The sequence below is a fragment of the Taudactylus pleione genome, unplaced genomic scaffold, assembly GCF_031769625.1.
Source record: "Taudactylus pleione unplaced genomic scaffold, aTauple2 ptg000066l, whole genome shotgun sequence".
NCBI lineage: Eukaryota > Metazoa > Chordata > Amphibia > Anura > Myobatrachidae > Taudactylus > Taudactylus pleione.
In genome coordinates this window covers 20,505,003-20,649,181 of record NW_028284468.1, presented here as the reverse complement: position 1 = coordinate 20,649,181, position 144,179 = coordinate 20,505,003, and the positions used below count along the sequence as shown (strand labels likewise).

Below are 144,179 nucleotides of genomic sequence, written 5' to 3'. Positions count from 1 at the left end.
GTATCGTGGCCCGTCCCCTCAAGAAGACAATGCAGGGTAGTGCGCCTTACTTGCATAGCCTCGTCTGAGGACACGGTAACTTTGGGCAACACCCCTCATATGTGCTGATAGTAAACAAATAATTCACCAATTGCTGTGGGTATCTAAGGTAAACTGGCATACCCTACTCACAATAATAGTGGTTTTCACATATATGTCAAGGTTTTTTAGTGTTAGACATCATCCTAAATTGGCTGCGAGGTCTAGCGCATCCACCCAGATAATATAGAGAAGAATGTAGGTAAATGGGCGTTCCCTTATTCACAAGGCTGTTGTGCATATAAAGGTTTCTTTGGGGGTATCCAAGCACACCCTAATCCTGATATTGCTATTACACTTGCAGGAATATGTAAACACATATCAAAAAAAAATCCCAATCAGTGGGTATAGATGCATAAAAAGATTTAATAAAAATGACAAGTAAAAAAACTCATACAAATAGGTATGGAATAACAAACACCCAAATAGTCCCAGAGAGAGTAGTAATGAGCGTGTTAACCTGGTACTGGCTAGGGCCCTCATTCAGAGCCGGACGCTCTGACCACAGCGCTCGCTCTGAATCAGGGCCCACCTCCATAAATATGGAGCGTCCTCCTGGACGCTCGTATAGCTGTGGGTCACCACCCACAGCCTATACGAGCGTGCAGGATGATGGTCGCGATGGTCAAGACCATCGCGACCATCGCCACTGCGTGCAGAAGCCTGCGGTTGAGTTTCTCAACCGCAAGGCCAGGAGTGATTTTGGCTCTATCAGAGCCAAAATCACTCCCACTGACATCACTATTGATGTCAGTGGGGCCGGCTTCTGACGGTAGGCGTTCCCTTGGGAACACCTCCGTCTGGCAGGCACGCCCACCAAAGGGGGCGTGCTGTCAATCAACATCGACAGCACGCCCCCTTTGATCAGACACAACGAGCGAAGGCAAGTCCTTCGCTCGTCGCGTCTCGCACATGCACACGACGGAGCTCCCTCCGTCGTGCGCATGCGCAGTGCACACCATCGACCCACTTGCGAGCGGACAGCCGCTCGCGAGTGGGTCTGAATCAGGACCTAAATGTTCAGACTGCCGTGATCACTGGTGTCACGCTGGCTCTGGTAAGGTCGTTGCTTGTGTAAAGTCCAGCCTGCATTCTGTCTACAGACGTATTTGGATCCCAGTCTGAGATCTTTTTCAAGGTATGTTGGAGTGTCCAAAGTGCCCTCTCTAAATACCGCCATCCTATCCGATGCTTCTGTTTGGTGTTTGGGAGGTGTGTTTAAGGCAGCCACTGTCTTTGTTTGCGATAATGTAGGGGCACTTCCTGTTTGTGCAGTTGTCTGGGTCACCGAATCAGGCTTCCGGAGCAAGACCCCCAGTTGTCACAGTGATATAGAGTAAACCTTCGATATTAGACTTAGAAGCTGGGAGCGTTTAGATTAGTATAGTAGCGAGTCAATATTCAATATAGTCAAAACAGTACATACACAAAGTATTATAACCTAAACAATACTGCAGTACATCTTGAAAGTTGATTTTGACAGAAAATATAAAAGTGCATATAAAACATTACAATGAAGAATAAAATCATGTTATAAAAATACAAGAAAATATATTATGTAACCTCAAGTAGGGCTGGCTAATGGCGGTAAAGATTATCAAACCAAAAAAACTTAAATATATATCCAGGTAAGCCTGCTGCCTAGTTATCATCCTTGATCAGGATTTATCCTTGGCTTCACACATTCAGTCTGTTTCTAAGTACATATCTAACACAAGACACTACAAAACAGTTAATTAATTCACTCATTATGTAACATATTGACTATTGCAATAGCCTCCTCATACCAGACTTTCACCCCTACAATCTATTTTAAATGCAGTGACCAGACTGATGTTCTTATACTGCTGCTCCACTCTGTCAGTTCTTACCTTGGTTACCTGTATGTCCTTTGTCCTTTACTTCAGTATAAAATACTTCTGCTAGCATAAAAACTTATCTATAGTACTATACGTACATACAGGTTTTCATTTGTGTCCAAATATTTCCCAAACTGACTCCTTGGCTCTTCACAAGATCTGCATTTCTTGTGCACATTTATTAACCTCACCCATTCGTGGTCACAGGACTGCTTTCATTCTGCACCTACTTTGTGGAATGCGCTCCTTTGCACAACAAGACTTTTGCTGGGTGATCTGGAAAATGTGACGTGTGAGGGGTCCTGAGTACCCAGCTTGAGAACCACTGCAATAGAATATGTAAGTGACAAGCTCTGAGGGGTGGGGAGATGGTGGTCAGATGTGCATGTGAGGAAATTGTTAGAGGGCAGATTTTCATGTGAGAAATGAGCTGCCGGACACAGGGATATGTGAGATAGAAGCTGGCAGGCTGCATGGGCATGTGAGGAAAGTAGTGAAGTTGGTCTGGGGGGGTGGAGGCAGGTGGTATGCTTTGCCTTGGGCGCCGGGAAACCTTGCACCGGCCCTGGGTGCACCCAATCACATTCTTAAAGTCTTCAATAGTCCGGCGCCCAGATTATTTTCAAGTTCCTTCATAAATTGGGTTATCAGAAGATCACTGTCATTCTGTGTGTGTTGTTAAAGTGGGATGTAGTCAGGAAGCCGACAATCTAAATCCTGACCGCCGGCTTCCCGACTTTCTAATCCCGGCGTGGTACTAATGACAAGTGTCAAAATCCTGACGCCTGTCATTAGACCTACACCGGGAGCCCGACACCTGGTTTACCGATCAAAGGTAAGCCTGGCGCCGGACGCGGACAGCTGCGGTGGGGGGATAGGTTAGGGGGCTCCCTGGGAGGCTAGGGGAAGGGGGGATTAGGGTTAGGCACCCCTGGGGGGAGGTTAGGGTTAGGCACCCCCCCAGGAGACTTAGGGTTAGGTTGCGGGGAAGGGGGGGTTAGGTTTATACACTCAGAGGGGGGTTAGGGTTAGGCACTTGGTGGGAGGTTAGGGTTAGGTACCCCTAAGGGAGGGTTAGGGGGGGAAAATAGGGTTAGTATACTTACCTTATTAAGCGATCAGGATCTTCACCTCTGCCGGGCTTCCGCTGCCGGGATTTGAACCACCGGCTATGCGGCCGGCGGTAATACCTACTACACCCATTAGAGTATCTGTTGACAGCATTAAAAGACCTTGGATATAATGTGGGTGGGCTCACTCTGTTTGCTGAATAGCAGATCTGTCCTATTTGGCCAGCTACATGTATAGCAAAATTAGAAAGTGATCCTGTAGTGTACTCATTGTTCATACCAGTAACCATAAGGTCAATGATAAAAGAGAATCCGGTGCAATTATAAAGTATTTTGTAAAAAAAAGTAAATTGAGTTTCAAGTTTCATTTTCCTTATATCTAAAAGGAAATAAGTAAAAGGAGCATCTGTTTTCATTTGAATGAAGTCTGCTAGTTAAAATAGCAATTAATAACTTTAATAAATATAACATTTTGTAGTTCATTAGAAATTTATTCTATGGAATATAAAACACAAGTTATTAAAAGCTGTGTAATTGTTTTTTTTGCAGTAGCCATAAGCCAGCCATACTAAATTATTGAATACATTTCAACTTTCTGCACACCACAGCTATTGACTGATTTATTTCCCAATGAAGTGAAAAATTACCAAATATTCTATGCAAAAAAAAAAAGTCTGATTAAGGCTAACCGTGATTTTATTGTGTTCTTTGTTTTATTTGGGGGGAGATGTGGCAGCCAATGTTTCATGCTTTATATACAAGCGCTGTCTAAATTTGATTTATGTCACCTTTACAGTTTTGCACAGTTCAGCTGAATTTCTTTGCTGCTTGGTCAAGGTCAGGAAGCCAGAGAATGAGCCTTTTATCTTTGTGAATTCAACAGTGAAATGGTTCATAAAAAATCTTGATACTTAGAAGGTAGACAAAGGAAATACAACATTGTTTGGTGTTGCGTACTGTAGTATCATATATTATTGCACCACATGAAAACTAGATTTATAACACTGAAGTATAAAATGTATTTCAGCTAAATGCTTTGTTTTTCACAGCAAAGTGATGGTTCCAGTATGCTGACAGTATGAGCATTGTGTGCTCTCTGTGCTATGTTGCTCAAACTATATTGCTTTTACTTCAGAATTAAAGCAATAAATTAAACCCACTTTGTATGTTCTAAGGATTATCTCCAGACAATTGTGTTTATTTTCTCTTTCCTTGGTGCATCCGATTTAATACAAGCATAAACAAATAATTGACTCATGCAAGAGTCAATTATTAAAACATGAGATAATACAGATATCAGGATCAAACAAACAGTATTTTATTTCTGCTCTCAGGCTAGAAAATTATACCTTTAGAATCTGGAGAGGCAGCATATTCTCCAGAGGCACAGAGGTATAAATGTCACACAAAAGTTCTACCTAATACCACTTTAGTACACCCTTTTCAATAAAATTAATGTTTCCAATTTTCTCCTAAAATACAGCTTGGTTATGCATTATTTATAGCTTAAATTAATCATGAGAGTTAGTTCTCGGGACTCTCTTTATTACTATCAGGGGCGTAAGTTCATACCAGGAGTCCAGAGGTTATATAGTTGTTGGTGCCCCCTCCACTTGCATTTACTACCAACATCTCAGTCCCAGCAGCACTCACACACACTCCCCCTAAACCACATTCACTACCAACACTCCAGCAGCTCCCAGTCACACACTCTCTTCCCCCTCCATTCACTTCCAACACCCCAGCTGCACATAGACACACACTCCCTACCCCCTGAATTCACTTCCAACAACCCAGCAACACACACACACACACACTCTCCTCCCCTTGCATTCACTACCAAAGCAGCACCCAAACACACACTCTCCTCCCCTGCATTCACTTGCAACACCCCAGCAGCACCAAGTCACACACTCTCCTCCTACTGCAATCACTTACAACACCCCAGCAACACCCAGACACACACACTGTACTCCCCCTGCATTCACTGCCAACACCCCAGCAACACCCAGACCAGTGGCGGATTCAGGAGGGGGGGCGATTGGATCTCCCTAGCACAGCTTGTCCGACCTTTATCATCTCTCTCCTCTGCATCATTCAGAGGAGAGAGATGATAATGGCTGTGCTGTGCTGTGATTGGAGCTCCCGTCTCCCAGTTAGTGGGATGTGTCAGTGACAGGCTGTCACCAGGGAGCTGGGGAGGAAGAGATCACAGCCAGCTCCTCACACCCTGTGATCAGCTGTGTGGTCTAAACAGACCACACGCTGATCACTGCTAAAAAAAAAAAAAAAAAACAACTTACCTCTGTCCAGGGACCGAAGATTGGGGCTCCGGTGATGTCCTACCTCCAGTCAGCTGGTCTCCCGGCTCCTCATCACCGGAGCAGCGGAGGTAAGTGAAAATAAAGGGGGAAGGGGGGGTTGCCGTGAGGGGGGTTTGCGGGGGCAGGGGGGGCCGAATTAATCAATAACTCGCCCCCCCTAATACAACAGTCTAGATCCGCCCCTGATCCAGACACACACTCTTACCCCCTCTCCCCTTCACATGCACTTCTAACACCCCAGCAGTACCCAGACATACACTCTTCTCCCCTGCGTTCACTTCCAATAACCCAGCAGCTCCCAGACACACTCCTCCCCTTGCATAAGCTACCAACACTGCACCAGCACCCAGACACACACTCTCAACCCCTTCCCATTCCCTTCCAACACTCCAGCAGCACACAGACACACACTTTTGCTACTGCATTCACAGTCAATGCCCCAGCAGCACCCAGGCACACAATCTCGCCCCCCTCCACATGGAGATCCGTCCCTAGAGACACAACTCCATGTTGGGGTCCCTTGGAGAGGAGTCACGTTACATGCCCCTGGGCTCCTTTCCTATTCCTGCTTTTGGGTGCATAACGCAGAACCTGGAACAATGGTGGAGGTCAGTGTGCCCCCTTCAGGGCTGGTGCCCAGAGGGGACTGCCTTCCATTGCCTCCTGTATTTACACCTCTGTTACTATCCCTTTATTTCACTTTAATTATTTAATTTGGCAAAAATAAACCTCATTGTTTTCACTGCTCTGCAAACTCAGGTGCTACTCTGTACTGTGCTCTGCAATTGCCTCATTGCAAATACCACCAGTGTTAAAAGTTTTCTCCAAAAAAATCACGGAAATGTATGTGTATTTCCATAAATGCTCTCCCCATGCAGGCTGAGCTCTGAGCAGCACACATTTTGTGCTTCATAAATTACAGTACCTCCACTTTATTCATGGACCAAAAACTGGCAAAAATGTAAGAATAGTGTCTGATCAAATGGACAGTTCATGAAAGGGCTGCATGGGGCATTGATCTGTTTATGTGGTATGCAATTGGAAATTATTGTCTAATACTATACATGCATTTTCCCATAGTTTTGCACTCTATTCTATGGGGATTATGAAGATAACTCAGGATAAATTGTAAAGCCCCATATGTGCTCTATAGCACTGACAAAAAATAATATATTAACCATCTGGGCTATCAAGAATCTATTTAGGTAAAAAAGAACAATTCAACTGAGGCATCTGTTAAATCAAAATTATGGTACCATTTGTTACATTAAAGCAAAACTGTACTTTGTTTTAAATAGTTTTATGGATTGTAAAAATAAAATTTCTCCCAACATTAGCTAGATGCAGCCACACCAGAGCCTTAACAAGGGGTGTATAAGTGGTGCTGCCGCTCAGGGCGCAAGACCGAAGGGATGACACCATTGCTCCTCCAGTGGCTCTTATATTTGGTTTGTAGGGTTCCTGGAATGGCACACTGCAGCCTGGAGAGCACCAAACATGTCCTTATGACAAGCCTGGTGTTCAGTTTCTTGATACAGGTGCCCTCTTTTGTGACGTCATGGAATCACATGAGCATGGGGAGGCGGGGTCGGCCCAGGGAGCATTAGTGCCCTGCTACAGAACTGAGTCACACTATTAATGTATGGCATTAGGGCAGTTCTCATGCACAGCCAGCGCTCATTTTGAGAATTTGGGCTTGATTTTGAGTCGCATGCAAAACTAAATGCAGGAGCATCTATTTGCGGTAACCCGTCTGTGAGTTAATGCAGATTATCTGCAAACTCCTTTCCCTCCTGTACATTCAAGCAGCCGAATGTGCTCTGGACTGAGACAACCACTTTTAGTGCCCTACAGATTGGTTGCATCATCAAAAATTGCACCAGCCCTATGACAGGTGCAGTGTCTCTATCTGACTATGGCCTCCTATGCGCAAATATCAGAGCACATCCGTAATGTTAACAAAGGAGTGGACACACCAAACAAAGTGTATCAGCCCATTACAAAAATTCCATCAAAGTGATGCTTCCAAGATGAAGTTTGAGGCCATTAAAAAAGTGGCAGAAAATTGGAGAGGAGGTGACTTCATAACCACTATCTCCAGAGAAGAAGTGAAGTGGATCTATCTATTAGATACTACGACACCAAGGGGCATGAACATAGATTTTGATTTGGGAATTTTTCTGGAAGACTCTTAGGGTGGTATTAAATTGTTATAGCGTGCCCGATCTCCTGTCTAAAGTGACAGGAGATTGCGGTGCACTATTCAATTGTTGCTGTTATTCACACTGATCGCGCCCAAAGTGGTCAGGTTTAGCCGTGTAAAATGGCTACCCATGACCAAAGTGTGGACGCGATTGCGAAAAGTGCTTTTTGGGCGCCCATACAGGTCATATTTGCCCATTTCAGCTTGCAACCCCCTGGGACTGCGAGCTGAAATGGTGCGCTGGCAGCTGATCGTGCCCGACAGGAGCAACAATTGAATAGCTCTTGTCAGGCGCATAAAGGGGTGAAACAATTGAATACCGCTTTAGGATGAAGATCCAACCCCTTTTGTGTCTCACAGTACTGGAAAGCAAAAATATTAATTAACCCCATTGAGGTTTACAACATTCAAACAAACATTGAAGCTATTCTCAATAAGATTTTTGCTGATATAATTGAACCACATAATGATATTCCTGTGGAAGAGTGTCACGACCAGTCGGCCGATTCTCCAGATACCTCAATCTGAGAATTGCCATCAGTGACATGGTTACCTCAGCACATGCGGTTAGTCTAACACGGTATTGCCACCACCAACAAAGTTCACGGGAGTCATTAGGTTCTCCCCTCAAATATCAATATTGAACACTCACATACATATAGGTACATAGCTTTGACCTCACAGGCTTGTGAATTCGACAAGGAAACGGAGAATACACTGGACTAAGAATGTTTAATCCAAAAAATATTTCCAAGCTTATTAGTTACAGAAAAAGGTAGTACAAATATGGACAATACAAATATATCACAAAATACGTTTCAGAAGTTAAAAGGAATTAAAATTATATAAACTCAGAGTCATTACACCATTTAGAGATTATCATGAAGGAGACACTTGAAGCATCGGGTCCAGGCCAGTCGTCACGACTCTCCTTTGGCTCAAAGAACATTTATTATTGAGGGAGAAGCACAGTTATACCCTCTCAGCTGCATCAGCCCTCACCCTTTGGCTTTTCAACTCTTTCTTTGCTGTACACTGGACATTAAGAAACAAGACACACCCTTCCACATAATTGTCTATAGGAGATAGAGGGGCTTGAGACAGGGTGGATGTGGATTTAGACACCAGTCAACAGGTAACATAACATACATTCCTGCCCTTGTCCTCCCTAAAGGATTTATATACCATGGCCTGGCTTGTCCAGGTTTGACCATCTGAAAATGAAGGATTCATCTCTCCCCTAATCTTTATGGCCTATAGAGATAAGAGATGGTTATCTGGATGTCTGGTTCCACAGAAATTTCCCCCAAGCCTTGTAGGAATAAAGATCAAATACGGCCTAGAAACCATTTTGAGACACATATTTATATATACACATTCACATGAAATCATTCCTGGCGATTATTCTTGAGATAAATGCCACACCTCCCCCTGAAGATGGGCACATGAAGGACTGAGACACACGTCACAGCCTTACCTATGCACCACTGACAACCTCCTCACTTTGCCGGGAGAGTACATCAGCATTGCTGTGCTCTGCACCCTTTCTGTGCTGGATGGTAAAGGCGTACTGCTGCAGGGTAAGGCTCCAAAGGAGAAGTTTATCATTATTCCCAGAGACTATATTAAGCCATACGAGTGGGTTGTGGTCTGTTATTATGGTAAAGTCTCTTCCATACAGATATGGCTGTAGTTTTTGGAGAGACCATACAATCGCCAAACACTCCTTTTCAATGGTGACATAGGCCACTTCATGGGGAAGAAGTTTCTTACTTAGGAAAATTACAGGATGCTCTTCCCCCTGCTCATTGACCTGACTGGGCACAGCACCTAAACCATAATTAGAGGCATCAGTTTGTACAATGAGCCTCCTTTTGAAATCTGGGGCCTGCAGCACAGGGGACTGAGCTAAAGCAGACTTTAGGGCTAGGAAGGCCCTCTCACAGTCCTCGGTCCAATTGACCACCTGTGGCAATTTCTTTTTTGTCAAATCTGTTAAGGATTTGGCTAGGATGCTGTAGTGGGGTACAAATTTTTGGTAGTACCCTGCAGTTCCTAGAAAAGACATTACTTGTTTTTTAGTCTTAGGGGTAGGCCATGCAGCGATAGCCTCCACCTTGTCTGGTTCTGGGCAGAAAGTACCTCCCCCTGCATGGTGCCCTAGATATTGCACCTCTCCCATGCCAAGCTGGCACTTCTCGAGTTTGATCATCAAAACTGCCCCAGTGATTCGGCCTAACACACTATTCAGGTGGATGAGGTGTTTCTCACAGGTCTGGCTGAATACTGCAATGTCATCCAGGTAGGCAACTGCATGTCCCTCCTGGCCTTCCAGCAGGTAATTAACCAGATGTTGAAAGGACGCAGGGGCATTCTTCATCCCAAAGAGCATGACCAGAAATTCGAACAGCCCAAATGGGGTGATGAATGCGGACCACTCACGTGCCTTGGGTGACAGCGGGTTCTGCCAGTACCCCCTGCTGAGATCCATGATAGTGATGTAATGTGCTGGGGCAAGCTTATCTAGTATTTAATTTATCCTGAGCATGGGATAGGCATCAAATACATTGGCATCATTTAACCTCCTAAAATCCACAAAGAATCTTGTACCTCTACACATTTTTGGGACCAGTACCATTGGGGCAGCCCATGAACTCTGAGACCTTTGAATCACCCCTAGCTGGAGCATCTCATCAATTTCCCTTTTCATTGCCTCCAGCACTTCTTGGGAAGTACGCTATGCTGGCTGTCTGAGGTGGGGTATGATTGCCTGAGTTTACATGATGGGATTAAGTGTGTCTTTCCAGGCTTTTCTGTGAAATGGGACTGCAAGGGCTTTAGGGTGTTAGCTAGCTGTTCTAGCTGCACCACAGACACCTCTGTACTGTAGTGGGCATTTGCCAGTGACCCCTCCTCTTTTGCAGCAGCTGCCAAATCTAGTAAGGGGTCAGGTTCCTGATCACTCTCAGGCAAGCTACACAGAGCTAATACACATGTCCCTCTGTCATGGTACTTTTTGAGCATATAGATGTGGTACATCTTCTGTCCCTTATGTCAATCCCCCTTTTCCACTACATAATCAACATAATTGAGGTGCTGCACTATGGTTGTATGGGCCTTCCCAGGCAGCCTGTAGCTTGTTCTGCCTCACCTTTTGTCCCACGTCAAATATGTGTTCCCTAGCACTGCAGACATACCAAAGTTTTTGTTTTGCCTGTGCAGCCTTCGGGTTGCTATGCATCATTCTCATTAGAGACTGCATCTTCTCCCTGAACTGCATAACAAAGTATACTACTGATGTTTCAGGGGTGATCAGTTTTTCTTCCCATTCTTCCCTGACTAAGTCCAAGGGGCCATGCACCCAGCACCTGTACAGGAGTTCAGGGTATCTCTCATATGCAAATAGGAGGTGCAGCAAGAATCTCTCCCAGTCTCCTCACTGGGACTCCACAAACATTTGTTTCAGGGTGCTATTAAAACGTTCGACCAACCCATTGTTGGATGGATGATAAGGCGATTTAATCAGATGATTCACCTGCATCCTCTGACAGAGAGGCGGGACATGAACGCGGTACCCAGATCAGTTAACATTTCCTTGAGAAACCCCACCCATGAAAAAATGGTGATAAGTGCATCTGCTACCTTGTCTGTGCAAATGGAATAATGAGCTACAGCTTCTGGGTACCTTGTAGCATAGTCCACAACAGTCAATATGTACTGTTTTTCTGAGTTGCTGTGGATGGTTAGGGGCCCCACAATATAAACCGCAACCCTCTCAAAGGGCTCAGATATAATGGGAAGGGACATTAGAGGAGCCTGCCCCACATCACCAGACTTACCAACTACCTGGCACGCATGGCATTAGTGACAGTAATTGTCTGCCTCCCTCAGCATGCCAGCATGTACCAACCGGGCTCTGGTTCATCTCATCCCCAAATGCCCTGCTAAGGGGATCTTGTTTGCTATTTTCAGGAGCTCAATTCTGTAGATCTGAGGTATTAAAAGCTGCCTTTCAGCACCCTCAGCTGGAGGCACGCCTGCATCCCCTTTTTCCCTATATGAGTCCATTTTCCACATCTGATTTTCCTTCCAGACCTGCTTTGCTGATTTCTCCCTCACAGATTCCAAACTGGGGTCTGTCTGCTGTTCAGCTTGATTAGCTGATCAGGGTGAGGAGACAAAATGTGATTTCTGTCCTCCCCATCCCAGTCTCTGTGCTGACAACAGTAGGAGAGGGGTTGAGGGGGAGGAATAGCTAGTGACACACTCTCCCCAGGTGCAGGGGTTAATTCACAGTTACTCTCTAGGTCATTACTGGTAATACAGGGATTGTATTGTTACCTACAGTATTCACTCCAACCCCTGACAGTACATTAAACAGTTTTTCATTAGGATACACTGTTAGACCCACTTCTGACTGACCAGACTCCGCCCTGTGGAACTGCAAGGGGTTATCTGCTGGAACACAACTCTTTACATCACTGATACAATCACATTCATTTGTACTCATGATGCGTTGGTCAGCAGAAGTCACCTGGGGAAAAACTGGATTAGATTGTACCTTTGCATCTTTAACAACATCACTCTCAGTTATATATGTAGTGTGCATTTTCCCCAAATCACATCCCAACAGTACTGTAGCAAGTAAATTGTCCAGCACCCCAACATCCTGGATACCTCTCCCAACTCCCCAGTCAAGATACACTCAAGCCATAGGCACCTCTGCATGCATCCCACCCCCTCCCCACACAACAATAGTCTTCCCTGGAATAATGTGCTCAGGGCCCACTAGGGCTGGGTGGATGAGAGTCAGGTCTGAGCCAGAGTCTAATAACCCCAGTGCAACTTGGTGTCTTACCTGGACTGCTTGCGGATTGCCCTGGGACCATCCTTGGGGCCCTTCCACACAGAGGATGGCTGGCACAGGTTTCCCTGCCATGCCACTCACAGGAGAGGGTGTTGATTTTTTCTTCTTGGGGCAATTGACACTGATGTGCCCAATCTCATTGCAAGTAAATCACCTCCAGCCAGTTGCCAAAACAGGTTTTCCCCCCGCCCCCCCAAAAGGTGCAGCAACAGCTGGTTTTACAGAGGTCGATGGGGTGATCCTCCGGGTCATCTTTCTCTCCATGCCACTTGTCCTGGCATCCCCCAGAAGCCCAAGTGCTGGAGAACTTGTTTTCCAGGCTGGCAGCCTCCTGAGATGTTTTGGGATCCCAATCCAGACCCACTCTTTGACCTACGCTGGACCACGAGGAACTGTTACTGGGGAATGAGATCTTTTAGTTTGTCAAAGTCTGTCACCTGCAATCCATCAACCCACTGATTGAAGAGGGTTGACAATTGTGCATAGGTATCAGAGGGACTGCGCTTTTGAGTCTCTGAACTTTTGTCGGTAATCCTCAGGGGTTATGTTGAAACTTGTAACAAGGCTTTCTTAATTGCAGCATAATTGCCGTCCAGGTCCTGGGGAAGATCTGCAAATGCTTCCAAAGCTTTTCCTCTCAGCCCAGGGGTTAAATAGCTTTCCCATTCACTGGGGTCCAGTGCAAACTGTCTTCAATTATTTTCGAACCCCCACAGGAATGTATCAAGGTCGCCGTCCTTCTCCAACACAGGGAATTGGCTGTGCCGGGACTTTTTCCTACCCGGGTCACAGGTGGCATTCTGGCCGCAGAGTCTGGCCACCTCTAGCTGGAACTCGCATTCGGCATGGCGCTCCGCAGCCTCTCTCACTTGGTAGTGCGGCACCAGCTGCATGGCTGTTGCTGGGTCCTCTTCCTTCATATGCCCGATAGCAGTTTGAAAGTAACTCTCCTGTGTAGACCCACTTGACCCAGCAGAGGTATCCACCCTCGCTGGGCATCCGTTAAAAGGTCCAGTACAGACTGAACCTCTGCAGCAGGGTTCTCCATTGTCTGGCTACCTTCAGCAGCCAGATTCTGATCAGCCTCCCTGAGTGCTTGGGCCAGTCTCCAGTTCCTGATTCACCCTCTCGGTTTGGCCATTAGTTTGGGGATGATAGGTGGATGAAAATTTTTATTTGACTCCTCAAGAAGCACAAAGAGCCTTCAAGAACTAAGCCACAAATTGTACCCCTCAATCAGACACTATCTCCTTGGGTAGACCATGTAGCCTGAAGACATCACAGATTTATATTTTGGCTAACTGTAGTGCTGAGGGAACACCGACTTAGGGAACAAATTGAGCCATCTTTGAAAATCAGTCAACGATCACCCAGATGGTATTATGCCCTTTGGACAGTGGTTACTCGGAGGTAAAATCCATGGAGAGATTAGTCCAAGGAGCGTCAGGAATGGGTAGAGGATGTAACAGCCCATAAATCTTATTGCAAGTGACTTTATGTTGGGCACACTTGGCGCAGGACATAATGAAATCTCGGACATCTTTTTTTTCCATTGTAGGCCACCAGTAGGATCATTGCAGGAACTTGAAGGTTTTAAGAATGCCTGAATGTCTAGAAAAGAGAGAAGCATGGGCCCATGTCAGGATTTTTTTTTGCAGCGGTGGGGCAACAAAAATTCTCCCCAGAGGAGGAGACAGAAGTCTCATAGATGTAAAGACAAGAGGATCCAGGATTGAGCAAACTTGAGGTTTGTCCTCTTCAACTTGTGGAGATAGGAAGGATCGGGACAGAGCATCAGCTTTTTTATTTAGGTCACCAGGGCAAAATTGAAGTTTGAAGTTGACTCTTGAGAAGAAGAGGGACCAACGAGCTTGTCTGGCATTCAATTGATGAGCAGACTAGAGGTACACCAGATTCATATGATCTGTGATGATAGTAATGGGGAAACTTGCATCTTCTAAAAGGTGTCTCTACTCCTCCAAAGCCAAAAATTCCTGGCCACCGATGGAGTAATTCCTCTCAGCCGGAGAAAATTTTCGAGAAGAGAACCTGCAGGGATGCATTTTCCCATCTTCCGCAGTCTGAGACAGTACAGCCCCTACTCCCACTGAAGAGACATCCACTTCTAGGATGAAGGGGTTTTCCAGTCGCAGTTGGCAAAGAATCAGGGTGACGGAAAAGGCTGTTTTTAGATGTTGAAAGGCCACCACTGCTGTAGATGGCCAGCGATGAAGGATTACTCCATCGGTGGCAAGGAATTGTTGGCTATGCGTTTGGCACTGGAGGAGTGTAGGCACCTTTTAAAAGGCTGTAAAAAAGTATGGTTGTTGCTCAGATCAGCTTAATGACTTAGCACAGGTGCTTGTAAAGGGCAGGGTTTACACTGAACACAGAAAAAAAAGAGGGATTCACCCTCCAGAACACTGTAGCAAAATCAACAAAAAATACTTAAATCCTACATAATAATAGAGATTCAGAGGTATCAGTTACATACATTTGCAAAATATGAATAAGCGCCAGGCCAATCATCAAGGCTCCTCTATACTGGTGTCCCTAACATTAAGGGGTTCACATCCGAGAAGCAGGGTACCCCAAAAAATTCCAGCCAAGGACCATCCCCACGGCATCAGACGAAAAAGGGGAAAAAAGGTGATAGTGAAGTGAAAAGGATAGATGTGTAAGGATAAATCAATAAGTGTTAATGAAATGTGAAAGAATTAAAATTACATAAATAATAAACAAACAATTAGAAAAGTGATGAAAATATTCTATGTGAATTAAGTGGTGATGCCCTGAAAAAGGTCCAGCCAGAACAACTCCGGGGCCCCACTCCCAAATGCTCACCCCAAAATAATTATTGCTACATAATAGCACTTCATCATCAGTATGTCTGCCTTAAAAAAGGTGTATGTGGTATGTTGGAAGGAGAAAGGGTCCCTGTATGATGTTATGCACATTAGGAGTCTCCCATCAGGAGTGAGACAAGGAGCAATTATCTGGAGTCACTGTATGCTGTATGGTGTATTTAATGGACTGACATAATGTAGAACTATTGTGCCCAGCAAAACTGGGACTGTACTGCCTTTTTACTTCTGTGACATATTGCATAAAACTGGCCTGGAGGTGTTGGCATAAGATTGAAAATCATGTCTATTGCAATTAAGAATTTCATGCTTGTATATACATATATCTGCTGAGAGTATAATATCTATAATACATATAATATCTGCTGAGAGTATTGTGCAGGAGGAAGTTGGTGAAGCAGTACATGCAATCATTATGCTTACTGAGCTGGAGGATGTAGAGTTTAAATAAAGTTTTATTGCTCTTTCACCATGCAGTGGTCTGGCATGCAATATTAATTTAATTGCCCTGCACCCATTGCCCATACTTGGCCCCTCACCAGGTACTTTGCACTAAAAACCTGCGTGTGTGGAGGCCCTTATGGATGCCATACCCAAACCATATCTGGAACAGAGGACACTCACCACGAGGGGGTGTGTTACACTACATCTGGGTATCCCAAGTAAGTGTACCACAAAACCAACTGGATTCATACACAAATTTGCAGTGGTACTGAATGTGGCTTTTAGTTTCTCTTAAAATTGTAAAAATAATCATTGTCAAAAATATATATTTAAAGAAAAATTTACCTTCACAAATGCTTATTTTAAAGTATTTTTCATTGATTTTCTTCTGTTATTGCCACACTAAGATATGTATTCAAAACAAAGATGATAGAGTAGGGGTTTCTTTCTTCGTGTTTTGGATCTGGATTGGTTTTGCCAAAACCACCCTTCCGGGTTTTGTGTTTTGTGTTTTGGATCTGTATTTTTGGAAAAAAGCATAAAAACAGCTAAAATCACAGAATTTGTTCCTACGCTATTATTAACCTCAATAACATTAATTTCCACTTATTTCCAGTCTATTCTGAACACCTCACACCTCACAATAGTGTTTTTATGTCCAAAAAGTTGCCCCGAAGTAGCTGGATGACTATGCTAAGCGACAAAAGTGGGTGGCACAAATACGTGGCCCATCTAGGAGTGGCACTGCAGTGGCAGACAGGATGACAGTTTGAAAAGCTAGGCCCCAAAAGGCGCTGCGCGGTGACTTACTGCGTCACCCATCAGCTGCTGCTGCTGGGCGCACAGGACGGGACTCGGGAGAGAGATGGGCGCCGCCGAGGCTGATAGGACGAGCTGTTTCTGCAGGCTGGTCCTGCAATTAACATTAAAAGGACAAGCATGGAAAGTCAAAACAATTTGCTTTGGTCAATTTCAGATATGAGGAGTCTGTTCCCTATGGAATGAGTTTGTTAAATGGAATCAAACTCTTTGGGAGACCGCTGAAAATTCAATTCATATCAGGAAGCAGCCATGGCTCCGCAGAAGCAAATAGCGCAGCCTACTCATCACAAGGAAATGGCAGTTTTACTGGAAACAGTCCACCAACACATGACCGTAGGCATGATGGCAATGGGGAGTTCACGAAATACTCTGAACTTTCACCTCCTGTTCCAAGCTATCAGAGATCTTACTCTTCTCTGAACAATCTTCAAAGACAAGCAATGATGAATAACTTCTATAGCTCGGAAACCCCTCATGGATCCAGCACAGCAATGATGGCCCATCACATTATCCACCTCACCAAAGTTGGTACAGTCACGGATCCGATTACTCTCCCCCAAACAGATATGATTCCTCTTCCAGCCACCAATCCAGTAGAAGCCATAACTCTCACCCTTATCAAAAGGAGAGTTACTATAATAGCAGAGACTAGGGATGTGCAGGCTCGGATTAGTTCGGATTTTCCCACCAACTTCGGATTTTTCCTGACAAAAATCAGATCTCAGAAAGAGGCAAAAACATCATGTTTCATGGACAAACATCATCTTTCATGGACTTTTGTCCAGGACAGCCCCTGTCAAAATTAATTTGATGAACGGCAGTGTACAACCCACAGGACAGCCACTGTAAAAATTACTTTGATGAAGGGCAGTGTACAACACACAGGACAGCCCCTATAAAAATTATTTGTATGAGCATACCCCTACAGCATACAGGGCACCCCCTGTAAAAATTATTTGTAAGAGCGTACCCCTACAGCAGACAGGGCACCCCCTGTAAAAATTATTTGTATGAGCGTATCCCTACAGCAAATAGGGCACCACCTGTAAAATTTATTTGTATGAGCGTACACCTACAGCAGACAGTGCACCCCCTGCAAAAATTATTTGTATGAGCGTACACCTACAGCAGACAGGGCACCCCCTGTAAAAATTATTTGTAAGAGCGTACTGCTACAGCAGACAGGGCACCCCCTGTAAAAATTATTTGTAAGTGCGCACTGCTACAGCAGACAGGGCACCCCCTGTAAAAATTATTTGTATGAGCGTACCCCTACAGCAGACAGGGCACCCCCTGTATAAATTATTTGTAGAGCGTACCGCTACAGCAGACAGGGCAGCCATTGTAAAAATGATTTGTCTGAGCATACCCCTACAGCAGACAGGGCACCCCCTGTAAAAATTATTTGTAAGAGCATACTGCTACAGCAGACAGGGCACCCCCAGTAAAAATTATTTGTATGAGTTAACCACTACAGCAGACAGGGCACCCTCTGTAAAAATTATTTGTCTGAGCGTACCCCTACAGCAGACAGGGCAGCCATTGTAAAAATGATTTGTCTGAGCGTACCCCTTCAGCAGACAGGGCACCCCCTGTAAAAATTATTTGTATGAGCGTACCCCTACAGCAGACAGGACACCCCCTGTAAGAATTATATGTAAGAGCGTACCCCTACAGCAGACAGGGCACCCCCTGTAAAAATTATTTGTATGAGCGTACCCCTACAGCAGACAGGGCACCCCCTGTAAAAATTATTTGTATGAGTTAACCACTACAACAGACAGGGCTCCCCCTGTAAAAATTATTTGTCTGAGCGTACCCCTACAGCAGACAGGGCACCCCCTGTAAAAATTATTTGTATGAGCGTACCCCTAGAGCAGAAAGGGCACCCCCTGTAAAAATATTTGTAAGAGCATAACCCTGCAGAAGACAGGGCAGTACCTGGACAACATAGCACTACAGCCAGCCAGCCCCTATGGACAGGACAACAGCCAGCCCCTATATGGGCAAGGACAACAGTAGCCAGCCAGCCCCTATGTATTGTATATGGACAATAGTAGCCAGCCAGCCCCTATAGTCAGTCTCAGCAACAGCTCCCTCCCTCCCTCTTCACAGTAGCCAGCCAGCAGTACTTTATTATTTTTATTTTTATAACTAATAGTCTAACACACAACACTGAGCTCCCACCTCCCTCCTAACTCTGCACACTCTACAGCCGGTATGAAAATTGACGGCGATCACAGGACCTTTATAGAATCCAAAACCCATGAGAATCCGACAGCGGGATGATGACATTTTGCCTCGATTTCAGATCCGAGCCAGGCGGGAAAACTCGAGCCTGACTTGGTTCCCGGCTCGGATCGGGGGGGCTCGGGGGGGTTCGGATTTCGTAAATCCGAACCCGCTCATCCCTATGATAGAGGTACATGTACTGCCCAGATTCCTGTTAAATAGGCCTTTCTATGCATCTCAAAGCTATCTCTAGCAAGACTCAGCAATTCTTACTAGCGCCAAGATATACTACCCCTTTATGTACAGTATATCGCTTTTCACTGACTATTAGAGCCCTAAATCCTTATTTCCACAACTGCAGTTCTGCATTCCTGAAAATTGAATAAATAAGGACGAAGTCCTAATAGAACAAAAATGACAGGGAAATTCAGGGCATATCAGAAATGAAACAGGGAATTATGTGCAGAAACACTTAAGGATAAATACTGTCTGAGAAATATGCAAAGTTGTGCATTCAGTATTTAAATATTCTGTTCTATATTTTGATTTACGGGTATTTTAAGGTTATCAAAAGCTAAGCATAGTCACATATACAGAGGCTTCACTAATAAAACTTTGCTATGCGCATAGATTAGCAATCAATTACATTCTGGCTCACATGTTTTTATTGCAGGTTCAAACTACTGTGGATAACCCGACATGTGCGCATAAAGCACCATTGTATTAAATTAAGCCCAGTAGTGTTTCTGCATGTTATAAACACTTATTATACTACATAAATCAATTGCATTTCAGAAACAGTTCCATAAGGTAGGGGCATCAATCATTTCTTTCGTTCATACTGTAGTATTTGCTCTCAAATACTCATAGAAATAGTTAGTGAATGCATTATCTGTATAAAGTAGATTAGCCTTTTCGCACCAGTCCATCCATGGTAATAGCTACTGGAGTACGTTACACTGGGGAAAAGCAGCTTAAACAAATATGACTATCTTCACCTCCTCCGATTGAAATTGTTATATCCAATGTTATATTTATATTTATCCAGAGGGGATTAACTACCTAGTATACTATACACTTTAGGTGCTTGCTAAGCACAAACACTGATATTAATGTTTAGTTTTTGAAGATAGATCTTTTAATATACTTAATGTACACACTTGAAAATGACAAACCAGCTGAGTTTGTTTGAAAAGTGCTTTGTTAATTAAAGTAAATTAAAATCTAACGCTCTCTAGGCTAATTTAGACATGCATCATTATGTTCCCTCAGACTAATTTTTGTAATGAAATACATTGTTAATGAAGTATGTCATTTCTATTTAATAGAAACTTTTTATGCACAATGGCTTCAAAAGTTCTGTGAAATATAATCAATTTTCATTTTTCTGGTATGGGATTTGCTTGATAAGGCCATTGTGAAAAAAAGATTGTTTTGCAAGATTTCTGTTGTCTCATTTCTTACGAAACTTTATTGAGAGATTGGAAAACGGTCAATCACACAAGTAGTAGTGTCTGAAATTTAGAATATGCCAAAGATGGTCTTATGTAAAGAGTTAGCATACATATTATTGCATTTAATACTGTACATATTATCAGGTGAGGTGCATTATTGTTTTTTTAATAGCACGTGTAACTGGTATATTCAGAATTAGCAGTTTTAATGCTTTCTTTCAGCACAAATAAATGTGTGGGTTGCAGCACCACATGTAGCATTGATAACAAACATCATTCAAAAATATTGTAATTAAGTAATATAGGAGTTCCTGGATCTATTCAGTTGACCGAGCTGTTAAGTCCAACTACAGGATTTCTGCTCGAACCTTCCTGAGGTGCGAGCAGAAATTCAGCTTAAGTGTCGCCCATGGTGCTAACAGCATTGTGGCTGCCACTTTAATCAGAGAACGCCAGTTAACACAACCAATAAAGGGGTCCCCCTTTTCTCAAGCATCCCAGGCTTAGGCTGAAGCCCGTGTCTCTTCCCTGCACCCCTGGTCAGTGGGAGCAGGGGTAGTAGTGGGATTTATATATGTCTGCTATTGTTTTTTACAGTGGAACTACAAAAGCCAGCAGGCAGCCGGCACCCGTACCCCCACTGTAAAAAAAAATAGTAAAATAATCACAGTACATACACCGTAGAAAGTAAAATTGTATTACATACAAACCACACTCACACATACTTACCTTCTGCTAGGTGATCGGTCCCCTTGTCCAGTAGAATTCCCACCATATTCCTACAAAAAAAAAATCTATACTCATCTACAGTACCTCCTGGCGTAGCTCGGTCCCTTTGTCCTGTAGAGTCCCGGGACTTGGCAAAATAAAAAAACGTTTAGTGCAGACCCACGAACATTGAATCGATGTATGTGTTTCCACATACACCACTTCCACTGTCAATGACAGAGACTAGTTGGCTTCCATCATTTGCCAGGCCACCGGCCAATCAGAGGCTTCTCTAATGTAAGTGGCCGCTGATTGGCTGTAAGCTGCATGGCTGTCAATCAATAACCATGCTTGTTTGCTTTGGGGGAAGGGACCTAGAGGGCACACAATGTTTGAAATGTGATCACACCACCCGCTCCAAAGATTTCAAAGAGCTGCAGTGACCGGCACTTACTGCTGTGTACTGATTAGTGACATGTTGTACAAGCTCTTAGTGGCACAACAGTGCTGACATTGCCACAAGTGTGCAGCATAAAATGCACAGTTTGTAATCCAGATACAACTCTTTCTGGGCTGAGGTTTGTAGTTCAGTGATGGTTTTATACAGTGCTGCTCAGACCCCACTACTCATTCCTAAGGCATGCCAACAATGTGTTCATTGCCAAGGTCACCGGACTTACTGCTGTGTACCGATTAGCAATATGTTGTATAAGCTCCTAGTGGCACAGCAGTTCTCCTAGTGGCTGGGGTATGGTGTCCTAGAAATGGTCATCATTCCTCTCCTTTTCAGGGCACAAGTACTAACAAAGCGTCATTTATTATGTTAATGAAAGGCTCTTCCTTGCTTTGGGGGAAGGGACCTAGAGGGCACCCCAAGTTTGTAATGTGATAACATCACCCACTCCAAAGATTTCAAACAGTACAGTAGCCCTCCCCCTCAACAACCACCACCATTCATTCTTAAAAAATATGATTATATAAAAAAATTATTTATTTATTTATTTAATTTTGCAGTGTTTCCTGTCAAGATTTGCAGCTAGCACTAAATGATAAATAAATAAAAAAAAACTGTAATATTATGTACTGTATGTGTCCCCTTAGAATCTTATTTACCATATAAAACACTATACAGCAAGCCGTGCACACACTGAACATTGACACATATTGTAGTCTCACCCTCAGCCCAAGTTGCAACAGAAGCACTTGCCGCAAGTGTGCAGCATAAAACGCACAGTCAGTTTGTAATCCAGAGACACCTCTTCCTGGGCTGAGACTTGTAGTTTAGTGATTGTTTTATACACCACTGCTTAGACCCTACTACTAAATTCTAAGACCTGCCATCACTGTGTGAGCACCGCACACCACTTTCTACAGTGCCGCAGTGACTGGCACTTACTGCTGTGTACCGATTAACAACATGTTGTACAAGCTCCTAGTAGCACAGCAGTGGCGACATTGCCGCAAGTGTGTGGCATTAAGCGCAGTCAGTTTGTAATCCAAAGACACTTTTTTCTGGGCTGAGACTTATAGTTCAATTGTGGTTTTATGCACTGCTACTCAGATCCCACTACTAGTTTCTAAGATGTGACAACACTGTGTGAGCACCACACACCACTTTCTACAGTGCCGCAATGACTGGCACTTACTGATGTATAACGATTAGCATCAAGCTCCCAGCCTCACAGCAGTTCCAACATTGCCACAAGTGTGCTGCGTAAAACTCATCAGTCCGTTTGTATTTCAAAGATACTTATTTCTAGGCTGAGATTTGTAGTTCAAGCATGGTTTCATACACTCCTGCACAAGTCCCACTACTCATTTCTAAGGCATATCATCACTGTGTAAGAGCGCTACACACCACTTTCTACAGTGCCGCAGTGACCAGCACTTACTGATGTGTACTGAGTGGCGACTTGTTGTACAAACTCCAAGCGGTACAGCAGTGCCGACATTGCTGCAAGCAATCGGCATAAAATGCACAGTCACTTTGCAATCTCAAGATACCCCTTTCTGGGCAGAGATTTGTGGTCCATTGATGATTTCATACAGCGCTACTAAAACCCCACTACTAATTTCTAAGGCATGTCATCACTGTGTGAGTGCTGCACATCACTGCCAAAAATAGCCTGCCATTCAGAATTACTACAATACTGTATACTGTATTAAAGTCACTGTTTACACTATGCAATACTGTAAAGTATGTGATATGTCCGCCTGTTAGGGCTTACTGTTCTATTGTATTCTGTAGTACCATACTGTATCCACCCACTGCTGTATTATTCACCACTTATTCACACTTATGCAGTTGAGCACTGGCCACCCAGTGGTGAATTGCATGCCATGGATATTGTCAAGTCTCACTGTACCTTACCGCATCAAGCTGTGCTGGTCTCATACCGCGACTTAGAAGCCTGTATGGTGCGCTATGAGCAAAGATGTAGCAGGAAACATCTGTACATATAAATTACATATATGGACCCCCCACCCCTTGAAAATGCATTTAGGGCCTGATTCAGAGCCGGACGCAATTAGCGCTCGCTCGTCCAGAAAATAGGGGTGGCTATTCAAATGAACCGTTCGCTCTTTGCGGTCTGTTCACGCCTCTAGGTCTGAATGAGCAAACAAAACTTGCGGTAGTTTTTTGGATAAATACGCCCCCTGGCCGCTCGCATCCTACGTCATGTCCACTATTTATTAGATTAACCGAGTACATCGACCAGCGTATGAACTGCTCGCTATTCTTGTGGTTGGTTTTTGCTACCACAATCTTGTGAGCAGTTCTGGCTATAAAATAACCCAGTGACGTGGTCAATGACGCTGCTGTTTTAATTATGCACACCCATAAAACGCCCGTTTTGACCTTTAAGCACGCCTGCGTTCGGATCTCCAGTCCCCGTTTTCAAGCACCTTCCCCTGTTACCACCCACATACGCCTCTTTCTGTCACTCAAATTATCAGGCATTCGCTATTTTGCGAGCACATGAATTTCGACCGCACTGACTGGTTCGCGCATGCGTATAACGATCCGTACGCATGCGCAGTTGGGCAAATATCGCTAGGAGCGAACGAGCGTCCGCTTACGAGTGGCTCTGAATCAGGCCCTTAATCATGACTTTGGCATCTATTGATTGGCCACCTGATGACATAAATAGTTCCAACCTCTGCATATTTTCACTACCAGGTTATTGTATAGATGCAATAAAGAATAATGTATGTTTTTTGAAGAAAAAAAACTTCTGGATACATTTTGTTGTCTGATGCATGTACTGTTAATGGCAGCTGTAGGGTATGAATGAATTTAAATTGCACATTTAATAATTGCTGAAATGTTGTGTGTCATTACCTAGAAACTAAGTACATGCTAAGTAATGGTCATTCTGATGTTGCCAAAGGTTTTTTTAAGTATGGTTCTCTGTATGACCGCAATGAACAAGCAACACTTCCGGCATCAGTAAGCACATCAAATATTGGCTTGTTCCGGAGTCATCATTTAGCAATTAAAGTTAATTACCAGATTTGATTCAGTCTTTTGTCATGCGATTTCTATGAGTAAATACAGAATCTTACATGTGGCTCTTTTCTGCTAAAGACTGCCATGCATATGGGAGGACATTACTAACAGCTGCAGTTGGTTAACATACATTATTAAAGTTTCTCTATTCCTACTGATTGCTGGACTCTCATCCCATGTTGTGTCTGTGCACTTGGATTTCTTACTTCAGTACCTGGCTAAAAACAGAGAGGCTGAATAATCTATGCTCCATCTGTGTGACTCCTTTGTGGTTTGAAGTCCTCTACATGAAGGTGAGACAGATGTTGTGACATCATCAAGTTTTGTTTCCTTTATGCAATCTGGAGGAGGACTAGTAGACAGGCCCATCATCTATTGCACTTACACTATTTACGTGGGAACAGGACTCTGTTTGATTGGCAGGCCAGTCACTGTACATGGTCGTGGCCAAACTAGTTCAGCCAGAGTCAGGTTGACCCACAATGTACTGTAATAGAATACAGCTTCAGCCCCTTGGCATTATGATTTATCAGCTGAAATTGTCAGCCCCCTGGGTTTGGTATATTAGGTTGACGGTGACCATGTTGACATACATAATGTTGACATGGTCACAATGTTGACTGAGAACATGTCAACATGTACACAATGGCAACAATGTATTTTTAGGGTACAGTAAGTCTAACATTGACATTTTAACCATACTAACACAACTGTCGCCTTTCTGCTGTCGACATCATGAATGTCAACATAGTTATTGTTGACTTAGTGACTGCATACTCTCCCTCATCAATTAATAAAGACATCATATTAATTGTCATGGTCCTGCCTGGCAGTTACCACGAGATGTTGAAAACTTTTTGTGCGATAACTGTAGGACCTACCCATGACCTATTCAGACATCTTCATGGTTTGATTTTGGTTTTACAAAACCATCCTGAAGTGTTTTGGTTTTGGATCTGGATTATTTTAAATAAAATAGATAAAAAGTTTTTAAAAACAGCTAAATCATATAAGTTATGCATGCCAAAACCCGAAATTTGGATTTAAAATCCGAATTCTGAACTGCAAAAAGATCAGAACCATGACTTGGATTTACCCGGATCTCCTCAGGAGATTAGAACCGCAACTTGGATTTATCCAAATTCAAGAAATTCCAGTGTATTCAGAATTCTGGAGAACCAAAACGCAGATCTCTAATAATGATCTAGAAACCAAACTTCCTGTTCTAAAAGTTATGTGAAAAACTTCTGACAAACTCCTTTAAATTTGATGCAAGCTTTCCCCTTTGTGTCTGCAGCGCATAAGACTCAACTTCTCCCCTCACCTAGGGGCCATTACGTCAGGAGAGTCTGCAAGACTGGGGTGCATCAAAATGTTTCTCATGTGAACTTCTTTCACATCAGGATCCTAACCAGTGGCAGCTGGCCCCAAGTACTGATGAGAACTCATACACTGTGGGTTCTACTCGCAGTAAATAGCCACGAGGCACATGGCACAAGTCCAGATTGAGGCCCCGGCATGCAACAATCTGGCCTTGTGCCATGCACTTCAGGACTCTGTCCAGCCCACGTCATCAACACCATATACCATGCAGCACCTATTGGGAGCCATTAAACTGGGTGATAGTTGAACATAATGTGAAATAAAAAATTTGAAAATGGAGGTAGGTACTCATCCTCTGCCAACGTGGCACTATACAACACCTTCAAAGGGTGTGGAGGGATTGGTTGATTGTGGAGTAGGATAACTGGGATAGAGTGGAGTGGCCTGGTAGGATGTGGATAGGCCATAATTAAATGGCTGTAGCGTTGTCTGGGGGACAGGGTCATCCATGAGCCTAGTACTGGTTGCCAGCTTCTTAATTCGGCCCTGGATAACAGTATCATACATGAGGCGTTGGGCATGTATCTGCTGGCTTTCCTCCATTTCCCGGAGCGTTCTGGCTATGTGCATGCCCAGGTGGTCAAACATGTCGGGTGGTTAGTTCAAAGCCTGCCTGACCTCATTCAAAAGTTCATCCGGGTGTTCCTGTGTTCGGCGCTGGTATCTCCGGCGTTTAGGCGCAGGTTGTGATGTTTCAGGCTGGGTTTGAGAGGCAAATTGCGGGCTGACCGCTAAATCCAGGTTTGGTGTTGAAGTCTGTTGGAGGAGAGAGATAATTGTATAATGTTAATAACATGTTTTTCAAAGGTTTAATTTCCATTATTTTTAATTCTAGTTCCCAACAACGGTGGAGGAGTGGCAGACCATTGTTGAGGAGTTTGAATGGAGATGGAACTTCCCAAACTGCGGTGGAGCAATAGACGGCAAACATGTCCGGATACCCCACCTGCCCACAGCAGGTCCTCTTATGATAATTATAAAGGATTTAACAGCATAGTGCTCATGGCGGTGGTTAATGCCAATTATGAATTTATTTTTGTGGATATGGGCAAAAATGGCCATGCTTTGGATGAGGGTTCTTTTAAGGAAACCCTCTTCTATGAGAGACTCAGCTCCAACCGCCTGAATTTACCATCTGCAATGGAAACGAAGCATGGCCTAAACTCTGTTTTTGTGGCTGATGAGGTGTTTGCTCTACATGAGCATTTGCTGAAGCCGTATGCGCAACGAGGCCTTACAAAAGAGAAGCACATTTTTAATTACAGACTATCCAGGGCTCGCCGAATAGTGGAGAATACATTCGGCATTCTATGTAACACGTTCCGGGTTTTCTAAACCTCAATTAATTTGCATATGGACAAAACATATTCTGTTGTTTTGGCCTGCTGTGTCCTCCATAATTTCCTAAGAAGAAAAGTTCTAGCCAACAGAGGACATCAGAGACAGCAATGCTGGATGACCTGGACCAGCCGGAGGAAACAGTACCAATGTTCTCTGTGAAGGTCGCTGCGGCTCCTACTCATGCAGGAATTTCAGCAGGTCAAAGTACCACAACGTACTTGTATAGGTGTCAGCTGCCCCAGCTCCGGATGCCCGGGACTCTTCCTGCTTCCTTTTCTCCTTCACATATACAGTGCGGAGTTCTGTATTTTGCTTTTGACCCACACCACTGCGACATCAACATCAGGATGTAAGGTCTTGCTAAATGCAATTAGCTCCTGGATTGCCGCATTGCGCTTCATTTTGTTGGGGTAGTGTTGACTTTTGACTCGACACAAACACTCGTGGGCATGGAACATTTCAATGAATCCCATCAGAAACTATCTCTCTCTAGCACTTGTCATTCCTGTTGGGGAAATATATTGAAAATGTTAAATTGTTGTAGGTATTAAAGTTGAACATTTGTAAAACAAATTAATTTTTTTATAGTTATTACCGTTTGACACAATAAATGCTGTTTGTTTATTTGGTCTGTGAATTCAACCATGGGTATGCATTGGTGGGTCAGGGGTTAATACACTTTGGTGTGCCAGGGGTATGCATTGGTGGAGCAGGAGTTAAAACTCATGGGTGGGCCAGGATTATGCATTGGTAGGTCAGGGGTTAAAATACACTTTGGGGGGCAGGGATATTCATTGGTGGGTCAGGGGTTAAATACACTTTGGGGGGCAAGGGTATGCATTTTTGGGTCAGGGGTTAATACACTTTGGGGTGCCAGGGGTATGCATTGGTGATGCAGGGGTTAAAACTCATTGGTGGACCAGGGGTATGCATTGGGTGGTCAGTGGTTAAAATTAGGGATGAGCAGGTTCGGATTTCTGAAATCCGAACCCCCCTGAGCCCCCCCAATCCGAGTCAGGAACAGAGTCCAGCTCGGGTTTTCCCGCCTGACTCGGATCTCAAATCGAGGCAAAACGTCATCATCCCGCCTTCCGGGTCTCGCGGGTTTTGGATTCTTTAAAAGGTCCCCGCGTCGGCGCCATTTTTCACTCCAGCTGTGGTCAGTGAAAAGGGAGGGTGGGAGCTAGGGCTGGCTGGGCTGTGCTGTGCTGCTGTTGTCCATAGGGGCTGTGTCCACACAGTCCATAGGGGTTGACTGGGCTGTGTCGTGCTGCTGTTGTCCATAGGGGCTGGCTGGACTGTGTTGTGCTGCTGTTGTCCATAGGGGCTGGCTGGGCTGTGTTGTCCAAAGGGGATGTGTCCACTCCAAAGTCTATAGGGGCTGGCTGGACTGTGTTGTGCAGTGTCCCATAAAGGCTGTAGTCCTAAAGGGGTACTGTAGTGTTGTCCAGGGGGTGATCTATCCATCAGGGGTGCTCCCCAAAAGTGCACTCCAAAAAAAATGAAAAATTTTTTTTTCTGTGTTTGTGAATTGTGTGTGCACTGTGCAGTAGCTGCACTTGCATCAACAAAGTAGCGCCAAGCATGCGCCTGTGTCACAAATCAAGGGCCGGCTGGCTTGTCTGTTAAAGGGTGCTGTAACCCCCAAAGTGCACTAAAAAAAAATTTAAAATAAAATTTTTCTGTTTGTGAATTGTGTGCACAGTAGCCGCACGTGCATTAACAAAGTAGCACCAAGCTTTCGTCTGTGTCATAAGTAAAGGGCCAGCTGGCTTGTCTGTTAAAGGGTGGTGTAACCCCCAAAGTGCACTCCAAACAAATAAAAAAATATTTTTTTCTGTGTTTGTGACTTGTGTGCGCTGTAACTGCACGTGCATCAACAAAGTAGCGCCAAGCGTGCGCCGGTGTCATAAATCAAGGACCGGCTGGCTTGTCCATTAAAGGGTGCTGTAACCCCCAAAGTGCACTCCAAAAAAAAATATTTTATTCTTCTGTGTTTGTGAATTGTGTGCGCAGTAGCCGCACGTGCATCAACAAAGTACTGTAGCGCCAAGCGTGCGCCTGTGTCCCATAAGTAAAGGGACAGCTGGCTCATCTGTTAAAGGGTGGTGTAACCCCCAAAGTGCACTCCAAACAATATAAAGAATAATTTTCTGTGTTTGTGAATTGTGTGCACTGTGGTTGCACTTGCATCAACAAAGGAGCAGTGCCAAGCATGCGCCTGTGTCCCATAAGTAAAGGGCCGGCTGGCTCATCTCTTAAAGGGTGGTGTAACCCCCAAAGTGCACTCCAACAAAAATAAAAAAATATTTTTGTGTTTGTGAATTGTGTGCACTGTGGTTGCACGTGCATCAACAAAGGAGCAGCGCCAAGCATGCGCCTGTGTCCCATAAGTAAAGGGCCAGCTGGCTCATCTCTTAAAGGGTGGTGTAACCCCCAAAGTGCACTCCAACAAAAATAAAAAATAAATTTCTGTGTTTGTGAATTGTGTGCACTGTGGTTGCACGTGCATCAACAAAGGAGCAGCGCCAAGCATGCGCCTGTGTCCCATAAGTAAAGGGCCAGCTGGCTCATCTCTTAAAGGGTGGTGTAACCCCCAAAGTGCACTCCAACAAAAATAAAAAATAAATTTCTGTGTTTGTGAATTGTGTGCACTGTGGCTGCACGTGCATCAACAAAGGAGCAGCACCAAGCGTGCGCCTGTGTCATAAGTCTGTTAAAGGGTGGTGTAACACCCAAAGTGCACTCCACAAAAAATAAACAATTCTTCTTTTTTTTCTTTGTTTGTGTGCGAAATGTATGCGCAGTAGTTGCACGTGCATCAACAAAGGAGCAGCGCCAAGCGTGCACCTGTGTCATAAGTAAAGGGCCATCTGGCTCGTCTGTTAAAGGGTGGTGTAACCCCCAAAGTGCACCCCAAAAATTTTTTTAAATTCTTCTTTTCGGTGTTTGTGTGCGCATTAGCCGCACATATATAGCAATATAACATAAAAAAGGATAAAACTTTGGGCCTGATTCAGACCCGGTTGCAAGCGCTGTGTGCTTGCAACCGGGTCGATGGTGGGCACTCCATCGCTCCGGGTCTCGCAACAAAGGGGGCGAGCTGTCGATGTTGAGTAACAGCTCGCCCCCTTTGGGGGCGGGCTAGGGGAGTGACTGCCCAAACGGAGGCATTCCCTGTTAGAGCCGAAATCTCTCTGGGGCTTCTGGCAACGAAACAATACCACAAGGGACTTGTCGCAAACCCGATGGTTGCGATGGTCTTGACCGTCGCGGCCATCTTCCTGGCCTCTCGTTATAGTTGTGGGTGGTCACCCACAGCTATGCGAGCGGCCAGGAGGCCATTCTAAAAAAAAAAAAAGACCAGCCCTGATTCAGAGCGATAGGGAAATCAGAGGGATTCAGAGGGAAATAGGGAAAGATCAAGAACCACTTCCTCCTAGTGCTGAAGCTGCTGCCACTAGTCATGACATAGATGATAAAATGCCATCAACGTCATCTGCCAAGGTCGATGCCCAATGTCATAGTAGAGGGCATATAAAATCCCAAATGACAAAGTTCAGGAAAATGACCTTAAAAAAACATTTAATCAACTGAGGAGAAAGGTAAATTTGCCAATATGCCATTTACTACACGGAGTGGCAAGGAATGGCTAAGGTCTTTCCCTATGTTTATGACTAGTGGTTCAGCTTCACATGACGATGGAAGCCCACCTCCTGCTACAAAAATCAAACGAGTTAAGCTGGCAAAAGCACAGCGAAGAACTGTGCATTCTAAGAAGATATCACAAATCCCCAAGGAGAGTCCAAGTGTGGTGGCAGTTGTGATGCCTGACCTTCCCAGCACTGGACGGGAAGAGTTGGCTCTTTCCACCATTTGCACGCCCCCTGCAAGTGCTGAAAGGAGCACCCACAGTCCACTTGCTGATATGCAAATTGAAGATGTCACTGTTGAAGTACAACAGTATGAGGATACTGGTGTAGCTGGCGCTGAGGAGGAAGTTGGCGAGGAGGATTCTGATGGTGATATGGTTTGTTTAAATCAGGCACCGGGGGAGACAGTTGTTGTCCGTGGGATGAAAAAGCCCATCACGGTCATGCCTGGGGAGAAGACCAAACATTCCACCTCTTTTGTCTGACAATATTTCTATCCAAGTCCGGACAACAACTGTCTTGCCATATGTATCATATGTAAAGGTGAAATAAGTAGGGGTAGGGACGTTAACCACCTAGGAACATTCTCCCTTATACGTCACCTGCAGCGTGATCATAAAAAGTTACTGTCAAGTTCAGAAACTTTGGCTAAGACCGTAAGCAGTCCAGGGACACCTAAATCCCTTTGTCCTGTTGTATCCAAGTGCCTGCAAGCCACACCATCAACTCCCTCCTCATCAATTTCCTCCTTAGTCAGGATCGGAAGTAGTCCTGCAGGCCATGTCACTGGCATGACTGACTCTCCTATCTGGGATTCCTCCGGAGGATCCTGCATTGCTACGCCTACTGCTGCCACTGCTGCTGTTGCTGCTGGGAGTCATTCATCATCCCAGAGAGGAAGTAGGAACACCACTACTTTTACTAAACAATTGACCCTCCAACAGTCCTTAGCGAGGAGCATGAAGTACGACAGCAGTCATCCTGAAGCAAAACATATAACTAAGGCCTTGACTGCTATGTTGGTGTTAGACGTGCGTCCGGTATCCGCCATTAGTGCAGTGGGATTTAGACAAGTGATGGAGGTAGTGTGTCCTCGGTTCCAAATCCCGTCTAGATTCCACTTCACTAGGCAGGCGATACCGAGACTGTACAGAAACGTCAAAAAAGTGTCCTCAGTGTCCTAAAAAATGCAGTTGTACCCAATGTCCACTTAACCACGGACATGTGGACAAGTGGAACAGGGAAGACTAAGGACTATATGACTGTGACAGCCCACTGGGTAGATGTATCACCTTACGCAGCAACAACAGCAACGTCACCAGTAGCAGCATCTCAGAAATGCCAGCTCGTTCCAAGGCAGGCTACACTGTGTATCACCAGTTTCAGTAAGAGGCACACCACCGATAACCTCCTAGAGAAACTGAGAGAAATCATCGCCACCAATTTTGTGCGGGCATTACATCTGTGCAAATTCCAGCATGTCCCATGTTTTGCTCACACAATAAATTTGGTGGTGCAGAATTTTATGAAAAACGACAGGGGCATGCAGATGCTTTTGGTGGTCCGAAAAATTTCTGGCCACTTTCGCCATTCAGCGACTGCCTGCCGAAGACTGGAGCACCAGCAAACACTCTTGAACATGCCCCGCCATCACCTGAAGCAAGAGGTTGTGACACGGTGGAACTCAACCCTCTATATGCTTCAGAGGATGGAAGAGCAGCAAAAGACCATTCAAGCCTATACATCCACCTATGACATAGGCAAAGGAGGGGGTATGCACCTGACTCAAGCGCAGTGGAGAATGATTTCCATGTTGTGCAAGGTTCTCCAGCCCTTCGAACTTGCCACGCGTGAAGTCAGTTCAGACCATGCCAGCTTGAGTCAGGTCATTCCCCTCATCAGGCTTTTGAAGAAGCAGCTGGAGAAAGTGAAGGAGGAGCTAAGATGGGGCGATTCCGCTCGGCATGTGGGACTTGTGGATGAAGCCCTTCATTCGCTTTGCCAGGATTTCAGGGTGGTCAATCTGTTGAAATCAGACCACTACATTTTGGCCACCGTGCTCGATCCTAGGTTTAAAGCCTATGTGATGTCTCTCTTTCCAGCTGACACAAGCCTACAGAGGTGCAAAGACCTGCTGGTGAAAACACTGTCAGCTGTAGCGGAACGTGACACGTCAACAGCTCCTTTTTCATTTTCTCCCGCAACTGGGGCTGCCAGAAAACAACTGTTGCAGTGCAGGCAGGACCAAGTTTGGACATCTGGTCTGGACTGAAGGACCTGGCAACAATCTCTGACATGTCTACTGTCTCTGCAAATGATACTGTCACCATTGACAGAATGGTGGAGGATTACATTGGTGACAGCATCCAAGTATTCATGTCAAACAGTCCGTACCTGTACTGGCAGGAAAAAGAGGCAATTTGGAGGCCCCTGTACAAACTGGCTCTATTTTACCTGAGTTGCCCCCACCTCCAGTGTGTACTCCGAAAGAGTGTTTAGTGCAGCCGGGAACCTTGTCAGCGAAAGGCGTAGGAGGTTGCTTCCACAAAATGTGGAGGAGATGATGTTCATAAAAATGAATTATCAACTCTTCCAGAACATACAGAGGGACCTGTGGTGGTGGATTCCAGTGGGGATGAATTAATACTCTGTGAGGATGAGGATGTACACAACACTGAAGAGGGTGAGGAATCGATGGATGAGGAGGATGAGGACGACTTCTTGCCTCCGTAGAGCCAGTTTGTGCAGGGACAGATTAATTGGCAGCTTGTTTTGTGGGGGCCCAAACGAGCCAATCATTTCAGCCACAGTCGTGTGGCAGACCCTGGCACTGAAATGATTGGTTTGTTAAAGTGCGCATGTCCTGTTTATGTAACATAAGGGTGGGAGGGCCCAAGGACAATTCCATGTTGCACCTCTATTTTTTATTTGCATTATGTACTCTTTGGGTCCTAGTTTTTCAAACTGCCATCCTGTCTGCCACTGCAGTGTCACTCCTAGATGGACCACATGTTTGTGCCGCCCACTCGTGTCGCTTAGCACAGTCATCCAGCTACCTCAGTGCAACCTTTTGGACTAAAAACAATATTGTGAGGTGCCCAGAATAGACTGGAAATGAGTGGAAATTAATGTTATTGAGGCTAATAATAGCATAGGAGCAGAAAAACCCACAAATTCTGTGATTTTAGCTGTTTTTATGCTTTTTTTTAAAAAAAAATACAGATCCAAAACACAAAACCCAGAACCCAAAACATGGAAGGTTGGTTTTGGCAAAACCAATCCAGATCCAAAACATGAAGAAAGATCCAAAACACAAAACACAAAAAGTGGCCGGTGCACACCCCTAGTTAAAATACACATTGGCGGGCCAGGGGTATGCATTGGTGATGCAAGGGTTAAAACTCATTGGTGAGCCAGGGGTATGCATTGCTGGTTCAGGGTGTACAGGCGATATACTCACTTTTTTAAAAGCACACTCTGCTATAGACGATGCTGCTGCTTCTGTCTTCTCCCGTCGTCTGCCACAAAATGGAGGAGGAGAGCGTCCAGGGACATCGCACATCGTAGATCGCATCGTACTGCAGCAAAAGTGCAAACGATATGTGTCAAATCATACATGATGGGTCGCAATCTTTCTGCAAAACCATCTGATATACAGTACGATGCCGATCCACGACACCGGGGACGTGCATCGCATCGTAATCATGTATGAAAACACTAATTTTCACACGATTGGTCATTACAATCAGTCGAAAACTGCCAAATCGTTTGAAAAATCGCCAAGATATTCTGTGTTATTCCTTTTTATTTCTAGAAACTATTTTAATTTGTGTGTCCTTTATTTAATCAATTTTGTATTTGTTATGTGTTGGAGTAATTTTGTAAAGAGATTAAAATACTTAAACTTAGTGTTATTTCTGAAGTTCTTTCCATAAACCTAAACATCTGTAGGATTGATAAGGTATATGCTATCTATATGTGTGACATTATTGTTTGAGTAATAACAATTGTGGTACTGTAATAGTCAGCAAAATGTAATGGCTCCAGATTTAACCCTGGCAGCTTGAATTGTGTTATTAACTGTGATTGCTTACCTGATCATAACCACGACCAGTGGTGTCTGATTAAGTTATCGGGACCGGCTGAACATGACATTAACATTATCTCATTAGTGGGTTGACTTAGTTTTAGCAGTCTAAAACTTTCTGCCAATCATGGGAAGACTAGGGCCCTCATTCAGAGCCGCTCGTAAGCGGCCGTACGCTCGTAGCGGTCCGATGTTGTCAAACCACTCATGCGTCGTTGTAACAGTGCGCATGTGTGTACGGCTGATTGCGATCCTTTTTGTCAGTCGTTCGTCGAATAGCGAACAGGAAGTGACATATCAAATGTGATTGACAGAACAGTCCGTTTTGGGGCGGTGACGGGGGTGGAGATGGGAAAACGCAGGCGTGTCGAGGCGTTTTTTGGGCGTACATAAATTATCTCATGCGAACGGAATATGTGAACGGAAAAAGTCATACGTCACTGTCTGATCCACTTTCCATTCAAACTGCTCGCTCAGCTTGTGGTCTGGTGTTCTCTACCACAATGGCGATGGTCTCTTCGTCCCTCCTGAGTCTCATCGATGGTTTTTCAATTTATCAATTGAGACCACAAAAACAATCAACTTAGAATTGCAAACAAGCTTGTAATGTGTTTAGCAAATCGTTTTTTTTTTCTAGCACAAAACCGTACGCAGGTGAACTACTCAGCTGCTAATTTCTGGATTAGACAATCAATTATCTTACCAATTTTTGTGTTAAATATGTGTTTTTGGTTTTTTTCTTTTTTTTTTTAATGCAACAATATTGTCAGCATGTTTAGGTTATTTCTTCATTTTAAGGGGCCAAGAAAAATGGGTTTTTTTTGGTTTGCAAAGGGTTCTTTAAAACTCCTAAATGGATTTTAACCCTTTGGTTTCGAAATCCAAAATAATGTTTAGATTTCCCTTCTAATGTTTTTGAATTTTTATGCAGGATTACCTATTAACCAGTTTTTGAAAAATTTCACAATACAATTGAGCAGATTTTACAGATGTTTTATTTTTGATACACATTTTGTTTTTAATGTGTAATTTGCATATTTCACATCTGAATAACGGAAATAAAGATAAAAAATAATAACAAAACACACAAACACAAATAGTGGCAGTTAAAATAACACAAATTAGAAACAATTCACAAGAAAGGAGAGGGAAATTTTGGCCCTTAAGGAATATGGGGTAAGCACAGAAGGATTGTGGGAAAATTAGCCAGTGCTGTCAGCGCCTTTTGCCACGTTTGGCCGGGGTATGGAGGGAGCCTGACCGTGTCCGGGCGGTCCTTCAGCTGGCCTGTCCAGAGGCAGATGTTGTGGCCTCTGGACTAGGCATAGGGCTAGGCACATTTGGAGGGATGGCTGTTGTTGTGCCCGAGGGGGAGGGTCCTGATGAACGAGCTGCTCCAGGGCATTTGCAATCCTGATGTTAGCCCCAGCATTGTCGGCGAGGGCCTGAGCAATGGTCACGTTGGCCGCAGCATTTTGCTCCATGGCCTCCGCCACCCGTAGCAGACTGGCGTCCATCCTCTGCAGAATCTCCGTTTGGTGATCCGATTTAAAATTGAGATCCATGAGGAGGGCCACTGCCTGCGAGGGGGATTGCCCTGGACTGGCAGCTGCAGGGTCCCCAGCCGGATCTACTGCTTCCTCCCCTGCAGAGCCAGCAGAAATTCTGCGGCCAACGCACCCCTCTGGAGCAGACTCATCCACCTGTGTCTCTGTTGGAAAAATGAGAGAAGAGTAACATTACAATCTACATAGTGTCACAAACACATTTCTGAGTTGTTAACATTACAACATTTACCTGGGACAACATGAGGAGCCACAAAGTCTGGCATGTCCGTATCCATGTTGGACACGCCAAACACCTCCTCAGCATGCACACACCCCTGTGCCAGCTCCTCCAAATCATTAAGCTCCAATGACACAGGGGTGGGACACTCTCTCATTAATAGAGAGTGATCTTGAACGGCAAATTGACAGTCCTACAGCAATACCACCACTTACGCAATTAATGTCGGTGTTACATTTCGGTGCCTCAGGATCCTTTCAAACCACGGTGGGAATAGTTTCCCGGAATATCCCAATCCTCCTTTTCAAGGATCCTGAGGGCAGTGATGGAGGCCCTTTTCAAACACCTCCATCATTTTATTAAAATGCCATTGGATATGGGTTCCCTTAGTGTGGTGAAGGCCAATTTTTACCAAATAGCTGGCTTCCCACACATCATAGGGGTTGTGGATGGCACTCACATACCACTTCAGCCTCCAGCAAGGCTGGAGGCTATATTTAGGAACCGCAAGCACTATCATTCACTGAATGTAATGGTGGTATGTGATGCCTCCCTCCAGATCCTGTACCTGAATGCCAAATTCCCCGGGAGTGCACATGATTCCTTCGTCATCCGGCAATCAGAGATTTGGCCTAAATTAGACAACCTACAAGCTGGCGATGCGTGGCTTCTGGGTAAGAGGACACCTTTAGTTGAAACCAATGCAAAGCTTGATACACAATGATCCTGCTTGTTGTATTTTTTTTTTCACAGGAGACAGTGGTTACCCTTGCACGCCCTGGCTGCTCACTCCTTATTTGGCTCCCACACCAGGGCCACAAAGTGAGTATAATTCCGCACTTACAGCCACCAGGCAGGTGGTGGAGCACTGTATTGGCCTTTTAAAAGGCCAATTCAGATGCCTCCACCGCTCTGGTGGCGAACTCATGTATTTGCCGGCTATGGTTTCGAAAATAGTGGTCCTGTGTGGGATATTTCACAACATCGCCATAAGGAGTGGTGTCCCAATGCAGCCAGAGGATGCCTTGCCTGAGGATGGCCCCCCCGAGGTTGGTCGGAGGTCAGTATGTGGGGGGGCCATACGCGATGATGTGGTGGCCAGATATTTCAGGTAATTATTGTCAAACATTTACTTAATTGACACAATGTCGACATGTACGATTGTAATGTGCCTTTTTAATATTTTGATACTATTTTTTTTTTTTCTTGTCTTCATTTAAAATCCACCAAAAAACGATGCCTACTACCTGCTCCACTAAATTGTGTACATGTGGCCACATTGGATCTAACTTTGGGAACAATTATTTCATCGCCTCATTTGTGGATTTATGTTGGCCTGCTACTTATTTCAACAGTTCTTGATTGTTTCTTTTGCTGTTTGCTTTTGGTGTTGGTTGTTTTTTGTAGTGTCTTTTCACTGTGTGAATTGCTTGTCACAATTCACTTCCTGTATGTGTTTGGTGTGTATTCAATTTTTGTTTACCATTAAAAAGACTGTTTTTTTAAAAATTACAAGCACGTGTAACCTGGCACAAAAAATGACAACTTTCGTAATGCCTAATCCTGTAATGTGTGAAATGGTTAAGTCTTTGAACATGCTTTGTGTCTTTCAAAAAACAACAAAGGTATTATGTTGAATCAGTAGGTTTTCTAAACTAGGCCTAAGCAGGTTTCATTTTCTATTTACATTACCCACCCAAAGAAAAACAACAAAATGTTTGAATTTCTACAAACCTATTGGTATGGTGAGGTGTTTAATGTGGCAGCTTACATACTTACTAGCGCTTTGTACAATCTAATTTACCTTACTTTAAAGAACATGATCAAATAGTCGACTTATGGAAGGTTAAACAATGTAATTTTTTCAGACAAGGAATGAGACTCGATAAAATACAATGCAATTTTATTTACTCAAACAGTTTGGGCATAATACAAAAATAAAAAAAACTCAGCTCCGAAGGACCGCCGCCATGTGGTCAAGGACCACTAGCATCCCTATGACGTGGCCACGCAAGGCGGCCAATCCCTCCTGCATAGAATGTGGCCACCTCTGGTCCTCTGTTGGAAAAAAAAGGGATCCTTAATAAAATGACACCTTACATTAGAAGTTTACAAAACAAACTAAACAAATAAATCTAGTTTAAACAAAGATCCAGTTGTGATGAAAAAAACAAAGTACTGGCAAATGCAAAGATGGTATAAATACTAAATTAAAAATGAACATACAAAAAGGCGACCACAAAAAGGACAAAGTACCCTAGTTAGGGTAAACAATAATTTTGATTGGCTAATGTACTTGGTAAATTAACAGGAACCATTCTATTGGTTATTGTATGAGTCATGTGTCCTCCAGCCTCAAAAATATAATGTGAGTTATGATAGGCTTGATGCAGTGACATGCGTAAGCTAATTAAAATAAAGAAATGAAAAAACTAAAATATGCCTATCACAAACACAGGAAAACAATAGGATCATTGGTTAAAACATGTATTTTTGATAAAGTAAACCATTGGTGAAACCGTAAGTATTCTGCGGGAAAAATGACACACACAGACAAGAATAAAGTTTATTGAAAATTGAAAAAAAAACGGATCGCAAACATGTGAAGAGCAATTAAGCTAATTAATATATTGATTGGCATGAAACGATTAAAGTATGTATGCAGAATGAACAAGCAGGTAATCGAAACCTGACAGGTCCACTTCCGGAATTGACTTGTGCGAGCATCCAAAGCAACCAAAGAGGAGACGAACGGTCGCTATTTTGAACGGTCGCAAGCTAGAGGAGGGGTTGGGAGACTAGAGGGCGGAAAAGTCGCTATGAAAGAACTTACGAGCGTGCGCTTGAATTTAAATTTTTTCGGACGTACGGTGGACGTGCGAACGGCCACTTGCGTCCGGATCTGAATCAGGCCCTACTGATGTGCCCAGCTATAATGTGGCATCACTGCGCTATCTCTCACGCCACGCATGGCGCACCACACACCACGCCATGAGTCGCGCCACAAAGAAAGTTTAGTAGTGAAAAAAGTCATTACGTGTAATACAACATTTTGCCCACCAGATGTCACTTTTCCTAAACTACATAGCGCATGCGTCTGATTTCATTACGTGTAATACAACATTTTGCCCACCAGGTGTCACTTTTCCTAAACTACATAGCGCATGCGTGTGATTTCATTACGTGTAATACAACATTTTGCCCACCAGGTGTCACTTTCCAATGTACCGTACGGTATGTTCTGTATCACCGGCCGATGATTGTTTGACAGAAGCGGTGATTCGGGACACTGTACAGTATTACAGCGTTTTCCACATGGAATCAGGAATGTACGGTATAATAAAGCGGTAGAAGAATGTCTAATCCAGTTTGAAATCATTAAGCTCTGTATTAACCACTGACAGTGCGGTTGAAATCATACTGTGTTTGCGCAAATGTAAATACTGTCGGCACTGTCCCAGACTTAGACATTAGACTTTACAAACTACAGAACTCTAGTAATGGGTGAAGCGTGTGGCCTAACGGTCTAATGCCTAGTCTCACTGCTTCTCCCCTCTTCTTGTTCCATGGGTTCGAGACCTTGAAAATACAGTATGTTTTTTTAATTTATTTTTAAAATCTTCACTTAAAATATTCAGTATTCAATACAGTACATGTGGAGCGCAAACAGCGAAACTAGGATTTTTATTATTGCACATACAGTACTGTACCTTAGAACGCAAACTTGCGTCAATGCCGGTGCTGACATGAATGTGGACATTATAGTGATTTATTATGACCATCAAGTGGCAATGGGCCCTGTTAAAGAGACTGGTTTCTGTATATCAAACTGACTGCGCGTTTAAACCGCAAAATTGCGTCAATGTCTGCGCGTGCCCAGTGGTCGGGTTTTAATCACAATGGAATGTGTGCCGCATGTCCAGTGGAGCCAAGCCATACATTAAGTAGTGCTATTTTATGGCGCATGCCCAGTTGTCTGTATTGCTAACAGTACTGTTGAATTTTCACACTAGTGCCATTCTGCACTGTCCGAGACTTACCACACAGTATACACAATAGTAAATTCATTACTACATAAGGTGCTACAGTAGTGGACTAACAGCAGTTTGTAGGGCAGATGCAGAGCGCAAACTTGCGTCAATGAAAATGCTGTCCTGGACTTGGAAACTTTAGTAATTTAATATGTTTAGTAACTGATAGTTGACTGTGTATAAGAGAGGGGTCTCTATAGTACAAACTGACTCCGCATTTAAACCACAAAATTGTGTCAATGTCAGCACAGTTTGCGTTGTGGTAACTTATAGCCAGTTCTGATGGGTTACGGTACAAATGGGATCTCTGGCGCGTGCCCAGTGGTGGGGTTGCAATGCATTGCCAGTGGTGCTGCGCCATAGCCATACCCTTGTAGCGCTATGGCTATGTACTGTACACCATGGCGTACAGTATGGAATATCATACTGTACAGTAGCGGGTCATGATTCACACACAGTGAAAGTGTGTTATTATTATTACACTGACTGTGTAATAATAATATTAAAAATAAAAAGTGTAACCTTGACTGTCTAATAATAATGAAAAAAAAGTTTAAGCTTCCTGGTTTCGAACCCGGGTTGTACAGACGTCTGCAATGTAGAAGTTCGATTTCTTACCTCTACGCTACAGACGCCTGAGTACTGTACTTCATCGTATGGTACTGTAGATGTCACATAAAGTACTGTAGAGGACTAGGAGAGACTTGTGAGCAAGGGCTTAGGTGATCTGTCTTGCTTACACTTCTCTCCTTATGTTCGAGACCTTGATAATTTAATTTATTTTTTTAATGTTCACTATAGTACTGTAGTTCAGTCTTGTTATCCAACCCTTACAAAAATCAATCTATTGTACTGTAGATGTGCCCAGCTACAGTACTGTAGTTTGTTGCTCCATACGGTACGCCATACAGTATACCGCATTGATAGTTGCGCGCTACACTGTGGCGTATTGAGTCTCATAGCACTGCGCATGCCCAGTTGTCTGTATTTTACGGTACTTACAACTGTAGTTGTAAGTACAATATGGTAGACATTGTAGTGATTCCCTGACTCTAGGAACTACAGTACAGTAGATGCAGTAGTCTAGGGGGCTAATGCCTAGCCCTACTGCATCTACCATTTTCTTGTTCCGCTGGTTCGAGACCTTTAAAGTACATACTGTATACGGTAATTTTATTTTGTTTTAAATCTTCACTAATACATTATCCAGAAATTCTGGTATTTCTATGCCACAGTACTTTGACAAAAAAGTCTAACCTTGGTAATAAAAAGTGTAACCTTTCAAGCTTCGAACCCGCAAAAGGGTTGTACAGGCAGCGTAATGTATTGGTTTGATTATTTACCATTACACTACAGCCGCCTGCAATACCAAGTTTGCACCTGGCTTGAGTGTTTCCTACAATACTGTATGTCATCGTATCTCAGGCGCATGCCCAGATCTACTGTATACCCATGTAGCGCTTTTTTTTTTTTTTTTTAAGTCTTCACTACTTTTGTTCAGTATTGTTATCCAACCCTTACTAAACTCAGTACATTTTATATATTATGGGGTAAATGTACTAAGATGGTAGTGCTATTAAGAAGTGATGTTGCCCATAGCAACCAATCTGATTCCAGGTATTACTGTACAGTATCTTCTAGAAGGTGCTACTGTAGATAAATGCTAAGTACAGTAGAATCTGATTGGATGCTATGGGCAACATACAGTACAGTAACTTCTTAAATAGAACTCCCATCTTAGTAAATTTAACCCTACAAGTTTCACTTTTTCCCCCAATTTTTTTTCTTCCGCACCTCAAAATGAAAGTGAATTTTTAGTGTGTTCTGACTTTTTTTTAAAAAAAAGTTACGCAGTTTACAGTACCTTTAGGGGACGTTGAAGGCTTCCCGCAACATTGCACCCCAATTCACCAAATTTTTCCACCTGCTATTCATACAGTAGGCGAAACTTTTTAACATACTGTCTTACTGTACATTGCATTGACTTCCCGCCTATGGTAGGCAGAAAAGCTTTCAAATTGAATACAGCGATAATTTTACGCCTGGCAAAATTACGTAATCTCCGAAACTTTTTTTAGCCAATCCCGTGTTTTTGCTCCAATGGGTGAAAAAGTGCCAACCAATGTTCTCCCAACTGTCATCTCACAGGCTGTGTTTGAAAAATGACAGTTGGGAGCTGATTGACTGACACCTTATCACTTTTTTATCACTTCTCACTGTCTCCTAACACTGCTTAGTACAGTAAATAGACCCCCTTGGAGTGAAAATACCAGACCGGCTAAAAAAAGTAAATAGACCACCCCTAAATTGAAAACGTCCCTCAGTGTATACAGTACTGTATGTCTACTGTACTGTATTCTACTGTAAGTGCCGGGCAGCTGTGAAATCACTGTGATGGGCAACAGGGATACTGTACAGTATATGACTGTGGGCGGCAAACCCCATCGGCCGGCGCGCCCCTGGTGAGTGAAATCCTGGCAAATAGGACAATACTCCCCTGCATCTGTGTGTTATTGACTTTTTGTACCTTTTTAATGACAGATGCACGTGTTGGGTCTCAGGCGCACTTAAAGACTGAATTACATACAGTACAAACACCAATTGTATAAATTAATGACAATTTTTAATTTAACCTACAGTAACATGCTTTACAGAGGGGGGGGACTTCTTTAGCTTTCCACCCCTGTAGTCCTCTACTGTCACACGCTTCTTTCTTCTGCCACTGGCATGTCCTGGAGTTCCAAGCTGGACACGGACATGACTACAGTACAGTACCTACAGTAGGAGGAAAGAGATAACGTGAGAACAGTCCTTCCTCAATGCCGACCGATACGCCCTACTGGACCGAGGACTACACAAAAAGAGTTGGCTTTTAAGTTAAAATCATCACTGGCACTTTTGGCCTCAGATGCAGAGTTTCACCTATACCAGGTGCAGACTCTACCGTGCATCAGAGTGCAAGGTCCACTGTACGCCCTGAAGAAAGGAGGATAGGCAGAGACAAACAGACAGTAAAAGACAGACACACAGGTTCTCACCGGAGATGCTCTTGTTCTTCATCCTGCTTGATCCCACACACCCTGTACTGTAGGAGAGAGAATCCGCTGTGCAGGGCCCTTCCCTGCTCTAACAGTGTCACACTAATCCACCTCTCCACATTAATATATGCCCTAACTAACCAGACTAACAATTTTATTAATAACTAATTTGTATTATAATTAAGCCTGGTGGTGAAATACTGTAAGCAGTGCCCCTAGGCCCACAGCCCATAATATAACGATAAAAAAAAAAAATACATGAAACAAGACAGTATTTGGGTGCCCCTGATGGAGGTGAACACCAGCTGTCTGAATACGATAACAGAGCACTAACATTATCAAAAATGCTTTTCTCACCTTATCCTGATGTCGAAGGGACCGCCGCTCCAACCATACAGTAGATGTACAGTAGAAGCCTGTCTCTCAATTCACGGTGCACCCACTACTGTACAGTACTGTATGTCTGCAACTATGGATGTGGATGTTGAAGCAGCCACTACTACTGTACTGTATATGAACTAAAGGAACCTGAAAACTTGAAACATCTGCATTACAAATGGCAACATCAAGCGCAGTAGCAGAAAGTGGCAGCTGCAGCACAATCTGTGACGATGCCAATGTGTGCCTTGGAACAGGGGTCAATGTACAGTAAAAGTAGGTGTAAGGAAAAGAGGAAAAGTATGAAGTACAGTACATAAGGTACAGTAAGGGAAAGTTATTGTAGATAAAGAGCTTATAAAATAAATTAGGAGAATACTGTATAATGTAGGGACAGAAAGCACAACCACAATACTGTACATACAGTATGGACACAGTGTACAGTACTTAGCAGTCCAGATCACAAACTGAAAAGAGGAAGTTAAACCCCTCCTCCACATTACTAATTATATACAGTACAGTATAAGCTACATAGCAGTTGCTTGACCGTTTCTTTCGATGACAACTGGTAAGACTCTATGGAGATGATCAATATAATTGTTACACTGGGCACGTGTCAATACTGTTCTCCAAAACTTCATTATCCCATCCAAAAGTTCCTGTTTAGTTGTTGGTTTCACATCAGACCTGATGAACCTCTTCAACTGGGCCCAGACCATTTCAATGGGATTCATGTCCGGTGACCTACAGGTAAGTAATAAAAAAATATTCAGTCACAGTACTGTACTTTAGTAAAAAGTGTACTAGAATAATTACTGCTCGGTACTGTACATACTTTTTGGTACAATAAACAGTTAATACAGTACTATAGGACAATACTCACTCTGGTGGTGTGCATTCCCAATTTATCCCTCTCTCTTCCATGAATTTTGCTGAAGCCGAATGTTTGGGATCATTATCCTGGAATAATCGATGTCCTGATGGAAAGCATTTTCTCACAAATGGCACCATACAGCAATCTACTATTTTTTCTTGGAAGAAGGTCTTATCCATGATGCCTAAAGAGATGAGAAATTGTCAGTAACAAGCGTACACTGTACAGGACTGTAAATAATTTTTAGAACAAACATTACTGTACTGCACCTTCAAAAATATAGATCGGTCCTGCACCCCAACGAGATATACCTCCCCATACATGGACTTTTAACGGATGCTTCGGACATGGTTTAAGTGAGAGATGTGCACGGTGTCGGAAGGACAGTCTTGAGAACCTCTCGAGAGAAACTGAAGTTTCATCTGTGAAAATGACGTCATTAAAATTCTCTCCACTATCTATCCACCGTCGTGCTTGTTCAACTCTCTTTACTTTATTAACATCCCTTATCATGGGATTTATCCTGTGGAATAAAAACAAGTTTTAGTTTACTGTCATGTAAAATCAGTGCATTATTAATATACAGTATATATATAGTTTACAGTATGTACAGTACCTTGTAGGGCCAAAAGTCCATCCCAGTTCCTTACGCATCCGTTTGATGCTGGAACAGGAGATGTCCAGGTCACATTCTGCTTTTAGAATACGTTTGATTTGTAAAGCTATACGCTCATCATCCTCACAAGTCAATTTGTGCACAATCTTTTTGACGCTCCTATGGTAGAACACATACAGAGCATATAGCAATTATTGGACAGTTAGTGTTGAAATTGGAACACAATACAGTAGCAATCTAGCAACATACAGTATACTGTAATAAAAAAAGGTTGATGTAAAGTACCTACCATATATCTGGTCCGCATTCTCTCAAATGCATGATAGCGCACAGTCTGTAAACTAACAAGAACACCACACTCTTTCAGCCAGGCATGGATCTGTCGTGTTGTTTTGTGTTCTTTTTTCATGCTTGCAATTATCTTGCTGATGGCTTTGCTGATTTTTGCCATGTTTGATGACAAAATCTGTAGAACAAGAGAAATACGTTACAGTACTGTTGCTGAGTATACAGACTGAGTACAGTATGCAGTACATAATTTAATGTTCAGTATCTTAAACACAGGGGGGTATTACATTCTTACTGTACATCAGCCGTAACATGTGTACACTGGTATATACTGTACTGTACAGTATAACCAGCTAGTAAATTTCATTTTGCAGGCTGTGTTTAATAAATGATAGTTTTTAGCTAATTAGTGATATATATTTCCCAATTTAATCTCACATCAAGCTTTCATACAATATGCCCCTAAATACGCAAATATGCATCTACCATATGAAGGAGACAAACAGGACAATAAACACAGCAATATTGCGACTGAAACTAAGATGGCCGCCGAGCAAAACAAGATGGCGATGGTCACTCACGGGAGACTATGAGGGGCAGCGGGAGGCTAGGGAACGATCGTTGTGTGTGTGATAGCTACTCCATACACAAATAAGCCTCTACGGGGATGGGTGAAGGATGGGGCATACCGAGGCAGCGGCACGATAAACACAGTAATATTGCGACTGAAACTAAAATGGCCGCCGAGCAAAACAAAACGGTACCGTATATGCATTGAAAACTCGCTGCGCAAATCAGCATCTAACACAGCAAACTGCAAAATGACCGTGAACCTAGCAAGCTCCCATACTTACAGTACCAGCGGGTTGATACTGTAGGAAACACCTGTAGAAGCTCAGGGTACAGCAATGAGCAGCAACAACAGCGACTTAGAAGTCAGGCAGCGTTGCAGGTAGTAGTAGTAGTAGTAGCTCAAGGGTTTGTACTGTTGATACGTGCCGATGAGACAAACCGAGCAGCAAGTCCGTACAGTTTAGTAGCAGATTCACAGTGTTGATAGCTAGTGTGGTCTGAGATGCTCTTTTATGCTACCAGAGACAAAAGAATTCCTTCCCGCAGAAAATCTGGCCGCTGATTGGTGTATTTGAAAAATGCACTTCCTTGTGGTCCAATGGCATGGCAGAGTTTCGGCGGCTTGCTGCTCGGATTGTCTCATCGGCACGTATCAACAGTACGAACCCTTGAGATACTACTACCTGCAACGCTGCCTGACTTCTGAGTCACCTTTGTTGCTGCTTACAGTAAATGGATTAACAAAGCTTCCTTTATTATGGTAATGTGAGGCTCTTTTCTTGCTTTGGGGGAAGGGACCTGATGCACTGTGTATGACTGTCGGCCCACTGGGCATGCACCAGAAATCCCATCGCAACCCTCCTACTGGGCATGCGCCTGCCAGAGATGGAAATGCAACAGCATAGAGTACAATACTGTACCGACTGCAGGAATACAGCCAACTGCGCATGCTCAGTGATAGCATAGCGCTACATGGCGTATGGCTTGGCGCCACAGATCCCATTGTACCCCCTCCATTTCTAATCCATCGCAGATGGCTGACAGTGACCATAGCGCCAACCGTGTAATACAGAGAGCTCTCTCTCATACAGATCCCACTACTACCGTACTTAGTGTGCAAGGTTGGAGCAGTATCACCAATGTCATAAGTTTGCGATGCAACGCTATTTTGCGCTTCAAACACACAGTCAGCTTTGAACACAGAGCGCTCTCTCACAGATGGAAACCACTCTCAGACACAGTCCAAGGGACGTAGCCATAGTGAACAAGGCTGAGACCGCATATGCGTTGTTGCATGTTTGCGTTTTGCATTTTTGGTCGCACAGTTTGTGATGCAGAGCCCTGTCTCACATTCTAGACAGTAGATTCACTAGCAGTTTCTGCAGTTATAAAAATCACTATTCTGTGGTGCTAAATTGTACGGAACCGTCAGTTTTGAATATTCAGTACAGGCACATTCATAGCGGCACACTAGTTGTCCTAGCAGACGGGGGATGGTGTCCTTGGCAATGGTGACAATTCATAGCATTTTTCAGGACACTAGGGCAGAGCTGACTGCTTACAGTAAATGGATTAACAAAGCTTCCTTTATTATGGTAATGTGAGGCTCTTTGCTTGCTTTGGGGGAAGGGACCTGATGCACTGTGTATGACTCTCAGCCCACTGGGCATGTGCCAGAAATCCCATCGCAACCCTCCTAGTGGGCATGCGCCCGCCAGAGATGGAAATGCAACAGCATAGAGTACAATACTGTACCGACTGCAGGAATACAGCCAACTGCGCATGCTCAGTGATAGCATAGCGCTACATGGCGTATGGCTTGGCGCCACAGATCCCATTGTACCCCCTCCATTTCTAATCCATCGCAGATGGCTGACAGTGACCATAGCGCCAACCGTGTAATACAGAGAGCTCTCTCTCATACAGATCCCACTACTACCGTACTTAGTGTGCAAGGTTGGAGCAGTATCACCAATGTCATAAGTTTGCGATGCAACGCTATTTTGTGCTTCAAACACACAGTCAGCTTTGAACACAGAGCGCTCTCTCACAGATGGAAACCACTCTCAGACACAGTCCAAGGGACGTAGCCATAGTGAACAAGGCTGAGACCGCATATGCGTTGTTGCATGTTTGCGTTTTGCGTTTTTGGGCGCACAGTTTGTGATGCAGAGCCCTGTCTCACATTCTAGACAGTAGATTCACTAGCAGTTTCTGCAGTTATAAAAATCACTATTCTGTGGTGCTAAATTGTACGGCACTGTCAGTTTTGAATATTCAGTATGGGCACATTCATAGCGGCACACTAGTTTTCCTAGCAGACGGGGGATGGTGTCCTTGGCAATGGTGACAATTCATAGCATTTTTCAGGACACTAGGGCAGAGCTGACTGCTTACAGTAAATGGATTAACAAAGCTTCCTTTATTATGGTAATGTGAGGCTCTTTGCTTGCTTTGGGGGAAGGGACCTGATGCACTGTGTATGACTCTCGGCCCACTGGGCATGTGCCAGAAATCCCATCGCAACCCTCCTAGTGGGCATGCGCCCGCCAGAGATGGAAATGCAACAGCATAGAGTACAATAATACTGTACCGACTGCAGGAATACAGCCAACTGCACATGCTCAGTGATAGCATAGCGCTACATGGCGTATGGCTTGGCGCCACAGATCCCATTGTACCCCCCTCCATTTCTAATCCATTGCAGATGGCTGACAGCGACCATAGTGCCAACCGTGTAATACAGAGAGCTCTCTCTCATACAGATCCCACTACTACCGTACTTAGTGTGCACAGTTGGAGCAGCATCACCAATGTCATAAGTTTGCAATGCAACGCTATTTTGCGCTTCAAACACACAGTCAGCTTTGAACACAGAGCGCTCTCTCACAGACGGAAACCACTCTCAGACACAGTCCAAGGGACGTAGCCATAGTGAACAAGACTGAGACCGCATATGAGTTGTCGCATGATTGCGTTTTGCGTTTTTGGGTGCACAGTTTGTGATGCAGAGCCCTGTCTCACATTCTAGACAGCAGATGGCTGACAGCCACCATAGCCCCAGTATGAAATCACTATTCAGTGAAATACAGAGCCCTCTCTGGGCACTACAGATCCCATTGTAAACCCTTCACTGGGCATGCGCATGAAATCCCATTGACGAAAGCGCAGACATTGACGAAAGTTTTGCACTATTGAAACACACAATCTGTTTGTAATGTCTTACTTTTAATCAGCCTTTTAAACAACAACACTACAGTATTACAGTACAGTACAACACTACTAAAGTACAGTAGTTTCACTATAGTGTCAGTGACAGTGACAAAAAAAAAATATACGGTACGGTATATTCTTTTCCAGGGATCGAACCCGGGACCATAATCCTACCAAAGTGATCACCTAACCACTAGCCCACACGACAGCTACAGTGAACCACAGAGAGTGGCCTCATCCTTGTGCACTCCTCCCGCTGCTGTTTTTTAATTAAAAAAAAAAAATTGTCATACTGTAATGCATCCCATATCAGTGAAAGCTGTGCGTGCATCTCATTAATCTACAGTATCGGTTATACCGTGACAACAACTCAGGCAACTTCTCTACTATTCAGTTACTGCACTGTACCGTATGTATAATACAGTATGTGCAGTGATTTGCATCCTGTTATAAGATGTTACGTACGGTACAATACTATATACTGTATATGTATATTATGCGACATTAAAAATACAGTATGGGTTGTGCGTACATGAAAATGCTGTGAATGTGATATTCGCCCAATTTACTGTAAGTTTAACAGTATGGCATTCTGTACAAGGCATTCAGTACAGTGGAGCACTCGCCACCCAGCGGTTAAGCACTATATTACATGCAATTACAAAAGTGGAGCACTCGCCACCCAGCGGTTAAGCAATGTATTACATGCCGTAGAATATCCTTCGTTGAAGAATACCACGGTATTCCACAAGTCCATGGCGTGACTCAGAGGCCTGCACGCCACGCCACAAGTCCATGGCACGACTCATGCCACGCCATGAGCAACAAAATAGCTGGGCAGATCTGTATATTTGCTAATATATAAGAAACATTTACATTCATTGAGTTTCAATACAATTTAGCAGTGATTTTATGTGACTTAGGGTAAATTTTGATTTGACAAAAAATTGTAACCTATTACATTTTGTCCCAAGTACTGATGAGAACTCACTGTGGGAGAATACACTGTGGGCTCTACTCGCAGCAAATAGCCCCTCTTGACATGCCAGGTCCCAGGTGACACGGCTGTACCAAGTGTCTTCCTCGTTTGAAATGTGATTCTTATTTGCCTAAATAAAATAAGTGGGAGTGACAAAACTACGTTGCTAGCTTGCATTGATCAATTTGACATGCGACATTTATACATCTGTGTGGGAATGAGTCTGAATCTGTGTACGAAATTACACAAAGCAGCGGCCGTGGCTTTTTCTCACTCCAAATTCAGTTGTACTTCATCTGTCTGTGACTTTGTACATATTTAAAACAAATTTCTGTTCATTTAAAGTTAAAGTCCAGCATCTCTAGTATATATAAGAGTGGTGTTTCACTGGGTCTGCACATAAGATGCTAAATGTAAAGAAAAAACAGGCACCGCGCACCTTGTGCCCTTTGACATATATAGAAGCTAAGCGTATAAGGACTAGAGATGTGTGTCGAGCCCCATGTTTTGGTTTTGGATCTGTATCTCCTTGTGTTTTGGATCTGGATTTGGTTTTGCCAAAACCACCCCTTGCGTGTTTTGGTTTTGGATCTGTATTTATTTTCAAAAATTTATAAAATCTGCTAAAAAACATAATTTTTTTTTGTTCCTACAGTATTATTAATCTCAATAACATTAATTTCCACTCGTTACCAGTGAATTTTGACAACCTCACAGCTCACAATATTGTTTTCATCCGGTTTAGGCCCAAAATTTCCACCAAGCTAGCTGGCTGACTAAGCTAAGCGGTAGCAGTGGGTGGCACAAACACGTGGCAGTTCAACTTCCAACATGGCACATAAGGAAACATCAGTAATGAAGAGGCCTGAGGGAGTTGGAGTATGTATGTAGTTGAAGCCAGGGACAGGAAGGGTTGATTGGTAGTACATTTTATTACATTTTTTTATTCCAAAGCAAATTTATGAGGGAGGAGGGGAGAGCATGGGTGAACAATATGTCCCAGGTTTTGCCCACAAAATCAACTTAGCGGTTCAGAATATTTTTTTAAATTAAAGGGGCATGCAGGAGATGGTGTCTGTGCCCATTAATATTTCTGGCCATTTTTGGCATTCAACAACCACATGTCAAAGATTGCAGCAGCAGTGGCAGTTCAACTTCCAACACGACACATCAGGAAACAAATGTTTTTATTATTTAAGAGGCCTGAGGGAGTTGGAGTATGCATGTAGTTGAAAGCAGGAAAAAAGATTTGATTAGTAGTAAATTTAATTTTATTTTTTGATTCCAAAGCAAATTTATGAAGGAGGAAGGGAGGCATTTACAAAAAAAAACATTTTACTCATTCACATCAGTCCTTGCCCCATAAGAATCCTTGAGTGCTATGCCTGCTGCTGCTTCTGGGAGTGGATTTTCATCCAATAAGGGGACCAGGAAGACTACTAGTAGTGCTTTAAAAAACAATTCTGTGAAAAAATCCTTTGGAAAGATTCCACTTCACTAGAAATGCAATTCCCAAGCTGTACAGGGACATTAAAAAAACTTAATTAGTGGCATCCAAAATGCTGTTTTACCCACTGTCCATGTAACCACAGATATGTGGACAAGCTGAACAGAGCAAACGCAAGATTTCAGGTTTAAGTTTTATGTTGTGTCTTTCTTGAGAATCTTGAGCACTATACCTGCTGCTGCTGGGAGTGGATTTTCATCCCAGAAGGGATGAAGATGTTGTGTTTTTCCTCCCAATGGACACAGATCTAAAGAGATGCAAAGAGCTGTTGGTAAGCAACTTTTCAGCTCAAGTGGCACGTGATGCAGCAGTGGCTTCAGTTTCTTCAGCAAGTGCATCTGCCAAGAAAAAACTAAACTTACCCCCAAAAAACCCACTTGTGATACAGATGAGTCAACACAACCAAGTTTTTTGTTTTGTGCCCAGGCATGACAATGGGCTTTTCCTTATCATGGGCAACAACTGTTTCATCCACTGGTGCCTAATTTACACAAACAACATCCTCATCATCAACATCCTTATTAGCATCAGCTACACAAATATTCTGCTCATCCTGAAGTACTTCCACAGAAGCATCCTCGATTTCAGCATGTTCACTTGTGTTTACATCATCATAATTGGCACAACCACTAGTCATAAATAAAGGCCAAGGCCTTAGCCTTTCCTTGCCACTTCATGTGGTGAAACTGGCATATTGCCAATTGTATGACTTTCTGCAGCTAACTTTCCCTTTGATGTTTTCTTATTTACCACTGTAAAAGATTGGTTTTTGATTGTAGATGCCCTGACTTAAGCCCTGTATGCCCTTGGGCATCGGCTTAGGTAGATGATGTAGATGGACTAGTATCATCATGACTGGTGGCACTTGCAACAAGATCCAGCACTAGTATGTGGTTCCTGCTCTCCTCTCATGTCTCAACTGATGGTTCTCCATATCAACAAAAACAAATGAAGTGGGGTACAGCACAAATGTCAATTTGTACCAATTTTAAATATTACACTGCGGTATCAATGACCTACAGTGTCACAAGATTTTTTATGAATAAGAAAAGAATAACACACTGCACTGCCACTTACAGTGTCACAAAATTATTTATGAATAAGAATAACACACTGCTCTACCACTTAGTGTCACAAGATGAATTATTTATGATTAAGAATAACACACTGCGCTACCCACTTACAGTGTCACAAGATGAATTATTTATGAATAAGAATAACACACTGCGCTACCACTTACAGCGATGTCATTATGTTTTATATATAACGCATGTTATTTAGCACTTTGTTGTGGTCTTGTAGTCGGCGTGTAAACTAATAATTTATTCACAATTGAGGAAAGAAGTGAAAAGTTGAATATTAGACTGCGATACCACTTAGTGCCACAAGATTTTTTATGACTAAGAATAACCCACTGCGCTACAACTTATAGTGTCACAATACGTGGATGATAAACTGCATGTGGCCAGCAGTGTCACCAAACAATAACAGCGCAGCTAAGTTGCTAACACACACACAAAAAAAAGCACTTTTATTTTTTTGGACACTGAGGAAGAGTACCCCTGAATGAGACAGCACCCCGTTTTTATGGACAACAAAGAACCCCTGCCGAGTGCGGACAGACCACCTGCAGAGTCACAAATACATGGACGATAAACTGCGGCAGCGTCACCGAACAACAATAGCGCAGCTAAGTTGCTAATGCACACACACAAAAGAAGTACTTTTATTTTTTTTACACTGGGGAAGAGCACCCCTAATGGACAGTGCACCCCTTCCTGGACAATACAGCACCCCTTTATAGACTGCAGCCCTAACCTGATGGACAGGTCAAAAAACACAGCAGCAGCCACAGTTAATTGACAGGACAAGGGACTCAGTGGGTGCTGCAGCACCCACTGAAGGAAGCCCCCCTTTATATACTGCAGCCTAAACCCCTTTATGGATAGCACAGCACCAGCCTTCAGGCCAAGACCCCGACTGGACACACACACTGAGTGACTGACAGTGACTGACTATGTCTGCTAGCTTCTCTCTCTACAGCCGAAAGTGAAAATGCCTTTATATAATCCAAAATCCACAAGAATCTGAAAGCGGTAGGATGATGAACTTTGCCTCATTTTCGGATCGGAGTCAGGCGTGAAAACCCGAGCATAGCTCAGTTCTCGCCTCGGATCTGGAAGTTCAGGTGGGCCCGGTACTCAGAGCACTGGACCCGCTCATCTCTAATAAGGACACATCTGTACTTCTTTCTTTAGGTGCATCAGCAAAATTAAAATCAATGCATCATATTCCGGAAGTACATACAGTATGTTGCATTGTATTAATCTTACATATTAGTGGGAAATTGATAACTGTGCATTGTGCCACCATGATGTTCTGCTGAACACATTAGCTTAATTAAGTATCCAAACATCAATAGCTCCATGAGGTCTGATCCTGTAGCCAACTCAAAATATGTGTATGCGGACACAGCTATTTACAAAAGTACAAGTAGGTGACTGTGCGTATTCTTTATAATGTACGTATAAAGATATCTACATAACTTGTATGTTTTTACAGTTCAGGTGTAAGGGGTAATGGTTGAAGTATGAGTTTGTTACTCTGTGAATAATACATATGATCACACTTATGTCCAATCATAGCTATATGCAAAAAGGGTACCTGGTATTATATATAAGTAAATATCAAGAAGTACTATAAACTAGATGTAAATAAAAATTAAGCCAAGAGTCACATATTACTTCAGCAATTTATAATATTATAATTATGGATGGTACATACTGTATAGTGACATGGAGTCAGTTCACATCGGCAGTCTTCTGTCCAATAATATATGCTGTATATTACACATAGGCATGTGCACACTCATGGACATAGACTAAAGTAACCTCATTTGAGTTTGGTATAAAAGGTCTACATGAAAAAGATACACAATGTCTAGATAGACCACACATGGTAGACAGTCAGTAGCTTGACAGGGACAAAAGGTCAACAGGGACAAAAGGTTGACACACAAAAGGTCGACATGGATGAAAATAAGACAGGTACAAAAGGTCGACAGGATCAAAGGTGGACACTGCGCCTGTGCAGTACAATGTAAATATAGCGCAAATCCTTATGGGATATGCCTGATGTCACAGATGATGTCAGACAAGATGGCAAGTGCGAACTCCACATGCACAAAGTGGCAATGAGCGCCAATTTCTCTTTGAGACCTCCCTTTACATGGAGTGTATTAAAGAGATACTCCAGAGCCTTACCATCTCCGCAGAGGAAGTCTTGAAGGATGAAACACATTGGAACCATGCATCCAGAATCTCCAAAGTGTGAACTTTGATACCATCAAGGACTTAGCTACTTCTAAACATAAGCATTTCTTATTTTTTCCTGTGTTTCTTATCCCCTTAGTGTCTGTTGTATCCATAATAAAATATTTGGAAAAACTCTCTGATGGGGGTTAATTTCTATTGCATTTGAAGCCTGCTACCCATCTATCTATGTATACCTTTGGGATACTAGAGGGATATTGATGGAACCTCCAGGAGTACACTATCTGGTACGCAGTCCTGATTATTCTATATGAAAAATATGATTTATTCTCATGGGCCCATATGAGCACCTTTAAGGTTTACTGCTGATGGAATCCAGAATCTACCTCATCAGTGGGAACCCCATTACTGGAATTCAGATAAGCCTTAAAGATTTTATTTTTGGTACTCACATTTTATTCAAGTACTTTGAATATTTTTTACCACTATTAAGCGCGTGTCTTTTTAAACCTTTTACAGAAATTTCTCATTCGGCTGCGAAATGGAATTTAGAAAAAGACTTTTACCCAAAAGATCTGTTTTTTTAATGTATTTCTATTTGCATCTGTATTGCACTTTACTATTAATGTAATTTATCTGAATGCACTATATTGTTTACTCATTGCATACTGTGAATATTGGATATTAATTTGTGCGCTATCCTTACATCTTCTTCTCCACATGTACAGCTGTGACTATAGTGCTGGATGGATCACATATTGTAAGACTGAGAAGTAGTGACTTTTGAACTTTAGAGATAGTAATGTTATTTTGCAAGCTATGTACCATGGGAATATTGACTACAATATAAACTTTGCTGCCAAAGATGGATAATCTGTCCCTTTCTAGATAATGATCACATGTCACAAATAATTTATCTGGATGTTTTATTTCTTTTCTGATAAGCCCCATAAAACATACATTCCTCCTGATAATTCAATGATTATGAACACAAAGTTCATTTTTATTTTAAATAACATTAAAGCTACTGTCAATGACTTTACATTACTGTTCATATTATTAAGTAGACATACTGGGACCGAGACTTGCTATTTTAACTCAGTATTTTAATCCTTAACATATGCTCCCAGTCAGGGCCGTAGCTAGGGTAGTGCGGCCGGTGCCATCGCACAGGGCACCACAGGTTAGGGGGCGCTGTTTGGGCCTGTCAAATTTCTATTTATTATCATTCTTGATTGTAGCTTCCTCTTATTTCATCCCCAGCATCTCCTGGCCTCTCCTATATCTTCCCTGGCCCTTCCCCATGAAGTCATAGCCCTTTTTTGGGTGCGTTATGTCCCTTTGAAAAATGAGGGAGGCGCCAATGCTCTTTCTGGCACAGGACACCAAAAAGTCTAGTTACGGCTCTGCTCCCAGTTGTAGCCGCATGATAATGGATTTCTGAGCTGTTATTAATTATAATAATGACAATGGACAGCAAACTTTAGAACCAATTACTATTACTGCTAGTACTATTTCTAACTTTCTTGTATCCTCCCTCAACACACATTTTTCCACCATGACCCGTGCAACTTTAAAAAAGGTGGCATCCAGGGAGTCCAACTTTTCATTGTTAATAATTAAATAATGCAGAGCAATGCTTTCCTGTCAATAGACTGCCTTGAAAATTTGATTATTTTTTAGCATCTGATCGTTTCCTGTAAAACACAAATTTCAATAATTTTGATAGCCCTCAACTGGCTACACCCCACACATGAAAGTCAAACTGTGCATAAACAATTACTCATCACAAAATCATACACTATAAAAAATACACAATAAAAAATACAAGGCACAGAGTCCAGTAAACAATCTGTTTTTATCATATTGCTTCTTCAAGGTCAAAAATAGTACAGCAATTGTTATGCAGAAATACAAAATGAATAATCCTTTCCATCACATGATAATAATTATGTACCTTCATCCCATTTCTAGTTATGTCATGTGCGCACAAAAAAAAAGCGGGATTTAATTTATACTTATGGAATTGTGGGTAGAGACATGTAAATTAACCTTTTTATGTCCCTGTAGGCCATCTGTGCATCCATGACAATTATTTTATAGCACAGAACCAGATACGTACGTAAATTCATTTCGATATCAACTGTTTATAAGACCTCAGTGCAAGATACGAAAAAATAAGTATTACAACATAAAGCACATTCAATTAGTCATGAGGTTCTATAGAAAACTTGTGTAATGACACTCCATGGGATGTTATGATAGTAGAACTTTGCTTATTTTTGCTCTTGTGCTTATTCAAGTGATGACTGGTAAAAGAATAGAAAATGCACACCACTCACACTAGCAATATCAGTCATTATACAAAGAGTGTCCCATGATGTGTAGACCAGCATTGTCCCCATTGATTATATGAAAATTGCCCCCCAACTTAACCACTGATTAAACTAGAATTGCTATATTAGAACTATGCCCCACTGATAAGCTAGAGTTGTACCTATTATATTAACATTGCTCTATACATTATATCAACTTTGTTACAATTACTTATCTCAGTATATTTCATATTTATTATGCTTATATTGTTGCATATTAATTATTCCAGCAACATCCCCATTCATTTCAACAGCATTATGCTTTTGATTTTGCTGGAACTGTCCATTTATAATACCGGCACTCAGGCGCCCTGTGCCGCCACTGCTCACAAAACATGTTACACCGTGATGTCACATTGAGGGGACGTGGCTGCCAGGAACAATGAGCAAATCAGTGCCCAGAGCATCCAGGAGTAAGGACAAGCTTAGCACCCAGAGCGCCAGAACAAGGAGAAGCTAGGCACTTAAAGGATGATAAAGTTGGTTGCTTTCTAGGCTGCAGGGTGCCATTCTAGGCATTTTGCATGCCAAATACAGGTTCAATGGGACAGCAGTGCCAACTCCTAGGCCCTGCACTCTGGGTGGCGGCACCGCTTGCTCACCCCTAGTTATGGCCCCAACAGCACTGCCCCACTGATGATACAGTATTGTTCATAATTATCTTATTTTTAAAATATTTTTATATTGTATTGTTTCTTGACTAGCACAGCCTTTGAGATGACAGTTGGAAGCTGATTGGGTGCTTAGGCCAACTACTCCACTCTATCACTTTTCAAGGCTTGATTCATTACCCCCATAATGTGACTGATTGCATGTATTAATAAAGCCGGGCATACACTATTATCGCAGGACCGGCCAATAATTGAAAAGTGTATGGCCGTGACCGATAAGTGATAATCGGATGGTCGGGCATGAAAAAAATCTTCCAACATGCCAAACTGATCCGATCATGAGTCTACCGCATCTGGCAGTGTATGCACCGCCCGAGATTTCACCTGTTCCTTCACAGGGGAGGAACGGGAAAAAGGAGAGCAGATATTGTGGTCATACATTGTGAAATATCTCACAGTATATTGCCATGATATCTGCAGGTTTCAGGCTGTCATATAAAATGTCTGTCGGTCTGAGTGTATGCCTGGTATAAAGAGTAAATGTTATAAACTGCTAAAAGACCCTACTATCATTATTATGTCACTGCTAGTACAAAGACAAGCAATGAAGTTGCACAAATTTGTTGCCAAGCATAATTCCCATTATCATAAAATTGCAAGTGTGTTCAGAAGAAATGGGGTCAATTTGCAGAAATGTTAAAATGGTAAGTAATCAATTCTTTGAGGTTCTAGTGAATGGAATCACATTCACAATAAGGATTGCATAACCTGCACATATTATCTATTTAATTGAATGTTCATGTGGTTTGTTTTATATTGGTACAACTACTAGATCTATGAAAATTAGAATGACAGAACACATCTATGATATCGGTCTCTTCTCCCATTGTATATCAGTACTGTTTAAGAACTGTCATTGAAACTCAGAAAGTTGTATAGAATGATTTGGGATATTACAACAAATTAAATCAGATGTAGAACAATGATAGAAATTAGCGATTACAGAAATTAAACTTATTTCTGAGTTAAAAACATTAGCACTAAATAGTTTAAATCTCAATTTTGAACATGACGTGGTATCTTACCTGATCTATGGTGTAGTCTATCTTTATTTCTGATTTCTAACATGTTCTTATTTTGCTATGTTTATATTTTTAAGAAATAACTTGAAGTCTATAATTCTAATGGAATTCAAATATGATGTTTGGAAATCATGTATTCTCCTCCTAATGACTGAAGGAAGTGACATTCAACAAACTTCTGGGAATTGTGACCCATATCTAGTCCCATTGAGATTTGTTGTATAGAAGGACATTCGTGTGGACACAATTAGATGTCTTAATGATAAAGACTAGTACATGTTACCTGTAGAGGACCAGACTTGGAGGAGGTGATCCATGATGAGATGGAGAGATTCAGACCAACATTACAAAGAACTGATCTACAGTATAATTTTTTAGCTATTTCCGGCAGGTGTGTTGGGTCTCATTGTGCAATTTCTTACATTCTAGATATTTTGTGTTCACATTGTGAATGTGTATATGTTAGTGCAATTAATAATTCTGTTCTTACTCTTGTAGAAACTCTTCTGCTCTTGTTTCACTCTTTGGTTCCATGTGAAGATGAGTGCAATTTCTCTGAAATGATTGGGAGAAGTATTCAGGAATATAAAGAACCTGTGACAGGCTCATTGATGCTATTACCTTAAATCCTCTCTAAAGATTGAAGTCAACAAAACACTTTTTTCTTTGATCTATATGGCCTAATAAAGAACTACACTACAGTCCGTACTGTTTTATTTTACTTTCCCTGTTTCATATATTACAAGAAAATACACTTTTGCAGAAAAAAGAGTACCACACAGTTTTTAAGTATTATCATACAATGTTCTTCTTGTCTTATTTGCAAGGATTGATGGTACGTGTGCTGATAATTATTTTTCGTTACATATGTGATTTTTTGGTGTACAATATTTGCCCTTTTTAAATATTATTGTAATATAGATATGCACTGTTACCATCTGCATGTATTAGCCTAGTAGGTTATCTCTGTGCCACATGCTACTACTGCCTGGATGAGACTCCCTGACACCTTTGATACCTGGAGTTGAAGACCTGGGGGCATCTGAGTAGGCAAAGGAGGGTTGCTACAGATAAAGATCTCATGGAGATCATAACACTTCTCAGGTATTGCCAGAACACACACTGGACCAATAAAGAGACAATTCAAGACAACTATTGATGTTTGGATACAATATTAAGCTAAGGTGTGCAACAGAACATCATGGTGGACCAATGCACAGTGATCATTTTCCCTCTAAGATGCAAGATTAATAAAAAAACAACATACTGTATGTACTAATGGAATATGATGCATTAATTTTAATTATACTGATGCACTTAAAGGAAGAAATACAAATGTGTCCTCATACACCTAGCATCTACAAGCCATATGGTGCAAAACTGAACCGCTCTGAGAGATGATCTTTTTCTTTACATTTTACATCTTATTTGCATTGCAAACACAGCTAAACACAATTTAAAGTGTAGTAGAGACACTAAATGCAACTTTAACAGCAAACGAATTAGTTTTAAACATGTACAAAGTCGCAGACGAAGCTGGCGTGAGAAACAGCCATGGCTGCTGCATTGTAACACATGGTATACAGATTCAGATTAATTTGCAGAGATGTACAAATGTTGCACATTAAAATTGATCAGTGCAATTAGCAAAGTAGTTTTGTTGCTTCCAATTGTTTTATTCATGCAAATAAGATGCACATTTTGTGCAAGAAAGAAAGTTTGACACGGCAGAGTTGCCTTGGACCTGGCGCACCGAGAGGGGCTGTTTGGCACAACTGAAGCCATAGTGTATGAAAAATAAATGTTTGTAAAATATATCTTTTCATCAGCGTCGTGCGGTGAGGTCAGTGGCTGGGAGGCACACATTGAGATGGGTCTAAGTTCTGGGAACCTTTCTCATCCCCTACTGACTGTAACTCTCCCCTCACTACACTATGCTTCAGTGTCCATTAATTCTCCTACAGTACCTGCATCACTATGGGGTCTATTTATTAAACAGTGTTAGGAGACAGAGTGTTTGCGTGGGTTTCCTCTGGGTGCTCCGGTTTCCTCCCACACTCCAAAAATATAATGGTAGGTTAATTGGCTCCCAACAAAATTAACCCTAGTGTGTGGGTGTACATGTGGTAGGGAATATAGATTGTAAGCTCCACTGGGGAAGTAACTGATATGAATGGACAAATATTCTCTGTAAAGCGCTGCGGAATATGTGTGTGCTATATAAATAACTGGTAATAAATAATAATATAATAAAACACCCCAGATGTTTTAGTTACTAGAAATGGTGTAATACATATAATATACACTTGTTTATATGTACAGTATATTGGTGTGTGTGTGTGTGTGTGTGACTGCTGTTTTATTGTTTTATAGATCACATACTGTACATGCTTAGTATACATTTAAAGATTATGTTATCTACCTAAGTATTATATTACGCATATGACACACCTTTGCTCTGAACATATCAATAATACATAATCTATATTACAATGAAGTCAAATAATACAGTATGATATCTACCTAACTGTAATTTTATGCTTATAATGCATTTTTTATACCTACTGTGTATGATAGTAAAATGACATTGAACATAATGAGGCCAGACAATCCTATACCACTTAAGCCAATCATAAATGTGTTTCTTGCTATATGCAGGTCACTTGTGATTGTCTTAGGTTCAAAGGTTTAATAAGGTCAAATCAGTTCAACATCATCTTTTAGGACCCAAGAGAAAAACACACTCCTGAAAAAACATCTGCTGGCTGCTTATAAAAGTACTACAGCATGAATTATCACAGGAAGTCCATTCATCACAATTCACATTGAGGCTTGGACTGGGACTCCGGCGAGTCCTGGACGCCACCGATTCGTAGCCACGTTCTCTATGAAGGGAGGGTGAGGCCTATGACACCATTCAGTTTAGCATGGCACAATGTGCAGTGCATTGCAGCTTGCCAGGCTGTCAACTGTTTTGACTGACCCGACGGTGGTTGCAGATGGGGAGCGGGTTAATGGGGCACGGCAACTACTGGGGCACTGTACTACTGGGTAAATCTCATGAGACTTTGCGAAGGAGTCAGAGGAGCTTGTGCTGAACTCTGATTGTAGGAGCCCATCACATACTCCTCTGACCCGTGGAGATTAGCAACAGTGCAGCCTCTTGAGAGTGACTTATTGCGAGGCTGTGCCTGCTCTGCCAGCTGACTAAGGCTGTGCCAGCTGTACAGTGAGGGACTAGGAGCTCCTCTCTTTTCTCTGCTACCTGCAGGTCAGGTTTGTCTTTTGTGAGAGGCTGGGTCAATAATTAATGTGTGTTTTACATTTTTCCTGTGGGGGCCAGTGTGTTGCTTTTTTTACTGTGGGGGCCAATGTGTTTTATTTTTTTTACTGTAGAGACCAGTGTGTTTTATTTATTTTTTTACTGTAGAGGCCAGTGTGTTTTATTTTTTCTCTGTGGAGGCCAGTTTTTTTACTCTCGGGGCCAATGTGTATTTGTTTTGATATTTCTGTAGGCGCCAATGTGATTTATTTTTGTTCTGTGTGGACCAATGTGTTTATATATTTTTTTTTACCCTAGTGGCCAATGTGTTTTATTTTTGTACTGTGGAGGCCAATGTGTCTTTGCTTTTTTTTCTGTATGGTCAATGTCTTTATTTGTTTTCTGTATGGGCCAATGTCTTTTTTTATTTTGTGGAGGCCTGTGTGCTTTATATTTTTTAATGAGGGGACCAGTATGTTTTATCTTATTTCTGTATGGGCCAATATGTTTGTTTGTGTTTTCTGTGGCAACCAATGCCCCCATCGGTTTCTCCATACAAACTTGCACCAGCCCTATGACAGGTGCAGCTTCTCCATCTGACCATGACCACTTATGCCTGTGGATGTGAAAACGTAGCTGCTTGCATTGACACTCCCATAATACACCTACTGAATATACCATGTTTGCATGCATTTATAGCCACCAGCCAGACACCGCCCAGTCACCACCCACCTGGGCAAATGTTAAGTTGGACACTTTTTACATAAAATGCTTCATAAGAAAATATGTATTTGTTTTGCAGATTGCAAAGCTGGGCGTATCTGACACTGCATTCATCTCTGTAATGGCATATGCACCAGTTGTATGGATAGAGAACAGTATTATACAGCAACACAGATGCACTAAGCTCTGAAAAGTGATAAACTGGAGGGTGATAACCGACCAGCCATTCAGCTCCCAACGGCACCAGTTGTATGCATAGAGAATAGTAGTATACAGTATGTGCCAGATTGCAGAGCTAGGTGTATCTCACACTGCATCCATCTCTGTAATGGCACATGCACCAGTTGTATGGATAGAGAACAGTAGTATACAGTATGTGCCAGATTGCAGAACTGGGCATATCTCACACTGCATCCATCTCTGTAATGGCATATGCACCAGTTGTATGGATAGAGAACAGTAGTATACAGTATGTGCCAGGTTGCAGAGCTGGGCATATCTCACACTGCATCTATCTCTGTAATGGCACATGCACCAGTTGTATGGATAGAGAACAGTAGTATACAGTATGTGCCAGATTGCAGAGCTGGGCATATCTCACACTGCATCTATCTCTGCAATGGCACATGCACCAGTTGTATGGATAGAGAACAGTAGTATACAGTATGTGCCAGATTGCAGAGCTGGGCATATCTCACACTGCATCCATCTCTGTAATGGCACATGCACCAGTTGTATGGATAGAGAACAGTAGTATACAGTATATGCCAGACTGCAGAACTGGGCGTATCTCACACTGCATCCATCTCTGTAATGGCACATGCACCAGTTGTATGGATAGAGAACAGTAGTATACAGTATGTGCCAGATTGCAGAGCTGGGCATATCTCACACTGCATCCATCTCTGTAATGGCACATGCACCAGTTGTATGGATAGAGAACAGTAGTATACAGTATGTGCCAGATTGCAGAACTGGGCATATCTCACACTGCATCCATCTCTGTATTGGCACATGCACCAGTTGTATGGATAGAGAACAGTAGTATACAGTATATGCCAGATTGCAGAGCTGGGCATATCTCACACTGCATCCATCTCTGTAATGGCACATGCACCAGTTGTATGGATAGAGAACAGTAGTATACAGTATGTGCCAGATTGCAGAACTGGGCATATCTCACACTGCATCCATCTCTGTAATGGCACATGCACCAGTTGTATGGATAGAGAACAGTAGTATACAGTATGTGCCAGACTGCAGAACTGGGCATATCTCACACTGCATCCATCTCTGTAATGGCACATGCACCAGTTGTATGGATAGAGAACAGTAGTATACAGTATGTGCCAGACTGCAGAACTGGGCATATCTCACACTGCATCCATCTCTGTAATGGCACATGCACCAGTTGTATGGATAGAGAACAGTAGTATACAGTATGTGCCAGATTGCAGAACTGGGCATATCTCACACTGCATCCATCTCTGTAATGGCACATGCACCAGTTGTATGGATAGAGAACAGTAGTATACAGTATATGCCAGATTGCAGAGCTGGGCATATCTCACACTGCATCCATCTCTGTAATGGCACATGCACCAGTTGTATGGATAGAGAACAGTAGTATACAGTATATGCCAGATTGCAGAGCTGGGCATATCTCACACTGCATCCATCTCTGTAATGGCACATGCACCAGTTGTATGGAAAGAGAACAGTAGTATACAGTATGTGCCAGATTGCAGAGCTGGGCATATCTCACACTGCATCCATCTCTGTAATGGCACATGCACCAGGTGTATGGATAGAGAACAGTAGTATACAGTATATGCCAGATTGCAGATCTGGGCATATCTCACACTGCATCCATCTCTGAAATGGCACATGCACCAGTTGTATGGAAAGAGAACAGTAGTATACAGTATGTGCCAGATTGCAGACCTGGGCGTATCTCACACTGCATCCATTTCTGTAATGGCACATGCACCAGTTGTATAGATAGAGAACAGTAGTATGCAGTATATTCCAGGTTGAAGCTAGGAGACACTAGTACAGTTTACAGTATTTGCCTGTTTTACTGCAGGACGATCCACTAGGGCAGTGATAGCCAACCTGATACACTTTGGGTGCCACATTGGTCGGTTATCTAAACTTTATTAGAACCACACATGGGAATACTGTGATAAAGATGATGCTATGTAGTGCTAGTATGATGGGGATCAATGACAAATGTCAAACTGGCCTTTATTTGAAACATACTTTTTTATTCATATACTATACCAGTGGTTCCCAAATTGTATTGAACCACAGGGCCCTAGAGTATCAGCATTGTTTTCATGGCACCTCTAAGCCAAAAGTTTGTTATTGATAAATTCAGAAATGTAGTAAAGTGAAGTAAATTGTGCTGACCTGCCATCCTTAGGTTGAGTTATGTGGTGGTGGACATGTTTTTACTTTTGTAAAAATGACATTGACCATACATAATTGATTTGCTGCTGGACCACCAACCTTAGGCACCCCTGCAAGTGGCGCACAGTTTGGGAACCACTGTACTATACTATGGCACTCATTTAATGGCTGGCTATTCTTCTCTGGTCGGATGGCCACACTCCTTCCAGCAACTGGCCACACCCCTTAGTGGGCTTCTGTGTTTGACTTCCAGTGGGTGGTGCATCTAGATGGCCACAGTTTCCTGGAGAGCTATTGGCGGATGGGACTCAGTGCCTTTGCAGGTGAAAGTGATATATGTAGTCTCCTGGGGGATTCAGTATGACTTTCTGCCGGCCGCATCCCGACAGCGGCATCCTGGCAGAGGAGGAAATCCTTATCATCCTGAGGTACGTATAAACTAACCTAATACCCCCCCCTAACCCTCCCTTAGGGGTGCCTAATTCTAACCTCCCCCCTAAGTGCCTAACCCTAATCCCCCCTCTAAGTGCCTAAACCTAACGCCCCTTCTCCGCTGCCTAAACCTAAGTCCCCTGGGGGGTGCCTAACCCTAACCTCCCCCAGGGGGTGCCTAACCCTAACCCCCCCTTCCCCTAGCCTAACCCTAAGTCCCTCCCGGGAACCCTAAACCTAACCCACCCCCACGACTGTCCACGCCCGTCACCTGGCTTACCTTCGATCGGTAAGCCATGTGTCGGGCTCCCAGCGTAGCAAAAATGACAGGCGTCGGGATTTCAACACCTGTCATTTAACCCTTGCCGGGATTATACAGTGAAGAAGCTGGCTGTCGGAATTCTGTCCATCTACTTCCTAACTGTTTCCCCTCCTGGGGGACTCTGATTGCAACATCTCCTGTGGAAATGGGCAAATCTTGTTGTTCCTAACTGGTGGCTGCAGAGAATACCTCTTACTTCCATAATTTTGCTGTGGCAAAGCCTCGGGCCAGACTACCTAATTGTCTTCTATCTGTTGGATCCCTGGCTCCTGGCTCTCATTTATTTCAGGACTGGAGATCTTCATGGCAACGTGAACGCGAGGTGAGACCTATTTTGAATATTTCCCCTGCATATGTTTTTGTGCAGTTTTTAGAGCTTTTTTGGGGGCTGCTTGAGGGATGTGAAGTGACTTATGTGCCCCTGTACTGTGAAGGGACGAATGTCCTGATATAGGCCAGGACACTGGGACTTGGCTGTGGAAGTAATCAGGGTTAACACTCTGTATGGAACTCTGTATGGAATATACCAGGGACTATATCAGTCGAGCAGAGACATCATTGGCTGGAAAGAATTGTTGAAAGCAAGTATTTCCAAGGACATAATTTGTTTAGGAACTTTCCTTCTTCTGCATTTAAATAAAAAAAATTTTTGTATTGTTTGACTCACAGGGATATATGCTAGCTATGCTTATGTGTATATAGTTCAGCAGATATTAATTAGTATCTAATAGAAATCACATAGTTATTTAGTTATTGAATTAATACAAAGATAAATAGTAAAGGGATCACTATTGTTGTGCACGAATGTAACAATGCTCTATGGACCAGAGCTCAATTAGCATCTTGATAGTATATTGGTACAGAATTGAATTTTGTTTAACCCAATCACTATCTATCACTTAAAGAAGAAACAGAAGATTATTGATACAAAACGGGTGTTTTTTTTTCTGTCACTGTATTTAGAATTCAGTGCATATACACTTTTTCTCTGAGTTTTATAAGTGGTAGAAATTTTAGGACACCATTCTCAAACAGTTGTGGCCCAGATGGGCATGGACAAATATGTATCCAAAATACAAAAACAACGCCTCTCCGCTCCTATTGATTCTCACAGCATGGTTAAAAATAGAAATGTTGCCCCTAAACAGGGCCCCTCTCCCCTTAGTTATCCTCAACAAACAGGGGAGTCTGCTACAAGCTGTCTTATTTCTACTGTTGAAATGGCAAAGCAGATATCACAAATTGTATTGCCTATGTTTGATAAAAAGTTGGAAGAAAAATTAGATGCAGAATTAGATCCTATCTAAAAATTGGTAGATGCAGCTCTAGTGAGGCTTGAAGAGCAGTCAAACAGAATAGAAGAAGCGGAACAAAGAATTAGAGTAGCTGAGGACACACTATTGCAATTACGTAATACTGTGGATACACAGGGCCTGATTCAGTGCCGGACGATATTTGCGGCCGGTCGTTCCAAAAAAGGGGCCGGCTATATAAATTGAGCGCTCGCTCATTGCGGTTTGTTGACACCTCTATGTCTGAGTGAGCGAACGAAAAATGCGCTCGCTATTTTGTAAAGACGCCCCTTTGCCGCTCGCATCACACGTCATTTCCGGTATTTATTTGATTAATCGTACATCGAACGGCATCTGAACTGCTCGCAGTGCTTGTGGTAGGTTTTTCCTACCGCAATCACTGAGAGCAGTTCAGGCTAAAAGACAACCAAGTGACGTGGTCAATGATGATCCTTTACTAATTTTGCACACCCATTAAACGCCCTTTTTACCGTTAGGCACGCTGCGTTCGGATCTCCACTCCCCCGTTTTCAAGCACCTTCCCCTGTTACCACCCACAAACGGTACATTCTGTCAATCAAATTAGCAGCCCCTCACTGTTTTGCGAGCGCTCGATTTCCGACCGCAATGACTGGTTTGTGCATGTGCATTAAGACCCATACGCATGTGCAGTTGTGCGGACATTGCTCATAGCAAATGAGCGGCCGCTTACGAGCGGCTCTGAATCAGGCCCACAGTCTCATCAATTACAACAATATGCTGAGAAGTTGGACGACCTTAAAAATAGAAGTCGTCGCAATAATCTCTGCTTTATTGGGGTCCCAGAAACAGTAACGAATACAGACCTTTTTGAGTACATTGGACAGAGGATCGTGCAGGTATTAGACCCCCCCAGAGGACTTTCATAATCCCTGCATTGAGAGGACTCATAGAACAGGGCCAAAAAGGTCAGGGGGGGAGGGAACCAAACCATGTCCAGTTTTGCTCAGGTTCCTTGACTTTAAGGTAAAGGAGCAGATATTGGGGGCCTACCAATGAAATGGGTAGCTAAAGATAGACATCAGAGAATACTGATATTTCAGGACTACTCTGTGGCCGTAACACAAAAACGCAGAGAATTTATCCCCATCTGCCGCTACTTGGTCGTCCATCAAAAAAGATTCACCCTCCTATATCCAGCCAAGCTGAGGGCAAAAGAGAATGGTCAGACACATATGTTTACTGATCCCAGTGAAACCACGCAATTCTTTAACTTAACGCCCTCGCACTAGGGATCTTTGGCGGTTTCTAATTGAAAGTATAGTCTTTAAATTATTCTATATAAATATCTGGGATTTTTGTATAATTCTAAACAGTAAATTTTTCATAACTGAAGTTTTAAACAATTAAATGGTATTTCTAAATAAGTCCATAGGTTTTTTATGTCTCTCGATTTAGTATTAAAACTGGATGTGTAACGCGCAGCCGACTTTTTAGTTCAATGTCATAGGAATATGTCCTATTATTGACTTTTTATTATTATGGTTCATTGATATATCTGTTGGAATACCATGGTCACTGGTTAATTGACCAGGGCCAAGCAGAAGGTCAACAAGGATGGAAGACAATTGAAAAGGGGCTGAAGTATGGTTCTAGCAGCCTTGTTGTTTTTATTGAAGATTTGAAATTTGAATGCAGTAAAGGTAACTTTAACCAAATGTACAGGCAAAGGTGCATGCGGGATCTTGTTGCGTGTCATAAACTGGGGTGTCCACCCGGGGGCTGGGATGGGTTGGGCTCTGTTACTAAGTTTAACTTCTTGTGTTTTCAATTCCCTGACCAAGAGTAGGGTGACAATATCTCCAGCACTTAATTCCGCAAGGCCAAATACAGGCATACAACAAATTACAGTGTCCTCATGGAATGTCAGTGGATTAAATTCTCCGATAAAACGCAAGAAGGTTATTCAACATATTAAACATTGTAACGTCGCGACATTGTATCATTGATGTAACCACAAGATTAACCTCAATTAATCTTGTGGCTACGATGTAGCGGTTCTCACCATAGACGTCTATGGGGATTTCTCACCATAGACGTCTATGGGACACAGGCTGGCCACATTCAGCTAATCAGGGAGCTGCTCCGACGGAGATGCTCCCTGAATGGCTGGCGGCCCCTTAACTGACGGGGCACATGTGTGCCCCGGTCATTTACGCGGAGCAAAGGTATGTGTACACACATACCTTTGCTCAGTCCGTATGGATCAGGTTTTTTTGCGTTTTTTTATTATAACCCTTGGATTGCCTACTTGGAGAAGAGGATGTGATCGACGCATAGGAGAGGTGAGGATTTTTTTTTTCAGGTACACCCCTATGGATTACTTCGGATACTAGGTGAGTATGTGTGAGTGTGAGTGTGAATGTATGTTTTATTAAAATTATACTTTCACAGTGTATGTTTGTTTATTTACGTATTTCTTTAGTTGTGGAACTACAAGTGCCAGCGGCCCCGTAATGCCCCGCATGCTGGTATTTGTGGTTCTCCAAATACCAGCATGCAGGGGAGGCTTGCTGGTACTTGTGGTTCTACAACCAAAGACAATATGGAAACTTTAATTTTACACTTTACACTATCAACCCGGCACCCACCGCCCTAGGGTGCCGGGGATAGCCCCGGGCTATCAGTCTAGGTCTGGGGTGCCCTGGAGAGGGGGACCCCTTTATTGGGGGGGTCCTCAACTCCCCAGGGATCCCCGGCCTGGACTGACTAGCAGTCAGGGATAATGCTTTGGCCGGGGAAACCGGTGAAAGGTTTTCCCTGGCTGTGGCATTATCCCCCTGCTAGAAAGAGTTTGGTGCTGGTTCTGGAATTTTCAGGGGACCCCTACTCGTTTTGTCCCCTGATTTTCCAGAACCAGGACCAGCTCAACAAAGCCCTGTGCTGGTTCTTAATATACAGGGGCCCAGTACGCATTTTGGCCCCTGTATTTTTAGAACCAGAACAGGCTTTATAAAGCCCGGGGCTGGTTATGCTTTTGGGGAGGGGGTGCACGTTTTTTTTTTTTTAACACACACAGAAGCCATCACGGATCTCACTGATCTGTGATGGCTTCTCTAAAACTCGCACCTTTTAATGCTACTCACATTAAAAGGTGTCAGTTTACATAGTCCTAAACTCGCCTGCACTCGCAAATGTAGTAGCCTCGAGCTGAAAAGTTCGCAGGCTATTGAATTTGCGAGTTTCAGTACAAACTCGCACTTTTTAAAAGTGCGAGAAAGTACGAGTTTGTACTGTTACTAAAACTGACACCCTATTACATTTGGCCCAATATGTTTTTATTTTTTTTCCAGCTCCAGAACTTGGGCCCAGAGCACAGATTGATGATGACTTGAGTCGGGCAGCACTAGGTTGCATTGCCAACTTGCTAGACCTTTGGGCCCAGATGGATGCAGCAGACAGCACTAGGCCAGATGGATCAGCAACAGCCCAGATGGACACAGCAGACAGCACAGTGACAGCAGTAGCACCAGCCCTGATGGATCAGCAACAGCCCAGATGGACACAGCAGACAGCACAACAACACCAGCCCAGAATGGATCAGCACCAGCCCAGGACACAGCAGACAGAACAGGAAACAGCAGACAGAACAGCACATCACCTCTCCCTAGCCCTACACTACTCACCCTCCCTGTTCAGTCTCCACAGCCGGAGTGAAATGGTGCCCGCCCAATCCCTTATATAGAGACGAAAGCTCACGAGCCGTGAGATTTCATCTCTATGGTTTTGCCTCAATTTGAGAGATCCGAGTAAGGTGGGAACATCTGAGCCGGCTTGGTTCCGAATCGGATCTACAAAATTTCGGGTGGGTTCGGATCTCTGAAAACTGGACCCAGTCATCTCTAATTTAGACACGGTTATTGATTCACAAGGAAGATATGTATTAATTGATATTCAAATTTATGATACCAGATACACCCTTCTTAACATCTATGCTCCTAACAGTGCCCAGGCTATTTTATACCCAGATTATACAATTGATATTAAGTAGGGAGACTCCTAACCTAATACTGGGGGATGACTTTAATGCAGTACTTGATCCGTATTTACATAGATCGAACATGGTGACAACAACTAGTCTAGCGTCTAAGAATTTTAATTGATTAATAATGGAATTGTGGGTTGTAGATCCATGGAGACTTTTTCATGAAAGGATAGGACATATACATTCCATTCGGGAGTTCCCCAATCTTTTTCACGTACTGACTATATTTTATTGGCTGACTATGGCCAGCCATTAAATAAGCGCCATAGTATAGTAAATGAATAAAAAAAGTACCTCTCAAATAAAGGCCAGTTTCACATTTATCATTGATCCCCATCATACTAGCAGTACATAGCATCATCTTTATCACAGTATCCCCATGTGCGGCTCTACTAAAGTTTAGATAACTGCCTAATGTGGCCCCTAAAGTGTATCAGGTTGGCTATCACTGCCCTAGTGGATCGTCCTGCAGTAAACCTGGCAAATACTGTAAACTGTACTAGTGTTTGCATTCCCCTTGTGCACCCTTCATGCCCCAGTGTGATACTGTATCTACCTATTGCTGGGAGGATCAGTAAAAGGACTCAATCTTGCAAGGAGTAAAATTATAATGGGAAACAAAAGGTCTGGTTCAGTGATGGGTCAATCAAGGTGACATATCATGGTTATCAGTGGATTGCTGCTTCCTATTGTCCACCTACTGGACTTGCAATACACAAGTGTCATGATTGAAAGTTATTGTATGGTGCTTGCATTGTAAATACTGAGCCTGCTGTTGTATCTCATGACTGTTTTTTTCCTTTTAAACATGTTAATGGACCCGACTCTCTCTCTTTGCACCCTTGCTTTATATGGTTCTCGTCTCTGCAATGTTGTTACCAGTGCATCTTCAGTATTGTCATTATTTCATGTTACTTTAGTTCTGTAGCATCGACCACAATATCTGGTATATCAGTGAATTCCAGTTCTGTTTCTTGTGAATACGGTATTGTCACTACTGATACTTAGTTACCTGCATTACCTACATAGATTCATAGTTCACCCTCCCACATGTATAGTCTGGTTTTCAGTCACTAAGGCCTATCCTCAGAATGTAATATACATACTGTAAATGTCTGTACTTGTGATCTTAATAAAGTCTTCTCTGTTCCCCCAACATGAAGTCTGTGGTGTGAAGCAGGGGTATATCTACCCATTGGCCAGGATGGCACCTGCCAGGGGCACCATCCAAGGAGGGGTGCCATCAGGCAGTGCCACACACGGCCGAGGGGTAGAATCAGGCCAGCACTACCAGGACTGCAGTCCCGGGTACGCACCCGGCTCCTGCCCCGACCAGTTGTTCATGGCTGGGTAGCCGTTAGCACTTTCCGGTGGCTGTCTGTGTGAGTGACGTCATCATGTCATGTGCGTCGCATTGCTTAATTGAGGAGCCGGTCACAGACTGAAGGGGATCTATACACATACCAGAAGATATGCCTGGTAAGTATGTGTGTGGGCTTTTGGGGCTGTATGCGAGTGGCCAAGGGTTAGAGAGACAAAAGGTGGCTGGCTTGGGAGACAGGAGCATAGCTGGGGAGACAGAAGGGGGCTAGCTGGGGAGACAGAAGGAGGATGTCTGGGGAGACAAAAGGAAGGTAGCTGGTGAGACAGAAGGAGGGTAGCTGGTGAGACAGAAGGAGCATGGCTGGGGAGACAGAAGAGGGGTATCTGGGGAAACAGAAGGAGAATGGCTGGGGAGACAGATGGAGGTGCTGGCTGATGAAACATGTGGGCTGGCTGGGGAGACAGAAGGGGGACTTGCTGGGGAGACATTAGTACATTAGACACAAAGTACTTATTTATTGTATACTGTAATTATTCAGAAATAATGGGGGGAGAAGGGCGCCAGTTCATTATGTTGCCAGGGGCGCTCGGACCCCTAGATACACCCCTGATGTGAAGCGCACCCTCCCTGCAAGGCCACACCTCCATTTTGGGCAGGCACACATCCTGTGTCTTGTCTTCAAACTCCCAGAAGTTGGGAGGTACGAAAGTAGGTGCAAGGGCATATCAACACCCAAGTGGGCCCATGTGCAGCGGTCTCCTCCTCTGAGCAACAGGCACCCCCAAGCCCCGTACCTTACCTTGTGCCTGCAAGTGGGTCCCTCCTCCTTCATGGCACCATCTTCCCAATGATATTCTGGATGCACACAAGAGAGCAAAGGATCTGCATAGTGCCAGAGTCTTCACTTTCACTGCACGCACCATCTTCCCGAAGATGTCATTGGGAAGATGGCATCACAGAGGAGAAGGGACACGCTTGCCAGCACAAGGTAAGTGTACTATGGGTGCAGGATGTGTGGTGCTGGACCCCTCTGCACCCAGGGGCCCATGTGCACCCATTATAAATATGCCTGTGTAGGTGTTCACTCAATCCTGATGCTAGATTTTGACAACCTCATCTGCATTGGTAGACCAAGAAGACCTGCCCTATTCATAAGCTATCCCGCCAGTGTAATTAATTTATCTAACAAGGTTTTAATAGTGCATGTTGCCATCATAATTATTTCCCATAAAGCAATGGTTTTGGAGATAATTATTTTTATTAATAAATCTATCTCACTTAGCTTATATGAATGCATTGCCCCAAGCAAAAAATATTTAACAGACTTGTAAAAACAAAAAAGAACAGATTGTATTTGCACCCCTTGCAGCGGAACATGGCTTGTTACAAATGCAAATTTACTTGTTTTTATTTTTTGCTTTGCTTCCAACTCAGAATCAGTCCCACACTGCGTATGATCAGTTATTTGCTTTTGGTTACAATTTGTAGGTTACATTCAATGAAAAAATGCATTCTTAATAATCACATAAGTTCAGTTAGCACCACTTTCCATGAGATGTAGTTATGAGATCAGCGGCCGCGATGTCGCCAGCCTAAATACCGATGGGGGAATCCCGACAAGAGATCTAAGATAGGTGTCGAAACCGACGCCTATCTTAATCCGGATGCCGGAATGCAGAAGGATGCCAGCACAAATGAGGTAAGTCCAGGGCGCCCAGCTGTTAGCCGCGAGGGGGAAGAGAGTTAGGTTTAGGTAGCATAGCGGGGTTAGCGTTAGGTTTTGGGGGGGGAGGTTAGGGTTAGGCTCCTCTAGGGGGGAGGGTTAGAGTTAGGCACCACTGGGGGAGTTAGGGTTAGGCACTAAGTGGGGAAGGTTAGGTTGAGGCACGAAGGGGGGAGACTTAGGTTTAGGCACTAACAGTGATGGTTAGGGTGCAAGGTGGGGAGGGTTAGGGTTAGGCTACAAGATGGGAGGGTTAGGGGGAGAAGGGGGAAGGGTAAGTATACTTACCTGACTCCTGACGGGATACCAACCATCGGGATGTCGCTGTTGGTATTTTGACAGGAGGCATCCCGACAGCCGGCATTACATAGGAATTCCATTTTCCATTATATCAGTTTATTCACAAATCTAATTTATTTATCATCATTTGCAAATAATTATATATTTTATTTTTGCCTCGGTCCCAATTCGATAAGCAGCACAAGAAAATAACATGCAGCTAAATCACTATCTGGAGTGAGCTTTGGCCTGATAAGCAATTGATAAGACATGGACACAAAGATTTTTCAGTGACATAATCAAAAGATTGGAACGGCAGCTTACCATCCACACATCACCATGAGAACTAACACTGCTGTCATATTATTTTTCATTTTTTTCACAATAATTTTCTGCAAACCTATATTTAGGAATGGAAAAGAATCCGTTAATAAACTGCTTCTCATCTCCTTTGATGGATTTCGTTGGAATTATGACCAAGATGTTGATACTCCACAACTGGACTATCTGTCAGAGATAGGAGTAAAGGCAAAGTATGTTAGCCCACCATTCGTAACAATGACATCCCCCTCCCACTTCACTACTATAACTGGTAAGTCTCAGGAGACAAATAAGGGAATTCTACTTTCATTGTTCTGACAAAAAAGCTGCCAATAGGTAATATTTTAATTGCTATAATCCATGCAAATATCAAACAAAAATAGTAAATTATTATATTAAATAAAATGTGTTAAGTTTGTTTTATGTGAACAGAAAAATGTAGTGTCATTTGTAATAGAAATGCACTGCTATAACACTTATTAAACATTGTTTTAAATTCTGATATTCTAGATCTGGAGATATAGGGGCTGATGTGAAGCTGCCTTCAAGTCAGCCACAATTGCATTCGCATGGCATGTACGAAACTAAATGCGGATATTATGAGTTGTATGCGTCCTATGTGACCTCACTACCTCATTCCATGTTCATGTTGTAATAGCAATCATCATTATCAGATCTGCACGAGTCTATACCTACTAGAGATGAGAGGGTCCGGTTCTCCCAAACTTTGCGATCCCGGCCAAGATCCGAGTCTGGCTCGGGTTTTCCCGCCTAACTCGGATCCCAAAATGAGGCAAAATTTCATCATTCCGCTGTTGGATTCTCGCGGGTTTTGGATTGTATATAAGCCCCTCCCCATGGTGATCGGCACCATTTGCTTGCTGAGTCCCGGGCTGTCAGGGCTGTGCTTCGTCCAAGAGGGGCTGTGTTGTCCAATACAGGATGGCAGTGCTGAGCTGTGTTGTCCAATACAGGGGTGTGCTGCGCTTGTCTGTGTTGTCCAATACAGGGGTGTGCTGTGCTGGGCTGTGTTGTCCAATACAGGGGGGTGTGCTGTGCTAGGTTTTGTTGTCCAATCCAGGCAGTGTGTGCTGTGCTCTGTCCAGGTGGCTGTGTATTTATCATTGCTTTGCTAATCCAGGGATGTGCTGTGCTGACCATCAAGGGGTGTCCAGGGTTGTACTGTCCATCTATTGTGCTGTCCATCCAGTGTGCTGTCAGCCCAAGGGATGTCAAATAAAAAAGTAACTTTAAGTAAAAAAAAAAAATAAGTTAAATAAAGCATTTAGTTAAAAATATTTTTTTGTGCTGCACCCCACACCTTGATGCTGCTGGCCATATTGTGAGTGATACTGTAGTAATGTATAATTCGTAAAGTACTGTAAGTGACACTGTCGTTCAGTAATACTGCAGTGTAATATATTCATAAAAAATATTGTGACACTGTAAGGGATAGTGCAGTGTATTCATAAAAAATATTGTGACACTGTAAGTGGTAGCACAGTGTAATATTCAACACGTATTGTGACATTGTATGTGGTAGCGCAGTGTATTCCTAAAAAATTTTTTGACACTGTAAGTGGAAACACAGTGTAATATTCAACACGCATGTTGACACTGTAAGTGGAAACGCAGAGTAATATTCAACATGTATTGTGACACTAAGTGGTAGCAAAGTGTATTCATAAAAATATTTTGACACTGTAAGTTAAAACGCAGTGTAATATTCACATATTTTGACACTGTAAGTGGTAGAGCAGTGTATTCATAAAAAAAATTACACTGTAAGTGGAAACACAGTGTAACATTCAACACGTATTGTGACACTGTAAGTGGTAGCGCAGTATATGAAAAAAAATATTTTGACACTGTAAGTGGTAGCGCAATGTATTATTCATAAAAAATATTGTGACACTGTAAGTGGAAATGCAGTGTGTTCATAAAAAATATTGTGATACTGTAAGTGGAAACACAGTGTACTATTCACAAAAAATATTGTTTTACTGGAAGTGGTAGCGCAGTGTATTACTGATATAAAATATTGTGACACTTTAAGTGGTAGCGCAGTGTATTCATAAAAAATACTGTGACACTGTAAATGGAAATGCAGTGTATTATTCCTAAAAAATATTGTGACACTGTAAGTGGTAGCGCAATGTATTCATTACAAATATTGTGACACTGTAGGTCATTAATAACGCAGTGTAATATTTAAAATTGGTACAAATTGACGTGTGTGCTGTACCCCAATTCATTCATTTTTGTTAATATGGAGAATGATCAGTTGAGAGGAGAGCAGGAATCACATTCTAGAGCTAGAGCTCCTGCCAGTGCCACCAGTCATGATGATACTAGTCCATCTACATAATTTACTAAAGCCGATGGGCATACAGGGCTTAAGTCAGGGCATCTAAAATCAAAGAACCAATTTTTTACATTGGTAAAAAAAAAAAAAACATCAAAGGGAAAGTTATTTGCAGAAAGACATAAAATTGGAAATATGCCTTTCACAACATGAAGTGGCAAGGAAAGGCTAAGGCCTTGGCCTTTATTTATGACCTCTTATGATGATGAAAGCCCTTCTCCCTGTAGACATTTAAAAAAAAATTAAATAGTTAAGGCACAGGAACCAACTGTGCACTCAGATATGTCACAAATCCCTGAGGAGAGTCTAAGTGTGTCAGCGGGTGCCATGTGTGAGCCTGACCTTTCCAAAACTGTACTCAAAGAGGAGCCTCCTTCTACCACTTGTGCGTCCTCTGCAAATGTGGGGATGAGCAAGTTAACATGCTGACATAGAAATTGAGGATGCTTCTGTGGAAGTGCACCAGGATGAGGAGGATATTTCTGTAGCTAATGCTAATAAGGATGTTGATGATGAGAATGCTGATGATGAGGTTGTTGTTGATGAGGATGTTGTTTGTGTAAATCAGGCCACAGTGGAAACAGTTGTTGCCCATGATAAGGAAAAGACCATTGTCATGCCTGGGCATAAAACAAAAAAATCCACTTCTTATGTTTGGAATCATTTCTACCCAATTCCAGACAACAATTGTCAAGCCATCTGTACACATTGTCATGCCAGAGTAAGTAGTGGTAAGGACCTTAACCATCTAGGAACCTCCTCCCTGTTACATCATCTACAGCACATCCATTCAACATGTTTGCAAAATTCACAAACTTTGGCTAAAAAAGTAACAACAAGCAGTCCAGCATCAGCTAGCTCCCGTCTCACTGCTAGATCCAAGCACCTGGCATCTTCACCACCAACACCTTCATCAACAATATCCTCAATCATGATCGGAACTAGACCTGCATTCAATTTGATTAGACTAACTAAGTCCTCCCCTATCCTGTAGTCCTCAAAAGAATCCTTGAGCTCTACACCTGCTGATGCTGCTGCTGCGAGTGGATCTTCATCCCTGGAGGGGACCAGGAAGACTACTAGTAGTAGTTCAAAAAAACAATTGACTCTCAAACAATCCTTTGCAAGGTGGAGCAAGTATGACAGCAGTCACCCAGTTGCACAGCGCATCACTAATGCCATTACATCTATGCTGGTATTAGATGTGCGTCCAATATCCGCCATTAGTGCAGTGGGTTTTAGACAGTTAATTGAGATGCTGTGTCATCGCTACCAAATCCCATCTAGGTTCCACTTCACTAGAAAAGCAATTCCCAGCCTGTTGTACCCACTGCCTACAAGTAGAACAGGGCAAACACAAGATTACATGACTGTAACAGCCCACTGGGTGGGTGTATTGCCATCAGCGGCACCAACAACAGCAGCAGCTAAGAAACATCAGCTCATTCAAAGGCGGGCTACTTTGAGTTTCACCAGTTTCACTAAGAGGCATACTGCTGACAACCTCTTAGAAAAACTCAGGGAAGTCATGGCAAAATGGCTTATTCCGCTTGGACTCTCCTTGGGATTGTGATTTCTGATAATGCCACCAATATTGTGAGAGCATTACAGCAGGGTGAATTCCAACACCTCCCATGTTTTGCTCACCCAATCAACTTGGTGGTGCAAAAATGTTTTTAAAATGACAGGGCCATGCAGGAGATGCTCTTTCTGCGTATCTTGCACATGCAAGAAATGTTGATTGAAGCAAGACGTAGTTACAAGGTGGAACTCCAGTCTTTATATGCTTCAGTGGATGGAATGAACAGCAAAAAGCCATCCAAGGCTACACAACTGCCAGCTTGAGTCAGGTAATTCCCCTAATTAGACTGTTGGAAAAGCAGCTTGATAAACTGAAGGAGGAGCTGAAACTAAATGATTCTGCTAAGCATGTCGGACTTGTAGATCAAGTCCTTTATTCATTTGCCAGGATCCAGGGTTTTGGGGTGAGTATTTGGCAGTGGGGCCCCTGGGGTTGTTCTGGCTGGACCTTTCTCATGGCATCACCACTTCTTTCAAATAGAATCACTTCTCTAATTGTTTGTATATTATTTATGTCATTTTAATTCTTTCACATTTCATTAACACTTATTGATTTATCCTTACACATCTATTCTTTACACTTCACTATCACCTTTTTTCCCCTTTTCGTGTGATGCCCAGGGGATGGTCCTTTGCTGGAATTTTTTGGGGTGCCTTGCTTCTCGGACATGAACCACGTAATGTTAGGGATGCCAGTATTGAGGAGCCTTGACAATTGGTCTGGTGCTTATTCATGTATTTGCAAATGTATGTAACTAATACCTCTGAATCTCTATTATCATGTAGGATTTAAGTATTTTTGATTTTGCTACAGTGTGCTGGGGGCAAATCCTTTTTTACTGTGTTCAGGATCCAGGGTTGTCAGGATCTTACAATTGGATTAATAAATTTGGCAACTGTGCTGGATCCTAGGTTTAAGTCATACGTCATGTCTTTCATACGTCATGGCTTCTTGAACACAGATCTAAAGAGATACAAAGAGCTGTTGGTAAGAAAATTGTCACCCCAAGCGGTACGTGATGCAGCGATGGCTCCTCCTTCAGTTTCTCCAGCAAGTGCGGCTGCCAGGGAAAAACTAAACTTTCCCCAAAAAAGACCCACTGGTGATGCAGATGAGTCAACACAACCAAGTTTTGACATCTGGTCGTGTCTAAAAGAATTGCCTACAATTAATGAAATCTCTACCATGACTCCTTCTGATATGATCACCATTCAAAGAATGGTTGAGGACTATTTTAATTATAACATCCAAATAGGCATGTCAGACAGTCCATTTCACTACTGGCAGGAAAAAAAGGCAATTTGGATGCCCTTGCACAAACTGGCTTTGCTTTACTTGAACTGCCAACCTTCCAGTGTGTACTCAGAAAGAGTTTTCAGCACAGCCGGGAACCTTGTCAGCGATCAGTGTAGGAGGCTACTTCCCTAAAATGTGGAAAATATGATGTTCATCAAAATGAACAACAAATTTCACGAGGAAAACCTTTACCACCAATTATATCAAAAAATTACAGAGGCACCTGAAACTGTAATGGTGGATTCCAGTGGGGACGAATTAATATTGTGTGACGATGATGTACACACTGATGAGGGTGAGGCTGATGATGATGGCGACAACATCTTGCCACTGCCAAAGAAGAAAACAAGAAGGGATTGTAGTTGGGGCACTCTTGAATCAAAATATATAAAATATAACGTTTAATAATAATTGTTCAAATTATACAGATCTCCTTGCTATACTGGAAGATTTGAATGGATATGGCTAAAATATTTAGAAATACTCTCGGTAATCAAACTCCTACAACATTTGTAATAGAATTCTGAGTATCGTATTCATACAATGTGACAATTATGTAGGGTAATGATTCCCATAGTAACCCTGAGGTTAACAGACTTTTAAGTATTACCAATTGAGCACAATGCTGTGTTAACGCTCTATCCCAATCCACCTCTTATGTGTCCCAACCTACAGCACCTGGTATTCCCAGGTGGTCACCCATCCAAGTACTAACCAGGCCCAATACTGTATAGCTTTCAAGATCAAACGAGGTTGGGAATATCCAGTATGGTGTGCTGTAGGTGTATCACTATTCGAGAGAGTCTGGATGCCCTGGTGTACACGTAGCAATAGTATTTGTAGGACTATCTCACATGAGGAGTCCACGTTGTTTAAATAAATAATACAGCATTTAAAGAAAGTATTGCTCAAGCGTACTTTAATTGTATCACAGGTAAGTCATAACCATAATGCTCTAATCAAAATATCACATATGTATAATCTGATATTTGTGCAGTACAAGGTTACATATCATGTTTTAAATTATATATAATGCAACAAAAATAATAACCGCATTCAGGTGTCAATAATGCTTATCCACTGTTATATATGCCCAGTGTCGGACTGGGGCATGAAGGGCCACCAGGAGAATGCAGTGATAGAGGTCCATATTTAGGGGTGTGACTAGCCTCTAGAGGGGGTATGGCCAGCCTCCACAGAGGCGTGGCTAACTATTAGAGAGTGCATGGACTGGGCTTCTTAAAAATGTATATATAGTGAATAATGTTAGTGCATGCATGATAATGTACCAGAACAGCAATGCATTGTAGAAAATACACCATAGTCCCGTGCTGTATAATGTAACATATGTATAATGTTTAGTTCAAGTGCACAGTCTTGAACCTGATCCCTAGAGGAAGGGGTGGGCCCAAAGGCAGTGGGACCCACCAGGGGATTCCCCTGTACCCCTGTGGGCCAGTCCAACTCTGTATATGCCTGTCCGTATCACAGCGGACTTAATCAGAAATACGGACAGTTCATATGCTGCCTTACACTACTAAGAATGGGAAGTAGCATAGCCATATTTACTAGGGATGTGCACCGACCCCCATGTTTTGGTTTTGGATCTGTATCTCCTTCAAGGTTTTGGATCTGGTTTTGCAAAAACACCCTCAAGTGTTTTGGTTTTGGATCTGGATTTTTTAAATAAAAAATAGATAAAAAGTTTAAAACCAGCTAAAATCCTGTAATTTATGCAATCCAAAATCTGAAATTCGGATTTAAAATCCGAATTCTGAACCGCAGTAAGATCAGAACAGCTTAGGAGTTAAGAACCGCGACTCGGGTTTACCCGGATTCACGAAATTCGGGTGCATTTGGATTTCTGGAGAACCGAATCGCACATCTCTAATATTTACAACCAACTGCAGATAGTGATCCAATAATTTAATTAAGTACTGTTAAAAGATCTTAGAAAATTGTACCTGCACACGTAGAGCAGGAATGCATTAACCATATACTAGACCAACGTGGCAGGTGCCTAGAGCGCCAGTGTTCGGGGACATAATATAAATAGTTTCATGTTTGTTTTATTTTATTTACTTCTAATTTATTTGTTTTAATGTTGTATATCGTAGTTCAGTCGGCACTCCCAATAGATAATGGGCTCCGGTGCTCTGGTCCAGAAAGTATGTAGCCGTAGATAAGAACAGCACACGGAGGCTTATTATAAGCAAAAAACTGTGTATTTAGCGATGTTTTGGGGTGCAACCCCCTTTCTCAAACCCACACCAACAATAATAGATGAACAACATACAACTTACCCCCCTAAGTAGTGAGCGGTCCCGACTGAGCCGTCCTCCACCTGAGTCCAGAGTCGGAAGTTGCTGGTCAGGGGCGTATCTGGTTCCAGTCAGCCCGCATCGCTCGGCAACCAGCGGCTTGTTTTCCATGGTACAAGCCCATACTGTGCAGCCGTGATCATTCCCTCTGCAGGCACATCGGTCTCTTATAGTAGCCTACCGTTTTATTTTATTTGCTTCTAATTTATTTATTTTAATGTTGTATGGTAATTACCAATAACCCTTTTAACCTCAGTAAATATGATTGAGGAGGATTTGTATGGTGTACACAAGCAGATATCTCCAATATCTGCTGCGGTCTTCCATTTTCACTTACAAAAGCAGCCCACAGAATTTGGCAAGCTATGGAATTCGATGCATTCCTGAGCTTGGTCCCGGTAGCTAAATCCATTTTCAGATGACATTAGCCGCTGTAGTCTATGGGCTATAGATCACAAAAAGCTCATGGAGAGGGATCTATACACTCTTCATTCACGCATACGTGATCAGCATTAGCGATCCCTTCACTTCCATTCAGAGCCCCTGTCACTGTGGGTGTTTTTTAATACAACTTGGACAAAAATATTTTTTATTGCCGCAAATAGTGGCGATATGAAATTATAATTATCGGGACTAGAACCTGATAATTAATAAACATGCAGCCTCAGGGCCCCATATTAATGTATATATAAATTCATACAGTATATATATCCATCACACACCTCTCCCTCCATACAGTATACAGTATATATCCCCTGACAAAGCACTCCCTCCTCACTCATATCTCCCCCTACACTCATATCCTGCCCTCACATAGCTCTCCCTTCCTCACACAGACATCACACACAGATCCCCCTCTCACACACAAAGCTTTCCATACTCACTCAGACCCCCCACAATTCTCTCCACCCTCACTTAGCTCTCCCCTTCTCACACAGCTCCCCTCAAACACACAATGCTCCACCCACACAGAGCCCCTCTCATACAAATCTCCTCCCTCACTCAGATCCCTCACCTCACAGAGACCCCCATGCACATATACAGTACAGCTCTCCTGACTCACCCAGATCCCTCAACACAGCTCTCTCCCCCCTCACTCAGCTCATCTCCTATCGACATACACAGGGCGCTTCACACTCACATAGCTCCCCCCTTACACAGATTGTCTGCCTCCTCTACACCAATGTCCTCTCCTTTACTATCACAGAGCTCAACTCGCTGCAGAGAGGATTACCTGCTGAGCCTGAAGTGCATAGAGCAGTGATTTTCAACCTTTTTTAACTCGCTGCACACCGAACAAGATTTTAATATTGCTGGGGCACACCATTAGTCCTCCCCGGGGAAAAAAAGACACACATTGGCCCCCATGGGAAAAACACACACATTGGCCCCGACGGGAAAAAATACCACATATTGGCCCCTCAGAAAAAAAGCACAGACATTCATTGGCCCCCACAGAAACACAAACACACACATTGCTGCCCTTACAGCAAAAAATGGCCCCTGCAGTAATAAAGAATTGTCCCCTACTGTAATTGTCCCCCATAGTAATTACACTCACGTTGGCCCCCACAGTACAGACATTACACACACGTTGGCCCCCACAGTAATAAAACAAACACTTTGGCCCCCACAGTAATAAAACAAACACGTTGGCCCCCACAGTAATAAAACAAACACTTTGGCCCCCATAGCAATTACACCCACATTGTCCCCCACAGTAATAAAATATATAAAAATGCACTGGCCCCTACTTTGAAGGCGCTCTGTTCTCCTCTCCCTCCTTCAGCGGCAGCAGTTTATGCAGAGGGAGTGTCAGAGTGCCCGTCTTTCTATGTTACGGAGCATTGGAGCTGGAGCAGGAGCAGCTTTGACCTGGGTGGGTGGGAAGGCAGGCGAGGAGCAGCACTGGGCAGGTGGTAAGGCGACGTGACATGCGTGACCTATGAGTCATAGGTTGTGGGTCGCGTCGTGTCTGGGTGCCTGGTAAATCCCAGCGCTGTTCAAGTCTGGTAATAATGATTGCAGCAGCACACTTGGGAACTCGGGATCGGATCATCGCGGCACACCTGGGAACCGCTCGCGGCACACTAGTGTGCCACAGCACAGCGGTTGAAAAACGCTGGCATAGAGAGATCTGTGCCCGCATACTGGGGGTGTGGCGTGTGCCTAGTGGGAGCAGTGAGTGCCGCTCCGCCAACACCATGCTGCCTGTCTGGAGGCCCTGTTCTCTCAATATGTTTCAAGCCCAGCAGGTGATCCTCCCTCGCTCCCCCCGCCCCACCCCCACCGGATACCTGTGCGGGGCCCGTATGGCAGAATCAGATAGACTGTTGTCATCACATACTTCTGGCAGTTGAAAGACGGACCTTCACACTGAAGCAATAGAGGAGGTTCCCCCTTCAGGGCTGCTGCTACGGATCCAGCGCTGGATTAATTTTAAAATATCCACATTTGTGAGTGTTTCTCAATTTACATTTAATACATTTTGAAACTATGGAAGTGGTCTATTCAGTCCATTCTACAGGTGACAAAATTCCTGAATCTTTTCGTTTTCTTAGCTCAGCCTCCACCCTTGGTAAAATATAATTTGGTACAGGTAAAGTTTTGTAAAATTTTGGAGTAGCTTTTTCATCTAATACTATGCTGGCTTTAATTTACTTGAGTTTCCCTATCCTCTTTTTTAAATATAGGTTGAGTATCAGTTGACAATTGATTTAATTTTGTAATTGTAGTGGCATTATTTTACTATAGACACTGACATCTACAATGTTTTATTTGATTTTCAGTCTTTTTGAATTCTCCTTAGTCACGACCATGGAATGATGGGCCTGATTCAGACCCACTCGCGAGCGGCTGTCCGCTCGCAAGTGGGTCGATGTTCTGCACTGAGCATGCGCACGACGGAGGGAGCTCCGTCGTGCGCATGCGCCAGACGCGACGAGCGAAGGATTTTCCTTCGCTCGTAGTGTCTCTTCAAAGGGGGCGTGCTGTCGATGTTGACTGACAGCACGCCCCCTTTGGTGGGTGTGCCGGGGGCGTGCCTCCCTGACGGGGGCGTTCCCACGGGAACGCCTCCCGTCAGAAGCCGGCCCACTGACATCACTAGTGATGTCAGTGGGAGTGATTTTGGCTCTGATAGAGCCAAAATCACTCTGGAGCTTGCGGTTGAAAACCTCAACCGCAGGCTCCGGCTCGCAGTTTCGATGGTCGCGATGGTCAAGACCATTGCGGCCATCAAACTGCACGCTCGTATAGGCTGTGGGTGGTGACCCACAGCTATACGAGCGTCCAGGAGGACGCTCCATTTTTTAGGAGGGCGGCCCTCATTCAGAGCGTGCGCTCTGCTCAGAGCGTACGGCTCTGAATGAGGGCCCATGTTCCATAATTTTGTATTATATATGAATAGATTTTGTGCTTTTTCTTTGCATTTCACATCAACTTTAATTTTTGTTATAGAATAACTCACATGTATTTTCTTTCTGTCATCTTATGTACCTATGAAGGCTTATTTCATTCACAGGGAGTATGCCATTTAATTGCCTTATTATAAATTCTGAGGTGCATTCTCTTTCCATGCTGTATCACTTTTTATAACATTTACTTAATTCTTTTATCTTTATTTCTTTATTTTTTATCTGTAAGAAAACAGTGGCTGGCGTTCCATATTCTATAAAAAATAAATAAACAAATTAAAACGTAGAAAATGTTTAAAAAAATCTAAAAGAACAAAAATGGACAAAATACTGATAATAAAGCATTTTTGTTATTTATATGCTTCACTATTGTGAAGCATCGCAGAGTCTCCTCTTGAAGGCATTAGCTGGCGATAGTCTTAGCCAGCAGGTGGGCTTTGATAAATGAACAAAATCCTAGGTGCATTTCTTAATTTAATAAAATAATAAACTGTACTAAATTCACACATGCAAATGCAGTTACAATGTCCTCTTACCTCCAGACATAACTGAGACCTATCCCAAAAGTCAGTTTTGCCAAATTCCAGTACACAGGGATCCCTAACAGTGTCTGTTTTTCAGGTTTTCTCACTCTTGGAGAGATGTACTAAGTGGAGAGAGAAAAAGTACCAAACAATCAGCTCCTGTCATTTTTCAAACACAGCCTGTAACACAACAGTAGGAGCTGATTGGTTGCATGTTCAAAAATGCAACCAACAGATAACAGATGGTGGCCAAACTACCACTTCAATAGCTTCCTGCATCAGCCCCAACCCGCCCCCCCCGCCCCGCCCCCGCCCCACTGGTGACGAGTACTCACCTCAGTCCCAGTTTCACTCCACCCGCCGGCTTCAGACCAGTCAGACAGTGTTTCTCTGAGTGTGAGAGACGATTGCTCACCAGTTGATGCGTGAGCAGCAGCAGCTCTGCCCAGACCGGGCAGTTTTGGCGTTGCCTTGCCTTGAGAGCTACTGCTGGCTGGTGCTGTGTGTGCCGCTCAGCCGCTACCGCATAGACTGAGTCCCGGACCTGGAGGACCCGTCCCGCCGGTCTCAGCCTCATCTGGAGACTCTTCTGCCAGCCTGAGCCACTGCCTCTGTCCCAGAGACTCCCGACCCGGCCACAAGCTCACCCACCCACACTGCAAAGGTAAGGGTTGGGCTGCGGCTGAGCTGCGCAGCATAAATCAAATGACTGCACAATCCTAGGCTATAATTATAACCCGACAAAATCTCACTATGACTGGGCATATTGCTGCAATAATACCATATCATACTATGATATGGAATAAGCCTGTTGGTAAGCCTGATGGGCATGTAAGGGACATGATGAGATGATATCAGATGAACATGTGTGGGAGGTCTGATGGGCATGCAGGAGGGGTTAATTTTATTGGCCATTTAAATTTTTTCCTCGTGAATGGGTGGGTAGGGTCCCAGTGTATTGCTTTGCCCAGGGTCCACACTGCTGATAAGACAGCCCTGATAACGACCCACAATCAACGATCGCGGATCCATGTAGTATCCTGGTCGATATCGACCAGGTTGACCTGCATGCACGGGCGATGGTCGATAACGATATCGACCATAAGTGCCCGTGCATCGCAGGTCGTTGGTGGGCAAAAAATGCATGATATGAATGATAACAATATGATCGATATTGTTATCGTTCATTTCGTCCATTTTAATCGTACTGTGTGTACGCACCTTAAGAGATCAATGAAGAATTTAACATATGCCTGTTTGTGGAGCGCACTTTACGCATGGTCCGGAAATCAGTGTACACAGTCGCATTTCCACTTGTGACTAAGAAGGCATAGCTTGACTGTAACAGGGAAGTCTCACATAGGCAAGGTACAGTGTGATGGAACAACAGGCTTGGGTACAAGAGTATAAGTGCATGTTTCAGGCATGTCTTTTGCACCAATTAATGACTGGTGCAAGTGTGCCCTGATGATAATGGTTGTGAAACTCACTGAACAGATAGGGGCGATTCAGAAACAAAGATTCATATACAGTATGTGAATAAGTGCTTTTTTTCCTGTGTGCACAAAGTTGGAGCACCTGCCAAGTTGTGTTCAAGTCTCCATCAGTTCCTTAAAGTATAGTGCTGATTTATCATACAGAAGAACATCGGGAAAAACTTTGCTTCACAATCATAACAAATCAGACCACATTTATCCCCATATCTGTCTCTTTGCTTTTCGTTTAAGTTTCCTGATTCTACCAAATAACTTCAGGCATACGCATACAGTTTCTTCCACATTAAATCTGCAGATCAGACTGCAGATAATTTCTTTTGTTGAATTTGTTATTCAAGAGATTCATAATTGCTAATTCCCTCAAAGCAAATTACACATTTCCATTACATTAAATTCTATTGCAATGTACTTTCCAAGCCTTAAAAATATAATACTATTTAATTATATTCTATTGCTGCAAATCTGTTTAGCAACCAACTTGCTTGGCTGGATTTTTTACTACTTTTGAAAGTTACCCTCTGCTTCTTCAGATGAGTTTTGTTTGTGAATTATAGGTCGCTGGATTGAAGATCATGGTGTCATCCATAATCTCATGTTTAATCCGGAAACTCTTCAGAAGATTTCTTATAAGAAAACACAAAACATGTCAGAATGGTGGGACAATGGACCATTACCCTTGTGGATCACTGCACAAAATCAGGTGAAATAAAAATTATTACTTTTACATGCTAAGAAAAAAATTAATAGAAACTGTGTGATTGCTGTACATTGCTAACCCTTTCCAAAATGCTTTATGTAAACGCAAAACTTATTCAGCTGGCAAAGCAAACACAGGATTTGCACAAGGGAGTTTCTGAATGCTTGATATACTGTATAACAAAGAAAAACAGCCACAAGCCTAAAGCACCCAGTATACTTACCTTGTGCTGGCAAGTGTGTCCCTCCTTCTCTGCGGCACCATCTTCCCAGTGACATTTTGGGGAAGATGGTGCCACGCACTGAAAGCAAAGACTCTGACACTGGGCCTGATTCAGAGCGGACGCTATTTGCACTGGCTCGTTCAGAAAAAGGGGCTGGCTATTTAAATTGAGCGCTCGCTCTTTGCGGTCTGTTGACGCCTCTATGTATGAGCAAGCGAACGAAACATGCGCTCGCAATTTTGTAAAGACACCCCCTGGCCGCTTGCATCCTATGTCATCTCCGCTATTTATTTGATTAATCGAGTACATCGAAAGGCATCTGAACTGCTCGCAGTGCTTGTGGTTGGATTTTCCTACCGCAATCATGCGAACAGTTCAGGCTAAGAAACAACCAAGTGACGTGGTCGATGACGCTGCTTTGTTAATTATGCACACCCTTAAAACGCCCGTTTTGACCTTTTGGCACGCCTGCGTTCGGATCACCACTCCCCGTTTTCAAGCATCTTCCCCTGTTACCACCCACAAACGCCTCATCCTGTCACTCAAATTAGCAGGCACTCGCTATTTTGCAAGCGCTCGATTTCCGACCACAATGACTGGTTGGTGCATGTGCATTATGACCCACAAGCATGCGCAGTTGTGCGAACATCGCTCGGAATGAAAGAGCGGCAGTTTACGAGCGGCTCTGAATCAGGCCATCTGTGCCATAGCTTTGCTCTCTTGTGTGTGTGTGCCATCTTCCCAAATATTTTAGGAAAAGATAGCACTGTGGGGGAAGAGAGACCTGCTTGCAAGCACAAGGTAAGATTCTGGGCTTGGGGGTGCCCGCTGCTCACAGGAGGGGGCCGGCTGCACATGTGCCCTCTCAGCCATTAATATGCCCCTGGGTCTAGTCCCAAAGTGTTTTTTATGCACACAGGGCCTGATTCAGACCCAGATACTCTGCTACGCTCGCATTGAGTGATTTTTTGCAATCTGCGCATGCGTATGAGTCGTAATGCGTGTGCGCGAACCAGCTAGTGTGATGGGAAAGTGCTCGTCCGTAGCCCGCAGTCGGGCCACTATTTTGAGTGACAGATAGTGCCGTTTGTGGGTGGTGACAGGGGAAGGTGCTTGTAAACGGGGGTGTGGATGTGTGAACGCAGGCGTGCCCGACCATCAAAACAGTGTTTAATGGGTGTGCATAATTGGCAAAGTAGCGTCATTACACACGTGACTGGGTTGTATTTTAGCCTGAGCTGCTTGAAATGTTGTGGTGGGAAAAGGCTACCACAAGCGCTGCGAGCAGCTCCGATGGCTCTCTATGTTCCCGATTAATCCTACAACTGCCGGAGATGACGTGTGGTGCGAGTGGCAAAGGGGCGTCTTTATACAGGTGCGAGCGCATTGTGCGGCTGCACGCTATTACTTAGTGGGCGGCTTTACACAACATATGTGCGAGCACATGATTTAAATAGCCGGCCCCTTTTAGCCAGCGAGCGGACACAAATAGCGTCCGGGTTTGAATCAGGCCCACAGTCTTATCTAGTGATTATAGTAGTATGTAAGGGAAATTATTTTTACGTACTATAAAATCACATTTTACCTGCAGTGAAGGTAACTACGTCTGCCACACAATGTGTGTTTCAGGTATGTTCAGCACTGCAGTATGTATGCAGCAAAATACATTACCCATACAGACAGGAGTTGTTGCTGCAGGATGTAGTTATTAGACTGGTGGCTGCAATGGGTAAATGTACTGTGAATAGTGTGTAGAGAGGTGATGGGAGAATAGGGGCTATGCTGTGTGGTAACTGGGAAATATAAATGGGTAAATGTACTGTGAATAGTGTGTAGAGAGGTGGTGGGAGAATAGGGGCTATGCTGTGTGGAAACTGAGAAATATAAATGGGTAAATGTACTGTGAATAGTGGGGGTCATTCAGACCCACTCGCGAGCGGCAGTACGCTCGCAAGTGGGTCGATGTTCCCCACTGCGCATGCGCATGACGGAGGGAGCTCCGTCGTGCGCATGCGCGAGACCCGGGGAGCGACGGGCTTCCCATCGCTCCGGGTCTCGCACCAAAGGGGGCGTGCTGTCGATGTTGATTGATAGCACGCCCCCTTTGGTGGGCGTGCCTGCCAGACGGATGCGTTCCCATGGGAACGCCAACCGTCTGAAGCCGGCCCCACTGACATCACTAGTGATGTCAGTGGGAGTGATTTTGGCTCTGATAGAGACAAAATCACTCCAGGGCTTGTGGCAGGGAGACCCTACCGCAGGGTCTCCATCGCAAGTCCAATGGTCGCGATGGTCTTGACCATCGCGACCATCTTTTTGGACGCTCGTATATGCTGTGGGTGGTGACCCACAGCTATACGAGCGTCCAGGAGGACGCTCCATTTTCATGGAGGAGGGCCCTGATTCAGAGCGAGCGCTCTGGTCAGAGCGTCTGGCTCTGAATCAGGCCCAGTGTGTAAAGAGGTGGTGGTGGGAGAATAGGTGCTATACTGTTTGGAAACTGAGAAATACAAATGGGTAAATGTACTGTGAATAGTGTGTAGAGAGGTGGTGGGAGAATAGGGGCTATGCTGTGTGGAAACTGGGACATATAAATTGGCAAATGTACTGTGAGTAGTGTGTAGTGAGGTGGTGGGAGAATAGGGGCTATGCTGTGTGGTAACTGGGAAATATAAATGGGTAAATGTACTGTGAGTAGTGTGTAGAGAGGTGGTGGGAGAATAGGGTCTATGCTGTGTGGTAACTGGGAAATATAAATGGGTAAATGTACTGTGAGTAGTGTGTAGAGAGGTGGTGGGAGAATAGGGTCTATGCTGTGTGGTAACTGGGAAATATAAATGGGTAAATGTACTGTGAGTAGTGTGTAGAGAGGTGGTGGGAGAATAGGGTCTATGCTGTGTGGGAACTGGGAAATATAAATGGGTAAATGTACTGTGAGTAGTGTGTAGAGAGGTGGTGGGAGAATAGGGTCTATGCTGTGTGGGAACTGGGAAATATAAATAGGTAAATGTACTGTGAATAGTGTGTAGAGAGGTGATGGCAAAATAGGGTCTATGCTGTGTGGTAACTGGGAAATATAAATGGGTAAATGTACTGTGAGTAGTGTGTAGAGAGGTTATGGCAAAATAGAGGCTATGCTGTGTGGAAACTGGGAAATATAAATGGGTAAATGTACTGTGAGTAGTGTGTAGAGAGGTGGTGGGAGAATAGGGTCTATGCTGTGTGGTAACTGGGAAATATAAATGGGTAAATGTACTGTGAGTAGTGTGTAGAGAGGTGGTGGGAGAATAGGGTCTATGCTGTGTGGGAACTGGGAAATATAAATGGGTAAATGTACTGTGAGTAGTGTGTAGAGAGGTGGTGGGAGAATAGGGTCTATGCTGTGTGGGAACTGGGAAATAAAAATGGGTAAATGTACTGTGAATAGTGTGTAGAGAGGTGATGGCAAAATAGGGTCTATGCTGTGTGGTAACTGGGAAATATAAATGGGTAAATGTACTGTGAATAGTGTGTAGAGAGGTGATGGCAAAATAGGGGCTATGCTGTGTGGTAACTGGGAAATATAAATAGGTAAATAATATGGTCTGTGTTTGGTTTGTTCAGTGGAGTAAAATGATAATAAAGGCAATAATGATAGAAGGGGAAGTGGGCAAGTAAGGGCTTGAGTAGTAGATAGAAGAGATATAGAAGAGGTATAGGTTGGTTCAGTTGGAGATAGACAGTAAAACATGGATGTTAAACTTAAAATTAATAATAAGGAGAATAAATGCAGAACAATGACAAATGTAATTGTGGAGGAAGAAGCTATTATAAAAATGTAAACTAAGGGCCTGATTCAGCAAGGAATGCAACTGCTTATACGCATGCAATCAGTCGATTGTTGTGTTCTGCACATGTGTATGCATCCCCAGGGCCATAGCTAGGGTAGTGCGGCCGGTGCCATTGCACAGGGCACCACAGGTCAGGGGGCGCTGTGTGAGCCTATCAGATTTCTGTTTATTATCATTCTCAATTGTAGCTTCCTCTTATTTCCACCCCATCATCTCTTGGCCTCTCCTATCTCTTCCCTGGCCCTTCCCCATGAAGCCATGGCCCTTTTTTGGGTGCATTATGTCCCTTTGAAAAATGAGGGGGGCGCCAATGCTCTTTCTGGCACAGGGCACCAAAACGTCTAGATACGGCTCTGTGCATCCCAGTGCGTATGCGCAAACCGGCCACTGCAATCGGGACTGCGATCGCAGTGACAATGCAGACCCATCGCAGAGTGATTGACAGGAAGTACTGTTTTGGGGTGGTGATGAGGGGGTGGTCAGAGAAATGCAGGCGTGCCAGTGCATTTGAATGCCGTTGCATGAATGTGCATAAATTATCCACTGTGATGACAAACGCAGCCTGAGGACTCATAGCGTGCGCTGAAGTTAGCAATTTCTGAGTAAAGTCAGACCTTGTGTAATTGTGCGTGAGGCTGTGATGGTACTCGATTGTACCGATGGTTTCACAGTCTTGCTAAACATTACGAATTTGCGTAAGGTAAAGTGGGCGTCCTTATGTAGTGCTGCGGTGGCATAGCGATCGGAATGGATTAGCTTACTATCGCAGTGGAACTATGGCCCTCATTCAGACCCACTCGCAAGCGGGCGCACGTACGTTAGGCGTACGTACAAAATTATTTAAATTCAATGGCTCGCTCGTATTTTCGTTCGCATCTAAAATTCCTCCCTAAACTCAGGCGACCCCTCCTCTAACTAACGAGCATGCGAAATAGCGAGCGTACATCCCCGAAATGGCTTGAAGGGAACGCACGCACAAGTATAAACCGGAAGTGGCCTTGTCAGATGTCGATTACCTGCTCCTTTATTCTGCCTACCTCCATCAATCGTATCATGCCAATCAATGTATCAATTAGCTTAATTGTTTGTTTTTTTTCAACACAATGCAAGAAACTTTATTCTTGTCCGTGTTTGTGTTTACCCGCAGAATACGTACGGATGGAACATTCGCTTTTATTGTTCCAAAAATATGTGAACCACAATTAAACAATTGTTCTATTGCTGTGGATCCCCGCATATTTCCCGTGGTTCATTTCTTTATTTAAATTTGCTTACGCATGTCACTGCATCAAGCCTATCATAACTCTCCAGAGATTTCTGGCCCTGTTGAACACATGACTCATACACTAACCAATAAAATTGCTCCTGTTAATTTCCAAAATACATTAGCCAATCAGAAATTTTTTGCACACTTTATCAAAAATGATTTGTATGAAAAACACCATTGCCATCATGAGAGCCTCCGCATTCACCAGGCGCGAGCTGCTGGTGCTTACGGAGGTGATGGATCGCCGTATCACCAGCCAGCCTCCACCCATCACCAACCGGCAGAAGCGCTCTGCGTATGCGGAGGCACGGTCCCGCCTGCGGTCCTTCGGTTCACGCCGCAACATCGGGCAGCTGGAGCGCAGGTGGTCAGACCTGCAACGGCGAACGCCCCGCTTGCTGGCATGCTTTCGCATGCAGATACAGGAAAGTAAGTGTTATGTATTGTGGTTTTCATGTTTGTGTTTGTGGGGCAAACTGCGTGTGCATGTTTTCCTGTCTGTCCTATTTATTATTTGTCCTCATATCTGCGTGTGCATGTTTTCCTGTCTGTCCTATTTATTATTTGTCCTCATATCTGCGTGTGCATGTTTTCCTGTCTGTCCTATTTATTATTTGTCCTCATATCTGCGTGTGCATGTTTTCCTGTCTGTCCTATTTATTATTTGTCCTCATATCTGCGTGTGCATGTTTTCCTGTCTGTCCTATTTATTATTTGTCCTCATATCTGCGTGTGCATGTTTTCCTGTCTGTCCTATTTATTATTTGTCCTCATATCTGCGTGTGCATGTTTTCCTGTCTGTCCTATTTATTATTTGTCCTCATATCTGCATGTGCATGTTTTCCTGTCTGTCCTATTTATTATTTGTCCTCATATCTGCATGGCCATGTTTTCCCTCTATTTCTGTTTTTTTCATTCTACTCCTATTTGCATGTTTTTTGTTGGTGGGTTTTTTGTTTTTTTTTGGGCCCCGGATTTGGCCAGAAACTAACCTCAATTTGTTTGACATATTTTAGACAGCCAAGACTACGCCGTCACCGTCCGGCCAGATGGCGTTCCCGCCCACTATCCCCAACCCCCAGCCAACACTCCACCCCAAATATTTCCCCTATACCCCACTCCTCCCCAGCCTTCCAAGACCCTCTCCCGGAACTGTCGGGCCTCCTTCCCCTCCGTCCCACTTCACCCTCTCCTCCACCCACCCCTCTTCCAATTACCCCCTCCCCGGAGTCCGTCATTACCCCTCCCCGTTCTTTGGGGAATGAAGGCTCCTCCGAGGAAGAACATGGAGGGACTTCCGGAGCTCCCGTTTTGGCTCCCGGTATGTTTTTCTTTCGCATTTTTTTTAAGCACAAACTGTTTGTATGTAATCATGTGTTGTGCCTTTATTCGTGCTTTTTTGGTTTACTTTTGGTGATTTAGCAGTTTGCCTTTACCTCTTCCTGCTGATTTCAACATACACATATCACACCTGTGGGAATTTGTACATAGGCCTTGTATTTTTGGCAGCACCCCCTATTTGTTTGGTTTCTTATTTTTAGGTTTAGGAGTGATTTCGTTGTGTTTTTGTTTTTTTAATGTGGATTCCCTATTGTTTTATTAATCCACACACTTTTCTCACCCACAGAGGAACAGAGGCGTCGGCAAGAGGTGGACGAATGTGTTGCACAGATGCGCCAACATGTCATTGGCGTTCTTGTGGGCCTTGACCGGCTGTCTGGCATCCTTCGCCAGTAGTTTTTTTTGTTTATTTTCGTTTTCTAAATAAATTTTTTAGTTCTAATATACGTTCTGGCTCATTCTTTTTTTCCAAAACAAAAATAGTTTTCCCTGACATAAGTAGACTGTTCCTGCAAGGATTTCCCTTTTTTAAAAGTTAGATTGTGTTTTGTATTTGTATGTAAAACAGCCACAAGAAACACATAACAGTAACAATGTCATTTCCCTTTTTGGGTGTAGTGTCAATTAGATATTTCTACATTTTACAGGTTCCTAGTTGGTGTGCAAGCTGCTTAGGCCAATCTTCCAAATCCAAAGGTTTGGCCAGGCTTCCATTTGGTGTGGGTTGGGAACCTGAAAACATATTTCAGTTTACATCAACTGGTGTCAGTACTGGATTACCCCTTAGTCAAATGTAAGGTGTGTTAACCTGGTTACACTTGCTGTTAACGTCCAAAAAAAGGAAGACCATTTCACTCTCCAAACATTTATTCACAACATAAATGAGAAATCAAAGTGGTCACTCCCAAAAAAAAAACACAGTGATAATCTCAAATACAACACATACAAATAAAATATTTAAATAAAAAAAACAATCAAGAACTGGTTGACGAAGGACCATGCCAACATGATTCCACAAACATGGCGTTGCGATATGGGTTCCAGAATATATGCCCAAAATCACCAGATCCAGGTTTGGTAAGGGTAGCAGGAAGTAGTGAGCGTTGGAGTGCCAAAGATTATGTGAACAGAAGATGGTGAAAAAAATAAAAATAAATTAGATGTTCGCAAACAAACACAAACACATTAGGTATAAACACTGTAGTTTTGGTAAAACTTACCTAAAAAATCTGGCCACCACATCATCGCATATGGCCCCCCCACATACTGACCTCCGACCAACCTCGGGGGGGCCATCCTCAGGTAAGGCATCCTCTGGCTGCATTGGACACCACTCCTTATGGCGATGTTGTGAAATATCCCACACAGGACCACAATTTTCGACACCATATCCGGCAAATACATGAGCTCGCCACCAGAGCATTGGAGGCATCTGAATCGGCCTTTTAAAAGGCCGATACAGCGCTCCACCACTTGCCTGGTGGCTGTAAGTGCGGAATTATACTCACTTTGTGGGCCTGGAGTGGGAGCCAAATAAGGAGTGAGCAGCCAGGACATGCAAGGGTATCCACTGTCTCCTGTGAAAAATAAGAGACAACATCAGGAACACTGTGTATCAAGCTTAACATTGTTATGTACTAAAGGTCTCCACTTACCCAGAAGCCACGCATCACCAGCTTGTAGGTTGGTTAATTTCTGCCATATCCCTGATTGCCGGATGACGAAGGAGTCATGTGCACTTCCTGGTAATTTAGCATTCAGGGACAGGATCTGGAGGGAGGCATCACATACCACCATTACATTCAGGGAGTGATAGTGTTTCCTGTTTCTAAATATTGCCTCCAGCCGTGCTGGAGGCTGAAGTGGTATGTAAGTACCATCCACAACCCCTATGATGTGTGAGAAGCCAGCTATTTGGTAAAAATTGGCCTTGGCCACACTAAGGGCACCCATATCCAAAGGCATTTTAATAAAATGATGGAGGTGCTTGAAAAGTGCCTCCATCACTGCCCTCAGGATCCGGGAAAAGGAGGATTGGGAGATGCCCGCCACTATTCCCACCGTTGTTTGAAATGATCCTGAGGCACAGAAATGTAACACCGCCATAAATTGCATCAGTGGTGGTATTGCTGTTGGACTGTCAATTTGCCGCTCAAGATCACTTTCTATTAATGAGAGAGTGTCTATGATGATTTTGGGAGGTAGACGGTAGCATCTTAAAACCTCATCATCGGGCATTCCAAAAAGGGTGACACGTGTTCGAAATATCTGGGGCCTTGCATGCCTACGATGCCTACGCCTGGGACGAGATTGAGGTTGGTCGGCTTCCGGGAGCAGGGCCAGAACAATTCGACCCAGATCTACCTGAAATTCAAAGTTTACAATGTAAGGCTTTTGAGCCACCCCAAAAGTAACATAAAACAACTTAGCTTTATGATACCATCCATAGCTGCTTACATGCCGGGGTATTGTCATGATACGTCAAAACTGTAAACAAGCCAAAAATTATACATCAAAAATTTACAGGGTGAATTTATGTTTGTCAAATTGGTGCAAGCCAAAACATAAAATAGGCGAAACACACATTTGGGCATCGATCAAAACGACATTGCACACCGTACGTCAAATAGGGGTCAAATGTAAGCCAAAAATGGAAAAGGGAAGACAAAAACTGGTTTACATGATGAATAAGCATCCCAAAATGCGCAAATTAGTTCGCAAATGCAAGTCACTAGACCAACAGTGAAAAATGCGCTAATTAGTTCGCAAATGCAAGAAAAATAATGGACTTACCAAGAGCTAATATAAAAGATTTCTCTCAAAAAGGTCTTTGGGTCCGCAAGCCAAAAAAATCTAAAAGAGATGAAATTAGTGTTAAGCTGAAAATATTAAATTAAAAACAAGAAGTAGACACCAATTGGCCACAAGTTAGACTTCACCAAACTTACCAAATCAGGAAACGAGGCCCAAAAAAAACAACAAAAATGCGAACGGATAAAAAAATAAACTGTAGCAAACCCAAAAAATGCCAAAATCCGCCAAATCCTCCAACCGTAAACCACAAACTCCAACCAACTTAACCGCCAATAATCCAACAACGCAACCTCGAATCCACACACACCAAGCCATAAATAGTGTTTATTTTCCCGCACAAATTAAGGATGAATCATAGGGACGCACAATCAATGATGTGGCCGCAAACTAAGGACGCATGTATAAATACGTCACGAAATCACATAGAATTTCTGGATGATTTCATGCTGGAAGCAGAGACATGGCTTCAAACCAGGGAAACAATGGGCAAAATTCCGGCGGTAAGGCCTTCATGCATTTTGTCTCAATGATTATTTTCAAACATAATATTGTGCAAGTTGTGAAGTGGCTAAATCAGCATATTTACCCAAATAGGTGAGGACGATGACATGGAAGAGACTCCTGGCCCCAGTCAACCCGCCAAAGCTGCCAAAAAAAAAAGGCAGCCACAATTCACAAGAAATGAGATGGAGGTTTTGATCCAGAAGTGTGTTGACATCCTGCCCCAGGCAGACAGGAATATGAGCCAAAGCCAGAAGGGGAGAATGTGGGAGGAGGTCGCCGTTGCTGTCAATAGGGTGGGTGATTATGTCCGTCTAGCCCGGGATGTAAAAAGGCGGTAAGTAAACACTTTCCCACCCTATAAACAAGCCCCATTTTAAACAAAAGGATAATGGTTCCAATTTCATTCCACAGATGGGGCGACTTCAAATATCGTCTCAAGCAAAAACTTGCCGACAGGGCTAGGCATGCAAGGGGGACAGGTGGGTGTCCCACCCGTTTCATTGGAGTTGACAGACTTAGAAGAGCTGGCACAGGGGTGTGTGCAGCCTGTGGAGGTGTTTGGTGTGTCCAACATGGATACGGACATGCCAGACTTTGCGGCTCCTCATGTTGGCCCAGGTAAGTCTTGTGATGTCACCAACTCTGAAATGCTATTGTGCCAATATGTAGATTCTAATGTGACTCTTTTCTCATTTTTCCAACAGAGACACAGGCGGATGAGTCTGCTCCAGAGGGGAACCTTGGCCGCAGAATTTCTGCTGGCTCTGCAGGGGAGGAACCAGTACATCCGGCTGAGGACCCTGCAGAAGCCAGTCCAGGGCGTGCCCCCTCGCAGGCAGTGGGCCTCCTCACAGAACTCAATTTAAAATCGGATTTCCATACAGAGATTCTGCAGAGGATGGACGCCAGTCTGATACGGGTGGCTGAGGCCCTGGAGCAAAATGCTGCGGCCAACGTGACCATTGGTCAGGCCCTGGCGGAAAATACCAGGGCCTACATCCGCATCGCCGATGCCCTGGAGCAGCTCGTTCGCCAGCACATGGTGGAGCCGACCTCCCTTCCTGCCGGAACATCAGGATCCTCCACCTCTGGCACAACATCAGCCAATCCTCCAAATGTGCCTAGCCCTGTGCCTAGTCCAGAGGCCACAACATCTGCCTCTGGACAGGCCAGCCCGATGGCATCCCGGACCCGGTCTGGCGCCCACCCTCCCCCATCCAAACGGGCGAAAAAACGGTGACAGCAATGGCGACTTTTCCCACACTCCTTCTGTGCTTGGCTCATATTCCTTTCTGGTCAAAACTTCCCTCTCCTTTCTTGTGAAATGTTTTTAATTTATTTTTGTACGTTTATGTTAGCAGTTATTGATTATTTATTTTTGTGCAAAAGTATCTTTGCCAGAAAAAAAGGCAACAAAATATTATGCCAATTGGTTTGTGTTTAAACAATAAATTTATGTTAAAAATCTGACATTGTATTGTGACATTATTGTACAAATGGGTTACATTTAATCCTGGCCCTAAAGGCAAAAACTGACAAAAAAAACAATTTAATTTTTATTAAAAAAAGGCCTCTTGAAGGAACGTTTAAAAATTCACCTAACGATGCAAATTCCACAGTAAAAAAAAAAAGGGGAGCTAATTAAAACATGATGACATTATTGTCACAATAGGCCATAAACAACAAATTGAGGCCAAAATAAAACCCAAAAAATGTACGCAAATTGATTGTGTAATCCTGACATTAGCAGGTATGATTTCCACCTGCGTACGCTTTTGTACTATCCCAATAATCTGCTTTCCAAACACATACCAAGCCGGTTTTCAATACAACACTAATTGCTTTTGTGACCACCTGCGATTAATCGCTGCAACATCGTGGAGTCCCGGGACGGAGGAGAAGGCCATCGCCAATGTGGTCGAGTAATCCAGACCCTAAGCTGTGCGAGCATTTTGAAGGGAAAGAGGATGTTCCAGTGACGTATGAGACGGTCCGAACACATTTGACGTTCGCATCTGCTAATGTATGTACGCCCCAAAAACGCCTCGCCACGCCTGCGTTTTTCCATCTCCACCCCACGTGAACACCCAAAAACGCCCTGTTCTGTCAATCACATTTGACATGTCACTTCCTGTACGCTATTTTAGGAACGAGAGAAAAAAAGCTTGCAATCTGCCGTACGCACATGCGCAGTGTAACACCGATGCATGCGCGGTTAGTCAACATCGGAACGCAACGAGCGTACTGTTGTTAACGTGCGGCTCTGAATGAGGGCCTATGTGCGTACAATATAAGCAGTTTCATTCGCACATGCGTTCCTTGCTGAATCAGGCCCTAAAATATAATAAACCAAGGGCCCTATTCAATTTGAGGCGTTAAGTCCGTATTCGCGGTAATTTACCGCCGATGACGTCATTATCGCCTGTTTTAGTTTTCCTCCGTATTCAATTTGAAAGACTTTCCGCCTAGGCGTTAAGTCAATGCAATGTAATAGGTGGTAAAGTATCGCCTATGAATGGTAGGCGTTAAAAAGTGCAGAATTGGGGTTTTGGGGTGCAACGTTTCGGGAACCCCCGTGCAGCCTTCAGACAGTCCCCCAAAGGTAATCTGTGTAAAAAAAAAAATATATAAAATAAGGACACCCCAAAAATTTACTTTGAAAAAGGGGGCGGAAAAAAAAAGTAGGGGTACAAACTTAAAAAATAGCGAACTTGACTCTGGGGGGGTCCCCAAGTATGCCCCAAGTGTTTTTTTGACTGCAGGTGTTTGTGGCAGGTCGGTGTTTCACGATTTTTTTAAGTCACTTTAGCAATTTTAAAATATGCTGAACCCCATTTTCAAGTACCCCAAATTTGATGGCCCTAGTTGTTTTTCCCTAAAAAACTTCTAAATGCTCTTCTGCATCACCTTATTCAAAGCTGCATTCATGCACCTGTCGCGGCTATTAGAAACCCCGACTTCCTTCAGTAGTTAAAAATGGGGGTACCCATAGTGATCCCCCAAGTCTAGACATCTTTAGGGGGGTCCCTAGAATATTTTCCGAAAATTCCCCTTTTTTTTAACCTTTAAAAAAAAGTAGTAAAAATATACAAAAAAAATGCCCAGGCTTGCCAGCCAGTGGTGGTTTCTAAAAATACGGGGAACAAAATGTGTAGGGTTCCACCGTATTTTAGAAACCAACACCAGGCTGCAGGGACTAGTGCTGGTTTTAAATATAGGGGGCAAAAAAGACATGGGGTACCCCCTATATTGAAGACCAGCACCAGACCCAACCGACCGGGGTGTAATGCCACAGCCAGGAGACCATATCACCGGGGCTCATTAAGGATTCTACTGGAGAAGAGGACAGACCGGCTGTTATAGGTAAGTATGTGTGAATGGGTAGGTGTGTGTAATAAAGTTATACTGTCACGGTGTGTGTTTTGCCTTTTTTTAACTATTTATTTTACAGTGAAGTTACAGGTGCCGCATGGCTGCTGGCACTTGTTGTTTCACAAGTGCAAAATGGCAGGCATGCTGGCACTTGTAGTTCCACTGTAAAACACAATAGTTTTACATTATTTGGCCCCCCCATTACCTCCATACCCACCAAGCCAGGGGTATGGGGAAGAGCCCCGGGCTTCAGCGTAAGCCTGTGGTGCTCGTGAGGGGGGGATCACCACCATCAGAACATCGGAAACATCGCAACCATCTCGACTTTCCTTTTCACAGCAGCTTCAGACACTAGGTCAGTGGCGTATCTATAATGGGTGCAGTGTGTGTGGGGCACGCGGGCCCCCGGGTCCAGGGGGGCCCCGCACCGCACACCCTGCACCCATATTATTTTGAACTTACCTGTCCGTGGTCCCGCGGCAGGTGTTAGCGCTGCTCAGAACACTGGAAAATGGCCTCCGCAGCCATTTTTCCAGTGTTCTGCGCATGCGCAGTAGACTCTAGGCACGCTCTAGTGCCCAGAGTTCACTGTGCATGCACAGAACGCCGGAAAATGGGCGCCGCGGCCATTTTCCCGGTGTTCTGCGTATGCACAGTAGACCAGTGGAAATCTGTACTTTGGTCTGATGAGTCCAAAATTTAGATTTTCGGTTCCAACCGCCGTGTCTTTGTGAGCCGCAGAGAACGTGAGCGGATGGTTTCTGCATGTGTGGTTCACACTGTGAAGCATGGAGGAGGAGGTGTGATGGTGTGGGGGTGCTTTGCTGGTGATTCATTCAAAATTCAAGGCACACTTATCCATCATGGCTACCACAGCATTCTGCTGCGCCATGCCATCCCATCTGGTTTGCGCATACTGGGTCCATCATTTGTTTTTCAACAAGACAATGACCTCAAACACACCTCCAGGCTATGTAAGGGCTACTTGACCAAGAAGGAAAGTGATGGAGTGGTGCGTCAGATGACCTGGCGTCCACAATCACCCGACCTAAACCCAATTGAGCTGGTTTGGGATGAGTTGGACCGCAGAGTGAAGGAAAAGCAGCCAAGAAGTGCTCAGCACCTCTGGGAACTCCTTCAAGACTGTTGGAAAACCATTCCAGGAGACACCTCATGAAGCTGATTGAGAGAATGCTAAGAGTGTGCAAAGCTGTCATCCAAGCAGAATGGGGCTATTTAGAGGAATCTAAAATATAAAACCTATTTTGATTTGTTTAACTTTTTTTGTTTACAACATAATTCCATAAGTGTTATTTCATAGTTTTGATGTCTTCATTATTAATCTACTATGTTGAAAATAATTTAAATAAACAAAAACCATTGAATGAGAAGGTGTGTCCAAACTTTTGACTGGTACTGTATATAAATATACATATTAAATAAAACATACAAACTCGGCACTCACCTAATTGTATTCCAAACTGTAATTCATTCAGGGAATGTTAGTTCCAAAATATTGTAAAAATTTGTCAAACTGACCAACCACGTCACGGCCTCCCCTTCTGGTCAGTCACTACACTGACTCTCAAAAATATGAGCATTGCTCTGCTTCATTTGGCTCCAGCTATCACACAGATTTAAAATACAAATGATGCTTCTTCCATGAGTTTAGGTACCGGCTTAAAGATACAGGACCGCACCCAAGCATATCAGTTAATGAGCACCCGGGGAATAAACTGACATAATTTGACTTACATATAGGAATTAGGGGTGGCATAGAATGTGTGACCACATAACAATCATATAAACAATTGGCTTTTATCCATGGCACTCAACCATCTGTGGTGCATTTGGTATGTGACCACACTATTTAAATAAAATAAAAAAACATACAAACTCAGCACTCACCTACTTATATTCCAAACTATAATAACTTTCAAATTACAATTCAGGGAATGTTAGTTTCAAAATATTGCAATAATTTGTCAAACTGACCAACCTTGTCACGGTCTTCCCTTCTGCTCAGTCCCTACACTCAAAAATATGAGCATTGCTCTGCCACATCTGGCTCCATGCTGACTTGGAGCCATTAGTGTTCATAAATCTTAACGTGAGGTAAATAAACAATAGGGACCATTTTCTTCTTAATCTGAGGATAGAGTGCTTAGGTATCCCTAAGTTGTAGTGTATCAATAAGCTTCAGTTCTGCTCTATGGAAGGGGGCTTTCCTCATAGAGATGATGCTGATGGGTCTTTAAATAGGCTAATTTAAAAAAAGTCAATTAACCCTCCCAAACCTTTAACCTTAGACTGCTTCTCTCCCCTGCAGTCAGCACCTTGTCAGCTCTGTCTCCTGTTGTTCACCTCAGCAGGACACTCTTAACTCAGCTGAAAGAGCAGCAGGCTGGGCTTTAATCAGTTGCCCATCTAGCCCTCCTCCGATTAAGTCAGTTCGGCTCTCCTTCCAGATCAGCAGCTGCTGACTTTGGCTGCCAGCACAGTCATCACTCCATGGAAGTTACCTGACAACTCTCAAATGTCAGCTGGCCTCTCTGTTTTACAGCCTCCCAGCATGAGCCACCTCACCATACCCCACCATCGAGAGGTATCACACAAATAGTGAGTGAAAAATAAGAAGAAAGGAAGAATAATAATAAGAAGAAGTAAGGAAGAAGAAGAAATAATAATCCATATAGAAGAAGATACAGTAAATAACATATGTATAGTGTAGACAAAACCTTTAAGTGGTGTGCATGCAAATTCAAACACATCTTGCCACTTCATTGTTGTTTCATTGCTGTGTTCTTTGACATTAAATAACTAAGCCATACTGTATATAAAAAGGGTCGGGGATTCTACAAAGTCCATACAGATGAAGAACATATCTACTTGTAGCTTTACACAGCTACGTATACTGTTAAACTCACTAACGTGTATTATCGTGTTACCATATAACAACCTTCTTAAATACAATGTAACTTAACTTCAAAAAATAAAGACACAGATAACAGTGTTGGCGTTTAAATATTTTGTCAAATTTATTTTTGACAAGTCATTAAATTTTAGACTATAAGTTAATACTAATAATGGTGACGGCACAAAAAGAACGCACATGACAATAATAACCAAACAGCTCAAACAAACACACACACAAGCCAAGCATTGGTGATCAACTATCCTTTACCTTCAACCACCGGTCCAGGTGGTAGAGCCATTTCCTGTCCAGGACAATTGGCTGTCGCCTTACTCCACTTTAATGAGAGCGCAGTCGCTAAGCCTAACTATTAACATAAAGTAACTCCAAGTGTCGTTCTTTTCCCCCCAACCAAACAGCTCAAACAAAGACACACACAAGCCAAGCATTGTTGATCAACTCTCTTTTACTTTCAACCACCGGTCCAGGTGGTAGAGCCATTTCCCGTCCAGGAAAATTGGCTGTCGCCTTACTCCACTTTAATGAGAGCGCAGCCACTAAACCAACCATCATACATTCAACAAACGAAAAACAAAAAGAGGGAGGGAGGGTGGGAAAAACTTGAACAAAGAGGCACATTTACATACATCACTCCATTACATACTTAGACCACTCTCCATGAAACATTCATTGGCTGCATAAGACCAGCTAAACTTAAAGGGGCAATATCCAACACATTATTAAACACTTGTGGTTTAATGTCCCTCATGTTTACATGTCATCCTTCGGGCTTACTAAACTCACTATCATGTATTATCGTGTTACCATATAACAACCTTCTTAAATAAAATGTAACTTAACTTCTAAAAATAAAGACACAGACAACAGTGTTGGCATTTAAATATTTTGTCAAATTTATTTTAGACAAGTCATTAAATTTTAGACTATAAGTTAATACTAATAATGGTGACGGCACAAAAAGAACACACATGACAATAATAACCAAACAGCTCAAACAAACACACATGCAAGCCAAGCATTGGTGATCAACTCTCCTTTACCTTCAACCACCGGTCCAGGTGGTAGAGCCATTTCCTGTCCAAGACAATTGGCTGTCGCCTTACTCTACTTTAATGAGAGCGCACCCACTAAGCCTAACTATTAACATAAAGTAACTCCAAGTGTCGTTCTTTTCCGCCAAGCGAGGCCTAAACCGATGCGCTGCCACCATAACTCAACCCTGTAACAAGAAACACCTAAACCAGCAGAAAAATTAGTCAATCCTGCAGGACTAAAAAGGAACACCATCTCCATGAAACAAATGTACATCGCGGAACTGAATAAACACCTGCTCCACTACACCACCACCATTCTCCAACATGTATCTCACCACTGCAGTATTTACCTTCCTCCTAGCAACACCACCAAACACTCCTGTGGACAATGAAAGACCACAACACTGACAGGAAGGCAGAGCTTCTGCTATCAAATGGATCTAATGACAATAGAGCGCCAATCCAATGTAGTTCACTGACCTAAATCATTCCCAATATGGGTAGAGAGGGAAAGAGTTGTCTGCAATGGATGCACACAATTAAAATATAACTGTTATTATTCTTTAAAATATGTATATCATGATATAGTCCATGAAATATTAAAAGAAAGAAATTAAAGTGTTATATAGGTAAGAAAACTGTAATTAAAAATACATTCTCGCTACCAATACAGGTGTTTTTAATATATTCTTACATATATGGTAGTATCCTACATATCTATATATTATTTATTTAACCTATTGCAATAAAATTTATGTAAACCAAATGCCACTCTGTCAGTTTTATTCAAACATTAATTATAGCACTGCGTTAAATGGAGTACATATATGTCCACATATCACAACATAAGTAGATATGTTCATTCACACACAGATGTAGCACCTATAATACAGAAAGAAAAAGCACAAACCAAGCAGTTGAACCACAGACACACCATAACAACAAGACATAGAAACGTAACAAAGAGGGGGGAAGGGGAAGGGGAAGAACGTAGCTAACCAGACTTGAGGCAAAAAACTTAAAAAAAACCCGAAGTAAACTAACCATCACGCCATATCATATAATTCAGAAGCCAATTGGGCCCCCGGGGGAAAATAAAAAATTCCTCATAGACTCACGCAGTAGGTAGGCGAGTGGTTAGGCCTCCGGTGAGCTACGTTGGAGCAAAATAGCTAAACCTGGATGAATATAACGTTGGAACTCAGCAGAACGCCACCGACCAAGGGATTGGATATCCCTGTCGGATAAGCCAGCAGAAGCCGCAGATGAAGCAGCTCCTATTCTAAATGAGTGAGTACAGAACTAGCCTGGCTCGAGCTCTGAAAAAGCCAAACAACGCTGCAAAAACATGACAAAACTGATATTCGTAACCGAGAGAAATCCTCGTGCATCAACCATGCCCAATTCCATCACCATGCATCTGCTCAAAGGAGTCCGCCAGCACCACCGGACATACTGCAGGAATGGGATATGGTTGCAATGAAGCCAGCGCCTTCTACCAGCCTGGTCTGCACTGGAGCGCTGTATAAGGCCTAGCATTGCTTCCAGGCATACAAATTACGTTCCAAATAGTGAGTGGTGGGTCAGCCCTTTTAAAGGGGGGGCAACTAATTTGCAGACCCAAAAAACGCCACATGAAGCATCAAGGCAAAAACATAATTGAAACAGCAAGCATTCAAAGCCAAAAATCAAAACAAACTGAAGGGACCGCAGCAAGCAAGTAAAGCAACATGGACATATCAATGAGACACCTGCAGTTAATTGCTTTTAGGGGTCGACCTGGACCAACCCCCGCAGGCCCTTGAAATTATGAAGGACCTGCAGGGGCCGGGCCCATCATACAATGCAAAGAAAATAGACATGACTGCTAAAATATGCTGTAACACAGCGAGCAAGCGCCCTGGCGAATACAGATCCCAAATAAATGAAAGCATGACTCTCTGCAAGTTTTTAAGTGCCCGAGCCACCAAAACCAGATATAACGCTCCCATTCCAGCCAACCCACCTGCTAACAGTGCAAAGTCTTGGGGACAGTGCATCCGCAATCCCAATCTGTGTATCAGGCACATGTCTGACAACAAATGGACATTAAGCAGCAGGCAACACAGAACAATTCATCCTAGCAAACGAACAACCGGAAGAGAGGACGAACTCTGAGGTCAAGCGCATGCAACGCGCCCAGGGTGTCACAACAAAATCATACTCACATTACCCAAGCGGTCCCCCGAGTTCTAGAGCAACCACTATGGGGGACAGCTCAAGCAACAGCATGTTCTCAGTGAACCCCTACGCAACCCACATCAACGGCCAAGGTAAAGCACACCACGAACCGTTGAGGTAGGCTCAAAAATACAGTCACGACAGCAGCGTCAGTAAAATTGGAGCTGAGTGTTACTGCAGGAGTACTCAGCCACATCCCTATGGGGATATAGCTGTAGCCAGCGCCACATATGACCGAGGTGTATAGGGGATGCCGACTTAAGGAGATCTGCCGTCGTCAGCTGGACGGCTGGGGGCGGTACCCGGATCGGCACGGAAGCAAGCCTTTTTAGGGTGACGCTCCAAAGTTCCTGAGGGCGGGTTTCAGGGTTTCACACTGCAAATATATTGAAAAATCCACCTGCCAATTAATGTAGGCGCAATAGACCTCCTCACCCATGCCCCCCAGCGCAGCAAGCGCTAGCCAGCCTGACTGATCAATTGATGGCCCAGGCATGGAAGACTGGGATGCTAGCAAAGGGGTCAAAAACGCTGGCCTGAGATGGCCGCGTATAGAGGGAAGCAATAGCAGCAGCTGGGTAAGAGAGGGGGGGGGCGTCACAGCCACGGGAGACAGTGTAACAAAACCAGGGGAGTAGCGAGGGTGGTTCCAGTGGAGAATGAAATGGACAGAGGGTGCCATACAGAGTAACAGAATTCATGGGGCGCTACATAGTATAACGGCCGCCTGTTATTTATTTATTTTTACTTTTTTTGGTTAGTTTGCACTATAACACAAGGAAGTTCCGGATATTTATGTATTGTACTTTATTATTTAATTATTAGGAGACCTGGATTAATAATAATGGTGATAGACAGAACATGCATAGTAGCACTCACATAATATAAGTGCAATGTATATTTGCGAAGTAGGAGCATAGCTGAGAATGGAGCTTCCCATAGGTGTTCCCACTACAGCGAAAGCTGCTTGGGGCAGTAATTGCAGTAATAAGCTGTGTACCCTGTTGAATTTTACTGTAGCACATGTATTCTGTCAATGTAAATTAAATTCCCAGAATAATTAATACAACCTCCTCTATCAACTGATATCAATGATTCAAAGGGATCACAGTTAGGCCCTCATTCAGACCCACTCGCGAGCGGTTGTCCGCTCGCAAGTGGGTCGATGGTCTGCACTGCGCATGCGCACGACGGAGGGAGAGGGCTTGATTTTAACATGTTACCATTAAGAGGGCATAATCAGCACTTAAAAACCATCTATAACAGACATCATACGAATGTACAGAATGAAGCAATTATATGTATAAGTAGGGCCATCCTGTGTGACTGAATATTTGTATGTCATATGTGGACTACATTCCAGATTATTTCAGCAAGTTGGACAATCTGGGGAAGGATAGAAAAAAGAACCACGCACTGCCATGGACATAGATGTATGGATTGGCCTCCTTATGTACCGGATAGTGTAATCACTGATCAGTATTAATAATTGAACCTATAGATGGTCTATATCAGTGCACCTTAACAGTGCATGTTTTACGGATCTCCTAGTCGGCTCGCCACAATATTCATTACTGGCTTATCAATTTGTACTACTGGCCGACATATTTTAAAAGGTCAATAGGTACTGCAGTGCTAGTTAGCTGAACCTAAACCCTGATCGAAAATGGTGAACTAGACATGCCACCTGACCCCAGGTCTCTTTAGGACAGAGGGGCAGAGCTCGACAGACACTGGAGCCCCCATCACCTGTGACAGACTAGCAGCACAGCCTCTTACATTAGAGGGCACTAATGGGGCAGTTTGGGTCACTCGAGTGGACGATCACAGCATCTGGGACGAATAGCTACGCCCCCTCTATTACCTAAAATGTTGGCCATGACTCGTGGCAAAGCCATGCCCCCAGCATGGTCCACGTTCGCGGGCGTGGGACTTTCCCGCAGCCAGACTCATCAGCAGTGTGATTAGCGGTGGCAGCTGCCACTGCCCGTCGCTTATCACTCACTACACAGATGGAGCCGGCGGACACATGCCCAGCTACGGCTCCGCCTGACTGCATAGAGCCAGAGCAGGGGTTATGGCAGCAGCTCCGGGAAACCCATGAGGCTACAGGGACGGGGTCGCGCCTAGCGCTGCCCGCTGTCAAGTAAATGCAGGGCAGGGACGACGGCCATGTTAACAGCCGCCGCTCTGCCCAGCTGCGCATGTGCGGCCGCCACCCAAGGCCTAACACACACCAGCATGCAGCGGCCGTGGCATGGAACAGCACTGGGGGCCTGCTGCCAAAGGGATCAGGCTCCCAGGGTGCATATAGCTTGCCAACCAGGCGGGGGGGGGGGAAGCACATGAACAGGAAGGGACATGCTCAGCAGCAAGATTATAAAACAAAAAGGGGGGGGGGAGAGCAGGTTAAAGTAAGAAAGGAAGAGAAAGGAAAAAAATGGGGAGTGAATGAAGATGAAGGAAAGAGAAAAAGGGGGGGGGAGCAGAGGAGCAGTAAGAATGAAAGATAAAGTAAGGAAGCTGCAAATATGAGAATTACAGCTGCATGTACTTCTCTGTCCTGAAAAACTGGAACAATGAGGCAGATTTACATACATCACTCCATTAAATACTCTTAGACCACTCCCCATGAAACATTCATTGGCTGCATAAGACCAGCTAAACTTAAAGGGGCAATATCCAACACGTTATTAAACTGGCAACACTCAAAACACTTGTGGTTTAATGTCCCTCATGTTTACATGTCATCCTTCGGGCTTACAGAGTACGTAGGTCTACTTATTGCCTTTGGCAGCATCCCCATATCTAAATGAGATGTATTATAATCTATGATTACAAAATTGGGGTTAATTAATCATAAATGTTAGCTACTGGTGCAGAAGTATTCCCTTTTCCCCAGTCCCTTATATGAGCACAGCTTTACAGAGCTACCTAGTTGCACAATGTGTAAGTGAACCTGCTGTCATGGTGTTTGAACTCCAAGAGCTTCTGCTGTTAAAAAAGTGCCAAAAAACTGTGCCTGTGGCCCTTGATACTTGAAATAGCTGCCGCCAGTGCAGACCTGATGCCTGTAGCACATGTTTTTAGGTCCAAAAGTATACAATACACCTCTTGACAGATGTATCTGCAGCTGTTTCCACTTGTACATTGTATTTAAGGTGTAAATTGCACTTACTTTACTTACCTATGCTAAAAGTAAGAGTGATTACTCTAAACCAGTGGTTTCCACCCTGGGGTGCCACAGGACAATTGCAGAGGTGCCACAGGTTGGAGGTCCAGGACCATATCAAATTATTTATGGTCAATGTGATAGGCAAAATCAGTGGTGGTGGCTGCCAATCATAAAATGTGGATAAATAGAAACACAGCCCTGTCCCCCACCACATAAGTGACCCTCAGGATGACAGGTAAGCACAACTTACTTAATTAAATAAGTTTTTCTGAATTTCTCAATAAGAAACTTTTGGCTTAGGGGTGATATGAAAAAAAATGCTGATACTCTGGGGTTCCATTATTCAAGAAAATTGGGAACCACTGCTCTAAACTATGCCGAAAGTTACAGATGTGTCATGAAGGCCGTGAGTCGTGCTCCTGCGAATGGGTGTGTGCATCTTGTTTGCTCATGCAATCCATGGGATTGCATGGTGCGAATGCTGTGGCGTACGTGTGCGCAGCAAATTGCATGCCACGATGCCTGTGCATATTTGCACATCAGTGGCAAAGATAAGCAAGGACGTATCTTGAAGGGGAAATAACCCCAAAATACATAATATTTTCTCACAGCTTCGGAGTCAAATTTTTCCAAAAATTTTTATTTTTAGGATAAATTGTATGGACTTGCTTTTGAAGCCCTAATGACCAATTAATCAATTGGAGGTTTCCAATTAGCTTAATTAGTCCAATAATTACTTACCTCCCGACAGTGCTGTCATCCGAAGGGACATCTCCGACATACTGAAGTGGCTCAGTCTTCCTCCGATGTCTTCCACAATGCACAGTGAGATTTGTGTGTGTGAGATCAGTGTGTCTGAGACCCCTGTCACCCCATCTGTGTGTGTGACCCCCTGTCAGTGTGTGTGACCCCCTTGTCAGTGAGTGTGACTCCTTTGTGACCCCCTGTCAGTGTGCAGTCACTTACCTCAGTCTGGGTGGCTTCAGCTTGTTTGATGGGGGTGCAGCAGCCAGCCTGGAGTGTGGCACATCTGGCAGCCGGGCACAGCAGAGAAAGGAACATCTGGAACAGGTGAGCTTTTTTAATTGGATACCTTGGGTATCGGAAGCGCGCATAGTTGAATTCAACATTTTTTGCAAGGTCCGAATATTATTTTTGCCAATGTTTGGAACTATATCTGCTCTATGTTAATACTGTAGTACTAACCAATTTAGTTTATTGTACTGTTATATAATGTGTTTTAATGTATTACTCCTTTAACACCGATGCTATTCTAATTTCATTTTGGATATAAATCTAATTATGAAGACCTAATTTTTTAAATCTTTTGTTATTTGGATGAATGGTGTAAATGGGTGATAGAAGATTGTATTCTATTTGTATTCTATTTGCAACATTTTACCCTCGATAAATAAAATGTAAAAGGTAATAATTATTACAAATTTCACCAGCTATTCACCAATAATAATGTAACCCAAGATAAAAGACTTTATTTTACACTTGATGTGTTGTGTTATGTATATATATCAAATTGTGTATCGAGTTGGGCAACAGATTGCTCAAGTCAATATCTAGTACTTATCACAAGCAGTAACCTTCAAAACAAGACTTGAATGAGAGTTCTGTGCCAACAAAACAAAGGGAGAAAGAGAATATCAGATACGATTCACACATCTCAACAATATATAAACCTCTATCCTATTGATGAAGTTCACTCAAAGGAGTGTTACACTGGTTTGTCACAATTTTTACTTTTAGTCCCAACTGTAAAGTGTACTGTAGCTCTCTAATATGTTTCTTACTCTGGGCTGGCGCTACCTCTAGGCAAAGAGGCATTTGCTTGGGACACCAGGGTTTAAGGGGCACATTCAATGTTTTTACTCACCAAGTGGAACCCCCAAACTGAGTGCCATCCACTGACATAGAGGGGCAGCAGCCAGTAGCTTATGAATCTGCTGATTGCTGTTCCTCCATATTAGTAAGGCAGTGAGTGTGGCAATGAGCTTTGATGTATAAGCCCAACACACACTCCCAGGGATCTTAACCTGTTGCATTACACTCAGGATAAAAAGTAGGATACCCTGGCAGGCACCTAGGGAGCCCAAGACATATACATACTCTTACCTCCTAACATTACTGATTTGAATCTTGTCACACTTGAAGCCCCACTTATTCCATCCAGGCTATGTTCCTAATCCTAAAGCAGTATGTTTTGCCCCTTTACATCATGTTCAAACTGACCCATGAAAAAAATGACTGTTAATGGGTATTATGTATTTTCTAAATTATGGAAATGAAGGTGATGATAATAATAATAAATCTGTACAATAGGTTCATAGTCCTTGCATTTAGCTTTTTCCCTAGAAACATAATTACAGATGTTTGGACCAAGTTGTGCTAATTTACTGTCAAATTTAAAATGCGCAAACAGGCTTAGTTTGGACAGGGGGACATCTTAATGTACCTCTACACTAAATGGCAGTTTAATGTATTCTTGTACTACAAGCAGTATGTTTATTGCATTTTAAATATATATATATATATATATATATATTCTTTTTTTTTGGCATGCAATATATGGTGTCCTTTGTATTGCAATATGGGAAATTTGCACCATTTGAGCTGAACTTGTTTCTAACTCTCAATGAGGCCCAGAAAGTATTAGAAATGAAGACCCAAATAATTAATATTGTCTATCAATTTCAATAACTACTTAATTTTTATATAGAGAGAGAGATAGATTTGGTTTCCCTGTATTTTATTGGCTTCTTTGTCTTTCTAGGGTTTGAAGGCTGGTTCTTTACACTACCCAGGAGGAAATGCTAACTACAGTGGGAAAGTAGTGTACAGAGCTCTGGCAGAGAGACCTGATCACCCTGACAATGATGAGCAGGAGTGGAGAGATAACATTGATATAGTCATGAAATGGTTAAATGAAGAGGATTTGGACTTTGTAACCCTTTACTATGGAGAGCCTGATAAAACAGGACACCTCATTGGTCCAGAGACTGAACAGAGAAAAACTATAATTAGGCAAATAGATAGAACCATTGGATATCTCTTGGATGCAATAAAAAGAAATAATCTAAAAGATAAATTAAATGTAATCATTACATCTGATCATGGTATGACCACAGTTAAGAAAAAGGATTTACACTCTGTAGAGGAGATTAAGGTGGCCAATTATATAAATTTTACAGAGCTGGTTAAGTTTGACATATTGGACTATGGGGGGTTTGGAATGATTGTACCAAAAGAAGGAAAGGAAGAAGAAGTATATCAAAAGCTTAAAGGTGCACATCCTCATTTAAATGTGTACAAGAAAGATGAATTTCCTGAACGCCTCCATTATTCCAAACACGAAAGGATATTACCAATTCTGCTTTATGGAGATCTTGGCTACAGTGTAAATGGAGTAAGTATAATAGAGTGCCATTTATTCTTGTGCATGTAGAACTTTTACAATGAAATTCATTTTTTTATGCATACATCCAGGCTCAATGTACAGTAAGAATACTTTAGGGTGGCCCACTGGTCACCCCATCACTTCCGTAACCATCTGTTATGGGCATTACCCTCATTTCTTCCAATAACCTTATGCAAGTTACTGAAACATGCAGACAGTAAGCAGCAGAAGAACAAATGCAGTCAATTCATTCCTGCAACAGAGCAACCCACCCTCTTCTATAAAAGTCACTGCTGGACAGGGAAGCAGAGCCAGTGGCAGTAATTTGCTGACCTTAAATCAGAGACGGCTGTGTATTAGATATGGCTGTGTATATTTTACTTAACATCAGATACTGTATAACTCACCACATAAACATAAATGAGACAGAACTGCAGACAGAAACACTACCCAAAAAAATGTGTTTATACATAATAATAACAAGCAATATAAAAAAAATCTAACAAAGAACATTTACACAAGGGCCAAATGTAATAGGGTGAGAGTATAGAAAATGTGAGTTTAGCAGTAAACTCTCACACTTTTTAAACTCGGCCAATGTAATAGAGTCCAAAAGTATACATACTCGCATATTTTTAAACTCAAAAACTCTCACGATTTAAACTCTCATCCAGATGTTTGCCCATTTTGAAGTTAGAACTCGACCAATGTGAGATGTTACTGCTAAACTCTCATATTTTTGAAACTCTCACCCTATTACATTTGGCCCCGTATGTTCATTCTTATGCAAATTTGATCATTTGAGTAGAAGAAAATTAAATCAATATGCACTTTAATTATGATCTAATCAATGTTCTCAATAAAAAGAACAATAATTTTTCCAATAGAAATGATGAACTATCAGTGTGGGAAATCCAAAGGTATTGCAAAATAGAGCCATGCTGTATACTGCTTTGGAATGTTTACTTTAAAACAGCATACATAAATAGGAGTGACAGGCTAATAATGTACATCCAATAATTGCAGAGCCCTAACTAAGACAAACTAAGCGAATGCCTAGGGCATTTGAATGGTTAGCCCCGAGCCCACTCTGAGCCGTCATACAATCAGACTGAGCTTCTGCGCATGGGCAGAGACTCATAAAGGCCTTTAAATAATGGTCACGGGAGTGCTGCTGCACCATAGGCCTTTCCGGAGCTCAGAGTAGTGAGTCACACCTTATGGCTCTGGGCTCCGCCTCCAGCAATCATCACACACAGCTGCTGCCTGCCAGCCTGATACGGGAAACCCGGGTCCGCCATCTGCGGCTTGCTGTACCTTGAGTCGGACAGCTCTGCAGGCTGCGCTCAAGTCAAGTATGTTTGGACCCTCCCAGAGAGGGCCGGGGTGCTGTGGTGCTCACTGATGGGAAAGGGGTGGTGGGTGATGGTGGGCACTGATACCGTGCTGTGCTGGGATAAGGAGGTGCTGTGCTGGATGAGGGCCCATTCCATGATGCCACACCCCTGTTTAGGATCCCACGGTTAGGGGGGCACCACCCAAAATCTTGCCTTCGGCAATAATTTGGCTAGGCTCTGAATGATTGCATCAACAATACATTTTCTGACAGCAACAATAGAGAAACTCTGAATGTCTCTTCACACTTGTTTAGTGATGGTATTTGGATCACTGTGTATTTATCAAAACTTAGAGAGAAAAATCATAGAAGTATAATAAAATTAATTATCTGCACATAATGTAAAAGATAAAGAGGATCCTACACCAAAATCTGGAAATATCCTATTCAGAAATAGTACATATATATATATATATATATATATATATATATAAGTCCAAATTCAGCCCGGCACTCCCCTCCAATATCCGCAGACAGCTTGCTCCTGGTGCCCTCCACTGGGGTTACGAATCCCCCACAATATAGAAATAAAGAACTGGCGGCACTCAGGAGACTTTTGTAGAAATAGTGCAAAACTTTGTGCTTTTAATCTACGTTTCGGGACTTTAAAATCCCTTCTTCAGGATACACAACATAACAAAACAGTGCAAATACAGTGTATAAATAATAACACTCACCCTTTCAGATGCCCTGCTTACTCTGCATCGCAGCCCGGACTGCGATGCAGAGTGAGCAGGGCATCTGAAAGGGTGAGTGTTATTATTTATACACTGTATTTGCACTGTTTTGTTATGTTGTGTATCCTGAAGAAGGGATTTTAAAGTCCCGAAACGTAGATTAAAAGCACAAAGTTTTGCACTATTCCTACAAAAGTCTCCTGAGTGCCACCAGTTCTTTATTTCTATATATATATATATTTATATATATATATATGTACTGTACACAGTATATATACAGTGGTGCTACCTAATAGCTCATAAACAATATGCTACACCAAAAAAGAAAAGTTTCTTTTCTTTTCACTTTCTAATATCTATATTTTATATTTTGGTTTTGTCTGTATGGTTAGACAATTATTATCGTGTATAATTCCAAAACTGTTTTTATATTTATGGTTATGTGGAGTTTATTGACATTAGAGGTGATGTTCCTATCTATCCTTGTTAATGTATACCTAATAAACAGTATGTTTTAACAATTTAGGACATTTTTTGGTGCTGCCTATAATGGAGGAAGGGGATGTGGGCAATTGATAGACAGGGTATAGGGTGGCAAAGATTCTGGGCCTGATTCAGACCCGCTCGCTAGCAAGTGGCCGCTCGTTGCAGATGATGTTCGCTAATGCGTGTAGTTCGCAGTGCGCGTGCGCAAACTAGTACAAGCGATCGGAATGTGCTTGCTCGCTGTGCAAAGAATGAGTGACAGGAGAGGCCATTTGTGTGTGGTAACAGGGACAGGCCAGTAGTAACGTGGGAGTGGAGTTGCAGACGCATGCGTGCCAGAGTGTTTTCACGCCATTTCTGGGGCGTGTATAATTAACAGGCAGCGTCACACTGCACGTCACCTGGATGAATAATACACTGAAATGCTCGCAGTGCTTGCGGTAGATTATAGTCAACTGCAAGCGCTGCAGTCAGATTCGATGGAACCCGATCTATGATGGTTGTATATACTTCCTGGAGATAACGTACGCTAGTGGGCGGCTAAAGACAGGCTGGTGGGAGTCTATAAACACAAAGTGATCACAAGACATAGAGGGCGTGCTTATGCCTTGCCGTGCGATCGCCTGCCCTGACGTCACTTAGCTAAATTTCCATAAGCTGGGGCGGCCGCATCTAGCGAGTGGGTCTGAATCAGGCCCTCTGTTCTTACATGCACCTGAGAGCTAAATATAACCTCTACTGTTGCACGTTTGTGGAGCATGAGAAATATGAACAGGTAACATATACATTGCTTTCATACTGTAGTCTACCTAAACAGAATATTTTGTTTTACCCTGCAGATGTCTCACAATGAGGTCTGCTAAGTGTGTCTATAGGGACTTTCTGGGGCTTGGACTAGACCAAATATTTATAGAAAGTTTTTACAGCTATGATAGTGGCTTTTACAGCTATGATAGGCTGGATGTCTACATAGAATAAACTGACCATTCACTGTAAATGCAAGTACAGTAGCTAATGGAGAGGGAAATCTGACACAAACAAATTTAGTTTTGTATGTAATTGAAAGAATTGTGTATGTAGGATTGTCAATGGGTTTACAGGTGTGCATTGGATTCTTTGCTCTACACCCTAAGCAACAGGCATGTCTGGAATGAGTTAGGCCACCAGGCAGTAAAGCACTGCTTTGCTGGAGATTTGTGCCTGTCTAGCACTATATTTTAGCAGCATGTGCTGGGCTGCTGACAGGGGAAAGGGAGGGTGGTGGCGTTGGACTCCATCAAGCCTGGGCCTGAGTAATTAGTACCAGCTCCCCCCCACCTTGGGGCCCCTGTCTGTCAGCTGAAGGTGAAGGCCAGTTGTCCAAGTTGATAAACTTATTTCTTTTATAAATTGTATCCAATGCTCTAGATCAGCAATAAGTATTACTCTATGATAACATACACTAGAAAGCAAATTAGAGGTTGGACTAAACGGATTCTACTCTAAATGTAGCTTTTCAATTACAATTTCAGTAGATCCACTGGTTTAGTCTGATCACCTAATGGTCAGTGCAATCCCTCCCAACCCCCTGCAAATCAGGGCGCCTATCCTGATAGCGGGACTGCATTATAATCCTCCAATATCAGGAGGCATGAGATCTACAGAGAGCCCATGTTACCTGTCTCCCAATGATCACAGATACAGGACAATGCAGTGTCTCCTGCAGGATCTGATCTGATCAGATTTTGGTGTAGAAGATAATCTATATACATTTACATATGGGAAGCTGAAGTTACCTTTAGGGAGAGGTTGTAACTATAGTACACTTTTTCATTTTAAATAAGCTCAGAGGAGAAATCAATGTTCACCACTTTGCACCTATTTTCATTTCAAGCCTTCCTTTTGTAATGCACACTACTATTTCTACAAAAATAAACACCTGTATTATTTATACATAAAGGTGTGAAATCAATATATGTCTACAAATATTAAATCTAATCTAACAATAATATCTATGTACTGTAAATGGGACTTAAAATGATCATATTATCACCATAAGAAACACTGGGCCTGATTCTGAGATGGATGGACTGCAATACCTTCCAACTCAAATGCAGCAGGCGGTGTCTGTAGGAAACAGACACCATGCATCTGCGATCCGAGTGCAGCGTCCAGAGACGCTGACTCGGATCACCCAAAATGTTTGTTCCCTTAGGCCAGGCTGTCTAAGCTGAGACTTATAAAGTCTGACCGGTTCCTGGCAGTTTGCAAGGCCAGGAAATCTTCGTCCACCAACACAGACCCTGGCCTTGTCCTTCCCAGGTGTACGGGGGTGGCACGCCCCCATTTCCGGGGAAGTTGTCCAAGCATGCCCCCCAAATGCTGCAGCATGTCAACCATGCTACGGCTTGGGTGATCTTTAAGCGAGATCGCAAGACCTGTTCTGCACATGCATAGAAAGGGTCTTGCGCATGCGCAGACCCTAGAATATCGGAGATGTATGCAAGCATCTCTGAATCAGGCCAACTGTGTACAGTATAAAAGGAATTTTGAGTAAGGTAATTTTTGAACCACAAAATATCTGGGCAAGCGAAGAATTATATTTTGTAAAAAGCCTAAATTGGCACTCCGCTGCGTTTTGTATCAGTACAGACGCCATCATTTGAACATGAAAATTTACATGCTATCACCTGTAAAACTGGGTGCCTTCTTGCAAGAATAGGTGTGTGATGCTTCAAAACATCTTTAATACTATAGCCAATCAGAGTTTGCACTTTTGTACATTGTAAATGTGCTGGAAGAACATGCTTGCTCTGTTTTACCTCTGCCACAGTGCACATTGCACTTATCATACACACTTTTCTGTGATTGCATACTTTACACAATTCTTTCTTTTTTTGCAGAGATTCATTATTTACGTTAATAAGGGAGATCATGGTTTTGACAATAATGAAATGGACATGAAGGTGATATTTCGAGCCTTTGGGCCAGATTTTAGAAGTAATTATATTGCTGAACCGTTTGATAGCATAAACATATACCCGCTCATGTGTAAACTCTTGGGTGTCATTCCTGAGATCAACGATGGCTCTCTCACATTTACTCAAGATTTTATTGCAAGTAACACTGGGGAACCAGACAATGAAAAGAGTAAGTAACTACATTTTATTGAACAGTATTATTTATAAATTGTTAGTTGTTAACCCTATCAAAGGATTTATTACTAGCGTTAGTCAAATAATGAATATGCCATCTATTAAAGGCTTATGTCTATTCTAGTGCCGGATTAATTGCTTATTTCTCTTTTTGCCCTTTGTTCCACGACACCAAGACTAATTATTAGCTTTCATCAAGGACATTTACAGAACACTTATCATTTACAGCATTGTATCCAAGCATGTATACAGGCACACAATTGTGTACCATGTGTAGACGTCTGTAACTGTTTAAGGAATAATATTGTTTGGGACGCTTTGTGCGGCTAACTTATTTTGTTGGTACATTACATTATGTATTACACACTGCTAAATAATCAAACTCACAATATCAATTTAGTGATGATTGTTTTTCCTGGTGCTATTGCTAAAGCCCTTGGAGGATACTTACCTTCTTTGTCTGTCTCTTCTGGGAAAGGTGCTGGAGTGGTGGCTGGCAGAGAGAATCACATCATTATGGCCCTCTCCCACATGACACAATGCCAAATAGTTGCCTTACGCAGAGTGTGCAGGCCCAAGATGATGTGATTTACTGATAATATCATCATCATAGCCCCCATCCCACCTATTTTACTAGGAAATGGGTGGGCAAGAAGCAAGTGATGGCCCACAAAATGACAGAGAAATGGTCAGAATGCTGGCAGCTCACAGACACTAAAATTGCACATTTTCCTTAACACCTCAGATGTGTACAGGAAAATGTGCATTGTTGGGGTACCATGAGTCTTGGTGATGTGTATTATTTACTGATATAAGAGCAGTAGTATGTTTGTAGAGCCATACCCTCAGTAACATACACTTAGTATCTGCATAATGGAGCATACAATAGTGGTATACAGCAGTATCTCAGGTTATTGCAGGGTGTTTGGGAACTAAGTGGAACATGTCCTTGTCCTACTGTGGCACTCTAATGCAGTGAAAAGATAGCTCCGCGCATGCGCAGAAGGCCAAAGGGCAGCCATCTTTGTATAGGATTTGATGCCTTATTTATAGGAGCATCATGGAGACTGCAGTAGCGCTCTATATATCTCAACACACACCCCTCACTACAATATTCTCCATGTTACACAAACATTTTATTACCTTCATGCATGTTGTAGCAACTAGTAAAAAATTGAGTGTTAGACAAGCAGGAATAAATCAACATTTTAAATAATTATAGTCCACATTTCTTGTTAAGGACATTAGTATGATCCCTCTCACTGACTATGTGAACCATATTAACAGTTTCTTTCTTCACAAACTCATGACATGTTGTCATTCTCCATGGTGATGATGTCTTCCTTGCTTATGAGATTCAACTCACTCAAAGTCCCTTTGGGTATTTTGGATTTCCACTCACACCAGTTATTTGTTGACTTTGGTTTTATGGATACCTTGAGGTTCACAGAATAGAATATTTGTGAATTTCTCATAGTATTTCCTTGGTGGTTTTCCAGTGTTTTTTTCTGTGGTTGAATGTCAATGCTGCTAGCCTCTGGTTCAGATATGTCTCCAGCTGCTAGCATATCCAGTGACACAAACTTGTTCTGCATTTACAACTCCAGCTTTTCTTTAAGTAGTACTGGTTCTTGGAATATAACATCTCTTAACTTATCAAGCTTTCTAGTACTTGGATTCCAGAGTGTGTACCCTTTACTTTCTGTGAGGTTCTAGTTTTGTTGTGGGCCCGGGGTGGTAAAAGGAGCAGACACTGAAGCGGATTTAAAAATAAACGTGGAGTTTTTAATGAGTGGCAAAACAAAAAGTCCGGATATAGCACTAAAGTGCACTTGGGGAACTGTAGTGAAGCAATGGGAAAAAGGCCAGGTAGTGATAACAGAAAGTAGTCCAGTAATCCAGGTTTTGTAAGGCAGAAATGATTTGCAGGCTGAAGTGAAGTTGCAAGCTGAATTGAATTTGCAGGGAGAAGGCAAGTGGAGGCAGGGTGCAGGGTAACAGCTGACGCAGGTACTCAGGCAAGGGAGAGGCAATGGAGGAGGCAGGAGAATCCAGGGGGCTGGAACAGGCAGGGAGAAGCAGGCTAGGCAATGATCCCAACAGACAGGTGAAAACACAGGAACTCTCTCTCTCAGCTCTCACTGAGAAACACGTTTCACTGGCAATGAAAAGAAGCTCTGCACTCCCTTAAATCCCCAATGCCAGACTGTGACTGGCCAGAGAGAGCATGTGACACACCAGGATAGGGCAACTAGGTCACATGACCGGAGGCAAGATGGCGGCGCCCATGCCAGAGCGGAACGGAAGCACCACCAGGCCTAACCAGACCAGAGTGACAGTATGCCCGCACAGGACTACGCGCAGCCAATGCACCCCGCCAGATACCAGCGCCACCACCAGACGCCCCTCGCCATAGCATCCTCACAGGTAATACCTGCCGGCCGGCATGCCGAGAACCCCTGGTCGTGACACTTTCTTGGCAGTATCCAAGCATTATACACTTCATGGACATGGATCCAGCTTGCGTCTTCTTCCATTTGGTATGCGTTTATGGGCAATACACCCAAAACCTCTGAGATGCTTAACACTTGGTTTTCTACATACCAGACAACGTTTCAATAGATGTTTTATCTTTAAGGAAATTGTGGGAGCACAACTTTTCAGATGAGCTGCTATGGACACTGCTTCTGCCCAAATATGCTTGTTTAAGCCACATGATAGAATACGTGTATTGCTTAACCCCAATTGTTCCCATGGCTCTTTATACATTATCTGGGCTTGGATCATCACCTGGCTCAATTGTAACGTTCCATTTCCATTGCAAATTCCATGTGGTATAATTCACAGCAGCTTTTAGTTTAATAAATCACATCATGGATGTAGCTCCTATATGCATGTTGTGCACTGAAATAGTTGTGCAGTTTCAGTGCACTACTTCTCTGGTTAACACTCTACTGACACACGACGCTGAAAACACTCTGTAATTGCACATGTCTACGGTGTCTGTGTGTTGGTGGGTGCTTGGGTCTTGTGTGCCTGAGATTTATGTGCTTTGAGTTTGTGTGCCTAGGCCCATAACCTGTTGAATATGTGTATACTATTTATCGATTTTATAAGCAGCGTAATAGTATACACCAGCTGATCCAATGTCACCAAACAGCCCAGTACTAGTAGCATGGTTTATTCAACACAGGAGCATCATGGAGACTGCACAGTAGCACTTCACATATCTCAACAATGCTGAGATGCGATGCGTGGCTGCACACATTACGGACTCTAATGGTAGTCCATCAATACTCATTTTATTGCCTACATCTATAGGGGTGAAACTTTAAATGAGCAATGATGTGGTGTGCTGATATTACAAGCATCCCATTGAGATGGCACACAACCAATTTTACATTTAATTGAATTGCCTCCTATGGCATAAATTTACTAATGATTGATTTAGTTTGATTTAAAATCGACCAACATCGATGGGCTTTCAGACAGTAAAATCTGCATATTTATCATTTGAACGGTTTCAATTTCAATTGACGCTGAAACCTTACGGATGAAGCCCATTCATGTTTTTCCATTTTAAATCTGTCAAAATCAACCCCGGAGGGATTTATTTACGAAGTGTCAGATTGTGAAAGTAAAACCCGACATTTCTGTTCATGTTTATGCCCGATATTGAAGTTAGTGCTTTTACTAGCCGTGTCTTGCTAGTAAAAGCACAGCCCTTTTAAAAATCGGGCAAAAACAAACAGAAGTGTAAATAAAACCCTATGTGTCTGATGGCTGGAACAGCAGTATTGTACAGTACTAGTCTTTTATAACATTACTGAAGATGACCTGTAGTATTTCCTTTGTGGGTGTAGCTTTTTGATTTAATTAGTATTTAAATTATTTATTAGTTGCAGCATATCCTCACCGATAAGTATTCTTATAGCAAAGTGTTTGCATTTACACTGAAATCTGATTTAATAGCTGAGATGTACAGTATAATGTCATATTTTATATAACAATATTATGTTTTGTTTTAATTTATAGCGGATGTAGTGTTTGTGGTGGTAATTACTATGGCCGTAGTAGGTGGAGTGCTGGTGCTAATTTTCCTTGTCTATGTGCCATACGCAGCTGTGAAAAGAAAGAAAGTGTGAGTATTGGGAGATACATAAACCACCTCATAAACTACTAAGCTGGTTGGTTAAATTGCTTCATGTAACGTCTAGGAATGTCCACAGATGTATAAGTATTAGGAACTGTTCATATATAAGATACGCACTTATTTACTCTTATGTATTTCATGTCATGTGAGTGATTTCCCATTTTGCTCACTCTACAAATGCGTCATTTATCTCATACATTTGTCATCAATTTCATTTCTAACATTTAGGAGCACAGTGCCTGGTTCAGACTTGTACGCAAACCCAATGGTTTGTGTACAAATCTGATGGCAGGAGGACTGCACATGTGCAGAACAGGTCCTAAGCTTGCTCGCAGTGCTTCATAAGCCGCAGCATGATTGACATGCTGTGGCAATTTGGGGGATGCGGCAGCAACGCTGTTTTAAAAAAATGGGACTGTGTCGCCCCATTTGTAGACTTGCTAAGGTCAGGGTCTGCATCTCTTTCCTGGCCACAGTGCTGCATCTCCAGACACAGCACTCAGGTCAGCGATGCCAGCTTGAGGTGTCTTTTTGCTTCATATAGAGTATCAAGGGTACATTTACTAAGTGAGAGTTTTTAGAAGTGGAGATGTTTTCCATAGCTACCAATCAGATTCTAGCTATTATCTTCTAGAAGGTGTTAGTTAAATGATAAGTAGACTCTGATTGGTTGCTATGGGCAACTTCTCCATTTCTCAATACTCTTACTTTAGTAAATAAACACGAACACATATATAATTTATAAAACTGCTAGGAGACTAGTTCCTATTTCTTCTACCAGTGCTTTGTAAATACATTTTAGTTGTCTCTAGAACAGTTAAGGTGCCCATCCACTAGACAATCAAGTTGAGCGATTGAACGATAACGATCGTTCAATCGTTTGCAAAAATGTCTAAAACGACCAGCTATGCGTGTGCCCGCTGGTCGTTTAGACATCTATCATCGTGCAAACATGCTGGACAACCTGACGATAACGTCAGGTTGGGCATGTTTCCAGATGATTGATGAGCCTGCACTGAACGACTGCTCGTTCAGTGCAGGCTCATCACAGACTGGCAAACGACTGCACGATTACAATGTCGTAATCGTGCAGTCGTTTTCATGTCTGAAAGTGGATGGGCACCTTTAGTCTTACAATAAAAGAAGGAAACAAATTGGGTTCGGTCGTCTAGATATATTTATTTGTTAATTTATTTGAATTGCAAGCCTTCTTTCTTTCATCATAATACAGGTTCACATTGTACATGAGGGCACATTCTATATAGTTTAAACAATAAATAATTAAGGAACATTTTGCAATTCTGCCCAAGATCATTTAGCAACTTAAGTCTATTCGATTCATGCCAAAGCTATCTTCAAACATGTTACTGTTATTACAGTATGTATCACTGACATATAAATTATATGCAGATTATTTTTTTTTATTAGATCCATTATTTGGAGCTAGTTTATTACAGGGTCATACATGGTATTACAGAGTTAACGAGAGTATGTACATGTAGATAACAAATAATCATTGTAATGGAAGTAAAGGGACTTATACCCCAAACAACCCACCTTTTCCTACAGAATGAGCACTGAATTTTTATATGATAAATCTGATTGGGGAACTAAACCTTTGCACATGTTAGTTTAACTGCCTTAAAGCAAACCATACTAAGAGGAACAAAATCATTTAAAAATAAAATAATCATTCAAATCTTTTTTATAGAACTAGAAAATGTAATTATGCTTTCCAGTACAGTTTATCCATTGAAAGCTACATAGTGAAAGCTTTATATGTACATACACAGTGTAGTTTTTCTAATATTTTCAGTCATTCGCATTTCTGAGTTTTAGTGATATTGCAACTCTAAACCACATATGAAACCAAAACCAAAGAGGATTTGATATTCCTAAATTTTAGTTCTAAGATTAATGTGAGATGACCTGGGGATAGATGAACATGGCCAACTCAGTCATTGCAACTGAAGGCAGTCTGCAATTTGTCAAACAAGCACCAAGGGCCCAGACAAAATAATGTGGTGATTTAATACCGAAGATAACTAGGTACATTAATAACTTACAATCCTTTAAAGTGACAAGTGCCTTCAAGTGTTAAAGTGAATGTGCAAAAACTTGCTATACATAAGCATGGGTGCCGAGAGGGGGGGTGGTGGGTACAGATTACCCGGGCTTCCTGAGGGGCCTGGCGGGGGCCCGGGGTTGGCGCTGCCACCCCCTCCCTCATAGCAGCCCAGCACACAGTGTGTGCTGAGCTGCAGTGAGAGACTGCTCGTGGGTGCTGAGCAGCAGCTACAGCAGACTCCTATGCCTGTGGGGAGGAGCGATCACAATGATCGCACCCCCCCTGGCTTTGAGCAGGGCTGAGGGGGCTCAGAGCGCCACCCTCCTCAGCGCGCAGCGCCGCAAGCTTTTTTGTTTTTGTTTTTTCCTTGAAGGGGGCGTGGCCACGCCTTCTGCGATTAGGCCACGCCCCATTACCCGAGTCCGCCGCGGCTCTTGGCGGGCCTGTACATAAGTGACTAATAAAAGATAAATGGTAAAACAATGGCTAAGCTTATTTCTTTTTCTCTTCAGACCACTTATAGGCCCATGGTGAGAAGTAAGATCATGAAAATAAAACAGAGAACATAAAATACCATTGTTGCGTATTCCTTAAAAACAGTATCTAGCAATAAACACAATCTTTTTAATCCCCACTGACACAATTTGTTTATCAATATATGGGGTGACAATTTATCATGTATTTCAAAATGCCCAGATACTTAAGTTTTTCAAAGGTTAATGCACAAATATAAAACAACAAAAAAATACAAATAAGAAACAGCAGGCAAATGGTAAGTAGCAAATGTACAATATGCATAAAATTGAAAATTATCTGTCCAATATCATGGAGTCAGGTTTTAAAGCAGTTTCACCAACGTGTTTTGTCATTAGATCTGACTTCTTCAAGGGGCCTATAAATGGTCTGAAGAGAAAGAGAAATAAGCTAAGGCATTGTTTTACCATTTATCTTGTATTAGTCACTTAAGATTTTGCACATTCACTTTAACACTTGAAGGCACTTGTCACTTTAAAGGATTGTATTTCTTTGTATGTGTAACCAGGGCTTAAAGTGGTCCTGGAGAGGTGGTGGAACTCATCTACCCCGCCATCTACTCCCCCACTTCCCCCTCGCAACGCTAGTCTGACAGGCCAAAACAAGTGTGAAAACTGTTCTTTACACACACACTATTGTGTATAGGCACGGGTAAAGTGAATGGTGGGGGTTATGACAGTGTGAAATAAATTTTAGATGCTTTTTTTAGCACTCCTGCCATCAGATGAGACTACAAGGTTAGATCACTTAAAAAGAAAAAAAAGTTCTATATCATCAGTATTATTTTTCTGCAGTGCCTCTGAGTTTTTTTATGGGGTCCCCACGAACTAGTCTATGTCACTTGGATGCCTAATGTTTTTTTTGCAACCCCTATGTATTGCCTGTGCTTGATTCTTTCCTTACCTACAGTATATGCTGGTTTCTCTGAAATTGAGCCTCCCTAGGCAGAGAGTGGCTCTCTGTGGGTATTCTGTGCAGGGACTTGGTGGAGGTGGAACTACTGTAACTCCACCTACCATTAGCGGTGACGGAACTCAGTTCCACCCTGTTCCTGTCCACCTTAACCCTTTGTGTGTAACTCACCATTACACTTATTAGGATTAAGCAGCCACCCATTAAATTGGGGTGTGTATATATTTCAATTTATCTCACTAATCTCTGGTTGTAAAGTATTTAAGCACCAGGTTTACCTACTTCTCTATCACAGTAACTTAGATATGTTTTTTTTATTATGGGTAAATGCAACTTTTTTCCAGAGTAGATTGTATCAGATTTTATGTATATTAAATTAATTATTAAGTGATTAAGTAATGCAATTATTTTTTAAAACAATATATAGTGATTTTTATTTACACAAGGAATTGCAAACATATTTATTTAATAGTTAACTGAAGTGTTAGTGCTGCACCAGAATTTCAGAAATCTAAATCTACATAATCTATAGATTGTAATTTTGGGAGCAGGGCCCTCTTACCTCTTTGTCTGTCTGTTATTACCCAGTCTTGTTTTACACTGTATTGTTCCCAATTGTACAGCGCAACGGAATATGCTGGCAAGAGATAAGTAAATGATAATAAATACTACGACTACTACCAGGATTTAGAGATGACTTGGAAATACTGCTGTTATGTGAAAGGCAATTATTGTTTCCAAGCAATTTTTAGTTTCCCCTAAACAAATATAACCACTTAACTGTCAAATTTTTTCATCAAAATCACACAGAAATTGTCAGATTTAATTTAAAATTTAATTATGGGATGTTTTGCATCCTCCCCCAGCCCCGTCAATAGGACCCCATTGTAATATAACGCCCCACGCCCCACCAAAAATAGCCCCCCAGTGTCAAAAGATCCCCTTCATTAACAACCACCACCCTCCGCCCCCACCCTCAAGCCCAGACTTAGTCCCCCCTCATGTGTCACTGTGTATATGTAAAAAAAATTAAATATCCCCACCCCCCCAGCCAAATAAATATTTTAATGCAATGTATAACACCCCCTGCCCCCTAGAGCCAAAAGATGCCCACCCTGTTAATCCCCCTCCCCCTGTGGCCTAGCACCACCCCCCTCCTTAGCATTGTGCAGTAGATTGTGTTGCTGGGTGACTGATCATCAGTCCCCCCTGCTGCAGCCAGGGACGTGCGGTGAGGTCAATGGATGGGGAGGCACTGGCTAGTAGCAGAGCCAGTTTTACACACACATTTATATGAACCTGCCCCACTTACACAGATCTCCCCACTCACACAGATCCCCCTTCCACACACACTCCCTGTAGCACAGATCTCCCTTGCACATATCTCCCACTAGCACAGAAGATCCCTTCTAGCACAAAAGATTTCCCCCACAGACACACACAGATCCCATGGCATCTTTTTCTCCTGCTGCTGTTGAACTCTGATGCCTGATTACTTCCTGGCCTGGTCACCTGATTGTCAGAGGTGTCCATCAGAGCTCAAGGCATGCCCCCTCACAGTGAGGCATGCCTCCTTTAGCTCTTTTCTCTGTGTTTTATTGACTGCTTTGTGACCCAGCCCCCAGCTCCAGGTAGTGTCTGAGCTATCAGAGGTGAGGCTGAGCTCTTACTGCCTTATCCAGTATTTCCAGGGAGCACTGCAATTTTGGTGAGTTTTGCCTACAAAAACAGAATAACATAAAGAAGATATTTAAAAGTTAGAAATATCTCCTTTGTATTGTTGTAATCATTTTTATAGTCAAAACTGCAGTCTGACAGGGAGTATGACAGGGGAGGTTCTGCCTCCCCTGACTGCATGTCCCTGGCTACAGCTGATCTCGGCACACACAGAGATCAACAGATTTGTGCTCGAAGGGAAAGTATGACCATGCCAGTTAAGTGGTTAAATCCCCATATTTCAAAGGGTTAAAAAAATGCAGCATTTAGAATGCTTGTCTGACAAAAGCCTAATACTATTTTTTTCTTATACTTTATCTTGCTGCAGAGGGAAAAAAGAACGAAATTATGAGAAGAGCCAAGATAACATTAAAGAAGACAAGAGAGCAAATACATCATTCTAAACCTTAATTAATTGGACATTCATCTGTGTAAAGCGGAATCACACATACAGTCCCTCAAATCAGTTGCATGATATACACATACTTTAACAGATGTGTTTCATAATTCTATCATTACATGCTTGTACATTTACCAATTAATTGTATTCATGGAGCTTGTTAAATTTTTTTATAATTTAATTTAAAACATTTTTACAGAAAAATAAATCATGCCAATATGTAAAGGAGAACTGCAGTCATGTAAATAAAAAATGTTAGGTTTAATGAGAGTTTTTAGTTTTGATGTAACCACTACTTCTGTTTATCACATTTTTCAGCAGCTTTAGGGGGAGATATATCAAATCTTTGAGGAAATAAAGTGAATAGAGATAAAGTACCAACCAATCAGCTCCTGTCATTTTAGAGGCTGTGCTAGAGAAATAACAGGTAGAAGCTGATTGGTTGCTATGAGCAACTTCTCCACTTTATCTCTGTCCAAGATTTGATAAATCTCCCCCAAAGGCTCGAATGCAAGAGTAGCCCTTGATCAGATGGGAATGGTTGCATTGGTTGCAGGGAGCCTGAGCCATGGAACGTTGAACCAAGAATTGTCATACGTATGTCCCTGAATCTGCTAAAAAACGCCAGCATGCATCAAATGTGTGAGGAAATATAGCTCCACAGGACTGTGACAGTTATGTCAGTTAGAGGGAGCCTAAGAGAAGCTACAGTAGAGACAGAGCTACTCTGGAGTGGCAGTGAAGCAAATACCAGAGAAGGGATTCAGTGGTGAGAGGGAAAACTAGTAGCCTAAGCAGGAGTATAATTTATGACAAATATAATACAAACCTCTACCCCTACATACCAGAATTTTTGATTGCAGGTATGCAATAATACTTTCGAAAAGATGGCATTAGCTAGTGGGTACAAGCTCCAGAAAGTTTCCGGATTGATGCATGCAGTCACATCGCAGCCCCATAGAAACCTATAAGGGTTGCTGCACCGTGGAATGGGGGGGTTCTTAAATAAACACAGGTGTGCCTGACCATTTCATGGGTGTGTATAAATTAGCCATAACAACTGCATTTGCTGCATGAGACCTCTGCGTGTGAGGAGAGCTGCAGGTGTTTGTTGCTGGTCAGACTTGCTGTAGATGCTGCGTGACTGCTCATGTGCGTCGATGGTACTGATGATTACGCAGGAGTGCAACATTGGACGGATATAAGAAGGCAGCAGTGGGCGCCTTTATGTCATGTGCTTTGGCAGACATTAGCATATTTTAGCAACTGCAATATGTAAGTGACTGCATTTGCGTCCATTGCTGAATCATGCCCAGAGAGTGCTAAGAGTATTCAAGGAGCCAACAGGTCCAAATTCTCCTTTAAAAATAACGCAGTTTTATATTAAATAAAAAGGTGAAATCCTTTAAAATGTGAAGTGATACAAGAGGGACATAATAGTGAGCTGCAGTCTCATCAGGGTTGGGTACAAGAGGTTGTCACTCACTATGTGTACAAGTGAGTATGTTGACCTCGCAATGCCAAGATCAAGACATGGCTGAAATGCTACTTACAGCATTTTAACCATGTGGGTGTTGTAACTTTAAACATGCCGTAAAAGTAGCATTACACCTGTGTTGGGATCCCGGCACCAGCATTGTTAGGTCAACATACTCACAGTAGATGTAGCGCTTGTCAACCTCATGACTGCATCCCATTTCATCAGAGAACTGAAGCTAACAAGGTTCTCATTCCTTTTAAGCTAAAAAGAAAAATGGGGCTGACAGTTAAAGTCACAAATAAGCACACACTGCCTATCCTTACTCATCCTCCTCACCTCTGGTGTGACAATTCTCCCACTCTTAAAATCTATTTATTCATTCAGGAGTAGAGATGAAAATTATTTAAAACTCTAAAATAAATTGTTAGGATCTCAGATGGTGTTGATATTAGAGATGTGTGCTGACCCCCGTGTTTTGGTTTTGCCAAAACCACCCTCATGGGTTTTTTTTTTAATTGATAAAAACAACTAAAGTCATGTAATTTGGGCATGTTTTTGTTCCTATTAGTATTATTAACCTCAATAACATTAATTTCCAGTCATTTCCAGTAAAGTATGACCACTCACAGCTCACGATATTGTTAACTAATATTGGCCAAAGGCTGGCTGGCTAAACTAAACAACAGAGCAACGGCACAAACACAAGGTAAGAACAGCAGTGGCAGTTTAATAAACTATATGAACCCATAGAAAGTTTTCATTTATTAAGAACTAGATCTGAGGCCCAAGAGCAGTACAGGGAAATGGAAGTGGAGTATGTATGTACTGGAATAGAGGTAAACATTTAAGAAAATTAATTTGAGAAATTGCCTTGTTTTGAAGAAACTGAGAAAAGACCATAATTAAAATGTGTTGCAAATTAGTGATGTATTAGAGCAATAACCAATAAAAAAATTCTGTATGCAAAAAAGACAGTCACCAGTGCCCCCCAAAATACAGCTGATAATGAAAAAAAAGTGGTTCAAGATGGAATTGCTCCCACCCGCCCTTATGTTGTATATTAAAAAGGACATGTACAGTTCAGCAACAGGAACTGCCACTATTGTAGCTGAAGTTATTGGTTTGTTTGGGCCCCCAAAAACAAGCTACCAATGGGCTTAAAGCGGCTAACAGCATTGCTAATTATTGCTACACTGGGAAGATGTCATTATCATTCTCTTCAACCTCATCAGTCTTAACATCATCATCACACAGTATAAGCTCATCCCCATTGGAATCTACAGTTACAAAGGTTTCTGTACTTTGTTGCATTTGATGGATTCTTCCTCATAAAATTTGTAGTTAATTTTTATGGACAAGAGTTTTTAATATTTTGAGGAAGAAGCCTCCTATGCTGATTGCTCACACGGTCCCAGCTATGCTAAACACTGTTTTCCGAGTACACACTGGAGGGTGGCCAGCTTAAGTATACCAAAGCTAGATTGTAATTATATGACCCAGAGTGGGTGCTACTATTATGTAGCAATAATTATTTTGGGGTGAGCGTTTGGGAGTGGGGCCCCCGGGGTTGTTCTGGCTGGACCTTTCTCATGGCATCACCACTTAATTCACATAGAATATATTTTCACTTCTCTATTTGTTTGTATATTATTTATGTCATTTTAATTCTTTTACATTTCATTAACACTTACTGATTTATCTTTACACAGCTATCCTTTTACACTTAACTATCACCTTTTTTCCCCTTTTCGTGTGATGCCCTGTGGATGGTCCTTGGCTGGAATTTTTTGGGGTGCCTTGCTTCTCGGAAATGAACCCCTTAATGTTAGGGACACTGGTATAGAGGAGCCTTGACGTTGGCCCAGCGCTTATTCATATATTTGCAAATGTATGTAAACCAATACCTCTGAATTTCTATTATCATGTAGGATTCAAGTATTTTTGATTTATCTGCAGTGTGCTGGAGGGCAATTTTCTTTTTTCTGTGTTCAGTGTAAACCCCGCCCTTTACAAGCACCTGTAGCATATCATTAAGCTGATTGAGCAACTACCATATTTTTTGCTTGCAGTTTGGAGGCATGAAAGGAGTCAGCATTAGGAGGAGGTGCTGATCCTAATAGTGCCATGTGGAGGTTTTTTGGGGTACCTCCAAGGTAAGTTAGCTCTCAGCTCATACATGTACTGTTATTATGCAGTACATCAATTTGTAATTATATGACCCAGAGTGGGTGCTACTATTATGTAGCAATAATTATTTTGGGGTGAGCGTTTGGGAGTGGGGCCCCCGGGGTTGTTCTGGCTGGACCTTTCTCATGGCATCACCACTTAATTCACATAGAATATCTTTTCACTTCTCTATTTGTTTGTATATTATTTATGTCATTTTAATTTTTTTACATTTCATTAACACTTATTGATTTATCTTTACACAGCTATCCTTTTACACTTCACTATCACCTTTTTTCCCCTTTTCGTGTAATGCCCTGGGGATGGTCCTTGGCTGGAATTTTTTGGGGTGCCTTGCTTCTCGGATGTGAACCCCTTAATGTTAGGGACGCTGGTATAGAGGAGCCTTGACGTTGACCCAGCGCTTATTCATATATTTGCAAATGTATGTAAAGTTGTAAACCAATACCTCTGAATTTCTATTATCATGTAGGATTCAAGTATTTTTGATTTATCTGCAGTGTGCTGGAGGGCAATTTTCTTTTTTCTGTGTTCAGTGTAAACCCCGCCCTTTACAAGCACCTGTAGCATATCATTAAGCTGATTAAGCAACTACCATATTTTTTGCTCAAAGCTAGATTGTACAAGGGGCTACAAATTGCCTTTTTTCTTCCCAGTAATCAAAAGGATTGTGACATGGTAATTTGTACATTGTCAGTAAAAATTATCCTCCACCATTCTACTGCTGCTTAGTGTATCTGATTGAATCACAGTAGTGGTGTGTCAATAATTGTTGGCAAGTCTTTTAATCCTGACCAAATGTCAAACTGGTGTTTCACTTTGGTGTAATGCATTGACTTATCATCCACACTCCCAGTGGGTCTCTTGGAAAAGGTCAGGTCTTTCCTAGCAGCAGCATTTGCAGGAGAAACTGAAGCAGGAAACATCATCGTGTATGTGCCTTTTGAGCTGAAAGCTTGCTGGCAAGGAGCTTTTTGCATCCCTTACTGTTACTTGGAATATATGGTTTCCAAAATGTAGTGATCCATTTGCAAGATCTTGACAACCCATTGGTCCTGGCGAAGTGAATAAAGAAGTTGATTTACAAGTCCAACATACTTGGCAAAATCACTTTATTTAATCTCCTTCAGTTTCTATAGCTGCTTTTTCAGTAGTTTTATTAACGGATTCAATATCTGAACTCACTACTTTAAATAGTTTCAGCAGCTCATATAAAACAGAGAATATTCTCCAGTTTGTTGGACTAAGGTATATTCCCCCTCCTCTCCCAATATCATGGCTTGTTGTGTAGGTTTGGATGGCTCGTTGCTGTTTCTCCATTTGCTGAAGGATATAAGGGGGAGAATTCTATCTGGTCACTACCTCTTGCTTCAGTTGGTGGTATGACAAATTGAACTGTTCTGTTCTTGTGAGTTAGATACTGCTGCAGAAGGTAAAACACCCACCTAGTGGGCTGTCAGAGTCATGTAATCTTTAGTTTGGCTAGTAGTGCTTTTCCACATATCTGTGGTTAAATAAATAGTGGCATTTTCCTGGTACAGGTAATTGCTGTTCTGGTAAAATGGAATTGAGATGAAATTTGGTAGCGGGGACACAGGACCTCTATTATCTGTCTATAACCACATGCATTAATGGCAGATATTGGACATAGATCTAAAGCTAATATAGCAGTCATGGCTTTGAAGATCCACTGTGCAACTGGATGGCAGCTTTCATACTTGCTTCCTCTTGCAAGCAATTGTTTCACAGTCAATTGTTTAAAACTAGTCTTGTTGGCCCCTTCTGGGATGAAGAATCACCCTTAGCAGCAGCCATAGTGTGAAAGGATTATTCTGGGGAATCCTGAATAGGGGAGGAGTCAGTTAGCTTTCACAAATTGGATGCAGCAGGACCACTTCTGATCATTAATGAGGAGATTGATGATGGTGTCAGCAGTGATTTCATGTGCTGAAATCTATCCATGATGCTGGTAGCTGATGATGGACTTCTTGTTTTATATTTTTTTATAGAATTGTTTAGATTTTCCCAAATAATTAGCATGAATTTGCTGCAAATGAGATAACATGGCGGAAGTTCTTAGATGGTTAACGTCCATATCTCTACTTACTTCAGCTTCACAAATGGTATAGCTTGAAAAATGTCAGGATTTGGGTACAAGTAATTCCACACTAAAGAGGTGGCTTTTTATTGCCCAGGCATCACAATGACCTTCTTAATATCATGGGCAATAACTGCTGCCACTGGTGGTTTACTTTTAGACAAACAGCAACATCCTTATTAGGGTCAGATGCACAAATATCCCCTTCATCCTGTTGAATTTGCACAGTAGCATCCTCAATTTCTAAGTCACCATTTTTATTTTTACTGTTTCTCATGCCCACATTTGCAGAGGGTGTGGAAATAGTGGAAGGAGGCTTCTCTAGGAGTGCAGTAACATAAATGTCAGACACACATAGCACTTGTGGACACAGACTCTTCTCAGGGATTTGAGAAGTTTGTGAACACAGTTTGTTCTTCAGCCTTTGTTTTGGTTAATTGATTTGCCTGTTTTAAAGGTGACACATGTAAAGTGAGAAGGTGTTGCATGTGAGGTTTCAGAAAAAGACTGTGTTTGGCCCAGCTTCCACAATAGGAATTCTAGTGCATGAAACAGGAATAGCAGGACCACCGCTCTTAAAGGAAAGCCATAGCCTTGCCATTGTGCGTGGTGTATGGAATGTTGGGAATTTTAAATTTTCGGGCAATAAATTTTCTCTTTATTATTAGAGGTGATGATTTAACATTGTGAAATATTGTTTACATTTTAAGTGCTCTTTCTTAAACTTTATTTCCTCTGGACCACCTTTAGTAGATGTTGAAGTACTATTATGATTGCTGGCAGCAGTCACAGCACTAGTACCTGGGTTGTTGCTCCCACTCTTCTATCAACTGATCCATATTGACTCACAGTGCTCCTAGTATAAGGTTGATACCCTAATGATGTTATATGTTTTAACACACAAGTTTTATTATTTTAATTTTTGATAACAGTGATTGATTACAAAACACAGTGCCTTACAGTGCCCCTAGTAATGGTGGCACTCTAATGAATATTTTTTAACACGTTTTAAAATGTTATTATTTAGATAACAGTGCCTAAACACACAACACAGTGTCTCACTGTGCTCCTAGAATAAGTATGGCACACTAATGATGTTATAATTTTTAACACTCACGTTTTAATATTGTATTATTTTGATAAAAGTGCCTGAATAAACAACACAGTGCCTCACAGCTGTCCTGGTATAAAGGTGGCATCCTAATGACATTATATTTTTTAACACACAAGTTTTATCATTTTAATTTTTGATAACAGTGCCTGAACACACAACACAGTACTTAACAGCGGTTCTAGTATAAGTGTGGCAGCCTAATGATGTTATCTTTAACACACAAGTTTATAATTTAATTATTTTGATAACAGTGGCTGAACACACAACACAGTGCTCCTACTATAAGCGTGGCACCATAACGGTGTACTATTTTTAACATAAGTTTTATTTTAATATTTATTAACAGTGCCTGAACACACACGTGTTATTTTTTTTTAACATACTGCAACTCACACTGCTTCTACTGAACTTTATTTTATATTTATTAACACAGTGCCTGAACCTGAACATACACAACAGTTATTTTTTTTTAACACACTCCGACTCACAGCACTTCTAGTAATGGTGGCACCTACTGAATATTATTTTTTTAACAAGGTGCTGCAGCCCACAGTCCACTATGTGTCTATGGGTTTTTATATGACAGTGCTCCTTTAAGTTACACAGTGCTCCTAAATGGCATTTTTTTTAAATGACAGTGCCCATCCCCTTTAAGAAATATACAATGAAACACAATGCTCTTAATGGCATTTTTAAATGACTCAGAGCCCTGCCCCTGCCTTTACTGGCTTGACAAACACAACACAGTGCACCAGTCAAACTAGTCCACTCCTTCTAATAGTATTGTGTCTCTGAGAGCTGCAGCCCTCAGACCCAAAATGACACAATGCCCCTAAATTAACAATGATTAAACAGTAACACACCACACAGTGTTCCTGTGTGAAATGGTATCTGATCACAATAGAAGGACGTTTATATGCAACCCAGATCATTCAAGATCCGGGGCCAGGAAGATGATGTTTTGCCTCATTTTGGCATTTGAGCTTTACAGGAAAGACCAGATTCAGGGCTTGGTTCGACTTGTATTCCCTAGTTCGGATGCGTTCAGTTCCACGGAAACCGAACTGCACTTATCAAGATGATATATTGATCTTCAAATTGGGTCTCATATTCTAGATAAGCCCTAAAACATATTAAGATCTTTAGGGACTGGGAGTCCTGGACCGATCGTTAGATCATCTACAAACATGCACCAACATATTATCTCTACTGCTTCCTTAAAGACAATGACTCATTAAGCACTTATTTTCTTGTAGATAGATCTTATGAGTAAATGGGTCTAAGTGAATGGTGTGAACGGTGAAATTAATATTCAATAGTCATTGTAATGGAAGTTAATTTATTTATAGTACAATTTTATAGGGAAATCAGAGACATTTAACTTATTAGTCTGTGAAAGTAAAATGGCAAAGCTATTGAGCACATAGGGAGAGGGGTCCTAGATTGCACACCCTAAGCACAATGTGAGGTGCTACCTGCTGAGACTTGTAGTGCTGCAAGCAGAAAAAGAGAGACAAATGCAACTGCACACTCTAACCATGCTGAACCTAATAATAATACTGCTAAATTGCATCCAAGAGGTTCTTAACATAATAATGGCCATAATTATGGGCCTGCCCACTGTGCTCAGGTGACCTCTATCAGGCAGGTTCCTAACACTCCTATGGAACAAATACAGGGCACGGGACCCCCCAGGCCAACCCAGCAGAACTGCCCCATGGCATCACACTAGTGTGAGATTTGAAGTGAGGGTTAAAGCTGTTGAGCAATCATCACCTTCTAAAGTCTAGTACATGTGGTGACCTGTATATAGCTTAATTATAATATTGTACTATTTATTCATTTTGATTATTATTTAAAACTAAAGAAATACAATTACTCTGAAGGTCTAAATACACAATATTTGTCCAATTGTTGTAGTCTTACTAAATGAAGTAAGGTTGGTTCATCACCAAGTGTATCAGGTTAAAGGGGCCTGTGGAGCCGATGCCTGGTAAATACTGTCAGGTCTGCATTATTTCTTGAACCCGGGGTGGATGCAGGAGAAAATACAGGAACGGTTTTGCAGTATTGAAATGCAGCAGGTTTAATTGGATTATTAATATTCATAAAATTGTAGTGAACAAGTAACTGGCAGTAAATAAACAAGTCTGAGTGATATGAAGCAGAAACAAATGTCTTGGCAGAAAAGCAGTCCCAATAGTGAGGCTGAAACAAATGTCTTGACAGAAAAAACAAAATCCAAATAGAGAGGCTGGGAATCAATGACAGGCAGAGAAGCAGAAAATCCATTCGAGGGGTAACTGAGGAACAGAAGTCTGTATACTGGAGTGGGCTCTGAATCCGGAGAGCTGACAAACTCACAAAAGTGAGGTAAATATCAGGGTGTGGCAGGGTATATGAGGGTATCCGGTAACAGCCTGAGGTGGAGACAGAGCAGGAAATGAGTCACAGCTGGAACTACAATAACAAACGAGCTAAGTAGCACAGAGAACTCTCACACATCAATGCTGTGTATAAGTTGCACTGGCAACTAGAGGGTGTGCTGAACACCCTTAAGTACCATGGGAAGGTGCATGATTGGTTGCTGAGAATTCACACTAGAAGCTCTGCCCTAAGTGGCCCATTCAGGTCACATGCCCAAAACCAAGATGTGGCGCCCAGCAGTCCCCAGCACAACAGCACTGCCAATCTCACTTGTCACCATATGGCCTGTACCTTTAGGACATCCACGCGCACCTCGCACCAACCTCCAGACACCAGCACCCCCACCGTTAAGACCGCGCTAAAGCACCCGCACAGGCAGAGACCGCGACTCACCAGGTAAAACAGCTCTGGTCGTGACAAATACAACCTACTTCTAGAAGACATTGGGCCTGATTCAGACCCAATCGCGAGCGGCTGTCCGCTCGCTAGTGGGTCGATGTTATGGACTGAGCATGCGCACGACGGAGGGAGCTCCGTCGTGCGCATGCGCCAGACGCGACGAGCGAAGGAAAGTCCTTCGCTCGTTGTGTCCGATCAAAGGGGGCGTGCTGTCAATGTTGATTGACAGCACGCCCCCTTTGGTGGGCGTGCCGGGGGCGTGCCTCCCTGACGGGGGCGTTCCCACGGGAACGCCTCCCGTCAGAAGCCGGCCCACTGACATCACTAGTGATGTCAGTGGGAGTGATTTTGGCTCTGACAGAGCCAAAATCACTCCGGAGCTTGCGGTTGAAAACCTCAACCGCAGGCTCCGGCTCGCAATTTCGATGGTCGCGATGGTCTCGACCATCGCGGCCATCACAATGCACGCTCATATAGCCTGTGGGTGGTGACCCACAGCTATACGAGCGTCCAGGAGGACGCTCCATGAAAATGGAGCCCGGCCCTCATTCAGAGCGTGTGCTCTGCTCAGAGCGTACGGCTCTGAATGAGGGCCATAAGCAGTAGACATGGATGGAGGCATCACAGCAGTAAGAGATCAACTTTAAAGTCATAACAGTTGATAAAAGCCCTATATATACATTGATTGCAAAATACGGGCTATAGCGTGTATTTACGAGCTACAGGCACTAAGGGACCCAGTTTTTAAAAGTCACCTAGTCCTGTAGGACGCTCTGTGTTTTGTGCCCCAGCTGCCGGCCCAGTGACATCCCTCTACGTCTACCAACCAATGACCACAGGCAGGAGCGTCTCATCATTCAATTGGCACCTGAGACCTCTGTCTCCAGCTCCCATGATGCCGCTGGGCTCTCTCTCCTCGCAGATCTCTGTGGAGGAGCTGAGCCGCTTTTTTCCTTCAGCAGCTGCCTGTTCCCTGTGCCGCACGGTCTGACAGTGTGAATGTGCTCTGGGCCTTCATTCTCAGGTCTGCTGACACCCCCGGGCCATCTTCCACCAGCCAAGACACAGAGTATTGGGAGGATTGGCTGTTGTGAGCAAGCTGCGACTCCGAAGACACTGCACACCCCGTTTACATAGAAACTAACAGCCCATCCAGGAGGTGGTAATTACCAATGGGTAACAGCACTCCCGCAGCAGCCTCTGCTCACTTGAACTTACAGCCTTATGGCATAATGTAAGGATCAGCCGTGAATAACAAATAATAACAAAGCCTGCTCCATAGCAAACATTATCACTCCAGAGGATTAGTATGACTTAAGGTGCCTACACACTTGGCGATGTGCTCACGATCCGACATCGTGCACGATTTCCCTTGAACTCTCCCCAGCAGTCGTGAGAACGATTTGGTCTAAAAAGCCGCCAATTTGATACATGATCTCGCGCGCATCGTGTAGGATGTCCAAATCGTGAGATCGTGCATGATAAATCGTGAGCTTACCAAACAACACACTAGGATCTTCAATATTTGTTGCAAATGTAAATAATGGGCAGTGCTTGGTAGGGGGTATAAAAATCAAGCACCATTTTAACTCTGTGCACATTCTGCTCTGCTACTAGTGAAGCTAGGTGTATACCAGCTCAATCCTGTATATTGCTACTGTGCTCTTTGTATTTGGCTTGCCTTTAACAAAGTATGTTCTACCTGCAAGTGTGTGCTATCTGTATTCTATCCTGTTCCTGAATTCTGTGCTGATGGATCCCTATTGGTATAGAGTGATGGTCGCCTATGCTGGGGTCAAGGTGATGAATGAGAGGGCCAAGTGAAGGAGGAGAGCATGCTGGACCAAGGAGTGACTGCTGCAAAGATACTCGCTCTCACATGTCCCTGCTGATGGAGATCAACCCGGACGACTAACGCAACTACCTGCGCATGGATGATGACACCTTCCAGGAGCTGCTGAGCATGGTGACCCCCCACATCTGGAGGCAGGACACAAGGTTGCGGAGGGCAATCCCTGCTGAAGAGAGGCTGGTGGCTACACTAAGGTACCTGGCTACAGGAAGGTCACTGGAAGACCTGAAGTTTGGGACCCTCATCTCCCCTCAGTACTTGGGCATCATCATCCCGGAGACCTGCAAGGCTATTGTTAAAGTGCTGCAGTACCAGTTTTGCAAGGTGAGAAAACAAACACACTACACATTTGTTTCTTGAGAAAGAAAAACTTTTTATATATTTTTTGTTTGTTTTGAACTCTTTCAATAACAGTATTGTAAGCCAATATGGCTGCATTAACAACGCTGTGCCAACAACACTGCACAGTAAAATAACTAACATTTTTTTAATATACATTTTTAAGTATGCAAATAAAATGTAGATAACAGCATTATCACCAAATGTTATCAGTACCAATAACTAGGCTGCTGTATGGTATACGGTGGGTCAGATGCCAGATTGAACAGGCCAATACACACATGGTATTGTGACCTTGTCCAATCAGCGTCATCACCACCATATACCATACAGTACCTATTGGGAGTGATAAAATTTGGTGATAGTACAGGCAACAATAATTAAAAAAAAACATTACATCTTCAAAAAATGGGGCAAATCATCTTCTGCCTCCAGCATGGCAGTGTAAATTGCCTGTATCATGGATGGGGTACTGGGTGGGGGAATAGCCTGCAACTGGGCTGGGGGGGCTCACAGAGGCAGTTGGGGCATAAGAGGGTCCGCTATGTTGGGGCATAAGAGGGTCTGCTATGTATGTGGAAATATGCATATTTGAATTTGTAGCCCTAATCAGCAGCTTATAGACCAGTCTCTGGAACTCCCGCTGTGTTTTTCCTATAATTTGGTGCATTGCGCTACTTATATGTGACATAAAGTCATCAATATGGTCTGGTTGTCTTTGGAGGATTCGTTCTGCCTGCTGCAGGAATATGTCCTCCATCTCGGTGGGTTGATGTTGCTGCTGCTTTCTCCCCTGCCTTTTTTTTTTTCTTTGGGGAGGTGCGGAAGATGTTGGCAGGGGTTGAATGGTCGGTGGGCATGGGGATAAGGTATCCACCTCGCTGTCCCCAATCAGACTGATGTCTGGAGTTGTGGACAAAACTGTGTTTTGGGTGGGAGTCTGTATAGGAAAAAAATTGAGAAAAAATATTATGGTCATGTTTTAACCCATTTTTTACTATTTTTCTAGTTTCCAAACACCGTGGATCAGTGGAAGACCAGCGCTGAAGAGTTTGAACAACGTTAGAATTTCCCTAACTGTGGAGGAGCCATTGATGGAAAACATATACCTGTACACATCAACCCACCTGCCAACACCGGATCATATTACTACAACTATAAAGGCTTCATTAGCATCGTTCTCATGGCAGTGGTGAATGCCAACTATGAATTTTTGTTTGTGGATGTTGGCAAGAATGGCCGTGCTTTGGATGGTGGGTCCTTCAAACAGACGACATTCTACCAGAGACTCACCAACAAAACCCTCAACTTGCTGTCACTGGATGAGACAAAGCATGTCCTAAATTATGTTTT

At 42.9% G+C, this 144,179-nt stretch overlaps 2 pseudogenes; one reads left to right on the top strand and one right to left on the bottom strand.

The window, feature by feature from the left end:
- The first annotated feature begins 75,654 nt into the window (after nucleotides 1–75,654).
- Nucleotides 75,655–130,934, top strand: LOC148534521 (ectonucleotide pyrophosphatase/phosphodiesterase family member 7-like; annotated as a pseudogene).
- On the bottom strand, nucleotides 81,546–81,663 carry LOC148534522 (5S ribosomal RNA; annotated as a pseudogene).
- Nucleotides 130,935–144,179: the final 13,245 nt, after the last annotated feature.